Source organism: Ammospiza caudacuta, chromosome 1 (genome assembly GCF_027887145.1).
Source record: "Ammospiza caudacuta isolate bAmmCau1 chromosome 1, bAmmCau1.pri, whole genome shotgun sequence".
Taxonomy (NCBI): domain Eukaryota; kingdom Metazoa; phylum Chordata; class Aves; order Passeriformes; family Passerellidae; genus Ammospiza; species Ammospiza caudacuta.
In genome coordinates this window covers 103,154,285-103,274,755 of record NC_080593.1, presented here as the reverse complement: position 1 = coordinate 103,274,755, position 120,471 = coordinate 103,154,285, and the positions used below count along the sequence as shown (strand labels likewise).

Genomic DNA, 120,471 nt, shown 5'->3' with positions numbered 1-120,471 from the left:
GGGCTCACATTAGTGTTTTCATGAGGCTCATGTGGAAAATGAGTTTGATAATAAGGTACAGGGCTTTCATCAAGAACTGACTGTATGAATTCATACAGTATAAGGAATTTACAGGATGCAGCAACAGGATTGATTTTGCTGGACAAAAAATAAAATCATATACATAAAATCACATAGATGATTTCAATCTCAGCAGAAAGAGCTCAAACTTGATTCCTTTGTGACCTGATGTCCAACCTCAACAGTTGGTGTTCACTTGCTGTCATGGTTTAACCACAGCCAGCAACCAAGCCCCAGGCATCCACTCACTCTCTGCCCCACCAGTGGGACCGAGGAGAGAATCAGAAGGGTAAAAGCTGGAAAACTCATGAGTTCCCATAAAGACCATGTAATAGGCAAAGCAAAAGCTGTGCACACAAGTGAAGCAAAAAATAAATTCACAGGTTCCCATGGGCAGGAGGTGTTCAGCCACCTCCAGGAGAGCAGGGCCCCATTACACATGGTAGTGGCTTGGGAAGAGAATCTCCATCACTCCAAATGTCCTCCCCTTCTTCCTTATTCCCACACTTTATAAACGGAGCATGATTTCAAATAAACATTCCTTTGGCCAGTCAGTGTCAGCTTCCCCAGCTGTGTCTCCCCCCAGTTTCCCACGTGCTCCCAGCTTCCTCCCCAGCAAGGCAGTGTGAAGAGCCAGAAAAGGCCTTGGATCTGTGTAAGCCCTGCTCAGCAATAACAAAAACATGTCTGTATTACCAACCCTATTAATTTGTGTTCAGCACAAGTCCAAAACACAGCCCCACCCCAGCCAATGGGAAGAAAATTAACTCTACCCCAGTCAAACCCAGCCCACTGGCCAATTTACTTAGCAATATGGACAAATAATATGTTGGATCACCGAGTCTTGACTTCTGCTTTCCAGGACATCTCAGAAGCTTCTTTTTACCTGTATAAGGCTGTACCTTTAAATTAGTTTACTTTTCATTTATTGTCTGACTGAGCTTTTCAAAGACTTAGAAAGCCCTAATCCTAGCTTCCAGGCTAAATCCATCTGAAGCTAATTTAGGTCTCTTCTTTAATTGAGCCAATATTTTACTTTAGCTAGTTCTTGTCCCTTCTTGGTGCTTAATTCACTATGGTATTTGCAGTATTCTCAAGTTGTAACATAGCTCCTGTTTTTCTGATGTAAGCAAAAAGCTTTTTTTAAAATTCTTTCCCCATCTAACAGCGGAGAAAAGTTGCACTATCACCAGCTTGAGGCTATGGGACATCATTTGCAAAGAATGAGAAGTCTTGCATAATTTTTCACTCCTTTGATAGGAGATTGCCTTGGGGATTAGCAGTGAATAAGGAGAGTAATCTTGACCCTCTTGACAAACATACATCTCTAATACCAGAGATGTCAAAATGTTTCCCAAACACTTTAGGAACAGTGCATCTCTTGCAAGGTCCAACAAGAATCATGCTGATAAAGCCTCACGCAAACAATTCCCAGGTTTTGCTCAACAGCAATAATGGTGCTTTTCAAAGTTCTTGGCAGTCAAGCTGCAAGTAGCATCTTGCAGAGGTTTACTCCCCTCTAAGCTTTTCCAGCAGATTTTTCTCTTCAGAAGGGAGTGACTGGACCATCCAACTCCCATAAACAGAAGACGTTAAAACATGAAGCAACACTACAACAAAATGAAGTAGCAGCCAGCTTACATAGTCCCCAGGCATTATTGCTGGAACCAGTGGGTTATAAAGAACCTAATTCACTTTTTGCATGTGCAATGAAGTGGAATAAACCTTCTCAAACTAAAAAAAATTTAAAAATTGCAGTGGCTTAAGACTTGTGTAGCTGACATCAGAATCATCCCAGGTACTTCTCTGTTTTTCATGTCTCAGGACTCTCATGATGCTTTTCCAGGGCAATCCTTTTCTAGCCTTTGTTTAAGTAAGCAAACTTTGATTAAGTAAATATTTACTTAGCTCAAGTAAACAAACAAACAAAAATAGCATCTCCCAGAATTTTAGCCATTTCATAACCACTGGATTTTGCATGGGATCTAGGAGCTGGAAGCTGCTCCTCCCACTCAAGGAACAGCTTGCTCAGCAGCAGCTGCTTTCCTTTTAAGAGATTTTGGCAGTTTCTTGGGCAAGCACCAGAAAGATTTCTGTGGTGGCAGTGATCACTGTGCTGCAAGTTTGTGTCATCCAAAGGATGCGGAGGCATTTGTTCCGGGGCAGCAGGGAGTTAACTTCCCTCCTGTTCCCTGCCTTAGGAATAAGAGCTGGGATGGCAGCCCACAGTAGGAGGGTCTGGATTGAATTCGCCAGTGAAGGGGAGGATAATATTTTTGTGTGAGAAAGATGCTTGCCAAGAAATTGAGAGGGGAAGTAACATGGGAGAAAGGAAGTAACTCATCAGTGTTTGGGACAGACAACAGCAGTTTCAGGATCTGGGTACACATCAGGCTCTTGGATGGATCTTTCTCTACCTACATCACTCACAGAGAAAGCAAGCAGGAGGAGGAAGTGTAGATGCCCTCATAAGCTTACAAACACTGCCAGAACCTCAAAAGCATCCAGTTTCCTGCCAATAAAGGCTTTCTAAATACCATTACACCACTTCTAGAGAAGAGGAGACTGAGGTCATAGAAAACTTTTAAACATGGGACTAATCTACCAGCATGAGCCACACTGGGGCAGACACGGTGAGCAGGGGCAAAGAGAAGGGCATCAGCAGCCCCAGCTGCCACTGCTCCAGACCACTGGAGGACACCATGCCATGACTTGAAAGCTCCAGAGGAAGGCTGCTGAAAACCAAAGCCACTTGGCTTTGTACTTCCCAAAACCAAAATACAGTTGGTTAGAAAGAAGTGAGGTACACCATTGCTTCGAAACTTCAAAACTTACAATTATTCATTGAATAAAATGCTACAAAAGGAAGAAAAAAAAAAAAAAAGAAAGAAAGCTTCTGGGATGCAAAGATTTGTTTTCCTTTATTTTTAATAAGACATTTGAAAACATTGCAACATGACCAATTCTGCAAAAATGTTTTCCTGACCACAGCGTCTTGCATGCAGACAAACACAAGGATTATGCCAGTTCCTGGAAGAATGAGCATCAGTAGCTTTTTTAAATACCAGAACACATTTGTTGTTTTTCTCTCTTCTTATCTCCCTAATTTTGGGGAGACTCAAAACTTTTGGGGATACCTTTTTTGTTGTTTTTGTTGTTCATAGGCTCTTTGTTTAAACAAGTACTATATGTTACTTTTTCCTCTGGTTGTTAATTTTAGTTTGGCTCTTTAGATTTTTTGACTGTACAATAAAGTTCCCTTAACAACCTCTCTTCTGCTGTTTCAGCCTGAACAACTTCCACTGGGTCTTCTTTGTGCTACTGTTTTAAACAGTTTGCTTGTTTCTAAGTAGCTAATTAGTTATTTGTTCTATTCAACAAGAAACTTTTGGGGTCTGGGCTGTAACTTCTTTTAGTGAGAGCTCACACTACACCAGTGTGTATTTGAGAAATTTCCCCAGGTAGGATGAAAGATGGGAATCTGACTTGCTTTCCCGGGCAAATATCTCAGGCACTGCTTCGTATTTTGGTGATACTGAGTCAAGACAGCCAGTGGACATGTAGTAATATGGTTTTGAAGTCAGTGAGATGTATTACTGTCTGAAAAATGGACAGGTGTGCCTGCCCATGGCAGTGGGGCTTGGGACTGGATGATCTTTCAGGGCCATTCCAACATAAGCCATTGTATGATTCTATGAAAATGTAATTCCAGTGAGTCTTGCTGAAATTAATTCAGGTGGCATAATGTTTCACATACACAGTAATGAAAAAAATCCCAGACTTCAAGAATTACAAAATCTGGACCAAAGGAAAGGGATAAATGACTAATAGCATACATGAAAGAGACAGAAATTTTTAAAAACATCACAAAACCCCCAAAAGAATCTATGGAAAGGTGATCCTGAACCACAACACTTTGTAAAAGAATGCAGTGGGATGGTGTAAAACCTTAAAAATTTATATCTCCTGTCAATTTGTAGAACCAATTACTGGCTGAAATTTGGAAAACTAATTAGAAGCTGCTTTAAACTGAATGTCCTGAGTGTGAACTGTAGTTTTTCCACATCAGGGAGTGTATCTATGTGCTTATGGAAATACTTTAGTGTATAATGCATTCTTGTGGAAAGGCACTGAGCAGCCAGAATCTTTGCAATATTCTTTACTAGTTGTCTAAAAAAAACTGCGGTGTTTTGTTTCTCTGCTAAATTCTCCTAAAAAAAAAAGAGCTTAATTAAATCAAAAACATCTCTGTGATGAGCCCCTCTTTGATCTCTCTCTTTTGATAATCTCTCTCCTGACAGCCTGTGAATACTCTGCTAGCAATAATTCGTGTTTTCCTCCATAGAGATAACAACTGCTGTGCCCCAGGCATCTCCTTGGCCTAGGATTTGGGATTCTGGAAGTGGGCAAACATCTCCATCCAGCCTATTGGTGTGAGTGCAGGGGTCCGTGTGGAACTAATTAGTGTTATAATGAATTCCACAACAGTTTATTGCCAGGAAGCATCTAATGACCTGGCAGTAATCTCACAATGACTAATCAAGATTTTCTTCAATTCCCTTTAGCAATTTTACTTGATAAATTAGTGCAGGAAAAAAAAAAAAAAAAAAAAAAAAAGCCAAAATAAAACTGTAAGCAGAACAGAGAGGCTCTGATTTAAAATATCTGATGGATGATGCTCTTCTGCCTTCCTGGGGTTTTTGTGTGCAATCCACCATAAATTCTAGAACCTTGCATACCAAGAGCAGAGTAGTTATTCTTCATTGATTTCAGAGGACCAGCCCTAAGCTGATGAGTTTAACTTAAATTTGGTATGTGATGTGTGGGCTGCAACCTACTACTAACCTGAGATTGACTGTTTTAATACAAATTGGGTGTGTATTAGCAGGATTGGGTAAAAAATGGAGTTACTATTTTCAATTATTTCTGCACATAGTAGGAAAAGCTTAAAAAAAAAAAAAAGAAAAGAAAAAGGAGATGGATTCAGATGGTTCACAACCAGAGCAGTCCCCATCCCGTGCCTAGCCTAGCACATGGTGTGTAGGACTAAGCATATGCACAGCCCCCTGCAGGATGCCGTCTCTCACAGACTGTTTTTCTCACAACAGCAAATATTTACCCGGCAGTACAAGAAAGACAAGGAGCTCCAGGAGGGGGTCCAGCGAAGGGACACAAAGATTATTAGGGGTCTGGAGCATCTCTCTTATGAAGAGAGACTCTGGGCCTCAGAAAAGACCGAAGGGGATCTCATTAATACCTGTAAGTATCTCAAGGTGGGTGCCAAGAGGATGGTGTCAGTCGTTCCCAGTGAGGATGAGGAGCAATAGACATAAACTGAAAAGCAAGAAGTTTCACCTCTGCATGAGGAAGAACTTCCCACTGAGGGTGGCAGAGCGCTGGACCTCCACGTCTCCCTGGAGACATTCAAACCCCGCCTGGATGGGCTCCTGTGTAACCTGCTCCGGGTGATCGATCCAGCCTTGGCAGGAGGGTTGGACCAGATGATCTCCAGAGCTCCCTTTCATCTCTAACCATTCCGTGCTGTCGCCGCTCACCAGGCTCAGCCCAGTGCGCGGTGGCAGCCCCGGAGCGGCTCCGGCGGCGCTGGGCTGGGATGGGCTGGGCTGGGATGGGCTGGGATGGGATGGGATGGGCTGGGCTGGGATGGGATGGGATGGGATGGGATGGGATGGGATGGGATGGGATGGGATGGGATGGGATGGGATGGGATGGGATGGGACGGGACTGGACGGGATGGGACGGGATGGGCTGGGAGCGGGGGGCAGCAGCGAGGCGGGGCCGGGCGCATGTGACCGGCGGCGGGGGCGGCCCCGGCGGGGCTGGGCCGCCTCGGCGGGGCAGTGCGGAGCGCCGGGGATGCGGAGCGGCCGGGCCCCGGGCAGATGATGGCGATACGCGAGCTGAAAGTCTGTCTGCTTGGAGTGAGTAAGGGCGGCCGGCGGGTCGCTTCCCCCTTTCTTTGCCTCCTCTCTCGCCTCGCAGGTGGGGGCTGTGGGAGCTGGGCTGCTCGCTAAGCCGGGGGGCGCTCCCAGCCCGGCTGTCCCGCTCCCACCTTGGCTGTCCCGCTCCCAGCCCGGCTGTCCCGTTCCCGGCCCGGCTGTCCCGCTCCCGGCCCGGCTGTCCCGTTCCCGGCCCGGCTGTCCCGCTCCCGGCCCGGCTGTCCCGTTCCCGGCCCGGCTGTCCCGTTCCTGGCCCGGCTGTCCCGCTCCCACCTTGGCTGTCCCGCTCCCGGCCCGGCTGTCCCGCTCCCACCTTGGCTGTCCCGCTCCCAGCCCGGCTGTCCCGCTCCCGGCCCGGCTGTCCCGCTTCCCGGGGGGAGCCGTGTCTGGAGGTCCGGGCGGGGCAGGGGGGCTCGGCCGCAGAAAATTCCTGCACGCCGAAACTTGGCAGCCGCGCACGGGGCGGGGGGAGGCTTTGGGGCTGGTTGTTTTTGTCTTGTTTCTCAACTTTGTAAAAGGGAGAAGGGCGTAGGGGGAGGCGGAGAGCGGCTCTCTTTCGGGGTCTCCCCCAGCGCTCCCCGGCGGCGCGGCTGCCGGCACTGAGCCATCCCGCGGCGGCCCCGGCCCCGCCGAGGTCTCCCTTTGGTGCCAGAGCCCCGAAGGTACCGGGAGGCCTAGGGGGCTTTGCTGCCCACCCTGGGGGCTCGTCACAGGCGGCGGTGACCGTGCCGAGCCCCGTTCCAGCGGTGGGAGCCGCCCGGAGAGAAGCGGCGGCGCTGCCCGCCCCGGGACGCTGTGTCGAGGGGCTCGCTCCCGGCTCACCGATGTGCTGCTCGGTGCTTTGTTTAGTTCCTTGCCTGCCTTTATTCAGCAGCGCTTCTTTGACTCGACTCCTTACAGGAACGTCCTTTTTTGCCATTCCCTTTTTTTTTTTTTTTCCCTTTCGCTTTTTTGGCGAAGTCGCGCGTGCGTTTCACATCTGGAGCAGCAATGTGCTTAGCTCGGCACTTTGGCTGCGCCTGCCCCTCGCTGCCCGGCACCGAGCGAGCTTCCCGGCAAAGTGTGCCCACCAAGTTGGCACAAACACCGCCGCGGAGCAGAACCACCTCTGCTGACAGTAACCAGCAGAGCATCACTACTCCAGTACACAAGTTTCTGTCTACTCAAATCTCAAATTACCCGCTGCAAGTTCGGCTGCTTTTAGGCCCACATCTCCATAAGCACTCAGAGAAGTGCATGAATGAAGGCTTTTGAGAGTGAATTTGCTTTCATGCCATCCAAGTGAGTTGAACATTTGAAAACCAAGCACAAATAGACGCTCCAGTTCTCTCTGATTTGTGTTGACACTCAGCCCAGCAGGAGTGGGTACCTTGCCCTGGAGTAGTTCTTGCCAGGATGTGCTGCCAGGGCTCTGGAGAGTTCAACCCAAAGTATTTGGCAGTGACCATCCCTTGGTCAGAATTCCTGCCTTCAACTTTTAAAATGGCATAGTGACAAAAATAAATGTGGTTTGTACAAACATGAGGAGTCTGTGGTAGAATATGTGGATGTGTCTTGCTTGTTTTCTTCTCCAGCAGAAAATGTTGTAATTTTATAGAGATGAAATGTCTTGTGGTATGAGATTCCACATGTCCATAATTTATTGATGTTTTGTAACATTAAAACTTACTGGAGATTTTGTAAGGCAATTGCTTGCTTTTTTTTTTTTTTAAGACAGGAAAAGAAACCTATAGTGCAGCTCTGTGTTACTAAGAGTATGCAATTACTGTGTAGATTCATTAAAATGATGGGGTGGCTGTGGTAGCACTTAAGGAGATGTGTGTGTAGTTATAGTCACTTAGTAATTAGTGATATGTTCCTTCTGTTTTAGAAGGGCATAGTCATAGAAAACCTCCTACTTCTGATCTCATTTACTGTGGGGATTGACATTATTTTCCCAAAAGAGAGGAATTCTTCAGATGATGAATCCCCTCAAGAAGTTGACATTTCTAGAGCAGGGAAACTCCATAGCTGTCTGTGTAAACAAATGGAGGCAATAATTGCCTGATCTGCTTGAAAGCTAGATGGCAACTCAAAATACATTCTCAGATCTACCAAAAGAAATCTTGACAGTTGTTTTTTTCAGTAGGTCCTGAAAAAACCCTGGTTAATCTGCGTTGTATGTCATAGATCCCTTGATAATCAGTCTGGCATGTTCTAGTCCCAAGACAAGTTCTTATCTTTGTTAGAAATATGGATTAAATTAGTTTGTAAATCCGTATCCCTCTCCACTTCTGAACACAGCCCTAGGCTGCACCTCTGGATCAGAGTATCACTGACAGTTTGGCCTCAAGCTGTGCAAAGAACTTAGGCTGTTTCTGCCTATTCAGAATTTCCCAGTGGGAAAAAATTGCAGCTGGTACAATGTTTGCAAAGCCAGCTTCTCCACAAGCTCTGGAGTTCCATTTGGCTATAGAAGGTCTAGATGGGAATATGATGAAGAGGACTAGAGAAACCAGAGCTCTGGTGCACACTGCCAGCCCTACAGGCCAGTGCAGTACTCCAGGGCCAGTGAGTGGCCTGGAGCCATTGCTCTAAAGATCGGGTGTAGGTTATTGGCTCCTGGATGTGACCCCACATTGCCAGGAGGGAGCCTGGCCTCTAGTTTTCAGCATTAACCTAACAAAGCAGGATTTGGGGGTCTGCATTCATTTCTTCTTTCTCCAGAGTATTTTAGGGTTTTAAAACCTCTCTGTGGGTGTCACAGGAGTGATTTGGAGCAGGCAGGAGTAGTGCAGTACAAGATGATGGTTGTGGGATTTGTAGCTGTTGGAGGAGACACAAGCGAGGGAAGGGCAAAGGGGAAGTCTGGGGCAGCAGGAGGGTGGGAGTGAGTCAGTTTGGAAGGAAGGCTCTGTTGATTGCAGAGCTCTCTGAGAAGGGATGGTTCCAGCTTGCCAGTGGGCGAGGAGGAGCAGGATGCCTGTCTAATTGTCCGGTGCCTCGCAGCCTCGGGTGTAGGAGCTACAGGGGTGCAGTTGAACAGCTCTCTTTAGTATGTTGCCATGCAAGTGTCCTCAAGCCTGCTCCTAAACTACTTCCTCCAGTAAATTACTGCTGCTGGGCAGTGAGGTGTCTGCCTGTGGAAGGTGTTCATCTTCCTGAGTGCAAATGCTTGAGCTCTGCTCCAAGTCCTGTCTTGTTACCCCCGACTCTTCCTGCTCTCCCAATCCAGTTTATTTGTTCCCAGCAGTTGTCCCTGTGTTAGATGGCACATGCTTCTGGGTCTGAGCAGGTTTTAGCTCCAGCTCAGTGTGTGTGGTGAAATGAAGTGTAGTTCTACTTTGACTTGCATGGTGTTTCCATGTGGGCACCTTGTTGAGAGGCTGGAGGAGGGAGGAGTGTCGGGGAGCTGCTGTGTTCCTGAGCCGTGCTTCAGTGCTGAAATGTGGCTGGCTGTGCAGCTGCCAGCTTTCCTAATCTGTCTGTGGCTGCTCAGTGCCCTGTGCCTAGCTCCCAACATTTTCTTTATGTGGGCTGGAGGAGCGATTTACAGCTCCCTGCCAAATCCTGACATAATTGTGTGTGGCAGCCACAGAAGAGATTGCCAGGTTTACGACTAAGGCAAAGTTTCTTGTCTTTGTCACTTCCTGAGGAAACTTTGACAACTCTTCAGACTTTGGGAGGTGGTTTGCTGACTACTATCTAAAGTGACCTCCATTACTCCTTTCCTTCTGTTTTTGTTTATTACATTTTTGTGTTGTGACTGTGCATCACAGGACCAAAGGAGGTAGGATTGGAAGAGGCTCAGAGGTCATCCCTTGTCCCTAAAGCCCTTCTTATTCCTGACATATGTTTGTTTCCTCTGTCTTTAAAAGCACACAGTCTTCTCCCTGGGGTTATGTCCCAGGGCTTAACTGCTTTTCCTGTAGAAAGTTTTTCCTGAACATAGTGCCCACGTCTTCCCTGGCTGACACTTTGTTTCTTCACCGTTCCATTTGTGCCTCCGTTTTCTTGCTCATAAGAAGTCGCTTGCTGGCATGAAAATGCTATCTGAAGCTGGTGAGCCTGCATTTGTAAAAGGAGAGACATTTCCTCTGTGGAAATTACACTATGGTACCAATGTATACACAGATCACTGGGAATCTTTTCATTTGTGTCTAAAATGTTTGTCATAGTCAATGCTTTTATGGCCTGCGTGTCCCAGCACAAATGGGAAAGCTGCTGTTAAAAACAGAACAGCACCCCTGGCAGGGTTGGACCAGTTAAGGAGCTTTCTTCTCACCAGGTGTGTGCAAGGTGGCCTCCGTGGTAAGGTGAGCATCCTGCTGGAGACAGCAACGCTGCACAGTGCAGAATCCACGAGTGCATCAACATCTGCAGTGCTGTAGCCTAAAACAGAGAGCAGAGCAAACAAAGGGGGTCATGAAAAGAGGAAGAATGTACTGATGAAGTAAATGTGTAATTTTGTGTTGTGCCTTCTGTAATTTTGTCCACAAAAGTATCGTGTCTGAGAGAAGAACAGAGACTGCCAAGCAATTTTTTCTCCCATGTTAATGGTTCATCGTTACCTACTCATTCATTCTATTTTGTTATGTAAACAAGTAGCTCTATCGTGAGAGAAATTTTTGAGTCGTGGCCACATGGCGGTCTGTCTTGTGAAGTCACTGGTTTGAAGTGTCCATCATTTCAGGCTTTCCATCAAAGGAGCCCTTTGATCTGTATCTCTTTCCTAGCCAGTTATTTTTTTGCATTGTGGTGAAACATCAAATTACAGGTGAAACTGAACAGTGATTTTAAGTCCGTGGAGAACTGAAAGACAGACACATGGTTAGCTGAACTGCATTTACCTGATTTTCTTGGGAAATTTTTTTTTTGTATTCTTCTTTGGTGAAGAATACTCTGAAATATGCCCTTAATGTGAGCACACAGCACTTCCATGTTCCTTTGCCTGCTTTGCCAGTCAAAAGATGCTTACAAGATACTAAAGGAGACTGAGACTGGTGATTTTGTTTTTATTGTGTTTGTCAATATTGCATAAAAATTCAGTTATGCACCAAGCAAGAAAGGCCTGTTCTCTTGTATCAATAAAGGAGTGTCTTCAGAAGCCTAGAGCAGCCTTTTCATATTATTTTACAAGACATTTAAATGACTACAATCAGATTTTTTGCAATATAGACATTAAATATGTAGGTAAATAATTTCTCATAGTTTGGAATTCAGGATCTTGGCCCTATTGCTTTCCTAACATATCTACAAAACTTTTTCTTTACTAATTTCTTCCAAGGGTGTTGTGTGGGATTGCTTAGAAGGGTAGACTGGAACATCCTTCTAGGCAAAGGTGATTGTGGAGGCCACACTCTGCTTTTGTTTCCAGTGGCCCAACCAAACTGGATTTCTGAAGAAGCAGAAGGAGGAATTTGAAGCAGGTTTTCGTTTCAGTAGCAGCAAAGCCTCAAAGGGGAAGCTTGTTGCTAATCATCTCCTAGGTAGCAAAAGAGCACCCTATGGTTGGTGCTTGTTGCTGCACTTCATGGGCTCCCATTTGCTGATAACCATCTCTGAGCTCCCATCCCATGCTTGTAACTTGCCTGTTGAATGAGTCCCCGCAGTGACTGTCAGCCAGATATCATATGCAGGCTGTAGTTCTACTGTTTTTCAAATTCTCTTTATATTTAGATTTCCCCAGCCCCATGCTCTTTTTGATTTCTGGCCAAAAAAATTGGGAAACTTCTTGGTTTACAGTAGTTCTGGAGAAAAAAACCCCCATATTCTTTCTTTATTTCTGCCAAAATAAGGAAGTTGAATGGTGATAAACTCAATTCTTTTAACATAGTTGAGTGCAGTTTTAGCCCTACTCAGTGAGGTAATGCTGAGACTATGTGAAGGAGGCAGAAACTTTGCATGCAAACAATACATAAGGAAAAGAAAACCCCTCTCATTTTCATCGGGTGGTTCTTTTTAGCTAGCTTAAGTCAAGCCATATTAAAAGGCCATTTTTAATTTGCATTTAAAGTGTGTTTTCTGAAACTCTGGTTGATGGTAGGACTTGTTTCTAAGGTGATAATTTGATTTATTGGTAGGATGTGCTGCAGTTACAGTGCAGTTGAGTTGCCCATGGGCAAAGGCCTTTGAGTCTGCAGGGCTTTTGCCTCTGGTGGTGTTTATAAATTACACAAATTATACAGTGCTGGTGCATTTTGCTTGTGCTGGGCTGTGTCTGGGCTGGGTGCAGTGTGGGTGCTGCAGACTGCAAGTGCACGTACAGGCTGGAGAGACCTGTTCTTGACCTATTCTGTCTAAAATTTCTCAAGCTAATTGCTTGTTGAGAGAAGCATTTACAGGGAGGCTGGAGCCATAACTCTGCTGTTCTTACTCTTTTCCCTCCCTGCTGCTCCTTCTTGCAAATGCCACTTGTCCAGTCACCAGGGCTGCTAGACCCTCCCAGGACTGCTATTAGTCATGGATTTCCTGGCCACATCTCTCTCCAGATAAGATCAGGACAGGCACTTTTTTCTTTTTTTCCATTTCCTGCGCTGTGGTTTCGAGGGGAAGGGAGAGGGGCACATTGAAGTGAACACTTTGAACTGAACTGCGTTAGCAGGTTTGCACTGTTAAAGAATGATAAAATGGTTTGAGTTGGTAGGGACCTTTAAGACCGTCTGGTTCCAGCCCTGCTGCCATGAGCAGGGTCACCTTCCCCTAGAGCAGGCTGGTGTTGACCCCACCTTCACCACAGTTCAGGTGTTGCCTCAGAAAACTGCACAGCATCCCAAAAAAACTCACTTCCTTTTCAAACCAGGACACTAGGGCAAGGAGTTTCGTCTCAGCTCTGGTGTCTCACCAGCCTCCACTGATGTGGGGGCTGGTTTTGGAGCTGTGCTCTCCATCAAGAGGTCTGGAGCTCCTTCTGCTCATGTTTTTCTCGAGGTGTTTCTGGGGCCAGCCGAGTGCCCAACACATGGTTAGAGGTGCCTTCCAAGAGGGTTGGGAAAGGAGGTTGGAAGCTGGGTAGAGTTGGTCTACTCACAAGCTACCTGCAAGTCTTACCTCCATCCAGTGCTCATCACACTTATGGGTTTGGTCATCGTGCCAATGAGTTGGATCATCCTGTGCTTTTTAGAGAGGGCAGAGCAAGCCTCCAGTGCTTTGCTCCTTGTCGTGTCTCCCACTACCTCCTGACTGTAGGCCAAGGGCAGCTGATGTGAATTTAACTCTGCAGAAGGTGTCTGGAGCTGCCATGGGACACGTGCTTACTTCCAAAGTAAACCAAAATAAAAGATGTTTTTATTCTTACAGAGTTTTCTTCTCACTACATACCTTGTAGAGGCTGGGTAGTGATGTCAAGGTCAAGGTGAAAGGAAATTTTTAAAATTCCATCTCAGTTTGTAGGATGCCAGGAAAGGGAGGAATTTCAGTTTTCTTCTGAAACATCTTGAACACCCTTTCCGTGAATGCTCGCCGTTTTGAGCACCACTGCCAAAGGACAAATCCAAGCTTTAGGAAGCCGCCAGCGGAGGTGGATGGGAGGCCAGCTGGGAGCACAGCCTTGTGTAAGCACATGCCAGTGGTTGATTTACGGGCTCTGGCCTTGCAGGGCTGTGCTGGAAGCCGAACAACAGGCAGTGGAACAAACGCTTTTTATTTTCGCTGGGATATTTTTAAACAGAAATGCTGGTTAGTGCATGGGTTTTATATTTTCTGCAGGCGAGGGTAGAGAAGTTATGGTTTTTCACTTTTTGTTTTGGCCAGAGTATGTTCTTATTTGGGCAACATGTGGAAGTGCATGTGCATGAAATCCAGCCACTAAATACTTAGTGTCCCTGAGTTACTGTTTCCTCCTTTGTCAGCAGAGTGACAGGATGCTGCAGACGTCACTGGGTGTCCTGGTTGGACCCCTCAGGGGACTGTAGTCCCTGCAGGGCACTATAATAAACTGTAAATTATAAATGTCAGGCTCTTACAGGAATTCACCTACAGTTAGGGCTCTCTGAAGCAGATTCTCCTTCCCTCTAAAACCTGTATACGAAGCCAAAATGAGTTACAAGAGATTACTAAAGTGGGTTTAATTCTGAAAAAAAAAATAATTTGGGGCCCATTTAATTCTGCAGCAAACAAAACTTAAGTGTTGATAGGATCTCATGGTTCATCAGCAAAGCTGTGCTTCTGGTTGACAGAACGTGTCTGAAGTCACTTGCATCTCTTTCCACGCTCGCTGATGACCTCTGGGGTACTTCTGGAATAGCTTTAGCCTTCTCTATTTTGTGCTTGTAGTTGGTAACTGATAACTCATCTCCAGTACTGCTGCTGTGTCAATTCTCCAGGTCTACCCATTTCTTCCTGTGAGGGAATTCAGTAGCAAGAAAGAATCCTTAGATCGGCATCTGGTGTGTGCCTGCAGAGAGAAACCGTACTGGGAATCACCAAACTTGCCAAAGACTGATTGAAAAGAGCATTTTCTTGAATGTGGTCTGGTGTCACACCAAGGTTCAGCTTGACTCTTGAGACTTCAATTTTTAGGTGCTTGGTTTAAGGGGGCAAAAATATGTTATCACTATGGTCAATAGTTTAGGATTTAGAAGAATATTACAACTGAGATATTGAGGTGTTGGTAAACGTACAGTCACAGTTTTAATTTTGAGCATCTTCTACTCTCCATGGAAGCAAATACTAATTTTGTTTGCTTTAGGTAGTCTCTGTTAATAAAAAACCCTCAAACCACAAAAAAGTGAACCTCTCACTGACTGATACTCACCACTATAAGCCTGTAAGGGTGCACTTCCACTTTGGTGGATGAATCTCACAGCTGATTAATTCCTGGAGGGGTTTAGGAAATGAGAAAGGGAGTATGTTCTTTCATTAATAGGAAGCCCGTTATCTATCTCTTTTTTTTTTTTTTTTCCTTTTCCTTTGCATACTAAATATAAGTATTTAAGTGCCTATTTTAAGAATCATAATAGCAACACTTGAAATATCTCTTCTTAAAGCTGATATGAACAGGAAACCTCCAACCACTTTTAGGCCAGAAGTTATTCATGGTGCATAGTCCACGCTGACTTCAACCTTTCCAATACTGTGTAGACGAGCTTCCTTTTAGGATATTAATTTTCTGAATGTGCTACAAACATGAGGGTTTTTTGCTACATTATCCCTTACACCAGCAGTTTTCTTTTTTGAATGTTATTGCTCTTGTGGAAAATCCAAGGAAAGCTGAACTTTGTTTTTGTCTTGGTTTTGTTAAATGTCAGTGAGGGAATTAAACCTTATCTTCAAGTGTTATGACTCCAGCAGCAGAGTGTAGTTTATGGGAATATTCTTCAGAATTGATTGTTCTGTCTTAAATTGATGTGGGTTTTTTTCTGCCTTGGATATTTTGTTTATTTTTTTTCCTGCAGAGTGCACTTGGAAAGAATAAATGCATGCCAGGGCATTCATCAGACAGTTGGAGCATGTTTTATGTGACAAAAATGGCAGTTGGATAAAACCAAATAACATAAATTTGATTTGAGATTATGTTACTGAAACCCTAATCTGAGTAGCATCCTTTAATATATGTTTGATTCTGAGCATTAGGGTAATCCCCCTTCAGCAGAGTGTCAGGGTGCATCCTTCAGCCTTTGCTGCATGAGCTATAATGAATCTCGTGCTTACAGCTCAGCACATGCTTTAATGCACAGCTGAATGACTGATGTGTGGAGAATAGAATAAAATGTTTAGGTAAATTAAGTATTTGAGATTATACAGCTCATGAGTGATTCCTGCCATTTGACATTAAAGCCAGACAGAATAGCTGAGATCTACCTATCTTGTGGCCAGGTTTGTCTTCTCCCTTAGGCTGGTGTGGAAAATGGCAGAGAGAAAGCCAACCTCTGACACCATAAATCCAAATTTACAGAGATTGTCTGAAGGAGAGTTGTAGCCCTGCAGCCTAAAAGAGTTCTTCAGGAATAGTTTATGACCAAAGAACGGTTTGGGTTGGAAGGGACCTTTAAGATCATCTCGTTCCAGCCCCCCCTGCCATGGCAGGGACACATTCCTGTAGACAACCTTGCTAAGGGCCTTGAACACTTGCAAGGATGTGCAGATCAATAGAAAAAGGGGCGTAGAAGTTGGCATGGAGGAGATTTGGAGGAACAGAGAATAATGGAGGAGATGGAGTACTGAAACTGTGAGACCAAGGTAAAACATGTGGGAGCGTTGTAGGGCAACTGGTGAGAGGGATTGAAGAATGTAGAGGAGTAAAGTCAGAAGGAATCGAAAGAGAAGCTGAGGATAACAAAACAGAAAGCTAGACAGAGGAAACCAAGAAAAGGTAGTAGAAATAATAACATGGGGTGAAAAAACCCTGCCAATCTCTCCCTTGGTTTTAGCCTTCAGTTTCCTTTTAAATTATTTTAAACCCCTGACTTTGTCTTAGTGCTCTTTCATTTGTGTTTCAAAACACTTTTGGCCAGTGGAGCCTGCAGAATTGTTGCTTGCATTGCTTTAAATTCAGCTGTATCTCTCAACCAGTCAAAACCACTGTCACAGATGTGACACAGGGAAGCTGTGGTGGGATCTCCTTGGCCAGTGGATATCTCTTCCTCAATCCCTGTGCCTGTTGTTCTGCCGTGTCTGGGATCTGTGGGAACTTTGCAGTTAGTTCCATGTGGTCCCAAACACTCTGGCTGTGACACTGGAAGTGTTTAGTATCCAGACAGTCTGTCTTGAGGGTGACTCCTCAGCACCTCCTGTGTGGCTTTTCCTACTTTGGAGGGAAAGATGAAATCCACTCTTCTATCCCTTTGTCCTTTGAGAAGATGTCCTTAAATGTACTGAACTCCATGGTTTAGCATTCCACTTGAAATGTTCCCGGCATGATTTCAGTTGAGATTTGCAAAGTCTATACACTTTTGACCATTTTTGGTTCCCAGATTTTGAGTGAGGATGAGAAAAAATGGCCAGGTGAATAAAAACTTCCTTTTGCAAGTCAGTTGTAAGTTAGATACTAGTTTCCTAGTTATTTTTGTGATGGAGAGAAGAGGGTGCCTTAACAGTAAGAGCAACAAAACCTGGTTTTCCTTAAGGACTTTTCCCTAAAAAGTTGAATTTCATGGCACTAGTGTTACCAGCTTTTAGAAGTTTCATTCCTGATGAAATCAACAGGAGGTGAACACATTCAAGAAGCCAACTGCTTAAGGGCTACAGCCTTGCACTGATAATTTCTCCCATTTGTGAGCCTGTTTGGTGCAGATAGCTTTAGGTTTAGTAACTTCACAGCAGCACAGAGTAAATCCACAGATAAAAAACTCAGCCCTGGGATTTATTATACCATGCCTGCTGTTATCTCTTCTGTTTGCTTGCATGAGTGATAGAGGGGAAAGCACCAGGTGGGTCTTTATATGATGCTGTTTAAAATAAGTGGTGATGTTTGCTGTCTTAGGGAAAACTACATCCAGACAGCAGGTGGAATGAATATGAAATCACTACTAATTGAGGTTAGTTAAACCTAACAGTTGGGTAAAACATTTCTTAGCACAGATTTAGGTTTAGGCAAAATTTGTTTGTCCATTTCCCATCTTGCACATAAATTCAGGAAATGAAAACCTCCAGTTTCAAGGATTTTAGGCCTCTCCTTCATGTTGCCACCGAATGTCCACATGGATGCATAGTATCTACATGTCATTTGAAGTTAATTGGAAATAACAAATAATGGCAAATTTCAGAAACTCTCAACTTGTCCCCTTCTCCTGATACCCCCTGGAGAAGAAACTTGTTTTATTGTGTCTGGAAGGTTGATGGAGGTGGCTTTCCAAAGACTGACAAATTGTAAAAGCAGCTGGCATAAAGAGGGTGCCATAGCAGCTGGGCAGCCTTTAGGCTGCTGATAAAGGAGAACCAGCTCTCACCTTAGATGGTCACCAGAGGCTGCTGATTTTGCAGGTTGTTGTATCAGCTAAAAGCAGCTGATAATCAGAGGCAGAGTTTCTGGCAATAAATCCAGGTAGGAAATCTTTAGTTCCTGTCCCACCCTTGTGGTGTTTCCTGACCACTCCAGGCTGATGGTGTCCAGCTGCCTTTGGCCAGTAGAGACCAGTGGAGGAGATATTTGCTTCTGGTTGTTGGTAGGTGACATACCCGGCACCAGGGCTCTGCTAATTTGGAGCAAAGCTCCATGGCCATGAGGCTGGTTCCTGTTTGTTAGAGGAAATGTGAGTTTTTATAGCTGCCCCTGAAACTGCCTCCTTCCTCTCTCTTGCCTGTTGCTGCAAGGGAGAAGGGATTGGGCTTTCTTGTCTCCAAGACTGAAGTTTTCAACCAGTTGAAAACTGGTTTCAGTTGGAACTCATAATTTGTGGCTTTTTTCTTCCTCTCTGCTATGAAATGCAGTAACAAGTTGCAGGTGGGACAGTTACAAAGTGGGATGAGTAAGTCTGAACATTGAATTGAATAGCACTTATTGAGCTTGGTTGGACAAATTTGAAGGTAATTGAGCCCTTTTACAGTTTTTTCGGACAATTGCTGAACAGTTTTTATACTAGTGAAATAGCAAGCTGAACACGAGCCATTTTGTCAAATGCTGTGTTTGATGGGCATATTGTTGCTTGTGTAAGAGCCACTGCCTTCATTTAGTAAAAGAAAATTACTTGATGCTTGTTGGCAATCTGCAATGTGAAATTACAGTGTTTGGATTGGATTATCAATTTAAAATACTGGTTGGAAGATTTTTGATATCTTCTATGTTGGGACAGGAATATAAATTATTTTGGTTTTGTATTTACTAGGTGACACTGACAAGCCTATATTTCTAAATCATGACCCCTGATGATAGAATTTGACAATGAAAAGAGGTAGGGTGTTGGAGTATGAACAGCAACTTGTGTCAAAGATTATCTCCTCATCATACCAGTATTTTGAAAGTTGCACCTGTTACAGTATATGTGGGGAAGGTTCACTTAGGGAAAGAATTTGGTCTGGAAAGAACTACACAATTTTTTATCCCATTTTTTGCCAGCAAATTGTACTTGAAAACAACATTTGTCAGGATGCTGTTGCTTAATATGTTTACTTAACTGTGAAAACCTCAGGTTATTTATGCATGTTGTCTGAAAACTAAATTTAGTTTCTGTGATCACTGCATTGCACAATGGTGATGAAAGATATTTAACCAAATTGTTATGCTGGTGTGTGTGCATATGGCCAATGGAGATAAAACCCCTGCAATCAATACTCATTATCGCTGACAATGTGAGGTACAGTGACTTGTATGTTGCTTCCCTTACCTAATTTTTCAACTTCAGGGACAATTATGAGCATTTCTAAGTAGATACTATTCACACATTTTTTACTCTATCTTTAAATAGGAATTTCTCTGCAGGAGGAGTAGTACATCAAGTGGATTTATGTGACTCCATGTGTTTTGAGATAAAGCAGGTAGGAAAGGAATGGCAGCATGCAGATTTTAAAAAGTGTCCCAAATTTGTCTAGAAAATTAACTCTGACCATTGGAATTGCCAAAATCGAGGTATTACTTTCAATAAAATTGTATTGTATAAATTAAATTAAAACTGTGGGTACTGCATTGAAGCAGTACCTGCAGTTTTGATTTATTTTAGCTTTATTTAGCTCCTCCCTGTTTGTGGTTTGACTTGCTGGAGTGATCTGTGAAGTTTGCTTTTAGTTCCTGTTTTGTTGGTGTTGGGAGTGTGACCCGTGGTAAACCAGGGCCCATTTCTCATCCTCACCTGCAAAATGAAATGGTGAACATTGGAGAGGTCGTACTGAAGTGTCTCTGGTGGAGCTCAGATGGGAAATCAGCAAGCTGGCAGCAGGGAGATGTGATTAGGTTGAGCCAGGGTGGCAGGAGAGCGCCTCAGACATGGTTTGAGGTCCCTGAGGGAAGCTGTGGCTGCCCCATCCCTGCGAGTGTGCAGGACCAGGCTGGATGGGGTTTTGAGCAATTTGATCTAGTGAAAGGTGTCCCTGTCCATGGCAAGGGGGATGGGAATAGGTGATCTTTAAGGTCTTGTCATCCCAAACCATTCTGTAATTCTATGATTCTGTAACACACTTTCTTACCACTTAGAAGGCACCTCTCAGGGTGGGTTTAGTGGGTTTGTCTTCTGGTCTGTGTTATGCCATGGTCAGGAGGATCCTCTGATCCAGTGCCCAGTAAAAGGCAGATGGAAGTGTGATTCTTGTGTGGAAGACAGTGACTCCATGAAGTCCCACAACTATGGTCTCCTAAAAATTAACCCGAAAATTTCCCCCCTGTGGCATACAGCATTGTTGATACTGTGCAGGTTTGGGTGGGGTTTTTATGGGTTTTGTGGGGCTTTTCCTTTCTTTATTCATTAGTACAATAAATTAATTGTGGGATGGGGCATTCCTTTGAAGCTGCCTTTGCCACATCCACACTACCCACTGCTGGCTCCTCAAGGCGGTCCCAGCAGTGGGAGATGCCTGTGATTCCAAGGGAAGGTGCCCAGGCACTCCTCTTTCCCTCTCAGTCTGCATCACCGTTCTAGTGCTTGCAAGTCCATCCTGCTGTCGTCTTTCCCTCGTTCCCCAGGCTTTTGGCTCCCGGCTCACTCGGGCAGAGTCAGTGTCCCTTCCTCCTGCGCTCCAGTCCCAGCGTGGCCGAGTGGAGCCGGTTCCTGCTCCCGAGTCCCTGGAGTCACCAGGTGGTGCTATTGCCCAGGGAAATGCCCTCCGTGTGCCTGCACAGGGGCTCGGTGGGCTTGGGCTTGTGATGGAGCTTGCTTTGGTGGGCACCTGGGTCAGGTACTGACAGGGGTTCTCTTTCTCGCCACGGGTTCAGTCTTGAGTCAGTTTTCTTGATGCAAAGTTGTTCAGTCAGTTTTCTTGATGCAAAGTTGTTTCCCGTGACTTAATCAGTGCCTTGTTTGACAGTGAGGTAGGTCCCCCAAAGGCTGGACTGGTTCTGGATGGTTTGTGCAGAGCTCAAAAACCTCAAAAACTCAAAAGCTGCTTCACTGTAGTGTGGAGCATGAGCAAGTCTCATTAAGGATATCCTCAGGCTTTGTACTGTTGGGTCCCCCATGCAATCCAGGGGGAGGGATTTTTGCTCATTCATTGGCATGTGCTGCTGGTCCAAAGGAGATTTGTGTGTGTGCGACCCTTTAAAGGTGCTCCTCTTCATTCTCCTTTCATCTTCTCATTTTATTAGCCAGCCAGATTGATACCACCTTATTTGCAGCTGGTTTTTATAGAGATCATGCTCCTACTTGGAACTGTAGAGGCAGCTCAAAACATGGAGCTGAGCATCTTAAATGAATAGCCAGTGCCCCCAAAAGCCACAGTTTGAGCTGAAGGAATGCAAATAAACACCAAGTTTCTTCTTCCTTTTCACCAGGCTAAGCAATTCTCTCTCCACAGCCGCCCTTACCACATGCTAAGAAGGGCATAAGAAATTGATTGAGATTCTGCTCTTTGATTTCAATTTAAAATCCCCCATTTCTCTTGGCAGCTCAGCTGCTGTTCTGAATTTGATAACTTGTGTGCAAAGGGGAAGGAAAGGTGTAAGAAAAGACACAGAGAATTAGCTGGAAATTTGATGTGGGGAAGCAGTTTCTAAATAATATTAGCAACAATCGAAGGCAGTTATCTTTGCTGTCCACGCTCATGGTGGCATAGCACTGTGGTTGGCTTGCTCTTTGAGCAGTAACATGCAGTGATTAAGCATAAACAGTGGGATTGGATTATGGATTTGGGTTTTGGGTTGGTTTTTGTTTTGTTGGTTGGGTTTTTTTTTTACCAGAGTAGGTGAGCTCTAAAAAGTGTGAAGCAGAGGTAGGTTGGCTGCAGTGTTAATTTTATTCCTGAAGAATAGCTCTGTTGTCCCTTTCCCTCCACAGCCCCCTTTCTCATAAATCAGGATCACTTTATATTCCTGTGCCAGCTTCATAGACAAAAGAGTTGGCAGGTTGTGGAGGAGCAGCAGGATTTGTAAGTGCTGGAAGAGAAAATGTGCAGCAGACACGTGGAATACTTTGTTGGGGCAATGGGTATCACTCCAGGCTGGGCGTGAGCAGATTGAGAGCAGCCCTGCTGAGAGGGACCCTGAGGATTCTGCTGGGTGAGAGGCTGGGCATGAGCTGTCAGGGCCAGCCTGCAGCCCAGAAGGTCAAACATGTCCTGGGCTGCATCAAAGGCAGCATGGCCAGCAGGGCAAGGGAAGGGATTCTGCCCCTCTGCTCTGGTGAGACCCCACCTGCAGGGCTGCATCCAGCCCTGGGGTCCCAGCACAGGAAGGACGTGGATGTGTTCGAGAGAGTCCAGAGGAGGCCACCAAGATGATGAGAGGGATGGAGCATCTCTCTAGTGCAACAAAAGGCTGAGAGGATGGGAAGCCTGAGGAGAGGAGGAGGAGAGGAGGAGGAGAGGAGGAGGAGAGGAGGAGGAGAGGAGAGGAGAGGAGGAGGAGAGGAGGAGGAGAGGAGGAGGAGAGGAGGAGGAGAGGAGGAGGAGAGGAGAGGAGAGGAGGAGGAGAGGAGAGGAGAGGAGAGGAGAGGAGAGGAGAGGAGAGGAGAGGAGAGGAGAGGAGAGGAGAGGAGAGGAGAGGAGAGGAGAGGAGAGGAGAGGAGAGGAGAGGAGAGGAGAGGAGAGGAGAGGAGAGGCTTCAGGGTGATCTAATTGTGACCTTCCAGTACCTACAAGAAAGATGGAGAGGGACATTGTATCATATGTAAGTGGCAGGACAAGGATGAATGGATTCAAACAAAAAGACAGTAGGTTTGGATTAGATATTAGGAGGAAGTTTTCTGCTGTGGAGGTGGTGAGGCGCTGGAACAGGTTGCCCAGAGCTGTGGATGCCCAATCTCTGAAAGTGTTCAAGGCCAGGCTGAATGGAGCACTGGATGGAGCACTGAGCAACCTGGTGTATTGAAAGATATCCCTGCAGGGTAGGTGGGCTGGAGGTAGATGATCTTTAAGGTCCCTTTCTATGATTCTGTGATTCTTAAGGCTGCAACTATGATTTTCCATGCCATCAACCCAGCATGAAGAGCTTGGGATTGGAGCCCTAGTGATGATAGCAGAATAATGCCAATTATCTTGGAAACACTCTGGGAAAGACTTTGATTTTATATAATATTACATGCATGGATATATCAATATCTCTGGGAAAGTGAATCTTTGCTAGCATTAGCTACAATACAGAGTTAGCTGCTCTTCAGTCTCTCTTATCTCTGGCCAGGCACATCACTTTGGTAGAATGATAAAGTGGTTTTGGCCATCAGTGCTTGCTTGATTTTGTACTTTGTTGTCAAAGACATACCCAAAGATCATAAGCAACTTCACTGTTGCTTGTGATCTTTGGGTGTGTCTTTGACAAAAGTAGATAGTTGGAAGAGATTGTAATTATTATTGCAGTCTGTGAGTGAGAGAGGGATGGAAATACTCTTTTTTATCTATAAGAGAGAAAAGGATGTAGCAAAATATTAAAGAAACTGTAGTTGAAACTTGGGCATTAGAGGTTTTAGTTGTCTGTGAAAGATGACTGGGCTGGGATCTGATGGAGAGCAAGGGGCCTGTGACTACAAAGAGACTGGTTAACTCCAAAGAGGCCTACAGATAGCAGGACCAGTAGGACTGCATTCTCTGGCTCCAGGTATTGCAGATACTGGAGCAGTTATGCAGGCCTCAGTTTAATTCCACAGGAAGATGTGTGCAGGATGCGTGTGGAAGGAAACCACATGCTGAATAATCACACTGGTAAGGGTGCCAAAACTGGTATAATGCAGCAGGCATTTGGCTTTGGGGATTGGCTGGGAACAGAGGTGGACAGGGCTGTAGCCTCCCTTCAGCTCTGAGGTGAAGCAGATGGTCAGTCACTGTGCATGTTTGGCAAATGGATGTGGACTGAAGGAAAACAAACCTAGAGAGGGATCAGATGATGTTTTCCATTCAGAGATGCATTTGGTTTCCCTGGCAAGGCTTTGGTAGTGGGGGGGCTGCAGGGGTGGCTTCTGTGAGAAGCTGCCAGAAGCTTCCCTGGTGGCCTACAGACCCAATGCCAGCTGGCTCCAAGACAGGTCTAACACTGGTGAATCTATCAGTGATGGTGGTAGTGACTCTGGGGTAACGTGGCTAAGAAATGGAAAAAGCTACTGTACAAGAGGAGATTGCAGAGGAATATGTGAGGGCAACAACCCTGCAGACACCAGGGCCAGTGGAGAAGGAGAGGGGCAAGGTACTCCAGGTTCTGGAGCAGAGATTCCCCTGGAGCCTGCATGGAGACCGTGGTGAGGCAGCTGTGTCCCCTCAGCCCATGGAGGTCCATCCTCCTGCAGCCCATGGAGGGGACCATTTTGGAAAAGGTGGATGCCTCAGGGAGGCTGTGACCACATGGAAAATTGATGCAGGAGGAGGCTCCTGCCAGGACCTGTGGACCCACGAGAAGAGGAGCCCAGGCTGAATAACTTTGCTGGCCCAGCTTGTGACTCCATGGAGGACCCACACTGGAGCTGTCTGTGCCTGAAGGATTGCACCCCATGGATGAGACTGTGCTGGAGCAGTTTGGGAAGAACTGCACCCCATGGAAAGGGCTCACATATGAGCAGAGAAAGAATGTGGGGAGTCTTCCCTCCTCAGGAGGAGTGAGGGGCAGAGACAAGGCTCTGGTGAGGAGCAGGTGGAGAAATAGGAGTAAAGTTAAGCTTGGGAAAAAGAGAAGGATGTGGGGGAGGTGTTTTAAGATTTAATTTTTATTTTTCATCATCCTACTTTGATTTAATTGACAGTAAATTAAATTAATTTCCCCATTTCAAGTCTATTTTGCCCATGGCAGTAGTTGGTGAGTGATCTCTCCCTGTCCTGATTTCAACCCACAGTTTTTTTGTTATATTTTTTCTCCCTTGCCCAGCTGAGGGAGTGATAGGATGACTTTGGTGGGCACCTGGTTTCCAGGCAGTATCAGCCCACCACAGGAGGCCAGATACATTAAGCCCTGACTGGCAAATGTTTTTCTGTTTTAAAGCAGCCATTAGAAATGTCTGGGTGGTATTGAAGACACTTATAAATACCAAACAAATAACCTCAGTGCTTGACTATCTCTTAAAGAACTTAAATAGCCCTTTGTTACTCTACTGGTCTGAATGCTTTAGAACTATCACTGTTTAACATCCCCATAATGCTGTTGCAAGGTACAATCAAATAAGTATTTTCACATAGCAGTTAGTGAGCTGAGAACAACAGAGCCAAGAATTACTGTTCCAAATGCAGTCCTTGCAGCACTAGGAGGAGGGATTGCATTCTGATATAACAGGACTGACCTGATTGTGGGTAGAACAAGTGCTGCACTTTTGTGTGTAGAGGGAATTGATATAATTCCAATGTGCTCTAGAGGAAAAAGTCTGATTCTGTAGCTAATTTGTGCTCTGCAACAGCAATGTTGGTCTGAAAGCAATTAGGAATGATGTGTAGGGTTTTTTACTGTGTGGGAGTTGGCATAGGTCATCCTAACTTAGTGGGAGTAATGCACCAGCTGACTTAAAAGACACCTTTACTACCATATATTATGAGTTTAAAGAAGGGAATGCAACAAAGGGAAATGCAAATAGGGATTTTCATGTAAAGCTCACACGGGGACAGGTGACCAGAAGAACTGTGGTGGTTCCTACTGAAGTGAGACACTGCAGAATCCACCAGAGAAGGCCAGTGGTGGCCATCCTCCCTCCCAAAACAGAGTTGCAGTTAGATCCATGTGTTTGTGCTGGGATCATGGGCAGCTGGGTTCCAACATTCAGTGTGAGTGTTGTTCATTTGGCAAGTACCCTTCTCTCAGGAAAGAGCATGACAGCAAAATTACACTTCTGGAAGCCAGTTCTGGTTCTAGTTCTTCCCTTTCAAAAATTTGCTTTGCAGATGAGTATCTCCCAGATCTTTGCAGAAATTCCTTGAAGATCACTGGTGGTATACAGCCACAAAATTTTAATTTGGAGTTTACAGAAATCATTAGTGTCCTGGATGAGATGCCTGTATTTTGACTGCAGAAGTGAGGCTTCAGAGCACCTGTACCTGCATCCCTGTGGTTCAGGCTGAAGCCTCAGGCAGTTTTGTCTTGGTGAAGCAGCTGAGAGCTAGTATGTGAGTCTAAGAGCTGCTCTTGTATTTTCATCTGTGCAGTTATGCAGTGATAGCTTTGCCCACTTGATACATCTTGCAGATGGAAAAACTGAATAAAAGTGGGAAGCTTTTTTTTTTCTTCCTAGACACCACTCCAGAGTGCATGGCTTCATTTTCCCTGGGACAAGCCTGACACTTGGCAGATTCAATTCAGTCCCAGGGGTGTCTGAACCTCCGTCTCCTGCAAGGTATTTCTCCTTACAGCAGTGTTTTCAGACAACTGAAAGTGATACCCAAACACAGGGAAGGGCGAAGGATGTGTTTAAGGATAGCATAAAGTTTATTAGGCAGAGTAATTCTTGGATTAAAATACTGCCCTTGGAAACTGCCATCAGGAATCTGTTGTGCATAACTCTTCCTTGTATGTTCATACAGTTGATAAAAATCCAAAGGCAGTTTCAGATGCTCTTCAAACTGCCTGTCACAGCCTTCCAGAGCAGCTGTAAGTGGATTAGTAAGACATGGAAAGTATTGCAATGCTACCTGCATTTGATCAGTAGAGTAATGATTAAAATGTTGAAGGCAAGCACAGAGGACTAAAGCAGGCTGCAAATTGCTAGGTTTTAATTTATTTTTCAGCTTGTTGCTTCTTTGCCTTCACTGGAATTTAAAAGAGAGCCATAATCCTGTGCTCAGCCTTAGCTTGTCACATGCCTTTGGGTTAAGAACTGGCAACCCTGAAAGCATTCAGAATGCAGGTTGGGTGTCAGTGCTGCATGCCAGACCGTGCCCGAGGAGTGGCATTCCTCCTGGACACCAGGCTTGACCAGAGCTGAGCTTACATTTCTGCTAAAGCCCAGTGATACTTTACAGCCCAGGCCCTGCAATTTGTTTGATGATAGCTAATGAAATGCAAACCATTTAGCAGCTCTGAGATGCGATTACACTGCTGTGAATTCTCAGATTCCATCAAAGTCCTGCTGAGGGTAATGGGAATGGGCCAGGGTGATTCAACTGTAAATCAAAAATGAAAGCGTGGCCAATTCTGGCAGTGGAAAGAAGAGCTGTTCAAATGTGCAGAAGCTGATTTGCCAAGTCAAAACCAGCTGTGCTTTACAGAGCTACTGAAATGAATGGTCTCTCTGCATTTGTTTTTGGTTTTTTTGGGTTTTTTTGGGGGGGGGGTTGGGTTTTTTTTTTTGGGTTTTTTTGGGTTTTTTTTTGTGACTCATTGATTATTTTTCTTCCCCTAAAGTTTAAATTCTGTCTTTCTACCTCAGGTTTGCCTGGCCAGTTGCGAAGCTTTTCAGTGCTTGGTTTTGGTATATAAAATACTAAATACATTGATAATAAAGGATAGTTTTCTCCTTTTTGGTAACTTCATACCAATTCAAGTGTTTTCATCTGTACATCTTTAATGCCTCAACAGTGAAAGCTCTGCTCGGAACAAGACAAGGACCTCTCCTTCCTCTCTGCACTAGCACTGGCAGGAATCAAATCAGTGTTACAAAAAGTGGAATGTAGCCTGGGAAATCTTGAGCATAAACTGGCCCCTCTGTTATTTTTCAGTTAGGGATGAATCAGCCAAGAGTGTCCAGTGGTGGGAATATGTAACAGGGAGCCAGGAATTGTTGCTTCTCTTAACAATGAGGAGCAGCCAGCTTCCACTCTGAGCAGATCCTCTCCTCCCCACCCAGGAGAGTGGGACAGCTTTTTGACTGCACCCCAGTTCTGTGTGTTTCATCAAGCCTGGGGATTTTTATTGTTTTTATTTTGTTTTGGTTTTTGTCTGAAGGAAGACAGAAGGTGCTGTTATCTCACTGGACAGTACACCGAGCGAGTTGTTAAAGACAAATTTGACCACAGATGTTTCTGGTGCATGCACTAAATTGCACTTCTTGATGCTGACCAGTCTGGAGAAAGCTTCAGAGCAGCTTGCTGGTACTGCTCTCTGGCTGAAACCCTGAGTTCCATCAGTGTGAGCAGCTTTGTAATTCCAGCCATAAACCTGGTGAAAAAGCTTTGCCATGGGAGGCTTCCTGGGGGTTACACTAAACTAACCCTGACTGCATTGGTTGTGCTCTTTTTCTCCTGATCAGGGATCCTCAGAGGAAGGGTTCAGCCACCAAACGCTTGTGGTGCCTTTGCTCAGGTTAGGGTGGGGGCTACTCAGCTTTTGGGGAGCCTGGCACAAATGGGCTCTGAGGAGCAGATGTATTCCTGCTGTGAGGTGCGGGGAAGTCTGCTGAATTTGATGGAAGCCACATGAGCTGTGGGATCAGTTTCTGGCATGTGGGAAAGGATAAAGACTTGTCAGATCCAAATGTTTCTCATATTATTACTGAAATAACATCTTCTTTGCCTGGGGATTTTTGAGCACTTAGTATTTATACCCTCCAGGTTGCTAGGGCTCATTCTTCTTTTGATCTGTAAGACTAACTCATGTTAAACCCTGTCAGATTTAATGAGACCTGTCTGTAGCTGATGTCTCAGTGACTCTTAGTTATTGTGAGGAATGTTTTGAAGGGACAGGCATTTTTAATTTTTAAACATTTTAAAAAATTCACATTGTAAATTTGATTGAATCCTGGCTTTGTCCAAGTTGATGAGAAAACTTCATTTTGGAGGAGCTGTGTGTGGGATCCCTATTTATATAGAGGTCAGTTCTCCATTGCTTCTTAATGCAGATTTTTGTGGTGCCTGTCTCCAGGGTGTCTCAACCTTCCTTTAAAGCTGAAATGGGAAGTTAGTCATGAGATCTGTGGTGGTTACAAGCCAGATGTTCTTTTTTTTCTTTTTTTTGTCCTTACTTTGCAAGTAGAGGGACAGAAGGCAATTTCTGCAGTGTGTTCATAGGGTGCCGTTTCCTTGTGTGAAGTGCTGTCTGGTGTTCTTGTTTCGTTTGTATTTCCAAAATCCTAGAGTCATAAAGGATTTTTGTATGGTTTATCTAATTTAACACATACTTAGGAAGCCCTGTGTGTTAACATAGCAGAGAAAGACTCTGCATAGTGGAGACTAAAAAAGCTCTTGCAGCAGTGTGTGTGATTATAGGGCTGCTGTTTAGTCATCAGTCATGATATGTGTGGATTTTTTTTTTTTTTGTGAATCCAACATTTATTCAATTTCAGATGTAGAAAAAAATTACATGAAGAGATTAGTTTAGTCAGCACAATAGGGCTTGACCCTCACTCTATGAAAAGCTATTATAATATCAAGGCTGCAGACTAACAGCCTAATCAGGGATGTGTTTACAGGGTGCTATAGCTTCCTCCAGTTTAGAAAAGTGCTTGGAGGACCAGACCCTATGTGCAAAGATATAAATGAGACATCCAGATTTAAATTAAAGTACTCAGTTTTTCTGCATTAGCTTTTTCTGCTGGGATAAATGTGTTTGGAACAATAGGCAGAGGAATATACCAAATGCCTATTTGTAATGGGAAAATGGTTTTCTTTTTTAATATATTGCTCATATTTTTTCTGCTTTCTTTTTTTTTTTTTTTTTTTTTTATCTCCCTGTAAGCTGCTGCAAATCAGCCAGAAGCAGTTCAGTTGTTGCTTGCCTGCAAATGAGTTGCCAGCATCCTGTAATGCTGCTGGCTTGAAATACAGTCTCATCTCCTTTACAGCAGTGAGAGCCAAGGAGAGCCAAGTGGGGTGGTTCCCCAGGAGCAGGAGTGTGGGTGGAGGCACTGTTTTCTGTGGCATTCTGCTCTCCATTCTGGTGCTGTTAAAATCCTCACACCTAAATCTGCTGCTAAGGGATTTTGGAAGGACAGAGAATGTGTTTTCCGGAGTTAAACATTAAAAGTCTGGAATTAGTCATGCTTGCATTGGTTCCTTGTATTTATCAGAAACATCTGATACAGTTTCAGACTTTTAAATCCATTTTGCTGACCAGGGGACATTCTGAAGCTGTAGCTACTTATTCTGGCAAATGAAAAGTGGCTCACTTACTGTGAAATACATTCCTGCTTCTTTCCTTCCTCCCTACCCCAAGCACTTTGCTTATCTTGCTACAATGTGGTTCATAACTGATATTTTCTAAGTGTGCTAGGAGGCTTATGAAGAAGAAAAAGAATTAAGAATAAAACCCTCTAGTTGGTTCCTTGAGTGGTTTGTGAACACCTTGATTCGCAATAATTATTTTATATTTATTCATTTCTTGCCGCTTCTTTCCTTGATGGGTATGCTCTTGATCGTGATGAGTCAATGACTGTAGTGCTGAAGCTCTTGGGTTTCCTGTGAATGAGGATTTTCCCAAAGAATTGCAGGGTCTGTTCCTTAAAGTGCAACATAACTCCTGAGGGCATCTTCTTGGTTTCTGAAACTTAAACAATCCACTCTGCTCAGTGCCACCATGACCTTTTGCATAAGCCAGGATGTTATACCTTCGTGTGTGTTTGATGTTTTATGTACACCAACATCAGGTAAAACAAAACAGAAAAACAGATTAGAGGGTGTAGTAGCAGAATTCTGAGAACTGAAAAATAAATCTTCTGTATGCCTGAATGTTACCCAGGCATGTGGCTTGATAAATCTGCTATAATCCTTTGAAGAAAAAAGAACAAAACAAGGGAGATCATCCCCATCAGATGTTAGAAAAATAGTTTTGTGTAGAGAAAGACCATATAGTAAAGTACAAAGCAGATGATTGCAGGAAAGGTTTACAGCCTTAGCAAGGAGGTTCAATATCAATGCACTGCTGAGAAAAACATGTTTTTTTCTACTTCTTTGAAGCAACAATTCTGCTTTCCTTGTCGTCTGTGAGAGACTTCAAAGACAGTTCCCTGTTGTTGGTAAAAGTTAAGGTCTCTTTAGCTGTTTTCAAGTTGTTGTATAATGTTCATATGATGATTTGCTTTGCTTTCAGGCAGGTGAATGTCTTGATTGATGGGTGCCAGTACAGTTTTCAGTAACATGGACTGAACACTGTTGAAGTAGTTTTAAATCCCATGGTGGATTATCACTGCCTTAAGTAGGAAGCTTTTTCTATTTTACTTCCTTCCCCTCTGTGCTCTAATTATACCCTGGTAGGTGGTGGTTTGCATCCTCTGGGCAACAAAAGGGAAGCTGGGAGTGCTTGTTTCAACTGAGCCCCCCTGGTGCAATGGAGTGCCTGGCTCCTGGAAAGCACCAGCCATGGCTGCAGCAGTGCTCGTCCTAGAAACAGGTTCACTCGTGGTCCAAGTCCATTGGTTTCACTCCAGTTACTCCAGGGGGATCTTTAGCCCTCTTGGTAGTGCAAGCAACCAGGAGCAAAGTGTAAGAAAGCCTTTAAGCTTCTGGAGGACTGTTTAAGTGCCTGGCATGTGCTTAAGTTGGACTGTGCTCATTGTGAGATGTGAAAGCAATAGAAACTTTGAAAGGTCCTTTTAACGTTATCATGAAACATTAGTAAGAGCCACGAACTGAGAGATGAAGAGGTTCCAGGAAAATGAGCTGAGCTTTAATCCATGCTTGTGGATGTCATGTCTCTGCCAGAGACCCTGGCTCCTCTTGTGACTGCAGTTGCCATTCCGAGTGACTTTGTCAGGGGAGCTGGGGGAGGCAGATGAATCTGAAGCATCATCGGGTCACCAGAGTCAATGTTTAGTTTCAAACCGTGACAGAAACGCTGTCCCCACAAGAGAGAAATGTAATTCCTTGCCACCAGTGGGTGGTAATTCTAGTTTCTCTACACCATTTGAAACCATGAAAAATAATTAGATCCTCAATTTCAGGGCAGAGGGATTTTTTAATTTTATTTTTTTAGTGTGTTCTGCTCTCCTGGTGTAGTAATTATACAGTGATGTCAGCTGGAATCGATAATGAAGGCAAAATTTGGGAATAGTAACAGGATGTGTTACTGCTATTGATCAAAGGCTACAGGGCTGTTTTTAAACACTGCTCCTCTCTTTGATCTTTTTTTCCTATTGATTGAACAGAGTAGATAAACAACTGTCTGTGTAACATGAGCATTTATTATGGATTTTAAGCTGACTAAGGACAGCTTTGAATTAACTATGAGAGTTTAAATGATGGTTTTCTGATAAGTGCTGTCCATAAAGACTGGTGTGACAATACAATTTCATGTAAGCATGGTGGAAGGAAATGTAAATACAGGCATTCTTTTTCTTTCTTACTCAAAAAGAAGATAACATATTGCAAAACTAATTATAGGAGGCAGAAGTGCTATTTTTAATATGTAGTTATGTGTGGGCAAAAGCTGCTTTTCTATTTTTTTAATAGAAAAGCTATGTGCGTTTTGCTGTTAACAAACTCTATTGTCTTATCTTGGCATTTTTCAGGAGTGTTTTGTAAATTAGTCATCTTAAAATGTGGATACAAATGGAACTACCAGGTACAATCTGGTAGTTCTGCAATCACTTCAATGAAATTAATAGAAAACTTTCCATTGACTGTTTAATGAGTTAGATTGGACCCTGGGCTGTCATTGTTAATGTCTTGGAAAGGTCAGTATTGATTTCCTGGCATCCTTTTGTCTCTAAGGAGGCTCTTTGCAATTCTGTGGAAGACACAGCGATAATGTTACCCTCCTCCTTGATAATTCCCTGTATAATTTAGGTAGGTAAGTTCTACCTACCATCCAAGGCTTTGGGCAAAAACAGACAGACTGAAAAATGTTGCATTTTAGGGAAGTTGATTATATCTTAGGTGCCCAAATAATATTTCTGCATAATTTCAAATTTTCTCCTCCCACTTTAGGTTATTTTGAATTTTATTTCAGTATTGTACTGCTGTTATTTTTCCCTACGGATTTGGTGAATTGAAAGGAAAAAAGTCTCTTCCTGCAAATGGAATCAGCCTGCCATGTTGCAGTGTAGAAAGTAAGCTGTGCTGCCTTTAAAGTAATGCACTGCAGACCTCTAGCATGGCATGCACAGGGAGAGCTGCACATCCCTGGATATCCAGATCTTTGCATTCCTACCTTTTCAAAACCACCCAAAGCCTCTGCAAAGTTTCCACTGAGTGAGCTAGTTTGTCTTGCCATGAAAAGGTTATTTTCACTAACTCAGTGCTGTCAGTGTGCAGAAATGTTGGTGTTATTAGTCTGTTTTGGAAGCTTGCTTGGGCTGGCTGTGCAACAGGCCTGAATGGAATTGTTTCTCTGGCTGTGCCGTGCGATGCGCCACGTGTTGGAAATCACAGGGTTTGCTTGTACAAGTAAATGGCTCTGCTGGATGGACTGCAGTCCTTGCAACAGGAATATAAAATCCACCCAATAAAATAGAGGGCTTGGAAAGAAGGGAGTCCTGGGAAGAGGGCCAGGGAGATTCACTCACAGTGCTGATGTTTGAAAAGGATGAGCCATGTCCTTACTTTTCCTCTGAAATGTGTAATGTGCCCTGCTTGCCACAGGACAAGAACAAAGAGTCAAATATTAATTCTTGAAAATAAATCAAGTGAAGTATTGACATCTGGGGGGTCTCATGGATGTGACTTCATTGACTCACTGTCATGCTTTCTTTGATTTTCAGGATACTGGGGTTGGGAAATCGAGCATCGTCTGTCGGTTTGTCCAGGACCACTTTGATCATAATATTAGTCCTACTATTGGGTAAGTACCAGACAAAATATCGCTTTGGTTTTCACTGGTCAGTGAGGTTTCAGATCTGACCCTTGAGTGATTTAAGTCCTTAGGTCCTACAGCCAAAACAGTCTAAAGTGGGAAGCTCTTGACAAGACAAAAAGCACCACCCCACAACCCGAGAGGCTGTGACCTGCACAATGATCAGGTCATCCCATAGCTGAGTGATGGCAGGAGGACCATGGGAAGCCCTCAAAGTACCTTTGCTGAGTGTCCTGGTAGGCTGGGCTGGAACATGGACAGTGTCTCATTCCCCATATGGATGTGCTTTTGTCGAAGTTTAGGATGTGTCACATTTTCCTTTCTTAAAACAGGAACAATGCAATTCAAACTAAGTGTAATTAATTTATGTAACTTCTTTAAAAACTCCTAAACTTCCATGTATCAGACCATCAGAATCCTAATAGTCCTGTAGTAGATTTTAATTCAGATTTTTTTTTTTCTTTTAATACCTTAGGGACAGATTTTCCAAGTCCAATGCAACCTGGAAAATTTTTGAAGTTATAGATCTCTTATGGGAAAGGAAGCTGTTGTGGAATTTACAGAAAGGAGTAATTTGGGGAAAAGGGCTGATCTGGCATGTGTGCCAGAGGTGTTTTAAGTTGTCTGTGAAGGATTGGTGTTGGTTGTTGTGTGTTGTTCAGAGGGTTGGACAGTACCTTCTGAAGCTCTGCCTTTCAATCCAAGGAGGAGTATCAGCTGGAAGCTGCACGTAGAAGTTCCAGGACAGTTTTGGATTCCTGAATGAGATAAATAGAGAAAAATGGACTGAGAGAAAGGAAGCATGTCATGAATAAAATTACTGGCTGAAGGACACTTGTTTGCAGTGAAACAATTGATGGCAACTTGAGTGGGGTTTTTTTGCTTCTAAGCTGTTAGCAGCCTTTTTCCCCAAGTAGTTGTTGTTGCTAAGTAAATGCCTTCTGCTCAATTTGGAAAACAATTTTCCTCTGTTACCATAATTATGAAAACTAAAGGGAATTTTTTTCCACTGGGAGATTAAAATGTGAGCGCTAGCTTCACACAGGTGATATTATTTGTCTGCACAGACAAGGGGTGTTTTCTTCCAAATTATTCAACTATTTTAAGTATATAATCCTTGCAATCAACAGTAGCCACTGTGGATCTATAAAGTTCCCATTTTTGAAGCTGTAAAGTGCTGCTTATTGGTTTGAGAAGGAGAGTGACAACTGAGAGAACACACCCTGAAAACAACCAAAGAAATGTGGCCATTTTTTCCCCTTAGTTAGTATTTTCATAAACAATGCAGCATTGTTAAATTCAAGCAATTTGCAGATGGCTGTAGAGGAGAACTCTGGTATATCATTCTCAGAAAATGTCATTTGATGTCATTTGGTGCTTTTGTAATAACCATGCATTGTATCAAATGCATCTTTATGAGCCAGGAAAAATGTTACCACAACAAAAATGGTTCAGCAGTACCCAGATAGGATGGGGAAAATAGAAATCTGCCAGAGTTTGGCAGTCTCTCCTACCAGCTTTCAAATGAACTGCTGTAATACAAAAAAAAAGCCTATAAATTTGAAAACTTCTTTCCTAAAAGAAAAAAACTTTGAAAATATAGACCTATCTCATTTCCTATGGAAAATAAAAGAAACTACCAAGACTTCTTCATCCCAGTTGAAATGGAGAACAACTTTCTTGCATTCGTTTACCATGTGCACTCCAGCAGGTGACTTTTCTGTTCCCTGGTGATCCAGTCTCATGTGTTCAAGTGAAAAGTGGCACCTGATGTTGTCTGTTGCCTTTCTCTCAGGTCTGTACCACCAAGAAGATGGAGTTAACAAGCAGCAGGAGCATTTGTGTTCCTGGACCCATGAACAAATGCCCTCTGAACTTCAGAGGCTTTTCCCTTCTTTTAAAAAAATGCATCTATAAGTAGCATGTGTCCTATCTGAGAAAAGGGAGACTTCTGCAGGTATTTCATCAATGTTTTGGAGTTTCCCCCAAATGCAGTCTAATGCAGAAGAACTCACTAAGGTCTACTGGTTACATATTCAGAGTGTCAGTTATGTTACAAATTTCACTTTCTTCCTTATTTCCAGAGCATCCTTCATGACTAAAACTGTGCCATGTGGGAATGAGCTTCATAAATTTCTGATCTGGGACACAGCTGGTCAGGAACGGGTGAGTATTGGTTTGCAGAATGCTTTCATTATCCTGCTCTCTCTTAATGTGGTGCTGTACTTTTTCTAAACCTTTCATCTTCAGAAGACTTTGTAAGCATCAACCTCCTGCATCTTTGCAAGGCTCTGCAGTGCAGGTGGTCAGCAGGCACCAAGGATGTGGGTTCCCTTTCCTTGGATGATGAAAATGCAGACAGGCTGACCATGCCACTTACCTAAAAAACCCCAAACCATGGGGTGAATTGTCAGCCACCTTCCCCAAGACAGCTTGAGAGCAGTGCCCCAGCAGCATCCAGTTCCCCTCTGGTTTCATCAGGTTTCCTTGTGGCAGCTCTCATTGGCATTGGGAAGGTTTTGACTTGCAGCCCATGGGCTGGGGTGGTCTGAACTTAGGTGGTGACTCTGGTGTTGTCTTGGATTGGGACCGGGAATATGGGCATGGCTTGTGTCTGCTGTTATTATTTATGTTACAAGAAATTACCACCAGCAACCTGAACCACTTTGGGTTTTTATCTTGATTTTTTTCAAGTGTATGAAGCGAATTGCTCAGATTGAGCAGCTTTTCCTTTGACTTTTCAAAACAAAAACCAAAACCAAAGCATAATGGATTTTTAGGCATTAGTTCATCTGGACTATATGTAAGTCTGGTTGATAATTTTTTTTCTTTTAATAGCCTCAGTGACAGTAGTATGCAGTACTAGACTCTAGATGGTAGAGCTGAAGGTTTCTCTTAATATATGTCCATGTTTGCCTTGAGAAATGGAAAAACCTATGCACACTTCTAGAATATCAAACTTGTGAAATGGCCAGTGTCTCTTCATAGGAAATTGTAGCTATGCTCACATTAGGTTGGGATAAAATGAGGTGTTTATACAGACTGGATGTCAGTCCTGATACATCCTACTGTATTCTCCATACCTTGTATGTGAATTGTGGGCAAAGAAGATTTTTTTACTCTTAATTGCAGGAAATGCTTGTGCTTTTATTTATAATGCACAGTGTGAGATAAAGTGACTGATGAAATCTGTTGGCTCATAACAATTCAGTAAGTTATTTGTCATGGGAAAATAGACCTTGAAAAACATATTTGAAGCCTAATTCCTTCCCTTGAATCTTGTTTGTTCCATTTCTGCATGGTGTGGAGCTGATGACTGACTAATTATTGCAAGAGCTAGCAAAAGTTCTGTTTTCTTTCCCATGGTTTCAGTTTCCTTGCTTATTCTCTCTCTTTTTCCTCTGCTGCCCTGCTCTCCTTGTTTTTTGTTTTTGGTTTGTTTTTTTTTTTAGCACTTTACACACAAAACTCAATTGGATTAATACTTATATCAAGATTTATCTATTTTCCTACATAGTCTAAGGACTCTCAAAGCCCTCTAAAATTTGGTGAATGGTAATATTCATATTTACATATTTACTGAAAAAAATGATGCCTCATTTGAGGCAGGAAATCTGTGACTGAGCTCTAACTCTTGGACACACAATTCATCCTTCCCAACTAGTCCCTTATGTTTCCTCTCAGTCTTTTTTTAGTTCATCATTTTCCAAACATCTGCTTTCCTTTTTTTTTTTTGTATGTGTGTGTGAGAAACTGTGGTGAGCAGTGAGCAGCACAACCTTTGTTAGATTGCTTAGAATTTATTACAGATATGGCATGGTAAAGGTTTTCATTAATTAGTAATCATTAATTAGTCCAGGGACCATCTATTTGTTCTGTGTTTGCACAGTGTATTCCCAGTCCTTCACTAGGACTGGGAAGGTGTAGAGTCATACAGTAAACAAAGTTCATTGGCGTTGAGTGCAGGCTATGGAGGCAGACAAGTTTCCCAAGGTGAGGTCCATACTGGTCCAGGTCATTCCCTGTCCTAGAACATTCCTGTTTTACATTGCAGCTAAACACATGATGCTTCTCAATATCTTTCTTGCTATAATCAGAAAATTTTGGTTGCTTTGTTTTGTGTTCCTCCTTCTGATTCAGGAACAAATGTCTACCCCTGGTAATTTTTTCTGATTATTCTCTGACCAGCAATGATGACCCAACATTTCCAGCCTATCCCTATTGCTGTTTTCACCATGTACTAATAGATGTCTTCTGAATGTTGTTTCTGCTTTGAGAATTGTCCTTCCCTTGTTCTTTGCAATTTTTGTTGAGGCTTTGTGTCCCACTGCTGAAGCCTGTCAGTTTTGTCAGTCTGTACTGCTGAGAGCAGTGTTTAGGACTCCCTGCTCTTTCAACATTGCCTTCATTTGACTTCACTCTCCTAAATGCAAGGCCAAGCAAGCCTTGTGCTTATTCTGGAGCTGGGGTGCCCTGTGCTCCCCCAGCTGTGCCAGCTGTGTCTCTGTGCTGATGTGGAGCCTTCACAGCAGAGAGCCCTGGCTGAGATTTAACTGAGGCCTCACTTATGCCATGAAAGTTAAAAACTTTCAAAGCTTAACCATGGTGGAGCAGGCAGGCAGAACAACAGGAGTGGTACCACCATGATCCTCGTGCATGAATTTGTCCTTTTTAATGAGTTTTCATTTCCCTGTTCATTACTTTCTCTGGGAAACTGCTAGCTTAGAGTCAATGCTGCAGAGTGACAATAATGCAGCAGAAAATGGAGATTAAAAGCTTTTCTGTCATATCCCTGGTGGGGGTGAGTGCTGAGTGTGCTTCTTAGGAGGAGACCCTGGAGAGGGGTATGTGGCTTGTGGTGAAAAATTCACTCAGTACATGATTACAAAAGGAGAGAGAGCTTCTTAATCCTTTTATCTTGGTTTCTTTTTTTCTTTCTCTTTTTCTTGACTAGAAAGAAACAAACTGGTAGAACACTTCACAAAATCCCCCTATCTTCTGTGCCTAAGTACTGCTCTCTGTGGACCTGGTTGCTTTGTGTTGGTGTGCTATCTAACAAACTTGCTTTATTCTTTTCTTCACAGTCACTTTCCCTCCACACCAGAATTTCCCAAATGTCACTTTCCCCCTCCTGTCTCACGTTTTCCCCATTAGCTTTGAATTGTTGCAGACTATGGGACTTACATGCCCAATAATTGTTGTTATTAGCAAAGATTCCCTCCCCCAAGAAGAGTCTCCTCGCAAGTTAGTTAATGATGTTTTTATTAGCATATATTTTGGTTCATGGTGCCCTAAGTAGCTTTTAATTACAATGTTTTGTTTGAATACCTTGGGTGGCTGCCAGCTTTCCATTTTGCCAGCTGAGGAATATTGTAGCAAACAGGCAGTCTGAGGGTTTCTAGGGCAGGAAAATTTATCTCTGTCTTTTTAAAATTTACTGTGTTGAACTCTGGGACTTTAAATTTTGTTTAATAGAAGAGGCCTCAATTTCCTGAGCCCAGTTTAAAGCTCGATAGGAATTATTCTGAGTTGTGAGCTTTTTCTTCTTTTGGTTTTTACCCTTCTCCATTTTCAGGAAAAGAGTGACTGATGACATGTCCACAGCTCTTTATAGCTGCCTCTTTTCTGAGTGGCAGCAGTTGTCCTGGTGATTCAGAGACAGTGGCACAACACCATCTATCAATGACTTGAATTATTTCTGCAGGCAAAACGCAGCCTGAATTTTGCTCTGTGGTGTCATAAATGTGGCTTTGATGGTCTCCCACAGCTCAGTCAGAGGTGGGGTGGTTCATTGTGTGTGGTGTGAGGACCTCTTGCATGCTGCAAATGTTGACAAGTGATTTGGCAGTGTGTGAGAGCACAAGCGGCATTAGAGCTAGCAAGCCAATATGTTATTTTTACTACTTTCAGAGTTAGCATAAAGCACAGTAAATAATTTAAGGGATGCATTTAAATGTGGTTTTCCTTAATCTTCAGCAAACTTGCAGCACTTGTATCTTGATGGTGAGTCGTGATTTTGGTGTAGTGTCTTTTGCATCCTTTCTTTAATGACTGTAAACTTCAGAACAGCTAAGCACAGGTCACTTCTGTGGTGTTGCAAAGGTTCGTTTTCTGCCTATTGAAAAGAACTTTAAAAGGTTGACCTAAAATGTTGAGATTTTTCCTTCTTCAGTCGAAGAATACTTGGACATTGGAAAAAAATATTCACTCTTTTATATATTTATAGATATAATTTATAGATATATATTTTATCTTCAATTTAACTAGGAAAAAATACCTGTAGATCAGAGACAGCTCTTTCCTGATTTACTCAGCTTGCAAATCCTGAGAACTGGAATTTCAGCCTTCATTCATGTAAGGAAAACTACTCAAGGTTTTAAAATGCTAAATGGTATTTGAAAGTGGCTTTCATGCATAACATTTTTCCCATTTGCTCTTTGCCAGCTGAGAATGTCAGGAATTTTGTATCCCTCCCTGTTCCAGAGGCTTTGTGTGTCAGGATAATCTGTTTAATGCTTTTGGGTTTTGCCTTTGCTTCTCTCTGCACACCACGGTTTTCTGTTTGTTGGCAGCCACTGCCTCGAAGGTGGCAGGAGTGGGGAATGCAACTTCCCAGACTTGGGCAAGTGTCCTGCAGGTGGCTTTTGGGACAGGACTGAAGGGGTTTTCTGGGAGTGGCCTGGCAGGAAGGGCCAAGGGCAGGAGAAACAGGACTCTGAAAATCACCTGTGTGGGAATGGCCTGCTGAGCAAAGGGACCTGATGTATGTTTGAGATGAGTACAGAAGTTGTGAGTGGGTGTAACAGGAAGGGGAAGGAAGCTGCAGTGCTGTGACGTTGCCTGTGCATGTCAGCAAGCAGCTGAGCCAGAGGCTGTGGCTGTCCTTGCCTTTAGTGGCACCCAGATAAAGAGTAAAGAGTAAGGATCTCTGACTTTGAGAGGAACCAAGTGGTTTGGTCTTGGCCACTCTGATGCAACGTATGTTGTGAGAGAGGAGTTTCATAGGAAAGGGAATGAAATTTAGTCAAATGATCACAGCTGTCAGGAAGCAAATCTTGTGCTGCTGTGCACCTGCAGGTGCTTGAGAAGGCACTGTGTAGAAATAGCTGAATTCAAAGAGTGCAACACTTGCTGAGCACTGGTGTGATGCTGCTCAGTCTGTGCTCCCTTATCCTCTCCAGCTGTGCTTATGGGCAGAATTATCATCCTTTTGCAGTGAGAGCAGGTGATGTTCTTTACAGTCTAGAATAGTAAAAGCTACCAAGTGCAGGAGTTAGGTGGTGGTTGTAGTTGTTGGTTTTGTTTTTGCTTTTTTGCCTCTTGACTGTGGAGTTGGGGAGAGGCAGCCCTGCTGTGGCTGTATGCCAGTCTTGGGATATAGCACCACAGGATGGTGCAGAGAGCTGCTGACATGAATTAATGTTCCCTGGTGTGCCTGGCAGATTGAATGAATCCCAACTGTCTTCAGCAGCATTTGTCAGCCTGTATATAAACAAGCAGGAGAGGTAGTTTTTTATTTCTGTGTTCATTTGGCCTCTGTTTTGCTTTCTAAATCAGCATTATATTAGACAGGGTTAAGAGACTTCCACTACCACAGCTCAGGTGTGATTTACACTGTTTTCCCTTGATTTTGGTTTTCTGTTCCAAATAGAATGTGATGGTTTTCCTTCTTCCCCATTCTTTACTCTTGGTAAAGAGGAAACATGGTGTTACCTGTGGCCAAATACACCCCTCTGAGATGAGATGCACAGGATGCAGAAAGCAAAATACTACACTGCTTTTAAATAGGTGGTAAATTCGTTAATGGCTACTTGGTTCCATCTTTCTGCCCTTTGAAAGGGCAAAGCTTCTGTTGACTTCATTGGGATGGCCAGATGAGGGGTTGCAGAATCCCAAAATACTCCTGGAATCAATGAGAGAAACTCTGGTCATGCTCAGCTAGCATTTGCACCATGTAAGACTGATTTTGCTCCCTGTACTATTGGGCTCTACAGCTGTAAAGGGTTGGGCAGCTTCTAGTTGGACCCTTGGGTTCTGCTTTCAGAGGAAATTTCATAATGCACATGTGGCCTCCCTTCTTTGCTTAGTGTCAGAGATGGTGGAACACAAGGGCAAAGTGGATGTGTTGGTAGAGGAGCACAAGGAGGAAGGTGCTCTGAGCCCAGTCAGCATTGCTCCAGGATTCAGGTGATTGCAGGTATGCAGCATGCTGTGTGTCTCCCAGGAGGAGAGTTCTGGAAGTCTGCATGAAGTAATTGATTCCGGGTTTTGGCACGTCTTTGGGAAAATAAGTTTCTTATTTGTATTTTGAGCGGTCCTTTCAGTGTGGCTGTTGGATTGGGAAATGTACCCCTGCAACTTGAGCATGGCACTGTGTGGATTAGGAACCTCAGCCTCACCAGTTGTTATCAGCCTCTCCCAAAGCAAAATGGGACTAATGAGTGATGCAGTTGGGCAAATAGGAAACTTTTATTGGTGGACACAGAATTAGAGGCATGAAACTTCTAAATTCCCTCAGTCGGTGACCTGCTAATGATAATTTACTCATTATGCAGAGATGGGAGGTTTCCCCAGTGCTTAGAAGGTGGAAAGCACTTGAGATGAAGTTTGGTAGTGTAAGTACCAAGGTTCTGTATTTTTTGCTCCTAACAAAAATATATGCTGTAAAGTTGTAGGTGAGTTTTTAAATTTTGGGGTTTTTTTGGGAAACAGGGGAGCAAAGCCACCTCTGAATGTATTCACCAGTTGAAGGATGATCATGTGAGTATGATGCAGCCAAGAGAAAAGTGTTAGGGGATGTGCAGTTAAGGCTGTTTGTTCAATGTCTATAATGCTGCATAGAAACCTGGTCACCAGCAGTCAGGAAAAATGAGCTGAAGCTGGACCAGGCACAAGAAAAGGTGATTAGACTCTGATTTCTCCCTTTCACCTCAGAGTGTAAGAGCCTGGTATAGAAGACTGGCAAAGCTAAATCTGCAAGTTTGTCACTCTATATTAATATTTCAGCTAAAGGCAAGCAGTGATCCCTTAATTTTACTAAGTCAAGGTGCAAGTAAATTACAAGTAATTTAGTAATTAGGAATTCAAAATGTTATTAATTGTCAAAGTAATGATCCCTGTAGCAGTATAATGAAAAAAGAAAACTAATTATTTTAGGCAGAACATTGATCAGCATTTGAAATGGGTTAGGAGTGTGATTATTTGTGATGGTGGGAGCTGATGGAAATCTCTTCCTGGTCTGTGTTTTCCTGCTGGGCCAAGGGGGTGTGAGCTGCTGCTGCCTGCAGGAAGGGGTGTCATCTGGCAGAGTGCTGCCCTTGGCTGCAGGTCATGGAGGGGCTGGCTCCCTGGAAAGCTGGGGCTGTGACCTGAGTGCTTGTGTGGAGTGCCTGCCTGAGCATTTTTAGGGGGCCCTTCTCAAGCACTATTGTTCTTATGCCAAATCTCAAACTGCTTCTGTTTATCCTAATTTTCTTGGGAATTACTGGTTACAGAAATACTGAACTATAAAATCAAGGTTATAGACATTGTCATTTATAAAACAGAGGGTAGTCCCGTGAGATATAATTTTGTGAGCTGTTTTTTTGTGTGTCACTTGTTTTGGGCAACTGTCCCACTTTTGGTCCTTGGCAGGTAAAAAATGTGCAGATTAGTATTTTGCATCCCTTTAATTAATTTGGTGTGACTCTCTTTTTCCAATTAATTAGGCCAGAAAAATGTTCAAGAGGACTTTGCTTTTGGACACTGATTAAAAAAAAAAAAATTGAACATCATAATTTGTACGATATTGGAAAATTCATGTTCATGAAGCACATTTGTTGAGAGTCTATCATTAGATCATGAAATTCATGCAGTTACAATTTTTCAGCCCCTCTTCATTCATTCAGTGTTGTAAAGAGGCTTTTTCTGTTTTGTTGTAGAAAACAGTGATTTCTTGTGACTGGGACATAGTGTATTTTTATGTTTGTTTATTAGCCTGAATAAGAGAATGACAAAGGGCATTTTTTTTGTTATTGTTGTTTGCTTGTTTGTTTTACATTTCTTTTTTTTTTTTTTTTTTTTTTTTTTTTTTTTTTTTTTTTTTTTTTTTTTTTTTTTTTTTTTGCTTTCTGGCTCTTTTTTTTCTTTCTGCAAACATTCTTCAGTGAAACAGCTATTAAGGGAAGTATTCTTGTCAGCTGGTCAGAAGTAAAGGGAGAGAAATTACCAAGATATTGTACAGGTTCTCAGTGTGCTTTCAAGGGCCAGTCTTGAAGGAATTTGGAGTATGTGAGTTTAACTGCATGGCTCCTGTGAAATGATTACTGTTATCTGAGAGCTCTTTGTAAATTCATGAATACTGTGTAATCTAGATTAAAATGTAATCTAGATTAAGACCAAATCAGCATGTGTATAGGGTTTGAATGTTTTTTCCCTGGAGTTTATAGACTGGGAGGGGTGTGCATACACTATGAAAGGTCAGATGTACCCTCCATGGTTAAGGTTCCTGACTTTCAGACTACTTCAACACAACACTTATGTTGAGGAGATGGTCTTGGCTTGAAGACAGTAGGAGATAACTTCTAGTGGCAGACATTCAGTGAGCCAACCAGGCAAGATGCCCTCCTAAACTCCTTTGTGATTGGGAAGGACTTTGGGGGTGTGGTAGTAGGTGGGATACCTTGGCCACAGTGATTGAGAAACAAATAATGAGTCCAATGTTTTCCTTAGATCTCCTCTGCTGTTAACATACTTGAAAAACCCCTTCTTGTAATCTGAAGTGATGCCTCAAGCTTGTCAGTGTTTAGGAAGCATTTGGACAATGCCCTTGACAAGATAATTTAACTTCTAGCCAGCCCTGAATTGATCAGGCACTTGGTTTACATGATTGTTGTAGGTTCATTCCAACTGAAATGCTTTGTCCTAACATACTGAAAATTTCTGTTGTGATTTAGAAGACTAAAAATTCTGGAAAGCATTTATTGCATTAAGCATGCAAGTAATAAAGCTGCACACTAAAACCCCAGAAAGCACACATCTACCCAACTCCCTCAGGATCTTGGCTGATCCCATTTCTTCAGGCCACGCTTCTCGACTGATTCCTCTTTCTTTTCTCATCCTCTTTCCTGCTGTTTTCCCTTATTAATGAGCTCTCCCACCTGCCTCGCTGCCCAAAACACTTGAGCACTTGGCCATCTGTCACTGCTGCTGTGCATCCACACTGTTACAAAAGAAAGCGCCGACCTTGAGCTGGTGTGCGTGGTCTGTGATAAATCGCTTGCAGACTGGCAGGGCAACCAGCACTGCAAATAAATTGCCTGATCTGTTGCACGTGAAACAGCAAGAAATGTGGAGGCTGCTGAAAGTCTAAGTGCTCAGTCAGTAGGCACAGATCTGGGAAAAAGATGTGTCCAGTAAATGTGCAGGGGTTTGCAGTGTGACACGTGGATCTGTGTGTGTTTGCTGGGCAGTGAGGTTCAGACCCTGCCCTGATAATGTATTTGATTTAGGCGCTGACCTCAGTTATTAGCTGCAGCTTAATATGCAGCTTTTGCAGATAGCTTCCCCCCACAAAATTATCAAATGGCTGTGTGAGCATACTGAGACTGAATGCATTTTCCCAGAAAGATTATTTTTGGTTTGTTTGAGACTAAGCTTAGTTGAATCAGCAGAATGACTTTTTTTTACTTCCTCACTCTAATTGTAATTGTAAGCTGAAATTCTAAATCAGCTGCTTAGTCATTGGTAAATTATGAAAATTATGCTGTTCTTCAGTTGTTCTAACAAACATGTTTATTTCTAGGGGTTTTCTCCTCAAAGAATATTTTCCTTGAAACAAAAAGCTGAAGAGCAACTGCAAGAATCCACGGTTTTTGAAATATCTTATCATAATATAGGATAGTTAAACAAGACAGGTGTTCAGATACAACTCATTTGCAGTGTTTTACAAAATTCAAACCCGAGCTGAATCCAGTCTTAGATCTACACAGCAAGATTGTGGTTTGCCAGGGGAGGGGGTCCCTATGCCATCAGGTTGGGCTTCCAAGTGCAGTTGATCTTCCTGTCAAAACTTGTCCTGGTGCATTGAATCAGTGAGGGCTGGTTTTGTAAATTCAGTGGGATGAAGAACGGCACAAGATAAAGGAGGTCTGGCTTCTTTGTGTTTAAGAAAAATGAGAGATGGGTGACCACTGATAAGGTCTGTTCTCTGTGGGATGAAGGAAAGGGGGTGGTCCTGCCATGGCAAGTCTTTGAGACCTGGCAAAGCATATGATAATTCTATTTATTAATGATACTTTCTCCTGGGGTTTTGTGTTTTAACAGTTTCATTCCTTGGCTCCAATGTACTACCGAGGCTCAGCAGCAGCTGTGATAGTGTATGATATCACCAAACAGGTGAGACCTTTGGGATGCTTTTTGCCTGTGTTAACTCCTCTGTTTGGGCCTGAGTTGGAGTTAAACCCCACAACTGCAGAATTTAATTTGTCTGACATGTATATGCTTTGGTAGTTTGTGTAGATCTGGCTGGAGGTATCCAACTGCCTTAAAACATTAAATATAAAAGTCCTGCTTCTGTGTTGTTTCAACTTCATGTAGACAAAAGGTTTGAGACTGCATTTTGTCAATTTTCTTTGGGTTTCCTCTGACTAAGACAGGATTCATATCCTGCAATACTCCCTACTGCCACCACCTATGTTCTCTGTGTGGAGTTGAATTTTTACTACAAAAAGCAGCTGTTAGCCTTATCATCTGAGTAGAAATTAAGTTGTTTGCATATTACTGATTTTAAAACTAATTCTTTTTATCTAAGCATATAATTTCATGTTTGTATTGCAAGCATCATTTATTCATTTTCAAACTGATAATGAAATCATGAGTCTCTGACCTTTTGTCTCAACATTATTTGTTTAGAATGAAAATTTTATTTTTAGATCCCTAATTTCTCTGGCTCATTTCTCGGGCAGAGGAGGCTGGGAGATCTCAGCTGAATGCCTCTTTCACTCCTTTAGGAACAAACCCCTGCTGATATAGCAGACTTAGAGGCAGTGCTAATGGATGGATGGCCAGGAGAGTTCACTGGCATTTTATTCCTTTCTTGCCAATTGACTTATTTACTCCGAGGCTGGGAGGGCAGGTTTGGTTCCCCAGTGCATTAGTGCAGTGATCTGTCGCTGACAGTGGTGGTCACTGTTGTGCAGCAGTGCTGTTCTCCACTGCTAATTTGCCAGGAAAAGGTGAGGAAGAGTGAATCGTGCTGGATTGATATTTTGGATTTAAATATCTTTAAATATCTTGTAATATATTGTAAGAATTAAATTTTGGTTTGCCAGCCTTTCTCCAAGCTTATGTGGAACAACTCTCAGAATAAAGAAGGGGAAATAGGAGAGGAAGGTCAATGTGTATTTCACTTTCTGATGCTTAATATTCAGTGTTAATCATTAAAGCAGAATGGATTTTTTTTCCCCAAGTGACTGATAGGGCTCTACCTTCAATGGCACTGATGCAGCCATTGCTGATTTAGAGGAAACTCTTATGTGCATTTCTGAAGGGGAAAAATTATTTATCATCTGTTTGGGAGCTCACTTTGTCACTAAGAATTTCAACTGTGCATTATAATTAGGATCTCCAGAAATAAGTGTTATCTTAAAGCTACTACTTCACTGGTGTAAAGAAATAAAAAAATTACTATTAAAAGTTAGGTAGTGTCAGATAGAGTTTGATTTTCATGCTTGGAGGGGAAAAAAGCCAAGTGAATTGTCACCTCTCTCTTCAGTTTTATAATGAGCAAATTGAGGTTTACCAGATCATGGATTTGGAAATGCAGGGGAGTGGGCATCTCTGTGGAAGCTCCATTGGATATTATCAAAAATATGACAGTGATTGAAATGGTAAGCTGCTGGACAGAAATGAAATTAGACAAATGAAGCTCACATTAGTTGAAGGAAATGAGCTATTAGATGTGCTGGGGTAGTTTCTTCATCACTGGAAGTTTAATATTCAGTGCTGCACTGGAGCAGGGAGGAGGGGTAGCAGAAAAGAGGGAAGTGTCCAAGTTCAAGAATTAATTTGAAGAAGCCTTATGGCCTAAAGCTTGAAAAGCAAATTGCATAGATAGATAAGTGATCTTCCAGTCTTGTGATCTATATAATCATTATTGCATTAATACTGCCAAAGCTGTGCTCCTCTACTTTAAAAAATAGGCAAATACATTGGCAGAGAGTGTGCTGGTAGCTTATTTTGTTATTTCTCTGATGCAGGATTCATTTCATACTTTGAAAAAATGGGTGAAAGAACTAAAAGAACATGGTCCTGAAAACATTGTAATGGCCATCGCTGGAAACAAATGTGATCTGTCTGATATCAGGTAATACCTTTTGATGTTGTTTTCATTGCAGTAACTATATTGTTTCTTCCCTTCAGATAACAATTTTGCTTCATTGTTATAATAGTATATAATTTTGGCCTCCTGTACTAGAATCAGTGATTCTAGCAATGCACAACCTCAACAGCAACAACAGCATGATGTGAATTATGCATTTTTAAACCCCTCTTTTATTGCCCTTCCTCTTTATTTGTACAGTCTCTACATCCTTTATGTACTGAATCATTGGGAATGGAAAAGGGTTCTCTTTTTTGTTTCTCCCTTCCATTCCATTAAAAGGTGCAGAATGTAGTAAGTGATGAGCAAAACTAGCAATATAAAGCTGTGAGGGTGGGCAAGAGGTAAAATATTAATCTCAGAACTTTGAGAACTTGTGATTTGCAAGAACTGAAACTTTTTCATAATACTGGATGTAGAAAATGTATCTTTGGGATTTTTTGGAGCATATCCTCAAGTAAAACTTTTGTCCCCTGTGTGAAGCAAAGAACCTCCTAGATAGAAGAGAGAAGGGTTGAATCCATATCCCCTACAGAAGAGCTGAGATGATGCTATGTGGAGTGAGAGTGAAGCTAGAATCGCTCTTCTGCTTGTTAGCTGTATTTTGGATTTGCATTTATCCTTTCAGGAAATGGAAGCACATTCTGCTGTACAGTAGTGATTGTGTTTGTCAGCCCATGACTATTATTTCTTGCTTCATCTATGAGTACAAACTCAATGATCATATTTGATGCTTTCCCCTCATAGGCTCTCATGGCTGTTTAAATACATCCCCATGTGTTTAGTTATTACTTTGGCCCAGATTTACCAGGGTTCTGGAGCATGTGTGTAACTTCAAGTAAGTTCTGCAGTGCTTTTATTGAATCAATGCCCCCATGAGGGTTTGACCTGTGTGGGTTTTGTTTGGTTCTCTCCCCTGCCACTGTCAGCCATGAACCAAGAGAAAGTTGAAACTCACTGCTTTCTGTAAGAACTGAACAAGCCCTAATTCTGGCAAACTTGTGGTTTCTGTTGGGCTGAGAATCAAGGACACAGATGTATTGGCATCTCCTATGTGATGCTGTGATATGCTGGTCAGCATGGTGAAACTGAGTCCTACTAGACAAAAATTTCCAGATACGAAGGAGAAAAAAAAGAGGAAAGGATGGTTATAAAAATAAAACCAAAAGCCACTTAGCACAAGTCAGGGGGTTTGGTTGCCCTGAGAGTCACTTTCAAATTTATTGCATAAGTGTTCCCAGCAATACAGTTGCCAGATTAACTCAAGGGTAATAAGTTTGGAGATGGTGACAAATGGCAATGATTTTAAATTAGTCCATAACCAGCCCTTTTTCTTCTTGCTCTTGCACCAATTGAAGACTTTAAAAAAATCCTGTATCCCAGAAATGTTGTGAAAGTACTGAGCTTCCTCACAGAGCAACTGTGAGATGTGATTTTCTCGCCATATTATTATCAACCACTCACTACCTGTAGTTTACTGATTGCTGGTCATCCACTTCTTGCTCCTGTTCAGCTGGTATAGCTCTTTGCACAAATTGTTTTGCTGTGTGAATGGTCCTCGTTGTAGTCCATGAGCTAAAGTCTCTTAATATTTTTCGTTTTTATGGGAATAATTATGAATAGTTTTGGTAATATTTTTTGTGAAGTTGTTCTTTCTGAGTCTGCCAATCTTTTTTCTTGTTGAAGTTATCCAATGATGTCCAGCTGAAGCTATTTTGGTGAAAAAATAGAGAGTAGACAATCTCATATGTGATATATTTTCAGAGTTCTTCCAGAAATCTGATTGTTTATGCAATGCATGCAGCTGTTTGCATTCTCTGTCTGCTTTATGTCTTCAGATATACTTCAGTAAAAATGGTTTTAGGTGAAACATGTCACCAATTTATCTGATTGTTTCCAATGAGTAGAAAATACGCGTGCCTTTAGGCACAGAGAATTTACAAGTGAGATAATGTGAGCACACAGGAGCAAGCTGCTGTTTGTATGCATTTCTGGCATCTCTGCTTGGTTTTGTAGAGCTTTTGGCAGATGTTTTGCTGGATATCAGAGAGACAGCTGCTTTTAAGATCAATATGAATAGATGCAAAAGAGGTCAAGCTGACCGGGTTCAAGTTGGTTTGATTCTTCAAACTCTGAGTGTAAGAGATAATGTAAGGAGGAATTAATGTATTTCTCATAATCATTGACCAGGCTACACTCCCTGTTTAACATTTAAAATTTGGTTTTGAGCCACCAAGATGTCCTTGGGACCCTTAGGGATCACACTGCTTTTCCTTGATGTTGTTAATAAGCTATCAGCAATTCTTGGTGCTCTGTTGAAGTAAATTTCTTCTCCACTTTGATGGAATTTCTACAGATAGGCAAGCAATTTTATCAACTATAAATCTTCATCTTTGTTGTAGTACTGTCAACTCTTACAACTGCTGAATGTTCAGCATACTTCTAAGTAATAGGAATTAGGCTTTCTTCTGACAGGTCATTAAAAAGTACTTTAAAAGAGGGGAGCTGAAACTTCAATGCTAAAATGTTGTAAGTGTCCATAGTACTTTTTTGAGCATTATAGAATTCAATAGTTGTAACAGCAGCTAAGAAGTGTTCATTTCCCTAAAAATGTGGTTCACCTCTTTAACAAATTGTGTTCTCTGGAAATCCTTGGTGAAGAGAATTCAGCAGAATTTCATGCTCAGATCTTGATGCATCCACAATATTTCCTTATTCCGTAATTTATCTGGACTTCTTTAAATCCTTTGACATGGTCCTTTACAACATCCTTCTCTCTAAACTGGAAAGAGATGGATTCTGTGGGTGGCCTGTTTGATGGATGAGGAGATGGTCACACTGTCACATCTGGGGGGTGGTGGTCAATGGCTCAGAGTCCTGTGGGACACCAGTGGTGTCCCTTGGGGATCCATAATGGGGACAAGTGTTATTTAATACCTTCAGTAATGAAATAAATAGGGCAGGAGATCTTTCTCCTTTTTAATGCCTTTGTTAAAAATCAGCTTGGGTGGGAAGAATCGACGGGTCATGCTCACGCTGCCACTGCTGCTTCCAGGAGTGGCACGGAGGAGGAGGAAAAATGTAGTTTTGTCCGGAGGAGGAGAAAAAATGTAGTTTTGTCCACTGGTCTGTGGGCAGAGCTGGGGCTTCCATCCTCATGAGAGCACCAGGAAAGTCCCTGCTTTCTGGTTCAATGTTCGAGGTCCCCTTTCCAGCCGACATCTTTTATAGGTTAAGGTGAGAGGTAAAAAGGGTCTTAGCAGATAATTCTGTTCCTCACATCTAGACATCACTTCAATCCCCTAAATTCTGTGTTGGCTTGTTGTTTTTAGGGGTTTTTGCTAGGTTTGGTGAGAGGTTTCTTCATTTGCATGCCAGCCCCGATGTCATTTGCATGCCAACCCTGATGTCTCCTCCTCTTCACCATCCGGGTGCCACCCTCCAGGAAGCAGCAGGGTGGCACTCGACAAAAAAGGGTATTCCCAACTATCAACAACAGATAGTTAATGAAAAACTATTAACAACAGATGATTACAACAACAAGCAGTTGGAACTCCACACTGGCAGCAACTAGCCCAACCTGTGAACTCTGCAACCTTTTAAAAAATGGGCAACTTTTCTACTCATAACAAGTAATGACACAGAAGGGTATGAGCGTGTCAGACACATCACACAGCTGATGACACCAAGCTGAGTGATGTGTCTGACATGCTCATACAGGGAGGAAATTGTACAAGGAGGCTCTGGATTGGTGTATTGGAGCTGTGGTGTGAAGCAGTTGGTGCAGATTCTGCTGTAGCCCAAAGTCAGGAGTAGAGGTGGTTACAGATAGCACTGCACAGGGGCAGATCCAGCTCTGCCACCTGGCTCAGGGAGATACAAGGCCAGCATGGGGCTAACTTGTTGAAAGCAGAGGTCTTTTTGATTGCTGTAAACTGCATTTGCCAGCTTTTGGCATATGAAGTATTGGTTACAAAATGAGGGTGTTCTGCTGGTGATTTCAAGATGGTGTTAGTTTGGTGAAATGGCACAGAATGGTGTCTTTCCCCAGTGAACTGGCACTTACAGATTGCTGTTACTGATGTTCTCAAAGTCAGTGGTTTTCTTACTTCAGAATCTCTCATTTCCTTGCTGCTTGCAGACCAAGACACATGATGCTCTTATTGTTTTCATCCTCAACAGTTATACCCTATCATGTTCGAACATTTGGCATGTGGAGAGTGCTTTTCTTATCAAAGTCAAATATAAAACACAAGCAAATGTGATTTTCATAAATTATCTTCCTTTTCTCAAGGCATGGATTCAGCAGCAAGTCACAGAAATCTGCAAATTGATCAATTTTGTTGAAATTTTGATATATTTTAATAAGATGATCTAAATGTCATATGAAGAAAAACAGTGCTGCTTTTATGGAGGTGAAGAGCATATTAATGCTCAGCTGTGTTTGAGGTTGTTTGGGGTTTTTTCTTAAAAATTAACTTTTTTTTAAATTTGTCTTCTTTTATTTAGAAATGTGTTTTTTTTTTTCAGGGAGGTTCCTATGAAGGATGCCAAAGAATATGCAGAATCTATAGGTGCAATTGTTGTTGAAACCAGTGCAAAGAATGCTGTTAACATTGAAGAACTTTTTCAAGGAATAAGTAAGTATATGTTCTCTTTAATTAATTAATTAATTGTGATTGCTTAGAAGTTTTCTGAAAATAGCTGTCTGTTTCAGGTCTATAAACTACTTTCCCAAGCACATCAATAAATCCTAAGAAGCCTGTGGTATGGCTGCTATTTATGCAGATGTAAACTAAGAACAGCTTTGAATACACCAGAGCAAAACATAGTAGATAGTAGATACAGAGTAAACCTGTTCCTTCTGAATCTGTATATAAATCCTGGCCTGGGTCACATCTGCTGTTTCAGACCAAGCCTGCTGTAGTGGCAGTACTGTTGATCTTATCATCATGTTGCTAAAAAACTTAAATGTTGATAAATGCTCCTGGAGGGCATTGGTAAGTGGAAGGTAGTAATTTTAAAAAACCCCAAACAGATACATTTCTTCAGGCCTTCTAAACATGATGAGGCTGGCTATTGTCACGAGGAGAAGAAAAACTGTCTTGTTCAGTTTGCATTCCAGGGCTGGTCACTGTTTGCAAGTGGGAAGGATCTTGTGGGCTGGAAGGGACCTCATGAGAACTTGAGTCCAACTTTCTGCCCAAGCAGACGTGCTGGTGAATTCAGACCAGGCCATTGTCTGGCTGGGCCCCAGAGCAGAGGTTCCACAGCCTCCTTGGTTCAAATAGTCCTCATAGTGACAAACCCACATCAACCAGAGCCTGTCCTCATTCAGTTCACTCCCTGTCCTGGGTGCACCTCAGTGTTCAGTTTCTCAGCAGCCCTTCCCATGGGCTCTGACAGGCAGCTCTGTGGCACACCAAACCCATTGTGTCTCCAGGCTGAGCTGGCCCTTTTTCCTCAGCGTCTCCTCACAGGGCAGGCCCTTCAGCCCTCACTGTCCTGCAGCCCTCCTTTGAGTTTGTACCAGCTTGTCAACATTTGACTTGTGTTGTGGGGCCCAAAGCAAGTGTGACCCAGGTGGTGTTGGACCACATCTAAGAGGGGATAACTACTTTGCCCAATGTAATGTTCTGCCTTGGCTCGGGTGGCTTGCTGCTCTGCTGCCAGAGCGTGCTGCTGGCCCATGCTCAGATTGCTTCCCTCAGGTCCTTTTTGGGCAGAGCTGCTTCTCAGGCAGCCAGTGCCCAGCCTCTCTCATAGCCAGGGGCTCTTCCTTCCCACGAGTAGTGCTTGACATTTGTCCTTTCTGAAGTATTTAAACGCTTCTTTTGACGCATATCTGCCTCCAGCCTGAGGCCCTATGAAGGGCAGCCTTGCCCTCAAGGATACTGAGTGCACTGCTGAGTTGGGTGTCATCTGAGGGCTGAATTGGGTGCCTGTTTTTTCATCCTTCAGGCTCTGATAAAAGGTATTTTATCAGAGTAATCAAGATAACTGGCCTATGGGTAGACACACACCATTAACCACTGCCTTTGAGTTGGATGTTCCAGCCAGCTACTCTCACAGCTAACAGCCTGCCTATCTAGACTCTAACATCCCACCTTGGATGTTCCAGGATGCTGCAGGGAGAAGTATCAAAAGCCTTGCCAAAGTCAAGGTAAACAGCATTCAGTCATGCTGCCATTGAGGGCAACGGGGATGGCTGGACATGGGTAACCCTTGGTAAGCCCATGCTGACTGGTCTGGCCACCTTCTTCACCTTCTTGTGCTCAGAAACAGCTTCTCAGAGGATTTGCTTTGGGTTGTCCCAGGAAGCAGAGTGAGGCTAATCAGCCTGTAGACCTCTGGCTTGTTATGTCCCTGTTTGAAGACAGATAGAACATTCATCTTTCTCCACAACCTTTCAAAAACAACAGGGATGATAAAAAACGGTGCTGCTCCCTATGCATCCTCAGGCTTGTATGGTTAAGATTTCTTAAGACATCCATAGTCTAATCTTCTTCCACTACTGCTATTTCCTTCTCTCCCTGAATCCTCTTCTGGGGTGCAGAGACCTAGGAGACAGCATGTCCAGACACTCAACCTTGTGTCCTTTCCTTGTTTCCCATTATTTTATTTTTTTTTTATTTCACATATATTTAATCAGCTGATATTATCTAGCACACTTTGCCTGCGATGGGGCCTGTAGAACTGTTTGCTTTGCTTTCATGGGATATATTTGAAGTGGTTAATAAGAGCCAGTATTCCTAGAATACACTACTATTCTTTTGCCTCCTTTTAAAAAAGAGGTGTGTGCCACATGGGTGTCTGGAGGAACTGGTTCTTCCCTATGATAGTTTACTTGTTTGTCTGCATCTGATGGTTGTGGATGTTCTTGCAGAGGAACTCATTCTTGCCATATAATTAGATAATTAGTTTCCAGCTTTGATAGGCATTGCTGCAGCTGGCGGTGTGCACTGTCCCTAATAATTAATATAATAGACGAGGAAAATCAGCTAAATTAAGTTTAGTATGAACTAGATACCCAGGCAAGTGCACTTAATTCCACAGGCAATTACTTCTATATATAGAAATATTTGGTCTCAGTGGATCTACTTGTGACCTTATCAAGCACTCAGCAGAGAGGAGAGAGTTGGTAGAGTATGTTTATAGAAATATAGTGGAAACCAAGTGAAAAATGCTTGATTAGCAGTAGAATTAATTAGTGTGATTGTGACTGGACAGAGAGTATTGATAAGTAACTTTCTGATGTTTTATACCACTTCAGTCTTAGTGCAATTTCCAAAAAAGCCTGTCTCTGCCCAAGTTGCATAGCAACATTTCTGCCTTTTCAGAGTATGAAATCCTCCTGTGGCAATGTCTCCTCTCTGCTGGCTAATTTTGTTTGTGTGATGCCCTAAAAGTCACTCTGTAGCTTCAGATTTGCTTTCATGTTGCCTGAGAGCTCCTGCCCTTCTCCCTGTGCTGCTCCTGAAGGGCATGGTGCAGCTCCCTGGCCTCTGAACAAGGAAGCAGCAATTTCTGTTTACCTTGGACTTTGCAGGTAGATTGTTTGTGTTATCTGTTTTATAGTCTGGATTTGGAAGGATATTCCAACATGTGTGGAGAATTTCTCTATTAAATCCTCCTTGAAATTGATAGCCTAAGCAGCCCAAAGGTTAGACTTCATTTTATTTTAGCTAAAAAAAATTACATCCTTCTTTCCTATGCTTTTCATTTCCCAGGGGCGTTTTAACATAAAATTTTTCCTTCCTGAGATGTCTAACAACTGTCTCTTTCCAGGGACTTTGTTGTGGATGGAGTGAAATAGTATGATGGAAAAATGTATACTCATAATGATAGGAAGAAGGCATAGAGAAAAAAGGGGAACTGGTATGTTTTGTTGACAGCCAGATAAATCTTGGAAAAATAGCAGAGATTATAGAAAGATTGCTTCATTTCTAAAGTTATTATATTACACTGTGCTTAAAAGATTTTTAAATAAGTTTCTCTCACAATTTGAGGATTTGGCTGTTTAGAGGGATATCTTCATAGCACAGTCTCAACACAAATCTATCGCCCTTAATTTGTCTCAAGAAAATACAAGATGTGAAAGACTAGAATCAGTACAAGTTTCTGATCTTTTTGAAGATGGGTCAAATTTGACAGGAGGGGTACTCTGCAGTCGCTACACTTGGGCAAATAAGGATGAGGAGGCAGACTGAGTACGAGAATCAGCAAAGTCAGTGTTCTCTGAGCTGGGAGTTTGCACTGGGTAATGGGCTGCGGCTCCTGGGTTCTGTTGTACCCATGGGATTTCAAATGATAAGCTACCTCACTTAGCCTGGGTTTGTTTAGCAGTGCCTGGCTGAAGGTTTGCTGTGATTGTGAAATGTCACGTGACTGATTTATGTCTCTGTAAACATGAAATGAGTACTTTAATACAGCTGTATATTCCTCACTGGAGGTAGATTTTTCCCAATGTCTTTCTTTAAAGGTTTCTGACATAAAAAGGGCTTAACAGTTCAGTGTTTCTTTAATTTGTTCCAGTAGTTCTTTTTTAATAGCTGAGTTTCTATAGGAACAAATGTTATTAACTTTTTATTCCCAGCCTTAAAAGAATCATAGGCACAGTGGCTCCTTGTTGCTGGTTTTTTGGCAGCAGCAAAAATGCCAAGAATGTATTATACAACAGCAGTATAATAAAGTTGTGCCTGTGCAGGGGGTCATACCAGTTCTGTATTGCCCCTTCTTGTTTGTGGGACTTTAGCCCACTGACCTTTGCTTGTGCCTGGCTGCTTTTCAAAGACTAAACAAGCTTCCCAATGTGTGCTATCATTTAGTGGCAATCATACCCTTGCAATTCTCAGACACCTGTTCATTTACCAGTTCAAATAAGCCTGAGTTACCTCAAATCTGGTACACACCCAGCTGTTTCCCTCCAGCCCGTGTGTGTTGCCTGCCCCCTCAGTGTGAAGGTGGCCCAGATATGAAGGCGCAGGTTACGTAAGAACCGCCCTCGGTGCGTGCTGAGCCGAGCCCGCGGCTCCCTGGTTAACGTCCCAGGAAAACATGAAATAAACTTGGGCTTAAACAAAACAAGCATGATGGCCATGGGTTATTTTCTTTGAAGTCTGGCAAATCATAGGGCAATAGAATGGTTTGGGTTGGAAGGGACCTTGAAGATCGTCTAGTTCAGCTCCCCCACCACAAGCAAGGATGCCACCTCATAGATCAGGTTGCTCAAGGCCCCATCCAGCAAAAGTCTGAGATCAGTGTGCTACCAAAGGGGGCAAGATTAAATCATTTCAGCATCCTCTGTTGTGGGTGAGAAGGAAGTGGGAAGAGCATTATCAGAACACTCTGGAGACTGTGCAAAGAGTGGTTAGCATGCTCACTCACACTGGTGCTCCTACTACAAGAAGGAGAGACTGGCTGATGTTTAAAATCCAGATAAGAACATTCTTCCTAGATGAGGCTTCCTAATTAGAGCAGTTTCTGTCTTGGGATTCAACCTTTCATGTGGTAAATGCTCAGTTATAAATGTATGAAGCTATTGATTTTCTGATGCCTTGCCAGCAGCTCATATATTGAATATTTAATGTAACCCAAATACTCGTTTCCTAGAAATACTGGGAGATTAAAAAAACCAAATCAAACTCGATCTCTAGAGTTTACACTTTAACCAGTTGTATACTGGACAGGCTAAAGTGGAAGGTATGAACTACCTGTGAAATGGGTAAGGAATATTTTCCAGCAGACACTCAATGTTTACACTGACTCAGATGGGCTTGGATGGGTGAAATTGCAGATGGACAGTCTGCAAGCTTTGTGAGTGATGAGTGTGGTGGTTTTCATCCTTTTATCTGCTGATTTGCAGATATTTCTGAAGTACTTTGAAGAGGTCTATGAAAGATGTTTTAAGAAAAGAAAGTACATTTAGGTTACAAAGAAATTTGACATATGCCAATTTTTAAGGTAGTCCAAACTCATAATTGAATTTTTGTACAGGATGTGAGAGGATGGAAGAACATTGCCCAAACTAATATTTGAGGTTATATTCTTTACCCTAGTTAGTTTATGTTAGTTTATGTTCCCTCTGTTTCAGGATTAGTTCTCCTCTCGCTTTCAGAGTTCAGTGAGTGGAGCAAAACTTAATGACCTTTGGACTACTCCTAAAGTTAAACATGTGAGGTACTGGATTCCTCTCCAAGGAGAGCACTTCAACTTAAAACAATAGTAAATAAACTGACATAGCCCAAAGTTAATTACAGCAGGCCCTTGAGTCAAGGTTGGATCTTAGTAATTAAGTAATTAGGAATACTGTTGTTTACTTTGATACATGCAAGATTTGAATATTTGTTTGGGGTTTTTTTCTGGAGATTTTAATTAAATGAGCAAAACATAGTTGTATTGCTGCTTCCCCTAGCAAGAATTTGTGTCAGCAATCTATGCTTTTGCTTTAGATCAAACCAAACCAAAGGCTTTATTTTCTTGCATGCAGATGCTGTTAGCTGTGCTATTAGGACTATTAAAATAATTGCCACTTAAATGTGTTTACTTATGCAGTCGATTTTATTTATTGTGCTCCCTTGCATGAAAACTTACAACATGAGTAAACAGTCAATTGGGGAAATCTTAATTATAAATATGGGGGTTGGGGGGAAAGAACTAGAGACAGACTAGTTAGCCAAGCTTTATAATTCTTGTGAGAAACTTCTAAAATACTACTGAAATAGGTTTCAGAGCATGAAAGAATTGGGGGAGATGTGAAGTGGGACTGTTTTAAGTCCTACAGGCGCAGGAAACTGCTAAAACTGTTGGATCAGATGTGCCTGCTTTGCTCTGCCTGGTCTTCACAGGTGGCTGTTCTTTATTAATGAGGTTTGCAGGGGCTCGACTTGCTGGGATACAGCTGGCAATTTGAGGAGGTGGTTCTGGGCATTGTGTAGCTGTTGTACCCTGCTTGAAGTTAACCCTTTTTCAGGTGAGCCATTAGAAAAGCTCACCTGAGTCTGACAGGTGTTAGGTTGCTTCTCTGGGGCAGAGCGGAATGGATTTCACCTTCCAGCCCCCTAAAAATTACCTAGTACATGATTTTCAGGAAGACAGAAAGAAAGGCAGAGAAAGCCACTGCAGAGGACTCTGATTGCTTCTTCTCCTTAGAGTAATTGTTGTGTTAGATAGCAGGACTCTGCTTCTTGAATGGCCTGAAGTTGTGTCTGGGGAGGTTTAGGTTGGATATTAGGAAAAGGTTCTTCACACAGGGAGTGCTTGGGCACTGGAACAGGCTCCCCAGAGAGGTGGTCACAGCACCAGCCTGACAGAGTTCAAGAAGCATTTGGACAATGCTGTCAGGCACATGGTGTGACTCTTGGGGTGTCCTGTGTAGGGCTAGGAGTTGGACTTGCTAATTCTTGTGGGTCCCTTCCAACTCAGCATATTCTGTGATTCTGCAAGTCCTTGGGACTTGACTTCATCATCTGGATGTGCCAGTTCAGGTTGATCACAACACATCTGTTTCCACAGTAAATGAGTCATCTGTTCAATGCATTGTTGTGTTTGTCCCTGTGTCATCATGGTAACTGTTGCAGGTTTTTTACTGAGCCTTATGCTCAGCTTTAGGGCTGATCCCAAGCTTTCCTTTCATGCAGTCTTTTACAGGTCAATGATGAAACTAGTTTAATGTTTAAAAACTCAAACAAGAGCAAAAAACTCAGCTCCAAGCCTGATTTTTCTGAGCTAGTGAATGTCACAGCTTCCAACTGGAGCATCACATTCAAAAGGGAACAAAGAGAGCAGCTTTTATTACTTTCATGATGCCTCCTGCTTCCAACTGCACTAGAGCACTCCCTGTCTTTCTTCAAGTTCTGCTCACTGAGCTGCCACCCAGCTTCTGCTGTCTCTCTTGCTTCTCTGCTTCACTTTTCATTTTTCTTCATTCCCATTTTGTTTATCTCTTGTTCCACCCTCCCATTTCCCAATCTCTTTGCCTCTGGCACTCTTAGAACAGCAACGCCCACAGTGCTGATTAATCTCTTAACAAACCTCAGATTCAGTAGCAGGAGTTGGAACTCCACCAGGTTTTGGAGAAGACTCTGACCTTCATTCTGGACCGCCTCAGCCCGACTCAAACATGCCAGAAAGGAGGAGATGCAATTGCTTTAATGCTTTTCATCTGTTAATCTGGATGATTCACCTCAGAGCTGTGACAATTTCTGTAACCCTACATTTGAGCAGTCTCTGGTGACACTTCTTGTTTTACACACCAGTGTTTACTGGAATGAGAGGATGGAGGACACCAAGACCTCTTCAGGAATGTGCAGAGGTGGATGGTTACAAACAGTTTTATTGCACAAAATCTGTGAAACGTGGTCTGAACCTTAGTGAAATAAAATTGAAATATATAATCTTACATTTAATAATAGTGCAAAATCAAATTTCAAGTTGTAGTCAGCAACTTACTCTGTAGGAATATCAGCAATAGGAACCATATGGAATTTTCATACCAGCTCAGTAATATTTTATCCCCAAGTTCCTTGTTTCACCAGTTCAGCTGGAGAAATCTTAGATAAATGTGTATGCATTCTCTGTGAATAACTATTTCTGGAATCCTAAAACACACTCCTGTTGATCTTTGGCAAGCTGGCAAGTTGTGTCCTGCTCTTCAAAACAGGGTGAAGACTATTTGTGGTCTAATTTGTCATCTTTAGTTAAGCAAGAGATGAGAACAGGTTGTCCTGAGAGAGTGTGGATGCCCCTTCCCAGGAACTGCTCAAGGCCAGGTGCCCTGAGCACTCTGATCTGGTGAGTGACATCCCTGCCCAGGGCAGGGGGGTTAGAACTCCCCAGATCTTAAGGGCTCTTCCAACCCAATACCCAAGTATTATTCCAGGAGTTCAATCTCTGATGGTGCTTTTAAGCTGACTCTATCTTTACCAAGCAGTCTTCAGTTTGAAGAGGAATTGCCTTTATGTTTTTATTTCTTCAGTATGAGAATTCCAGGGCTGGATGTCAGAGCACTGCTGCTTCTTTCTGACATAAACTGCGTGAAAGAAATAACCTGAAGCATTTTTAATTTATGGTATTCAATACTGGGATATTTTTATTACTCTGAAACAGAGACTGTGGATGCCAGTGAGATGCAAATTTTAAATGAGTATATACTTTCCAAAATTAATTCAGTTTGTGACCTCTGTTGATCCTGACTCAGTGCCAGCTATATTTGAGTTGGTGTCAGCAATATTGATGCCATATTTATCAGGAGCTGAATGACAAGATGAGATGATCACAGTGCTTTTAGGTGGCAATAGTGATTGAGTTGGGTTAGAAGCAGGAAGTATCGATGCTGGATCAGCATTTCACTCCTCATCCTTAGTGTTCTCCTGCTGCTTAGGCCTCTCTCTGTTACAGTGCCTACTGTCAGGGAGGCCTAGGAAAAGACAATAGGTCAGACAGATTTCTGACTGATTTTTTTTATTCACTTTCCCCGATGCCTGATGAAAAATTGCTGTATCTTTGCCATGGAGATGGTTCTCGGGTGTTAGATTGAGTTTTATGCTCCAAGATTCCTATCATGGTAAAAGCTGCTTGGGCAGGCATGTCTTGTTAATAAAGCTAAAATGGTTTAACTTCATGGTTTAATAATTCTGGTAATAAGAGAAGTAATAAGCGAGGCGAGAATCACTTACTGAAAAAATATTCTCAGACTCAAAGTAAAAGTTTAGGCTGTTTAAACATTTATTTCCTTACATTGAGTTCAAGGAGGGGGTAGTGGTAGCAAAACAGTAGAAAACATGGCTAGTTCCTGACAAACTGTACTTAAGTTCAAGAATAACTAAGCAGCAAATAGGTCTAGAGATTTTTTTGTCTTCATTATTTAGAGTTGTTATCTATGTGGGTTTTATTGTTCTGAGAAATTACTTAAATCTGGGTGATTCTTAACAACATATATTGTGTCCTGGTCTGAACTGGACAAACTGCTTGCTGACCTTGAAGCCTGCAAGGTTTTTGCTCCAAAGATAAGAGTTGCCTGCTTCTTGGCATACACATCAGGACTACTGTAGAAAATACTTCTTATAGGAAATATGAAAAGCTGAGTGAAAAAAAATAGAGTTAATGTCTTGGTTTAATGCATTTCTAAAATGAAAGTTAGGCTTTCATTTCTAAAATGAAAGTTTGCACATTAAAGCTCTCCTCTTCCAAAGTTACTGTTAGAAGAACAAACGTTTAGAGGTATTTGACTAATGGCAAATTATTTGTGGAAGCCATGTCTGGAGTTTCCAGGTTTTTTAGCTACTTTGTGCTCTGTCTGGGTCAGATTGACAGTTTTATTTTGCTGGGACTGAGTTGAAAGCCCTTTGGAAGTGTTAGGTACCTATGCACAAGTTCCCTGCAGGTCTCTATGACGACAGCACTGCCTTCTTGGAAAGACTCTCACAGATACCATGTTCTTCATATTCTCTAGAGTTTTAAGAATTAGTGGATTCTCTTTGTCTCCAAACAAAGCCAACAGCACTAATGCATGTAACAGCTGGGTCTATAACCACCTATTCTGCTTTTTATTTTACTTTACAAACATGAAGTCTGAACAGAATGTTAAGCAGGATGTGAAGCTGATATTTTAGTGACCCAAACAGAGCTCAGCATTGTAATGTCAGTGCTTATACGTGCTTTGACCCTCAAGATACACATTTTTCACTGTGTTGGACCAGATGCAGTATCTTTACCTTAGTAATGGGAGGATGTTTCCCCTTCTCATTCAGCTGCACAAACACACAAAATTATCTGCTTTAAAAATCACACTTTTCTTGTACAGCATACCTGTGCAGAGCTAACTGAATAAGAGAAAATTTGAATCTTGGCTAAAGGTAATTTAAGGACAAGTTTTACAGATCAAATTTTGCTGTTTGATTTCATTGGGAGTGAATTTTACTTGAATGCTTTTAATTCGCCCACCCACAACCACTCCCACAAATAATTTGTAGGACTGAGGCTTCAGCATAGGTACATAATTCATAGAACATTTGGTAAGAGAGAGCTGTGAATGACTGAAGCAAAGGATGGGGAAATCTAAGCTGTAAAATCCACCTGGATTATGATGAGCTGTTCACAGGAATTCTGTTCTCTGAAAGTGGTATATAAGAAACAAGTGTTAAATATTTTAACTCATGTTATTTAACATGGGTAATGGTAAACCCAGGAATAATTCATAAAAATGGATTCAGCTTCAGAAAAAAATTTTTAGGAAATCCACAAAGTGATGGGAAAGTACATTACCACGACTGTAAAATCTCAAGGTACTGATGGAGAGCTCACACAAGGTTTTAATGCAAAAGCCAGATGCACACCAGAGAGAGGTAGAGAGAGACACAGGATGGACTGGAGCTGGGAGAATTTCTTTCTCCATTTATTATTCTTCTTATTAAGCACATTGTATGTTTTCCCCTAATGGGAAGGCAGTTAGACAAAAGATGCAGCAGTACTAAAAGGGCACACAGGGGAGGGTGTTGGAGCAGTGCCCTTCTGCCCCAGGAGAGATCTCTGGCTCTCCTGTAATGGCTGGAATTCTTTCAAACACTCTAAATAATTGCTCCATAAGATGATTAAAAATCAGGAGAGTTTGCAAAGAAAGGGGTGATGATGATGTTAGGTAATCAAAGCTGTCAACTGGAAAGACGTGGATACGCCTAAAAAAGAGGAAGGGATTCAATGGAAAGGACAGATCTATTTTTCTTTGTCAATTGTAGGTACCATGTGTTTAGTTACAGCGCTTTGTAAAACTCCAGTGTGCTAGGACTAAATGTCATGCAGATTTAGGATGGGCACAATCTCTTTAAACTTGCACCATTCACACTTAGGTGGAACTGGGAGAAATACGTGAATTTTCTCATTTTAAGTTGTAAGGAGCTCAGTAAGATAACTATTTAAAAAATTCATGGATAATATAATTTCAGTGTACTTCATGTCTTCTCAGTAGCCATATTTCATATATTGTTTTTAATGTGAAAGTCTTTATTTCATGAGCAGGATACAAGGGAAAATATTCAAGGAACGGTTGTTTTCTTGTAAAGTTTCACAGATGTAATTCTTATGCAAGCTAAATTCTAACTGTTACCTGTATGGTGTGTTGTTCTCACATCAGGAAAATTGAATTCATGTCTCCTCATGTGTTTCAGGTCAGCAAATTCCACCCTTAGATCCTCATGAAAACAGTAACAATGGAGCAATCAAACTTGGAAGGCAGACTTCACAGACGGGTAGGCGGTGCTGCTGACCCAACTTGATCTTTTTAGATTTACTTGAAAAACAGCACCGTTTGCTTTTTTTTCACTGAGAAAGGACTTCGTGATCTCAGTGACGTGGCTCCTTATCTTGAAAGCAGTAATTTCAATACTTCCCATGAGCAATAACGCAAGGACCAGAAGCAGAAGGCTTTACTTCAAAGGGATTTTGCAAAACCCAGTTGGAAAATCCTCTCTAATATCCTGTCAAAATTACAAAGTACTCTGATTCTCTGTTTCAACCAGTGACTGTTTTGTTGGGGTTTTTTTAAATAAAAAGATCAGTTTTTAAATAAAATTTAGGTTTTCTGCAAATTTTGCAAAGTCGACTTGGCCTGTTTTTAGAGTTTTCTCTGTAATAATATGGTGAAAAAATCTCATAAAACCTGAATTTTGGCTTACAATTTCTCTGCCATCTTTTTAGCTGGACTCTGCTTCATGATTTTTCTAAATCTGCAGCTTCATCTCCTACTTTCAGTAAACATCAGCAAGAAGTGGACTGAATTTGCTAGCTGAAGAAAAAAAAAAAGGATCCAAAGGATGAGTGAATGCAGTTTTTATGGACTGGAAGTCAAAATCTGTGTCAGGAAGTGCTGTGTATGTGGAAGAAGGAGTTGTCACGAAGGAAACTGCTGGACCCCATACAGTTCCAGTGTGCTCCAGAAAGAAGTGAAAATGCGGCCCCTGTGTAGAGTGGCATGATTCCCTGTGTATGGTGTGGGTTCAATAGTTGCTAAAAATGTAAAATGAGCATAAATACAGGCTTAATATCCACTGCTTACCAGGGTTCCTGCAGATCTGTGCCCCAGACCAAAGTTGTCTGTGTTCAAGGTTGTGTATTCCTTGGTTTCTAAGAGAGGGTGCCACAGTGCCCCACTCCGTGTGGTCTCAGTGCTCTGCTCCAAGAGGTGTTTGAGTTCAAAGAACGATATTTCTGTACAAAATCTGCACAAGAGAGCACAATATTATTTGGGGTTAGAGGCTGGAATCTAAAAAACAAACGTGAATGTTTGCTTACAGATGTAATTCCCTGAATTTGTGGAGTAATCTTCTCAATTGTGTGGGGATGTGGTGTGGAAGGCACACTATGTGATATCTTTGAAGCGTGATGCACTTGGAAATGCAGTGGAGGAAAGCATTCCTTTAGAGGGTTATGAAGTAGAAATAATGTTAAACTGTATGTGTTTTCAATTTCTGTCTTTTATGAATGTGTGTGACTGAGATGATAAAATCCAAATTTATCTTCTCCATCAATTTCATTGGAAGTGGGAATTGGAGTAAGAAATGCTGTATTCAAAAGCAGAGCCCAGCCTGAATTCCACAACATTAATTTGTTCTCTTATGAGGAAAATTATCGCCGCTGCACATTTTCAGGAGGGCTTATGAAAAGCAAACAAAAGGGAAAAATAACTTTCCACAATAAACCATGAGCAGGCAGCCGAGAGCGTCGTTTCCGTGTTGATACATAGAAAAGCAGACCTTATTGGCTGGTTGTGAGATTGCTTAGATAAAATGTCACCAATTGTTAGGGCTTGAAACAGAGCCAGATAAAATCAACAGGAACATTTTGTCTCCAAGGGTTTGGAGTAGCATAGGTGGGAAATATCCCTCTGCATTTTATTTGAGAACCTATGCTGCATTGTTTTTTCACATATAAGTAGTTTCTCCTATATTTTAGCCTCCTTTGAAAACACTTATTCTAGAAAATACAGCCTTGGATATTTTGGCCAAACTTTCAGTTTTCATCTGTGCTGATATATGATCCATGTCTCTGTCTCATTGCAGCAAGTATTTAACTGATAATCTAGGGTTATTTAAATGAAAATTCAGTAATCATCACTGTGGACAGCAGGGGAGTGAGACAGGCTCCCTTAAGGAACATTTAATTCCATCCCAGTACAAGCAAGTCTGCCAGGGATGCCTGGCTCTTTCACTTGGCTGGGGAGGGAAAAGCTTAATGTGGCCTTCAGTGCTAAGGAAATTCCAAACTTACCAACATCACAGGTTCATACATTTTATGGGTCTATGACCCAATGCTGGAAGAGATCTGATTCCTCCTATGTAAACCCAGTAAGAGGCTAGACCAGTTACCCAGAAAACAAGATGAGATCGAACCCATGTTTTTAGAGGTGCCATAAACTTTTGTTCAATATATAGCAGTTATCCGTAATTGATTTTTAAGCTTTTGTAAATCATTGTTGCATATTTTTATTTTTTCTACCATGGCATCTCAAAACTTACTAAATCCTAACTGAGATGTCTGAAAGCTTTTTAAGACAATTTGTGAGTACCCTGTATACTCTAATTTATGTTAGAAATGGCAATTGTTGCTGATCTTTATGGGATGTTGTCCTGAACAACCAGCTATCACAGCTGGCTTTGAGCAGTATGTGAATCAGAACAGGTTTATGAGTTATATGTTAAAATATTTTTAAATTGGAAGTTTTTATAATGGATCTCTGACAGATTTTAAAATTTGAATGGTGACTAAAGAGGTTTTGCTTTTGGTAGGGCAAATCTAAATCACTTTATTCTGCTTTTAGTCAAGAAAAAGATTTAAATTAATAAGGAATCTGATTGTATGAGTTCTTGAGATTTGGGTTACTGGAAGCTTCAGTAGGGAAGTCTGAAACCAGAATAAAAATAACAGGCCAGTGTGCTGTGTAGAGCATCTCGCATTTTCTCTGAACACAGGGCCCACTTTTGACAATATTGTTGCCTCTCTGCTGTTTGTCAAAGCAAAGGTGCAGCCCCTTCAAATAGGGCAATTGTTTGTTTAAAAATAGTGAATTTAAAATGTAAAATTAATGATTTCTGCTCCATTGGTTCCCTGTATTTCTTGGAAAGTACCACCAGCCTTCATAAACAGTCAGAAAATGACAATCTCAGAGTTGAAAGTTTAGCAGCAACTGGAATTCCTCTTAGTAGTTAATGGCTGGTGAAAAGCTGAATTACTGTACTGGAGCACCTGACTGTGTAACTGATCTTCTCTAATAATAATAATAATAATATCAATGCTGCAGTTCTTGGTTAGCCAGCTGGTGCTGGATTTGTCCAAGACTGATTTTCTCAAGAGAGCTGACAGCAGGACTGAGGCACAGGCTGTAGTGCCAAGGATATTTGGTGGAGCTTGTTTGCACTGTGACTCAGGACTGTGACTGTCCAGTTGAGGGTGACTTGCTTTTCTGGCTTGTCATGAACAAGTTTAAAAGAAAAATATGAAGGAACTAGTTTTTGTATATGCTCTACATATGTGTGTGTATATAAAGTATGGTTTTGTATTGTTCTGCTGACATGTAGTGTTTTTTTCACTATGTCTGGTTCTCATATACAACACATTTTATTCTGTAAGTACATTTTTCTGTTAGTGATCATTTCACCTTTATGAACATAAAGTTGTGGATCAAAGGAAGCAAGAAGATAGAGATATGCATAGGTACAACTTCTGACTTGCCATTCTTGTGCATGAAAATGGCATATTCTAGAAAATGTTTGTCTTGCAGATTGAGAAATCTAAAACCAGCCATATTTTTCAGGAATTGGAACTTAGAAGTAATAAAGTGACGCTCAAAAACTTATTATTTTTGCTCACAGTACAACATGTTATCTAAAGTGCTGCAATGTAATATGAGTCTGTATCAATACCCGAAAAACTTATTTGTCATCCCATGTCTTCGCTAATCCTTCATGGCACATGGGAATAAGCGTGACTAGATAGGTTACACGTGTGAGCATTCTGGCTGTCATCACACTGTTTCACTACAGTGATATATTTTACTAACCTACCCTTAATTATTTATACCAGAGTCGGTGATAAATTTCCAGTTTAAAATCACCTGCTAGGTACTCTTCCTCTGTTTTGTTTATATAAGAGCTTTGGTTGGGCTGGACCCACTTGCTTCATGTATGGGATGCTGCAATCTGTTAATACTTTACCTTTTGTTTTACATATTAATTGTATCATACCTAATAATATTTTCCCCCCTAAAATGTAGTTTTTGTGTTTTATTTAACCTACAATGATTAACCCTAATAAATGTTTTAAATGGTTCTGAATTGGGACTATCTCTGGTTTCAATAAAGCAGAACAAAATAGCTTCCATTTTGCATGTCTTTTGCTCTTGAAAAAGGCCTCCCTGCAGTCTGTGGATTACTTGCCTGGGATTTAAATGCTGCTTTAAACGTGTGTGGATGGCCTTTTAACAGAAAGTGAATGCATTCCTGGGGGATCCTGCAGTCCAGATGAACTCCCAAAAACCAGAAAAAGAAGATCTGAAAATCCTTTTGCTATGTTATTTGATTTATCCATTAGAAGAGAGGGACCTGAGTGGCTAGCATCTGCTTAGAAATTTAGAATAGTAGCTGTCAGTAGAAAGTGAGCTTCCAGTTACCACTTGCTTTGAATAACAGCAATGACTAGTATGGCTTGTAAGACACTTCATCTTTTGTATGCTTTTATTTTTCACCCTACTTTATGTCCCTCCCTCAGACTTGTGTCTAGAAGAATTAACACTCTCTTAAGAAATGTGCAGTGTTTCATTCCCTTTGGTGCTATTGTTTCAAGAGGTATTTAACTACACCAGCAGATTTTTGCACTGTTTGGTTCATATTTTCACAGTTGTTACAACAACTATGGGGACTGTGAATGAAGAGCTGGGTTTATTAAGGAAGAACGGGGTTTTGGAGTAAGACTTTTCTGACTGCCATGATAAATTCAATGCACAGCAGTATGTAAGAAGCAGTGTCATTCAAATAACAGCACAGAACACCACTTTTCTGTGTAATGAGAAACCAGTATTTCAAAGACATTTCATACATGGTGAGTTTAGTTACTGCTGGAAGATACACAGGATCTCTTCCTTGCTTTAAAGCAATTAAAATGATCTTGAAAACATTATGTATCTTACCTCCAGCTGTGCATAAACAGGAAGGAACCCAGGTACATAAGTGTAAACTAAAGGGCAATGTACTTAATTAATGGAAAGCCTAAGCCCTTTAACTATTATCAGTGTGTTGGAAAATCTGAAGTGAATGCTGTTTTGCCCTTAGGTGTTTGAAGAGAATTGTGCCCCTGAATGGATCAGTCCTTGTGTTGTCAGTGGGATGTTTTACATGGCTTGGAAGCATATGCTTGTGGTGCTCTAGGTTAGCTTGAAGTTGAATTCAGCAATGAGAGGGGAGCTATACAATTGACTAGAAAATAAATCTCCTCTGCTTTCCTTTGAAGATTGAAGGTTGTGTCTCAAGGTACTTAAGGAAAAGTATTTGACATTTTGGCCTTCAAAATCTTCACCACTGCAGCTTCAGCCTCTGCAAAGAGCATCATAGGACACCCTGCTGTGATCTCCTGAGCACTGAAATCAGGACAGCAAGGCTGATGAAATAGTCTGTGTAGCTACTTCATACCTCCACCCCCTCACCTAATCTGCAAAACTGTTCAGGCCACTACCAGGTTTCCCTCGCTTCCCTGAAAGGAAAAGAGTAAACTGAAGGATTATTATTTTTTTATCCCCTTTCAGTGTTGTTTTATATAAGACTACAGAATAATTTTCTTTTAAAGTGTTAAAACATTCACAGGGGGATAAACTATCTAAAGGTGTTGTACAAATGCCTTTGTTAATTGGTGCTGGTTGCTCCCTAAGGACTTGACATCAATGATAGGATGGATGTCTTCATTGTGTAATGGGGTTCTTGGCCATCAATAAGGTCCTCTCTTGGACTACTGTTTTTTGCCAGCTGGACCAGGGATAAATTAATTGCTTGATATAAATGCTCTCACACTGTCCAAAAGTAAGACTTCACAAAAAAACTATAAAATCAATAGCTAGCCACATTTAACAGGTTAAAGATGAGAAAGAATAAGTATTAGCATAATATGGCAAAATATAGCTTTTTTCATATCTATTTCAGGTGGGTTTCTTGTGTTTCAATTAAGAAGAATCTTTATTGCAAAATGCCTGCATTTCTGCTACTACCAAGTGGGTCTTGATGCACATTATTTGCCTTATTGCCTACCACTGCTGTGTATTCTGTTCAAATAGGAAGACAGGCTCTTGATACTCATTCATAATCCTTTTGTTTTCAAGACATAGCTCTAGAAGTGTTACTGGAATTGTTTTGTAACACAGGCATTGTGAAAATTTAAAGATAGTACACTGATAGAACTTGAAGTGTAAGAAACCTGTACAAACTTGCATTTAGTGTCACACCAATTAACAAGTTTTTAATAAGATATTGTTATTTAGTGTGGAGAAGAGAATTTTGAGGATCCTGGCTAGGTATTAAACATTTAACAGCTTGGAAAGGATTTCTTTTATCTGGCTGTTAAATTACTCATTTTTTTATCCCTGAGACTGCCTGAAAGACTTACAAAAAAAAAAAAAAGAGCTTTCTTTGAAAAGTACTGACCTTGTTTTCTGAAAACCTCCCGAAGAGCTCAAGCTTTCTCTCTCCCATCATCTGCCAAAAGTTTTTTGAGACACAAAAATTTATTTATTTATGATAAAAGACTCAACCATAGACTGGGAATTTTAGAAAACAAAAATGCCTTTCCCCTAAAGTCCATTTAATTCACATTTGTTTTACTTAGTGCCACTCGTGCTCCCTCCACAGCAGTAAAATACATGTTTAAATAAGAAGATAAATATCTACCAACTAAACCCTTATTCCCCTACATCAAGTAGGGTACCCTGGGGAAATGATCTGTTACAGACTAAAACAGAAATGATCCCTCTGCTTCTGATTACATATTGACAAGAACAAATCAATAAAAGTCAGCTTACATGTCTGAGAGATGCCCTTGAGGAAAATGAACATCACATTCCTTCCTCTTGGTCAATATAACATGACTTGGGGGAACAAGCAATAGCATTGTTGTTACTGACGAAAAATAAATTAAAAATGCTTAGGAGGATAGCAACAGTTTCTCTTCACTTGTTTAATAGGGTTGAAATGTAGGTTAATCATCTTATAAAAGAAATCCCTGTTACCTGTCATCCTCAGACATTGGCAGCTTTGCTGACAAATATGTGTTGGGAGTTGTCACAGGGGTTTAGCAAGAAAGAGCAATGGATTCAGCCTGGATGACACAATGCATTTCTATATTCCAGCTCTGCAAAAAACCACATCATCACCAAACCTATAGAATCACTACCAAATATCCAAGCTCTTGTGTGTGTTCATCACTCATAACATGGGAAAATTTCGCACCATAGATATTTACCTAAAAAGAATAAAATATGTAGAAGTAGTCTAATAAGAGCCCTTGGAAAGAAGGACATTCAAAATAAAGATGTAGCTTTTCTGTGCTATTTCTTGACACAGTCAGAAACACAAATGAGAATTAAATAGCTTTCCTGGCAGCATTCCCTTTAGAGATACTGTTTGTCCTATGAGTTTTGCCACACTCTGTAAGTCATTCCTGATTCTCAAGGAAAATTTGCTTTCAAGGTGGCAACCTGAACTGCCTGCTGGCACCCAACCAGCTCTCCTCCTACTCTGCAGCCTTTGACACCACAATGGTTCTCCCCATAATTTCAGTAAGAAGGGACAGAAGTCTTGAGATGTGCTGGAAATATGAACTCATTTTGATGCAGGAAAAGGTTTCAACAGTTTAACTTGTTTTCTGATGATACAGATACCAGAAAAGCAAACTATTTTTAATATATATAAGTTTTTTACCACAGTATTTTTTTTCCTGCAATGTTTTAGGTCTGAAATTTCTGGAGGAGAAATAGGTTTCTTGGAATGAGAATTAATCCAGAATATCTTGTTGATTACAAAATTTGAAGAGGGAAAATAATGTTTAGAACTGAAAAGAAGGGATGAACAACATGAAAATATCCTACCCTGGGAGATTCTCTTCATAGTGGGTCACAACACCTCTGATGTGATAACAAACAAAAGCTGTGTCTGAAGTACAAAATCTAGATTCAGGGTAAAAAGGATACCATGCTGTAAATGGTCAGAGTGCATATACACTCATTTCACAGCACAGCCACACCACCTTAACACCACTGTTGCTTGAGAACCCTAGCTAATAAATAAGCATAAACAAACACAAGATTAGAGTACACCAGGTGCCTATGCTCCACCTATTAAAAATGATAGCATATCTTTACATGTGGGTATGCCTGAATTTACCAAGTGCAAAGTCCATGGAATAAAAGATGATACTCATTCATGCAGTCCATGACACACCAGTTACTGAGTTGGAACTCTGGACAAAGGGCTTTGGCTAATACATTCCAGTACATTTATGTAGCCACCCTGCTGTATGGTTTAGCTTTTCATGATGCTTGATGCTGTCTGAATGATGTCTTGGAATGATAGGTGCTTTTGCACAAATTGTTCCAGAGAGGACTAAAGAAGAAAGGATGAGGCGATGATAAACGTATCCAAGTAGATTTATATTGACTGATTGAACCACAGCATCTAGTATGTACTTAAGTAGTTGCTGCTGGCAGTATAAAGGCTTTACAATAACAACATCCATCACTGAAAGGTAAAATGGAGCGATTTTTATTTTAAATCTCTTGGGAGGAAATTGATGCCTTAGAAAATCTGCAGTGCTTGAGTCATCAAGTCATCACTGTCAGCGGGCATGTCTTTCAGACACTTCACCTTATCTCACTGTGACTCATACACCAGGGAAAGATGCACACCATGGCACAAAATTGCACCCTCCTCTGTGTGATAGACACAGCTGAAAAAACTACACAGCCTGAAGCAACTACTAGATTAGAAAGAGAGTTGCCATCTGAGAAGGCTATTTCTCATCACATCCATGACAGCGAGGTAAGGATGTCAGGGAGCCACAGGTTTCAAAGCTCTAAGAAAGTGGTTACTTAGCTCTTTGGCAAAATGACTCAGCCCAACTCTCTGGTAGTGCAGGAGAGCCTGAAGTTACTGACAGCAACTTTCTGACAGGTCTGCTTTCGAAGACAGCTAGTTTTCCTGATAAAATGGTGCCAGGATTCCCATGAGGAGTCCTCATTTCTCAAGAAGTTCAAGGAAAGATATGATCCCCACCATTTTCAACCATATTTTGAAATTTCCCTTCCATTTAGTGGGAGCTCCAAGCCATAACAATATCCTGGATGTTAGGTAAGTCCAATGTATATTTCAAGCCATGAAATGTGGCCACAGGCAGGAAATCTGAGTTCAGGAGCTTGTGATTTTCTACTGGTATCTTTGGATCATTCTGGAAATGTAAGGAAGCCATATTTCAAGCTAGGCCATCTGATTTTATACACAACAATGTCATAGAAAGTGTGTGATGAGGAGATAACAAAACTCTATCAAATTTTGTAGTTGTCACCATTTTAAACATAACCATTACTATGGCTATGTCACAGTTGTCATTTGCTCACATCCTTTATACTCAGAGCAGGTCCTTGGAGACTGTGCATCAGTAACAAAACATTTAACCAAGTTAAAATATTGGATGTTCAATCTTAGGCGGGGCTAAGCCAATGAGATTACTCTTTAGGCCATTTGCACATTCTGAGTTGGGTTTCCAAGCCTGGAGAGCAATCTACAACAAATCTCAGGAGGACTGATCTGGATAGCTTTGATGGAGAACAAAGCAACAAGCTCTATCATTACATTTTGACTAAGTCACACTTTAACTGTGAGGATCCAACTCTTCTTTAAAAACCATCATATTTGGGAAAGCTAGTGCGTTCCACTGACATCATGTGTGATATTTCTTGACCATTTTTTCTCTTTATATTTACTGAAAAGTGAAATGAGGTTTTCAATCTTACATTGGTCTCTTAGAGAGTGAACTGGATAGAATGTGGAAATGGCCTAAAGTGAAATCTTATTAGGGCTTAGCCACCTCTAAGATTGAACATCCAATATTTTGACTTGGTTAAAAGTTTTGTTATTGATGCTTAGTCTAAAATCCAGCTCAGCTCTCTCTGTCACAATTGTACAGTCTCTGAATAGCCAACAAGAGCAAAATGCAATGATTTCTTTTTTGCCTTTGATATGAATTCACATAGGGACTATTTTTTTGACAACAAAACACAGTTTTTACTAAGCTACTTTGAAAAGTTGGATTTCTTTCTGTTATCATAATGAAGTGATATATTTTCTTCTCTCTCACTGTACGTATGAGAGTATGTTCATCAGTGAAAACAAAACACATTTAAATCTTCAGGCTTCAATGCTCCCAAAGAGTATGACAAAAAAAAAATTGTGGAAATACTGTTGGAGTTATTAATCTTCATTCTGAAGTAATATTGTCGGTGCACAGGGGAGATTTCAGATGACTGGTAAAAAGTGAATGTGGCACACTGTAAAGAATAAATGCAAGGAGTTTTGGATAATTATAAGCATTATATAGACCCTGGGCAAAATACTAATGAAAACAGATTATAAAGACAGAAATAAATATAAATTAATTCATAGTTAGTATCTTATGTAATGTATAAAAATATATTTTTTGTGTGGAAAAGAGATGCATTCAAGCAACAAGATGAGACTAAAATACAATTGCTTAAGATAGATGTATTGATTTAATACACATGGATTACTTTAAGTCATTTGATGTAGCCCTGCATGACAATCTGGTAAAAAAATGCAGTACTATACAAAATCAATTTACCTATATCAAATGCTCTGGGAACCAATTAGCAGCTACATCAGCATGTTTCTACTCTCTTCTAATGGGTTATTTAACAGCTTCAAAGGAGCTAATAAAGCTAAATATCTTTATCAGTGATCTGGAAGAAAACATAAACTCTGCTGCTAACTTCGCATATTACACCAGAATTGCTGGAAAGGAAAGAATGAAGAGAACAAAATTACATAATGGTATTGAAGATGCTGCTTCAGATCTTGAGCATTAAGCCACTCTTTTTAAAAAGGATTAATCTCAATGTGGAAGATAACACTAGCTTCTGTCTTCAAATGTGGAATTCTCTGAAGCTTCTGGTGCTGACCCAGAGAGGGAGGGTGATTAATGAATAAAGACTACTCTCTGATCCACTGGAGGTTCCCCTTTTCCTCATTTCTATTATTTATCTTACTCACAGAAGGAAAAAATTCAAGGAATGGCCTGACATAGGAAAAACATACATTACAGATTTGCAGTGGCTAATTCTGTTTTACGACTAGATTAATTTTTATTACATTTCTTTTTCTCATACTAGGGAAAAAGGAGGCAAAAAGTGTTTGGCCTCCTTTGAAGAGGAAAGCAGGGGGAGTTTGCTGCAAGCTGCTGGGAACACAGGGGCAGGAACAATGTGAATTAGTAGAGAGGAAAAGGGGAAAAAAACCCCAGAAAAAGACGACAGAATTAGTTATGGGGTGATGGACTGGGAGCAGAAGAGTCTCTCTCACTCTGTAATTTTTTTCCCACTGAAGAGCAGAATTGAAGACAGGAAACCTATAGCATTAAAATAGAGACTGCACAGTTAAAGTCTGTATTAAAGGCATGCTCACCAAATATTTACAATCATTTAACTTAATGAATTTAACAGTGCAAGTCTATTTATGTTTTTGTCTGCAACAGGTATGTAGGTACAGGGCCAAAGTAGCAGCTGAATGGGTACAGTCTCCCAGCCTTCCTTGCTCATGCTTAGTGTTGGAGGAGGAAAATGGCAGATATTAGAGTTGTAGGTGGAAAACCCTGCACAAGGTCCAGTGTCCATAGCATAGGTAGAAGTCTGCTAAAGGACAGAAGGGACTGGGTTGCCCACAGGGAAGGGGAGCATCAGAAAAGCATGACAGATTGCTGTCTGGTGAGGGCACATGGGTGAGGAGTGGAAAGGTCCCACGTGAGCTGATCCAGGTCAGAGCATTGTTTGCTACATGGGGCTTTCTGCAGGTCTTTTTAGCCCTTGCAAACAAGAAAATGCTGCCAGGTATCCCTGCTTGGCCTCTGCTAAGTGTTCATACCTCTTTTAAGGTGACCCACCAAAGTACCAGAACAAAGTCTGAAAGACACAGCCCTGTTTTTGTGCAGTGTATCAATTGCATATTGAAATCTAACAGGTCCTCATGGACATCATTTGTACAATTAAGCGATAAATAATTCAGTATTTGGCAGTCAAAGACTCCATCCATAATAATATGCAGACTTTTTCCTTTTTTTTTTTCTTCCCAGAATGCAAAGTAAATATTTCATAAATAATCTCAGGTAGAGTGTTCAAGCTTTTGTGCAGACACAGAACACACCTGCAACAAACAAACCAGAGTGGGGAGATGATTTTAGAAACCTTGTGTCTTTACTACTAGACATAATAAATTAGTCAAAAGCAAAGAGTTTTCATCTGTGTATTAGCCCCACATTAGAAGGGGCTTCTTGCATCAGTTAAAGAAGCATTAGGAGCCATCCCTGTTTCCTGCCACAAGACAAAGGTAACGGTACAAGAATTTCCAGGAGATGCCCACAATCCACAAAAGCAGAGTGGCTATGGATGCCCACAGGAGCTGTGATCTTGCAAATATGCAAGCTCATAACTTCATGTAGAATTTCATGTATCCAGCATAACTCTCAATTGCACAGAAGTGCAATTGCAGAGGCAGACCTTTAGCTGGCATAAGTGCTTGTGATTTAACTGATCATTCACAGTGGAGAAAAATCCTTATGTTATTTGGTAGCAGACAATGGGAAAATGGATATTTCCTCATCAGTCACTACACAAATGATTGAATCCACTGACAGCTTTAATGTCTCCCCTTCTTGCTCTGCTCATTTTCAAGCTCTTAGCTAATTTGATCTTTTGGCAGAGACAAACATTTCATTCTCATGTTCATGATACCTATTTATTTTTAAAGTGTTGTTAACATAGTTTCAGCTGTCTCCCTCTGTCTAGCCCTGCCTAATTGATGTAAAAAATAGCTGTTTAAAATGTTCTTCCTTGAGAAAAGTTGCTAATTCCCCCTCAGAGATCTTCTCCTTGTGTCTGCCTCCAGTCAATTCCACTCAATTTTGTAAGAAAAATCTAGCACTGCACCTTCAGAGTGTGTTTACTTTCCCTTGTAAAACCATTGCAAACTAATGTGCCCTGGGAAAAGGAATTGGATCCTTCCCATTTGCAAATACCATTAACAAAATTGTGGACCAAATTCCATATGCAGCTCCAAATTACACACTCAATTAGGGCCTGATCCAATGCTTATTAAAGTCACTTGGAAAATTCCCCCTGATTTTAATGGGCTGTAGCCCAGACCTCGGGAAGTGGACATTTCCACTGCAGATGATCAGTTTAATCTTTGAGCATGCTGGAATTCATGCAATGATATTCTGGAAAGGACTTCAGAGGTCACATCTCAAGGCAAGATCAGCTAAATTTACATCTCCCAACAGGTCAATGACTGGGACACCATGGATTGTGCTTCCAGGCAATCTTTTTTGTTAATTATCCTTACTCTTAAAAAGTTCTTCTACCTGTTCTAAATCAATTCTTGCTCTGATCTACACCCATTACTTCCTGTTTTATTCAAAGTAAATGGGAGAAGACTATTTTTTGCTCTTTCCAATAGCTTTGAATGTATTTGAAGACTATTACTGAACATGTGAGATCCTCTTTTCTTCCTTAGGCTAAACAACCTTGGTATTTCAATCTGTTCTTATGTTTCAATCCATCTGTTTTCTGGATCTTAGTCAATATAGGTTTGTTCTTCTGGACTCCCTTCACTTATCCCACATATCTTCTGACAGATAGGGCCCAAACCAGACAAATCCCTTTAGCACAGGTTTTATCAATGCTTTGTAAGAGTGGAAGCCGTTCAAGTGTCAGGCACAGCCTCAGCACAGTGCTTGTCTTTCACACATTGATATGACACTATTGGCTCACATTTACCTTGTGACCCATTAGAACTGAAACAGAGCATAAATCAAAAATATAATTTGAGGGCTTCCTGGGATGGCTGGGGAAATGCTGAGGGTGGAACTAGCACTGCAGAGCTGCTATAGAGCAAATGAGAGGGGGAATTTGAATCCCAGTTGCCAGATGATTTCTTCAAGCTGAGATTCAGAAAGACCATGACATTGTTTGCAAGAGTATTAGCTTGAGAAAGAGATGTATGTGATGACCATAGGGCACTATCATGCTGGTTCTGCAGAATTACTTCTCAGGTAATACTTATTTGAGTCTTTTAAGAGTCTTTAAGGAGGCCTTAACACTTCTCTTCTGGAAGCAAGTTTCAGCTATGTACTTATGTTTGTATACTTAGCTACAATTTTGATTTTTGGCTACTTTTTAGGAAAGTCTTTGTTGATTTTTAGATAGGCATCATCAGCAAACAACAGCTAACACATATACACACAGAGACTGTGTTTTGTATATTGAGTTGTCTCATTACATCCCTCATGAATGGGTATGAATGCAAGAATAAATTCTGGTAACAATATTCAAAACTCCACTTCCTTAATAACTTTTTCCTTTATCAAAGGACTAATGGCTTTTAGCGCATTTGAAATTGTCTTAGGAATCCTTTGGTTCTTTAAATTGTACTTTAAACCACAAAGGCAAGACAACACTTCTGTCTTGCTCTTACAGGAGTCAATGGTCCAGGGCAATTTTGTGTTCAGTAGAACAGAATTGGGTCCAAAATATGAAAAGCACATTAAATTTCATTCTATAGCTATTTATGAGAATGCCATTATGTGTTACTGGCTTCTTTCTTCGTGAATATTCAACATGTATTGTGTGTTTTTATATATAATTTACTGTGGCAAAGAAACACACTGTAGTTGAACCACGTTGAAGATATTCAATCAAGATCTACTTTTCCATTCTGTGGAATGGAAACATTTGAATATTGCCGTAAATCTTCAATAATAGTTTGGACTGTGACTTAATCTCTGATTTACAATATAACAAGTGGGCCTAAAATTATATATGGACCTCTAGCAGTCAAGTAAATGATGACTAGAGCCTGCTGTAAGAACAGTTTTGTATTTCAGAAGAAAAACAGCAGCAACAAAAGGCCAGATATTTCTCTAAAGAGAAATTGGAATGTATTCTTGGCTTTATACCTTTGCATTTTGCAATATTCACTGACTTAGCAGTGCAGGATGCATGAGACACTTCACTGAGTGAGATCCAGAGTTTTCCCATTAACACAACAAGTAATGCAGCACTTGGTTACTCTTTCTGACAGTAACACCAAGAAGTGGCAAAGAAGATTGTGATACTGTTTTATTGCAAGGCATTTTCAAGTTTAGAATTGGTGGGACTGACCAAACAACCTGCCCAATAAACAGGAAAAAGCTATTAAGAATCTGAATCCATTCTATTACTTCTCAGGAACAGAAAGTGCTTATTTAATATTTAATAGCAAACAGTTTTGAAAGATGTCAAACTATCTTGAAACTGAGACATTATAACAACAATTCTGAATTTGCAGAGTGAAAAACATCAAGATCTACAAATACACAGGACAAATGTTGACCTCAGATTAAGCAAATGTTATCCTTTTGCAAGCAGTGATGAATACACTAATAGCACTTCTGGAATGACATTATTATCTCACTGAAATCAGTGACAGGAGTTCTATTGACTGCAATACATCCAAAGTTTCGTCCCAGAGCTGTGCTGTGAGGTGATGAAATGAAATTAATCAGATGTTGGGGAAGGTTGCCTGATATTGCTATCAACAGCACAGGTGTTGTTTTAATATAAAAAATTACATCAGTCTGGATGAAATAGAAGCATTAGATCAGAAATGACACTAAATGCAATAAAACAGATCAATGCATTAGCAAGCTTCAAAATGTGTTCAAATAACAACAAAGACCACAGTAAAAACCAGCTTTGAGTTGGAAATGAAACTGTGGCCTTACTGGGGTCCTTTGCAGCCTTGCTGATGATATGACATCCCCCCAGAGCTTGGGGCTGTGCCCTGTTCTTCTTCACTGCCTCTCACTGTGCTGTTGATAAGTACCAGACCAGTCTTCACCCAAACTGTGCACACCCCCTGATGTCAGTCCCATCTATGGCACAGCCATGCCTAACAAGGTGTTTGCATGGGAAAACCTCTAAGACCTGTTAATATATTAAGGAGAGATCCAAACTTCTTGTTTTCCTCAGTTTTTCTTAAACAAGAGGTGTGTAGAAGAATTAGACAACAGAGATGCTTCTGTCTTCTAAATCTGCATAGCAGAAGCTTCGAAGCTTCTTTTGCATTTATACTCTTTTCTGTTATTTTTCTACCTCATTAAAAGGACAAAAGACAGAAACTTTCGTGGCATTCGGCATTTTGCAGCCATTTCCCATGTCTTGATTTTTTGCCAGCTGAGACCCAGTTCTTCTGGTACATAAGCAGCAGGTAATTCTGGAGGCTGAATTACTGTTTCTGAAAAGTGTGCACTATGGCTTAATCTTTGCTTGATTCATGAACAGAAACAGAGGAAGATAACAGAGTTAACATTCTTCTTCTGTGTTAAGATAGAAGAAGAAAAACCTCTATTTTCCAGTTTATCTTCCAGATCCCAAGGGTAAGAATGCATAAACAGAGTGGAACATTTGTTTTGTTAACAAAGCCCAACAGACCACCAGATAGCAACTTTAAATATTGCATTGTAAATAAAAGATGTAATTTAAGATGCTGTTTTATGTGGATCATAAAGGAAGCCTGGAAAAAACCTGCAGCCAGAGTAGTTGCAGGGCTCTAGTGACATTTCCACACATAGGTCATGTAACTCCACCTATTGAAGCCAATTCCAAGCAGGCAAACCTGCTCTGAGGTGCTTTTCTGGAGCACTTTTTACTTGTTTCTTCTTCAGGCAATGATGGCATTAGAAGTCAGGTGGGTTTTGGTGCTGGCAAGGGTGGTGTGGAAAAAAGTAAGCAGGAATGATGGTGGCAGGCCTGGAGAAGGGGAGACAGCTGGAATGGAGGGTGGAGGCTCCAGGGCAGAATCTGAACCTAAATTACTCAGAGGGTCTCCCCAGCCCTACCAGTCCACAGTCCTTCCTTCATGGCTTGGCTGAACAAGAGGTATTCACCAAAGAAATTATGTGATCTGCAAGTATTACTATGAAGAGCTGATTTTTGAATGCAAACCATTTAAGTCCTCTCAATATATTTATTATCAGGACATATTTTTGAAATGGGTTATTATGTCTCTATATATGCTCTTAGTATACCTACACCAGATTTTGCAAGAGAGAAGAAATGTGTTTGTCCTTCTGACTAAATTTTCATCACCTGATGAAAATTTCATCACCTGTACTCCAACTTTGCATGAATACAAACTTATCTCTTACAAGAAAATTCTTCAGAAGCATATTAAGGACACAGAAATCATCAAGGTTTGGATGGATTTGACTGTCTAACTGTTTTTCTTTGTTTGTTTGTTTGACACTGGTACATTCAAATACTCCAGGATGCACCATCTGCTTGAAAGTATGGTACTAATGAAAAGGCCCATGGTGACAACACTGTATCTGACAAAAAGTGTTAGCAAGGAGGATGGCAAACAACTCATATTTCTGCCTACTAATAATTAATGGCTCTTATTTTTCATTCAGGTTTTGCAGGAGCTCCATCTCTCTCAACTTTTCACAGAATTGCAGAATTGTTAGCAGAGTTGGAAGGGATGTCTGGAGATCATCTGGTCCTGACCCCCTCCCAAAGAAGGGTCACCCAAAGCAGGTGACACCGGAATGCATCCAGGTGTATTTTGAATGTCTCCAGAGAGGGAGACTCCGTAACCCCCCTCTTCCAGTGCTCGGTGACTCTTGACATAGTAAAGTTCTTCTTCATGTTGAGATGGAACTTCTTGTGTTTCAGTTTATGGCCACTGCTCCTTGTCCTGTCTCTGGGCACCGTAGAAAAAATTGGCACCATCCTCTTGACCTTGACCACCTCCCGCCTTTGATATACTTATGTGTATTAATGAGATTCCCCCTCAGTCTTCTCCTCCCTAGACTAAACAGGTCAATTTATTCCCTGTTAACATTCCTAAGATGTAATGTAACAACAATTTTCCTACTTTAATGGTTTTGGCTGTTTTCAAGGCCAGAAGGTCAGGCCCATTCACGTCAGTGCCCAGGTCCCTTTGGACCAGACCACAGCCATTGCAACGAGGGTACCTGACAGCAACTGGGAACTGCCTCATCCATGAACAGCACTGGCCCGTGTCAGAGCCACCAGTGCCGCCGAGACCCACCACCCAGGCTCGCTCTGCTTTCTCCAGTTTAGAGGGAAAGGCCGGTCAAGCCGCTGCCCCTGAGGCCCGAGGGAAGGGCGCCCGCTGGTGTCCCCCAAGACTACAACTCCCGGCAGGCCCCGCTACTGCCGCGGGGCATGTCGGGTGCTGTAGTTCTCCCGGCGAGGCTGCCCAAAGCGCCGAGCCAGCGGCACGGTTCCCGCTCCAGCCCGAAGCGTGAGTGTGCGCTTAGGAAGGCGAGGAGCGGGGGTGCTGCTTCTTCCCGCTCCGCCCCAGCCAGCGCTGCTTGTGGGGACCGGACCAGGCTAAGTCGCGGGGCGGGGAAAGACAAGACTGGATCGATGAGCCGAGACCAATGGTGTGAGGTTCAATGAGACCGGGTGCCGGGTCCTGCACTTGTGTCACACCAACCCCTGCAGCACTACAGCCTGGGGGAACACTGGCTGGAAAGCTGCTCAGCAGAAAGGGGTCTGGTGATGCTGGCCAACAGCAGCTGAACGTGAGCCAGCATGTGTCTAGGTGGCCAAGAAGGCCAATGGCATGCTGGCCTTTATCGGGCATCATGTGGCCAGCAGAACCAGGGCAGTGATTTCTCCCCTATATATAGCACTGGTGAGACTGCACTTGAGAACAGTGTCCAATTCTGGGCACCTCAATTCAGGAAAGACATTCAGGTACTGGAACATGTCCAGATAAAGGCAACGACGCTGGTGAAGGGTCTGGAGCACATATCCTGTGAGGAGCAGAGTGTGTTTAGCCTGGAGAAGAGGCAGCTCGGGGAGGTCCATGGCTGACCAGAGGTTTTGGCCAGGTAGCGGTCAGTCTCTTCTCCCAGGCAATTAGCAATAGGATGAGACTACAAAACCTCAACTTCCACCAGGAGAGGTTCAGGTTGGACATTAAGACTAATTTCTTCACAGAAGGAATGATTAGGTATAGGAATGTGATGCCTAGGGAGGTGGTGGAGTCACGGTCCCTGAAGGTGTTTAAAGAAAGACGGGACGTGGCACTGAGTGCCGTGTTCTACTTCACAGGTTGGACCCGATGACCTCGGAGCTCTTTTCCAACCCAACTGATTCGAGGATTCTGACTCGCTCTAGCCGTCAGAGCGGGAAGGAAGGGTGTGTGTGGGAGTGTACGTCCGCTTGTTTCCACGTCCCTCTGTGTCCCGGTATCTCTGTGTGTGTGGGACGACCCCGCGGCGCCCTGGCGCATGCGCACAAGGAAGGCCGGGGGGGGGGAGCGCGCCGCCGCCGTGCCCGCGCAGGGGGCGGTGCTGCCGGGGCGGGGAGGGCGCGGGGCCGCGCTCGGGGGCGCGCAGCAGCAGCGGCAGTGCCCGCCCTCGGCCCGCGCCCCGCCGGCAGCGCCCGCAGAGCCGCGCCGAGACACCGCCCGCCCGCCGTGAGGGAGCGGCGGCACCGCCGGCCCCCTCCGCCCCTCCTCCTTCTCCTCCGCCTTCTCCTCCGCCTCCTCCGCCCTCCCCCCTACCCCTCCTCCCGCCGGAGCGAGCGAGCGAGATGGCGGCCGCTGGGGCTCTGGCGAAGCACGAGCAGATCCTGGTGCTCGATCCGCCCACCGACCTCAAATTCAAAGGTGAGGAGGGGAGAACGCGGCGCGGCGGAGGGGAGCGGGGCGGCAGCGGCGGGGTGTCCCGTTCCGCCTGGGCGCCGGGCCGCCTCCGGGCGCCGCGTTCCCCGCTGCCTCCCGCGGGCGGGCCGCGGTGCCGGGCGCTGCCCGCCCGCCGGGGGATGGGGGGCGCCGCCGAGCCGGCGAGCGGGATCGGCCGCCGCCATCTTGGGATCCCGCGGGGATCCGCGGTGCCGGGTGGGATCGGCCGCCCCCTCCCTGCCCCTGCCCCCGCCCGCCCCGCCGAGTCACCGCTGCGCTCCTAGGCCCGGCCCCGCAGCAGCGGCGCCCGGGGACGCGGGTGTCGCTCTCCGGTCGCTGGCGGTGCGGGCTCCCTCTGGCAGCAGCGGGCAGGAGAGGCCCTGGAGCGGGCGGTGGAAGCCATGCGGGGTTCCAAGCTTCGCGAAGCTGCCCTGACGCCTGGCCTTGCCCCACTTTTCCTCTCAGGCGTGCTGGGGCCCCGTGCCCGCGCGGAGCCGCTGCGGCTCTGCACCAGCAGTGCCCGGCGCCCGCGCCCTCGCCCCGGTGCATCCCAGCCCGGCAAAGGGCTCCCCGCCTTTCCCGAGAGCTGTCACGTCTCAGGCAGGCTCTCGGAACGTAAACAGGGAGCTCGCCTCTTTCCTGGGGATGAGGGAGATGGAATGCGTGCCTTTCGGAAGTTTTATGTGTGTTGCGTGCCGACCGCATGGCTGTGACTGCTGACGTGCTGCTGTCAAAATAGGTCCCAGCTAGTGCTGGTATATCGTGTGTGCCTGTGGTTTTCTCTGCTCATGAATTAGATAGTTGTGAAAGGAAAGGGTCTGTCAGAAATGAGTGAGCGTTGAAAGGCAAGGGCATAAAAAAAAGCGTGTGAGAACATGTAGATTTTGTGATGATATACCTGCAAGGGGCATTGAGAACAGTCTCAGAACCTTTCAGATTTGGAATCACCAGTATTAGATTTTTTTTTTAAAGAGTAGTTAATATTATGTGAATTTATATTTTTAAGTGTTGTGACTGGTGTCACCACATGTTTGTGCCTAATCCTGTACATTCTTCTGTTTTCTGCTTTTAGTATGCTCATTTTTCATTGTTTTAGAGGACAGAATGGAATTTATGATGTTGTAAAAATCTTCCACGGACAACTAGAGTAAATGAATGTTTGTATTAGAAGAGAACACTGTATTCCCCCAAAATACTTTTGGTCTGGCCTAGCATTAGCAAACTATACTTGTTTTATTGATCTGTCAAATCAGTTAAACCCCAGCATCTGTCTAATTATGCATATTAATTTCTCAATAGCTTCAATTTAAATTTTTTTAAATTGCACTTTCATACACAGACTCAAAACCGTTGCAGGAACTTGTCATTTTCACTTGGGTTTTGTGTTGTTAAAATGCTGCCAGTCTGGCTGCACTCACATTTCAGTATGCTGTGTTCAGAACAGGTTGGGCAAAAAGCATTATTTTACTTTTTGTTTTTAATTAAAAAAAATGCTGTCTCTAATTCAAAGCCTGCAAATGTGAGATGTCTTTGAGCTGGAACTAAGCTGTATTGATGTGATACGAAACAGTGTGTTGATAGAATAAATACTAGATTAGAAATTCTGTCTGTGTGAAGCTGTTGTCAGTCAGTGATCCTTATTGTGCTATGTGTCTATGCACTTAGAGCATGAAATGTGGATTCTTTAGGCATAAACTTCTGTTTCAGGCTAATGCATATATTAGGAAAATTCCTGTAGAGCAGACTAAGCAAAAACAAAATATGAAGCATAATGAGACTGCAGCACTCTCTATTACTGTACTATTGCAGTAATATACTATAGAAAGTGCTGTCAATTCAGAGAGCATTGAGTGCACTCTCAAGAAATATTTTCTAACTGCTTATTATTTAGAGGTGTTTAAAAAGGTTTGTGGGCCACAAACTCACCCAGTTCTAAAGTACTGTGTTGAAGAATACAGTATTGGCAGTAGTGAATTCTGAGTGTCACCTTTTAAAAAGTAATTGGTTAGTAAGAATGAGAATATATGACTCACAATAAATGTAGCATAGTGTAGGAAGAGCATAACATTTTGTTAAAAGAATAAAACTCTACATTTTTTCAGTGCAGTAGCTTGTTCAAAGTTATTTTATTGGTACAATCATCCATTTTTCTTATTATTGTTCATGCATATGAACAGAGATCCAGTTTAAGTCTAAACATTTGAATTGAGCAAATAATTTTATTAGTTTTCTTGCCTCAGAAAGTTATAATGGGTTTGCTGACCTTTAGGGTAACAGTGAAATGTGATAGTGTGTCCCTTTACAAACAACTTTTTCAATAAATATATGTAGTACTTAACATAAGAAGTTGTTAACAAGCCTTTAAATTAATCATTGCCTGATGAAACTGCTTTTTTATTAATAAAACCTAATTTACTCTGTCAGCAGAAATAATGTCTGTAATACATTTATCCTTGAATTTTATTCAAGGGGAGCTCTAAGAACGTGTCCTATGGTAGCTAACATGTTACATGGTTCCCTTGGTGTCCAAGATTGCAATCCTGTTTTTATAGTCCTTGTAGTTCTAGAAAATTCAGTCATTAATAGTGTTTGGGTCATGATTGATTCCCTCTGACCCTCTTTGGTAGGTGGATTTCTTTGGATTCTGAAACTGTCAGGAATATATTAAGAAAGCCTACAGAACAATTAAGTACTTTTCATAGTGTTGTGCAAATGTGACAAAGGGAAAAATTGTACTTAAAAGTGATGAAACCAAGAGGCAGTTGATAAACTCTGTAATACCACTCTCAGACACTCAGTATGGAGCACTGAGAATTTGCCTCATAGCAAAAGTCTGGTCTTGTACCCAGGCTCTTCAGCCATATTGCTCCTCCAGGCTGGCTTTCTTTTGTATTCTCATGTGTCTTGTTTGACTTCCCAAATCTAAAGTTGTTGGAGTTTTATTTAGGACTGGATAGGAAGAATTGAAACACAAGACACCTAAAAGCAGCCCCTTTGGCAGGTGGAACATCTTGCTGGTGTCTTCTTCATGTGACTCATACATGTAATCATTGTTGGTAGTTCTAGTTCAGTGAAGATTATGGGAATCTGGAATTGGTGCCCTGTGAATGAATATGTTTTTAATTTTTGTTTTTGTAAGCGGTCATGTAGTTTAATAGCAACGTTTGAAGTTTTAAGTTCAAAAATTTGTAGTGCTTATATAGAAACTCCTTCTTCCTTAAGGCCAAAGAAGCCACTTTTGCAATTTTAAGTAACCTGGATTTAAGTTGATCCTGGATTATGGTAGCTTTAAAAAAAAAATTAAAAGCCTTCTCCAAATGTTTAAATCAGTCATAAGACATGCTTCTGCAACACCTAATTGAAAATCAACACTAGTTGATTTGATGAGCTTTGGAAGATTAGTAGACAGTGTTCAGAATTTGAATTTCATGTGATTCAGAGGTGTCTGACTAGCAATGCAAGATTCTAAAAATGCCTGAATTTTCTAAATTGATATCCTTTACTGAAGTTCTTGCTTACAAGAGTGTGAAGTCCAGTTATGTTACCTTTGTAAACGTCTCAAAATAATGGGCTACTCTTTTCCTTTAGCAGACTAAAATAAAATTTGGAATGTGTCTGTGTGCAGTAAATTTTCTTTTTGGTGGGTTGAGTTACTAGGAGAGATCAGTGTGACAGAAATATTTCATTTCTGATTGTTGATCTGCATCATAGCCTGGAATTGTCAGTGTATAAAATCAGCTATCAGCTGGTGTATGTTCAAATGACTTTTCATGGGAGGTAGAGAGCACTTCACTCAAGTATTGCAGCTTGTTCTGAAATGCAGATTTCGACAACCTTTTAAATACTACAGAAATATTGCTGTAGGTTATTTTTTGTAATCATTACACTGCTATTGGTAACCCTGAAAGCCACGGGATATGTGTTGCTGCAAATCGAGAAGGTGGAATTTAAAGGCAAAAATAGCTCAACGTTAAATGCATCCCCTGCCCTCAAGGTCTGTTGCCAGAATTGGCCTAGGATGCCTTTTGGTGTAGGCAGAGTTTGAAGTATTCAAATGTGATCTTACTGCCTTACTTGTGTGTATCTTGATTATGTCAATTTATGCCTCTTTTCACTCTTTTCAAGGTACCAGTAAATTTGTGATGTCCCAGTTTTCTAAGATAGGTTAGAAAAAAAAGGTGATTGGGATGTCAGTTTTCTGCTGTCTTCATTCAGGAACATTTTTGAAACTAAAAGAGTGGGAGTGTAGAGGGGGGGAAAACTGGTTGTAAGTGATTACTAATATAGTTGTGACTTTCTGATACTTTGAAATGGTTCCATTTAAGTTAATATTTTTACTGGCTGAGAATTGCATAATGGCAATAAAATGACTCAGTATTCAACACATAGTCTGACTTTTTTTTTTCTTTTAAATACAAGAGTGATTCTTGGCATTATTTGCTCTTTGGGTATGTATACTTCTATCCATTGTTTCATGGCTCAAATGTAGTATTTGTTAGTATTTTAATTTCTTTACATTGTATGTGTTATTGAAGATCAAAGCACAGGATGATTTGTGGGAATGTGTTGAGGAAAAAAAAGAAGGATAATTTTTTTTTACCAGCTGTTGCTTATTAGGTGGTATTATGTTATACAATCATCTCTACCACTGTGCTAGACTGCATTTAAAACTGCCCTGTAAAAAGGGAATTATATTGATCTGTGAAGTCAGGTGTGTTACAGTGTTAGATTATATTTTGGCAGAACTAGTTTGTCATTTGTTTTAAGATTCAGTAATGAAGTGCTTTCCTGTGGTGGTAGAGGTATACAACAGTGAAAATTTAGAAGTTTAGTCCTTTACCTGAAAATTATAGGGCTCTGTTTTGCTTAATATTGCTGTTGCTTCACTGAACAGTGAAACACTATCCAAACCTCACATCTTGTCCTTCCAGTGTGTACCAATGATTGGTATAAAAGCTTCACCTTTGCATTGTAATTAATATAAAGTGCTTATTCATGCAGCTTGTTGATAGCATTAGCAGGTGTTCTAGATCACCACAAGACATTTTTATTAATATTATAAAGACATTCTGTATTATGCATGAACAGTGTACTGTTGTTCAAGGCCAGGTTGAAAAGTAGAAAGTTTGAGAGGATTGAGAGGAGCTGTTTTATTGCATCAGTAAATAAAGCAGAGTATTTAGTGCACCAACTGTCCCTTGTGGAAATATAAATTGTTCCTGTTTTGGCCTGACCATGGTTTGTGAACGTTTTACTTTCTTTGTCTTTGGGAGGTGTTTGTTAACCTGATCTTTGTGACTATCAGTCACTAAGGGTTTTACATGCTTCCCTTATAAACCATGAATTCAAATAGAAAAGGTTTCTGAAGAGAACTTACTGTATTAAAAGTGGAAAAACCAACCCTGACTAACTAGATAAGTATTACGCTTTCCAGCTTGGAAGTTGTCAGTTTACAAGGCTTGAGGTGTCAGATGAACCTGATAAGTGAGTGTAAGTTAATTTCTTTAAAAAGAAAAAAAATCAGCAAAATGACTCTACTAAGATAGTTTCTGATGTGGTATTTTTGAAAATAAAAATGCATAAACACAAGTTAGAATTTTACTAACTTTGTTTTTCCTAAGGTGGTAAGGCTTTACTTGAGGTGTGGTTATCTTGGCTTCTTGCTTCTCTTGCCTTTTAGTGTTGTTTTGGATTATATAAAGTTATTTCCTGGCATTTAAAATTATTTAGCAATGTAGATGTCATATTTCATTTTAATATTTGAATGTATTTAGAAATAGATGGTTATGTAGAGGAAAACAGATATTTTCTGCTCATTCCTATATGAGCAAAGTCTTGTGAATTAAGATAGTTTCCTGAGTATTATCCTGCTGTAGGACTTCATGTGTTTAATTAAACATGGAAGAGGAAGAAAATAAAGTGCTTGCATGAAATTTATAAGGATGGTCAAATTAGAACTTTTCTGCCTTTTGTTTCTCAAAATGTGGTCTAACTTGGATTAAAATAATCTTCTGACACTTCAGTGCTTGAATTGGTCTGGCCTCAATAGTAAGCAAAGCCGTAGAGGAAAGAAAGAAGTCGCTGAGGTAGATGGAACATGGAATACCATGCAGTGTCCCAGGTGGAATGTGGCAGTCTGACCTGAGACCTTCTCTGTCTCTGATACTGGGGATTGCCCCGACCCCTTTGCAGGACTTTGCACTTGGCCTTGCTGAGCCTCATGAGATTCCCATTCATCAGCTTTCCCTCCTGTCAGGTCCCAGTGGATGGCTTCCCTTCCCTCCAGTGAATCCGCTGCATCGCTCCCTTGGTGTCACTTGGTGCAGACTTGCCGAGGGTGATGTCACTTCCATGTCAGTGTCATCCATGGGGACAGTGAGTGATACTGGTCCCAGTGTGCATCCCTGGGGGATACGGGTACCACTTGTTGCTGGTTTTCACTTGAGCATTCTGGTATTGACTCTTTAGAACTCTTTGGCAAACCACCCAGACAATTCCTCGTGAATCTAACAGCCCATGCACCAAACCCCTGTCTCTCTAATTTAGGGGTAAGAATGTTGGGGGGACCACATTAAAGGCTCTGCAGATGTCCAGGTAGGTGACACGTGTAGCTCTTCCCTTGTCCATTGATGCCCACCATAGAAGGCCACAAGATCAGTCAGGCCTGATTTGACCATGGTAAAGCCATGTTGGCTGTCACTAACTCCTTGTCTTCAATACATTTTGATATATTTTTGAGGAAAATCTGTTCCATTTTTCATTGATGACTTTGATATGGGTGGGAGTATGCTGGTACAGCTCACTGGTAATGCAAGGTTAGGAGATGTGATGAATGCAAAAAAATATAAAATTGGATGTGTGCTAATAATAAACCATTTTCTTAGAAGTGATGAAAAAGAAGTAAAACTAGCGACTAGTACTTAATCATGGGTTTATTGTGAACGTGACAAGTCATGAAATGGGGCAAATACAGGACTGTAATTTTGTAGCGAGGAAAGTATTAATGTCAAGATTTTTGGCTTTGATAAAGCTTCATCTGAATGCATCCCTGGCAACACCTAGTCCGATAAAATGAACCCAAATGGGAATGATGCAAAGACAACTTTATTAACACAAGTGAAGTAGAAGTAGAATAGCTTTAGCTTGTTAATCTTAGCAAAATGAAGACTGAAAGGGGATCTGATTGCTATCTATAAATACATCAGCAAGGTAAGCACTGGGGAAAAGAAAATCTATCTAGACTAAAGGATAGACTTGGTGGAAAAATGAATTTGCTTCAAGTGGCTGTGAATGTATTTAGATCATTAGAAACATAGCTGAATGTGAATCATGTCAGTCTGAGGCAACCTTCTAAAAATTATGTGGACAAAAATAATTTTAAATTCATCAGATACCATCTTACAAAATTATAAGTTTCATGTGGACTTCAGAAAGCTTCTCCTAGGTCATGAGTTTGCAATGTTCTTGATAGTTTAGTAGGACATTATTGGTACACAATTATTTACTTAAGCTAGAGCAGGTATGTTGTGTTACATTCCAAGACATTGGAATAGCTTGATTGAAATATGTTTAATTTTTTTCCTTTGTCAAAAGAGATCTCCATGAATTTAAAAATTATATATGTGGGACTAACTGCTCCATATGTGAAATAAACCGAGTATTTCTAGTCCATAGGCATATGATGTTAATTTAACATGTTACCATGTTTAACACTATGGTGCTAATAAGGCCAGTAATGGTGCTAATAAGGCCATAGTAGACCCACTGAAAGTAAAAACTGTTTGATTTTTTAATTTAATTCTGTAGCAGTGTCCTGGCTGGTCCTGAGAAGTGTGGCTGCATTAGCTCAGCTCAGTGCTGGGATGTGAAGTTGATGGGGAAGTGGAGTTTGTGGTCCTGCCTAATGGACAAGACCAACTAAATGCAACTTCTGTTAGAAGCAGGTGTTTGTTTGCCTGAGTGACTGGAGGAAGTGGTTGTGCTTGGATTTCAGTGGCTTGGGAAATGGAGACCTGTGGCCTGTGCTTCCAGAGATTGAAAAGTCACCCTGAAGCTGCAGTGATCTGTCGGTGTGTTTGGGAGGCAGGCCAGTGTCAGCTAGCCCTGTCTGTAGGAGATTTTAATGGCTGATACACAAGTCTGGTTTGGCCAGGGTCTCTGTTATGAGATGAGATTGGATACCATGTAGAGGTCCAGAAGCTAAAACTGTTTGTTTGTTTGTTTGTTTGTTTGTTTGTTTGTTTGTTTTTAAGGATTTTCTGGGCTATTGTCCATAGCGGGAGACTTGTGAATTTGATTGATTTTTAAAGTTACTTTGTTACACTGTTGGGATATTGCTTGCAAGGAAACCAGTGACAGCCACAAGAGCTTTGGTGGTCTGTTCAAGGTTTGTGTCTGGCCTCTGATACCCAGTTTTATTGGAGCACTTTTATTGGGAAAAGTGCAAGGCAAGAGCTTTTGATCAGGTCTTCTGTGGGAAGACTGATTTTCTATGTGCCACTACAGCTGTCATCTGAGATGATTACAAGTGTTCTGATTGCTGCTGTAGAGTTTGAAGAGTATCTTGTATGTTGCGATGCAGATCAGTTAGGTGTATCCAATGGGAGATTTCTTACATGATGATGCATACGGATTTTAAGTTGCTGGATATTTGAATTTTATAAGAAGCACATCTGGGTTTTTCAGCATCACTGAAACCACTGGTAAGCAATAGCAGGTTAAATACGAAGCAAGTTTAAAAGGAAAAAGGAAAGGGAAAATTTACTTGTATGTTTAGTTCTGTTGATCAAATATGCTAGTATTCTGGAAATCTAAGAAACCCTGTAAATGTCACACTCATTAGATATCCTACTTTATGCAAGCAAAGAGAATAATTGCTCCAGTAGGAAAGGTTTGTAACATAGCCCTTACTGAACTAAATCTATACTGAAAGATTGAATGTATATATTAGTTGCTTCAGGACTTTGGGGGGATAATTTGATGGTTTAAATGTTCAAGTTAAGCACCATTGAAATATTTCTGCTGTTCTTATTATTTCAGCAGTGCTTTGGTATTTATGATCAGATCCTGAAGACTTTATCCTAGTAGAATTAAGAGCTACCAATTTTAGTATGGTCTTAATAAGTCTCTGACAAGAATAACAATATAATCGAGTACAACTAAATTGTGAGTAAGAATTTCATGCTATTATGGAGGTTAAGTTTAAGGTACAAGCATCCCTTTGATGTTAGTAACCAGATCATCCTTTAGTAATGGCACTCTTTCAATAGGAAAAATGTCAGGAATAGATGTTTTTGATTGACTTGGGCCTAGGCTGCTAGATTTTAAAGCTTAAGCTAAATACCAGCAATAATATCTTTGGATGAAGTTATTCCGTGTTATACTATCTTACAGCTAGTAGTATTTTGTTGTTGTTAGGGCTAAAGAAACCATTGCCTATATTTAACATTAAATACAGGACAGTCTACATTTAGTCTGTATTTTATCTAATATATAAAGAAAACAATGCTCTCTTGATCAGAATTCCTGGTAATGATCTGTGGTTGTACTTTACCCCTGAGATAGATGCTTACTGTATTTTTAGTGTGGTTCCTTGGCTACTAACAACATTTTAGTCACAAGCTGGGGTGAATAAGAAGTTTTGATCCAGAAAAAACATGTAAGGAAATGTTTTGTCTGCTTTGAAATGTCACTGTGTTGTATTTTTGTCTTTTCTCTGTCAGAATGGCAGGCAAAAGGTTTCAGCTCCCATTTCTCTTACAGCAGCCCCCAGTAAGGCATGTGTGCCAGCATCTGCACAAGCACCTCTAATAATCTGTGTAGCCATATGCAGGCTCTGCCCCTTTGACAGAGGAAGATGAGCTATTTTAGGATTAAAAAATGGGCATTGTCTCAGCAATTTTAGAAAGAAAAATCTATGATAGACACATCAGCAGTATGAATGCTGACAGCATGTCATCGTGGGGAGCTCAGATAAAATCTGATGTTACCCCTTGTAAACAGTGGTAGCCTAGAATCAGCCCTCAGGAATTGTGGACATTGAGGTGTGTCAGCTTTCTTACAAAGCCTGTTTTGCATTCTGTTTTTTACATGCAAGTTGATGATAAAACATAACTGTTTCTCAAGTGCCAGGGTAGAATAAGAAGTGAAAGATTCTGTAGTGCTGCTCTAATATATTGAATCTTCGTGAGAGCCATGATTATTTGTAGGTATAATTAATCTCTTACCTTCATCCACTGATTATTCCTGATCATTCATATTCATGTTTAAGTATTAATCCATGAAACCTAAGTTATTATGCTTCATAGACCATGAATAATTTTAATGTAGGTGATTTGTTAGAGCTGGGATTTTTCTTCAAGTTTGAATGCTCATGGCTCTGGTATTTCAAGAGGAAGGAGCTATTTATGTTTGATGGCAATGTATGTTATATATTCTCTTCAGATTTTTTTCATAGCGGTCTGAATATTAGTTTCTTAAAACAAATGTATGGAAATAAACAAATTCCACTCACTTTCTTTTGTGTCAGCTATGTCACCTATGCTTTTTTCAGAAAGGACTATAAAATTCAATTTTGAGCAATAAAGTGCTTTGGGTATATTTTAAGATTGGTTTTCTTATCTGATAGTCAAGGTAGTTTTGACTTGCTACAGAACACAAGTATTTCTCATTTTTAGACATCTTTCCTTCAGTACCTCTGGTGGAAGGTGATCTGGTCAAGGAATATTTAAGTAAGCTAGATAGAGTATGTCCAAGGACTCTGGTGCAATGCACACGTGAGTGCTGAGGGAGCTGGCAGGTGGACAGACAAGCTGACAGGAACCTTGTGAAGTTCAACAAAAAGTGCAGAGTCCTGCAGCTGGGGAGGAACAGCCATCCAAGCAGCAGTGCAGGTTGGGATCTGACCAGCTGGGAAAGCAGCTTTGCTGAAATGGCCCTGGGTGTCCTAGTGGCCACCAAGTGGATCATGAGCCAGCAATGTGCCCTTGCTACAAAGGCCAGTGGTGTCCCAGGCTGCAGTAGGAGGAATGTTGTTAGGGGTGATCCTCCCCCTCTGCTCAGCACTGGTGAGGCCACAGCTGCAGTGCTGGGTCCAGTTCTGGGCTCCCCAGTACAGGAGAGACATTGACACCATGGAGAGAGTCCAGGGAAGGGCCAGGAAGATGATGAACTCGAGCATCTCTCTTGGAGGAGAGGCTGAGAGAGCTGTGGCTGCTCCAAGCTGGAGAACTGAAGTCTTGGGAGAATCTTCCTGATGTATAAAATGCCTGAAGGGAAGGTGCAAAGGTGATGGAGATGGGTGCCCCTGAGCAGACCAGAGGCATTGGGCACACCTTGGAACACAAGAGCTTCCCTCTGAACGTGAGACAACACATTTTTACTCTGAGGGTGACCAAGTAGTGGCACAGGCTGTCCAGGGAGGCTGTGGAGTCTCTATCCTTGCATATATTCATAAGTTTTCTGTCTGTGGTGCTGGGTGGCTGGCTCTTGGTATCCCTGCTTGAGCAGGGAGTTGGGGCCAGATGGCCTCCAAGGTCCCTTCAGCCACAGCCATTTTGTGATTGCTATGTCAAATGATGGGAAAGAAGAACAATTCTATTTGGCCTAATTAAAAAATTCCACACAGCATCATACAAATATAGATTACATGGAGCTTTCTTAATTTAACTTACTCTTTCTTTACTCCATTGTTGTATTTGATTCTGGCAGAAGAAGTTGCTGGCGATCTTACTCTGTTCCTCTCAGGTCTATCTGAAGTCAGTTTACTTGGTCTCAAAATCTCTCTTGCTTGGTTTACAATATTGCTATTAGTTTTTATTCTGCTGACTTGAACTCATTGCTCATTTAATAGGGCTCAAACTGTCAAATGCAATAAATGAGTTTTCTTTGTCTGTCCGACCTAACTGTATTGTGCACCCAAAGAAAACTACCCTGAGTTTGTTTTAGTTAAGGTGCATTGAAGTGTTCTGTATGTTTCAAGTACTCTTGGAAATTCAAAGCTGATGCAGCAGCTTTTAAAAAACAGCATTCCACTTAAAGAATATAATCCCCATATTTTTGAGGTTAATACTGTAACACATTTTAAGGAGTTTGGATTCCTTTTGCCAGTCTGTAAGTTTTTTGTGTGTACTTACATTGTTTTTAGATGTGGCTGAATGTATCACTTTGCTGTGTCAATTTACAGCTTAAATAAACTTTAATTCAGTGCATGAACTAAAATGTTTTCTGGCAGAATTGGCTTAGACATTGGCTTTTGCAGCAGCTACAGTTCATTGTCTTAAGTTGAAGCAGGCGATATGCTTAACAGTTAAGCTATTTCATAGAATGCTGTTGATGCTGTTAAATAATACATGCTCATTTTTGTACAACTCTACAAGTGATCTGCCTTCTACTTATCAAAGATTTTGTGTAATTTAATAAAATTATAATTTATTCTTATCCAATTTTATGTAGAGGTGGTATTTTAAGACAGGCTTTTTCTGTACATTATGGCAGCCTTACTAATTTTGAATGGAGCTTCTTGCTGACCAAACCTGCCCCCTTCTCAGAAGTGCTTTGTTTGCTCTGCACAGATATTCTGACATGGGTCTCTCACCTTTGCCAGGGGTACCAAACCTGTGGAGATTTATCTAAGCTCTTCCTTCCCACACTAGGGAAGGTGTGTTCACATCATCATTTTTTCCCTGGTGTTTGACTGTCTCAGATGGTAGAAAAACGGCTTTTGAGGCTGGGACAGTGAAGGAGACCTGAATCTGAAATGAAAATGACACCATTGATGAAAAAGATCTCTGTTTAGGTCCTGCCTATCTAGTAATATGCATGTTTTGGTTTTACTGCATTATAACTGGCAGGCTTGTGGCAAGCTGGGAAACCTGGCACTGTTTCAGCAGTAGAAACTGGCTCTGCAGAATTTGTGGCATTTCTTCCTGCCCACTAGTTGCTGTAGTCCAAGCTGTGTAGTTGCCAGAGGCAACCCCGACATTAATGTTGTGTGATGACTGCACTGCAAGCTAGCTGAAATAGAAACTCAGCACAGGAAGTTTTTGGGTAGGTCTGGTATTTCTGGGTGTGATTAAGCAGGTGTCTGTCCTTCTTTTCTAAGGCCCTCATAAGTCAAAGTGACAGGAAGACTTGTGGCAGGAATTGTCACTGCTCCATTCAAAACCAGTTGGGATAAACTGACATTTTCACAACCTTTATTCCAGGAAGATGCTGTAATTGTGTCTTGAATTTACACTACTGAGAGAGTTACTGAACTCACTGTCCCCTTTGAAGTAACTCTTGACTTCCAGAGGTTATGGGATTGAAATTACAGGTTTGTAAAGCAGTGACCTCTGGTCATTAGACATCATGTTACATTGGTATGTAGCCTGAGGATTTCATTAGTTGAATTACCACAGCTTCTATGTGTACAGTTAGACATAAGCCTATCTGAGATTTAAATAAAAATCTACTTGGACCTGAGTATCCTGCAAGCAGCAGGTGAGATGCTATTTTTGAGATTATAATGCTGCCCTGGTGTAGCTGAATATTTAGTGAGATGAAGTGGGTGTACATTTGTCCGTTTTGATGCGTGAGCAGAATATTTGTATCCGTCTTTGCCAGTTCTTTTCCTTGTTTACTTGCAGTCTGTGTATTACAATCCAAACATTTCTCCTTCCTGGTTCCTGTGCCTGTGCCCCACACTTTTCCTCAAGAACGTTTGTAGTTCAGGATTTTGCACTTAGGCTGTTACTGCCAGCTTGTGCTTAATTTCCCCACTCCTGCAAAGGTAGTGGTGCTTATGTTTGTGTAATAGTGAACTCTGGAATCTTCTTCAGGTGTTGCAGTTTCTTTTTTGAAGGGTATGTCATGCTAACTTAGATCATGTAGCTCCTCAGAAAGGTACTAGATATTTTTTTCTGATTTACTATCCTTCTGTCTTGTTCCTGCCTGTCCCTGCTCAGATCCATGCTCTTGGTTTGCCACTAAACTACCAAACACCTGGGTTCTGCAGGAACAGTGAAATTCAGTAATCTCTTCCTTTTGTGCACCAATTTGTTACCACCTATTTATTAAATCTGATGGTTGCAAGTCTTTATACAGCTGTTTTCTTTAAAGCTTTTAGAAAGCAGGTAAAAGGTAAAGCTGTCATAAGCGTCCTCTAGACCTTGAAAAAGATTTCAGTCACCTCTTAAAGAAATGTCTGATTCTAAAAAGTGTCCCCGAGCTAAAAGCTTTTTTTTTGTGAAGTATCCAGGAAATGCAAAGGAGGTCACTGCATTCATGTACCTGGGAAAGAAAAGCAGATTTCTTTTAATTATCTGAGATGTTGAAACTGACAGTAAATAGCAGAGTAATTTGAAGAATATATTGAATCCTATCTCATTATGGCACACTTTTAAAAGGCAGGCATGAGGAGACCTTTCATATCTCAAAAGAAACAGAACATCTTTTATTTTTGTTTAAGAACCAGTTTATTGTCAGTTTATAAATTCACTATTTCTTTGTCTTGAAGCAAGCTGGTTTTCAATAGTATAGCTCCTTTTCTTGATGACTGTGCTTTTGAAAATGAGCCTCTGAATTGTGTATTTTTTTTTCCTTTGTGCAGAGTGTCCTTAGTAAAAGTAGTTGAGAAGATTGAAAAGCAGACCACCTCACGTTGCCTAGAGTTGCAATTAAAAAAAAAAGTAACCCTCAAATTTGAAAGTCAGATTCAAAGTGCTCTTTGCCTCTGGGCACTGCAAAAGCAGTGGTTATTAGATGACTAATAGCTTAGGTGGTTGTTAGTAAAACTCCCAGAATAACTTCCTCAAAAATGTGTGTGTAGCTTGAAAAAAATGCATGTTGGGTGTATCACCAGTCTTAGAATGAGAAGAGTATTCTGCTGCCTGGTTTTAGTTCAGTTTGTGGTATGGGTGATGGGAGGTTTTTTTTGGCTCTCCCTCTATAGGTAAAGACAACTAGATCATGCAAGAACCATCAAAAAGATAAGTGGCAGGAAACTTTCAAGTAATTTTGTAAATCTTGGGGGCTGTGTCAGATTTGCCTGGATTGAGAGGATGACTTACTTCATCCACCATGTAAAGTCAGATCAGAAGTGAAGTTTCAGACAATACCAGTTCCTATTTTGTCAAAAGAACCTCAGTGAACGGAAACCTAGCTCGCATGTGACTTCATCTGCATTTCAGTGTTGTGGTTCTCAGGGATTCTCTTTTTAGTCTTTATGTGTTTGTATCTTGGTGTTTTGTGTTAGGACTGTTTAACGCTCTCTCAAAATCAAGTACTTGGAATGAGTTATAGAAATAAAGGCATCAGTCAAATAGTGAGCCCTCTAGTGTAGTAACGTGTTTGCTAGCAGGCAGAGCTTCTTCCCTCAGAGAAGTGCTGACTCCTCTCTGGAATAAGGTGTTCAGACTTCTCTGAATTGACTTCCTATGTCTCATGCAATTAGTGGTTTTGTTGTACTTTACCACTTGTTCGTATCACTTATGTTTTTCATCCAATTTAATCTGACATTTGCTTTCATTGTAGTTTTTTAATGGAAAAGTTGTTGTGTTTTCAATACTGATAAAATTATTTTGTAGTTATTTAATGTGTTTAAAGAACTATAAAGAAGGTTCTTAAAAGTTAATGTACACATGGAATATTCTTGAATAAATTTCATGTTCATATGAAACACTATTTTTCTAGAGCCCTTGCAGTCTTGCTTTCAGATGACACAAACATAAGGAAGAATAACACTGCTCAAAATGCTGTGAACCTTATTTTTTGTGCTGTTACTATGTGGCATTGCATGACGGTGATCTCTGCTGGAAGATGTGCTTTTGCAGCTCGATATTAGAATTATGCCTCTTGTCCAGTCTTGGAAGGAATTCCTATCCTGAAGGTTTAACATAAATACAGTTTAGAGAGTACACTGCATTGAAACTTAAATGTAGCAACTTCAACTACAATAGCAACTATTACTTTTCTGTGGATCAGTTAGAGTACATGCATAAACAGAGTATAATCTCTCTTGCTTATTTTGAGTTTAAAAGAGGAGATTGATGCCTTGTTCTTTTAACCCTATAGGAGGTCAGAAGCCAACAGAAGTTGAAATCTCAAGAGCAGTGACTATGTTTTAGTCTCAGTGTTTTCTTTCTTTAAACAATTGAAAGAGTTCCAAAGAATGTGTGACTTCTACTCCTGAAGAAAAATTCAGTGAAATTTACTTTTGCATGTGACCAGTACCTTCTAGGTATTTCAAATATTAAGAATGATTTGGTAGGAATAGCATATACATACATGAACCACTTGTGCCAGCAGCTCGAGTCTGTTGTAATATTTAAGAGTTCTTGATTGGTGTAATGTATGTTGTTATAACTAAGGTGATGGAGCACTCTTTGCATGTAACACAGTGTGTGCCCAACAGGTGTATGATTTAACCTGCTTTTGCCAGTTTGTTGGCAACAAGATGTATTTTAAGAGTTACTTGTACTGTATAAACAGATTTCTTCTCCAGAGATGCCATTTTAAAAAGACCAACCTTTTTTTTTAGGTCCCTTTACAGATGTAGTAACTACAAATCTTAAACTACGAAATCCATCAGATAGAAAAGTATGCTTCAAAGTGAAGACCACAGCACCTCGTCGATACTGCGTGAGGCCAAACAGTGGAATTATTGACCCAGGATCATCTGTAATTGTTTCAGGTAAAAATAAATATGTGCAGTTGTAGGTTAAGTGTCCTTAAGGCCTCTGATGCAGTTCCCTAATGCTTGATCCTAAAGACTGTTTGAAGTGTGTCAGCTTTTTAAAACCTTGTTATTTTTAAATAGAAAGGATTCCCCTCATTAGTGTGACGGCAACTTGATTTAGACCTGCAATGATACATGAAAAAATCGTCCATGTAGAAATACTTGCCTTTGTCACATTTATTTGTGGCTCTCAAAAGGAGGAAAAGCAAGTTGAAAATGGGCAGTGACATTAACAGAACCTTTGCCTCAGACTACTATATTCGTGTTTGTATCCTGAAGTAGAACATTTCTTGGCTGCTCTGATGTGCTTAAAGTGTAACATTTCATAGTTCATAGCATTTAAGAAAAAAATAGTTTACAGTTGTATCTAGTAGTTTTTTCCAAGAAAATGGGAAGACTAGATAATAGTCTGCAGATTTGGTAAATGATTTTTGTAGGGCATTCTCCTGACCGTTTTGTGGTACAATCTCTAGAATAAGGGATATTCATTCAGGTTATAGGTATCACAGGCAATACAGATGTGAACTCCTAGATCTTCCAGGTCTAGAAAACTGATTATTTTAGAACCCTTGGAGACCTCTGTAGCAAAGCAAAAGGGAAACGAGGGAGCAATCCTCAGAGCTTTTCAGGTCTACATTCTTACAGCCTTTGGGAAGTTTAAAAGAAGCTGGAGAGCTATCTTCAGGTGAAATGTTCAAATGATGCAAAGAAGGCAAGACAAGTTTATGATTGATTAAAACCTTAGGGTAACTTCCCTTGTAGGAGTTTTCCAATCGAATACGATCTGTAGAATGGAGCCTTTTAAAACTTCATCATTGCTTCCCATGGGCAGTCCAGAATCTGGACTCATGGTATTTATTCACTGGCTTGGGGATGAAAGATTTAGGAATTGATTTAAGGTTCAAGTAGTCAAAAACTTCTTTATTTCTGTCTTCAACTACAACTTAGAGCCATTTTACCTTAGCTGTGTGTTTGACCTGGTGTCTGGGATTTTTCCACTGGGTAGTTCAATATCACAATCAAGATCTTGCTGGCATTTCTCTTCAGGGAATTGAATAGATGGAGGGATTACATTCTGTGTGTTTTCATAGCTATAAATTATCTTTTTAAAGCTTTAAATATTTTGGTTTTTTAAATGAGTCAGTACTGGAGCTGTAAACAATACTGTGGCTTCAGGATCTCCAGTAAAGGGAAACATGTCATACTGCTTGAGTCTTCAGCTGGCATGGCAGGAAGTCTTTGATGTGCCTATTTCTGTGTTGCTGGATTCTCATGCAGTTATTCAGCTACAGTGACCTCAAGATGTTTTCGAGTGCTATTGTTTTGTTACAGTGATTCCACAGTGCTTTTCAAAACTAAGTTCTCTTCCCCACAGTGTCAGCTTCATATTTTTTTTTGAGACATATAATTTCTTTTGGGTCATTTGCTAAGATAAGTGCACAGATTATTTTTCTAGTGACCCACTTTATCTCATCAGTCTCTCAGCTGAATGTTTTCAGTGCTGAGTCATCTTTCATATAATTAAAAATAGATTTCTCTCATATTGTTGTGCAGAGAGAAATAACTATAGGATACTGTGGGCTGAAGCTCTTATGTTCAAAACTGAATGTTGTGGTAGTGTTAGCAGTCTTCAGCCTGTTTAATGCATTGTGCTGATTCACAGCCAAGACAGTTTTTAAATTCATTGTTGGAAATGTGATTTGACAATCATTTTAAAGAAGTCCACTGACATTTTTTAATCATTTACTTTTCAACTGTGATCTCTAAGTAACCTTCTTCCGCCATGTTTTTAATTTTTTTTTCCAGAAATACAAATTGCATAAGAGCTGTTTTTCTTTGTATTGATACTCTAAATTTACTATTTATTATCCTGTCATGTATTGTTTGCTGTTAACTTGTTAACAGCAATTGCTTGTTGTTGAGTTTTTTTCATAATATGCCGTTACTCTTGTTCCTTCACAGGTTGTTACTGTTACTTGTTAATGTTTTCCCCTCTGCTTTTGCATTTTTCTAGTTCTATCAGTATCTCTGCCGTAGGCTTTCTCATTGCTATAAAATAGGTACATATATAGGTAACTGTTATAGGACTCCATGTGTTTTTTCTAATATTTTTCTGAAACTGCCTCTGCTTCTCTTAATTTTGTATAAAGATATACTGAACTGAAATTCCCATTCTGTGGAAGACAGGTGTATGTACACTAAGAAATAATTTATCTCTCCAGTTCATTGAGTCCTCATCCTCTGGTAGATCAAGTTGCAAGTCTGCTCCCACATACACATATTTAGATGTAATTTTTTTTGGTCTCTTTTACAGGATGTTTGTTTGTATTTGTATATAAAATGTCTTTTCCTGTAGTAATTACAGAAATAATAATGTCAGCCACACCAGACTCTGACCTCTCAGTCCCTTTTTCTACAGTGTATGCATTGCCTTTGCATTTTAACCTTCAGTGTCTGTTCATTGAGGACTAAATCTGAAGTGGTTGCTGTATGTGCATGCTTGCTGTAGTGATTAGCTGAAGAATCACAGTTTTATTTTTTTCCTTTGAAACAGTAATGCTGCAGCCTTTTGACTATGACCCAAATGAGAAGAGTAAACACAAGTTTATGGTACAAACAACCTATGCACCACCAAATATTACAGATATGGAGGCAGTGGTAAGTAAAATTGGAGTAAAATGGCTGATGTATTTTTTTCCTTAAAAATTTTGGCTTAACTAGAAATGATTCCTTTTTGAAGAATTGAGTTTTCTCTGAACAAGGTCACCTCTTAGAACTTGCTTGTAGTGATTAATACAGAGGTTACTGAATGGAAATAGGAGTGAGTCTAAGGTAAGGTCAGTTCAGTGTTAAAATATGGGCATATTATACCTTTATATGCAGCTAATTTAAAAGAGATAAACAGATTTAATTTAAATGAATCAAGAGTTTATTCAAACAACAGGCCTGAAGCTGTATGTAAGTGGGTTCATTTGGTACAAAAAGTGTTTAAATGAAATGTTGAATGGGATTATAATGAATTAAAACATTTTCAAGACTAAGATGTGTCTCCCTACAAGATACCAAGTGCTGGCTAAACACAGCACAAATGATAGATTTATTTTCTGTTTTAATAGAACATGTTGTAACTTTAGTTCTTAGGCTGGGTTGGTCTGATGCAAGATCCAGAAAGAAGGTATGTAGGTTTGTGCTCGTTAGTTCAGAAGTGAGGTGCCTATTTCTGATTTTACTGGCTGGCACCAGTGGGAATGAAGCCCTCAGTTGTCAGAACAGACCTTTTAGTGTGTATGTGGACTCACGTAAGTATGTCCTAAGGTGGAGGTCAACGTTGCACATGCTTCTAACTCTACAAACTATTTTAAGTAATGCTTGGGTTCACACAGGTACATTTGATGTTCACTCTAGGTGGGGAAGGAGAGGGGAAACAAAGGATAAAGATGAGATTTTATAAATTGCTGAATTCCAAGAGACCTTTTGGGCTCTATCCCCTTATATGAGGGCAAAGACTACTGTGACATCAGTCTTCACTGGAAGCAGTGGAAAACCTAGATTTTGTGAAGCTTTGGAGACATGAATGTTAACATCTGTCTGCCTTTTTGAACTGGTTTGTTTTTCTTCATTTGCTCTAGTAGCTCTTGGTTATGTTTGGTAAATGAAGCCTCCCTGTTTGGTAAGGATATAAAAACCAACTTCAGAAATACCTTTCAAATAACTGCTTTCTTAGTGAGTTCAGGTATACAGTACTGAGAAACAGATCTTGCAGAAAATTGCTAATTGTAGTTAAAAGTTACTGTATAATTAATATTGCTGGAAAAAAAATTTGAAGCATGTTACGAAAAACCTGAATATTTCAATCTGTAACATCTATAAGGTAACAGGAGGGCCTATTAGAAAAATTGCTGCAGACTTCAGACCTGTCTCTAAGCCTTAAAATTTAAGGCAACTACATGAAGTGTATGCTTTGAAAGTTAATTGTCAGATGAGTAGAGAGATTCCAACATAGTTTAGTTATTTAATACTGAGAACCATTAAAATTTAATGTTTTTTATAAACAGCTTTGAAAAATTCTCTAGGCCCAAATTGTCACGTGATATGCAGTAAAAGGAGAAAGTGAGTAGAAGTCTAAAATTTGAAGACCAAAGAAATTTATTCTAGAACACATGTAGAGTCACTAAAAGGTGTCTTTCAATATTTTATTTAAAATCAGTCCTTTCAAGATGGGATACAAGTAGTGCATTTACTGAGGCATAATAGGACTAGAACTTTCTTTTCAAACTGACTCAGATGCTACTTGTTTCTTGTTGTGTGTTAAGAAACCATTGTATTGTCCCCTCCCTGTGTCTTACAAATCTCTGATGGATCCATCCTTGCATTCAGTTTACTCTTTTTCATTTCTAGACTTGAATAACCATCTCTAGCTTTTGTTACCTCACAGCAGTGAGTGTGAACAAAAAGCATTGTTCATAAGCAAGTCTGAAAATTGCAGGCAGGGTAAGCATGCTATTCAGCTGTATAGGAGGTCAGTGCTAAGAGCAAGCTCATGAGCTGTTGAGATGTTTGCATGAGTCCAGCATGTTAAATAACTCCATTAATTGTTTTCTTAGTGGAAAGAAGCGAAACCTGATGAGTTGATGGACTCCAAATTGAGATGTGTGTTTGAAATGCCCAACGAAAATGATAAACTGGTAAGTAAGGAATAAGAAACTGTCATACACTGACTGGTAGGATCTCACAGAAATTTCAGAGATTTTTTTAAACTTATTTGATTTAATGACTAAATGAATTGATTGAATTTGCACTAAATTAGACAGAAAGAGTATTCAGTATATAACGTTTTAAGGATTCACAGAATCATGGAATATCCCAGGTTTAAAGGGACCTTGAAATACCATCTCGTCCAAGATCTTGTCCCAGAGGGAGTACTTTGTCCAAACACATCTTTAAAAACTCCAGCAATTGAGAGCAGTTGCAAAAAACTATATTTTTGTTATTTTTATACTTTATAGTTTTCAGATGCAATCTCAGTTTAATCTTGAGGGGAAGGGGGTGTAGCGATTGCTTTGTAGTTGGGGATTTTGGAGTTGGTTTATTGGTTTTTCTTTCTTTTTTGGAAAGGATAATTTATGAGATGAAGGTGTAAACTTCCCAAATGTGTGTTAAACAGTAAAAATGTAAAGCTTGAGCATTTATTATCAAGGCAGTTAGTTGTCTACTTTCTGGCTTTAATTTTATAAAGTGTGTAATGTAGTGAGAGAAATGTAATGGGCTATACAAAACTACCTCCTTTTGTACTTCCTCATAAGAAACTGTCCCTAGGGACAGAGGAGCTTACTCTTTAATTAAAGAGTCATCTCTTTACACTCTCAAGGGGCTTTAGGCCCTTTTAGGGCCAACTCTTTAAGGCCATTTTCCTTAGAGTGCAAGAGCTCTCCATCCTCATGTGTAAGAAATCAAGGAAGGCAGGCCAGAAAACGGCATGGCTGAGCAAGGATCTGCTCCTTGCATTGCAGAAGAAGGTAATGCACAGCCAGTGGAAGCTGGGACATGTGACTTGGGAAGTACAGGAGTATGGTTTGAGGGTGTGTAGGGGTGGGATCAGGAAAACTGAGGTACAGATGGAAAGGGATGTGAAGAGTAACAAGAAAGGACTCTGTAAGTGTGGGGTATGTTAGAAAAGAAAGGACAGGGAGAGTGAACCCCGCTGATAAACAAGAAAGGGGAACTGGTGACAACAAATATGGAGAAGGCTGAGGTACTCACTGACTTCTTTGCCTCAACCTTCACTGGCAGTCAGGCTTGCCAGGTCTTGGAGGTTCTCATGGTTGAAAAGCTGGACATGAATCTACAGTGTGTGCTCACAGCCCAGAAAGCCAATTGCATCTGGGACTGCACCACAAGAAATGTGGCCAGCAGGTCAAGGGAAGAGATTTTCCCTCCTTATACTCTGCCCTTGTGAGACCCCATCTGAAGTCCCGAGTCTAGCTCTGGGTTCCCCAACATAAGAAGCATGTGGACCTGCTGGAGCAAGTCCAGAGGAGGGCCATGAAGATCCTCAGAGGGCTGGAGCACCTCTCCTATGAAGACAGGCAGAGAGAACTGGGGTTGTTCAGCCTGGAGAAGGCTCCGTGGACACCTCATTGCAGCAACTTTTAACACAGACAGATACTGATAGCACAAGGGGGAATAGTTTTCAACTAAAAGAGAAAAGATTTGGATTAGATCTTTGGAGGAAATTCTTTGCTCAGGAGGTAGTGACGAACAGGTTACCCAGAGAAATTGTGGATGTCCCATCTCTGAAGGTGTTCATGGCTATTTTGAATCAGGCTTTGAGCATCTGATCTGGTGAAAATTGTCCCTGCCTGTAGTGGGCTGGGGGGGAAGGGAGTGGAACTAGATCTTTTTTGAGGTTCCTTCCCACCCAAACTATTCTATGATTGTGTGATTTTTAGCAGAGCTGTGGAAATTAGATTGTTATTTTTAATATTGTTCTTTTCACAGCTTTTTGTGACTCTTCAAAATTAGTAATGCGTATTTCAGATGCTGTCAGACTTAATTTTCATGTTTGTGCAGCACTTTCTTTTCCTTCACTAAAAGGTATTGCAAGCTCAAAATATTTGTGTCACACATACTTCATAGGAGTTTGTGACATGACCTGTTCTGATTTTACTTTTTGTTTCTTACTATTGCAGGATTACTTTCTTGCTTTTATTTTTTCCCCCCCGATTTTCAAATGCTCTTTGGTGTATTTTATGCCCTCTTTTGGATGCCTCCTGGGTCAGTGTTAAGCAGCTAAAATATTAATTTGTGTCTCAGTAGAGTGTTAATACCAGGTAAACAGTGCAATCTTCTCTTGCTTTTTTAATGCTTGAGCTAATCAGAATTGAACTGTCAGTGTGTCTGTTCAGTTTACTGTAAATACAAACCTCATTGAACTACATTAGTAGCTTCATTGTTTCACTTTTAAGCTGTGGATGATTTTTCTCTAGCTAAGTAAATTCTCAAATCATTCTTGATGTTTGTAGAATGATATAGATGCAAGCAAATCCACCCCAGTACTGAACACATCTAAGCAGGATGGACCGATGCCAAAACCACATAGTGTTTCACTTAATGACACTGAAACAAGGAAGCTGGTGGAGGAGTGCAAAAGACTTCAGGCAGAGATTATGAAGCTGACAGATGAAAATCGGCACCTGAGAGTAAGTTCTGCATCCATATTTATACTGAAGTGGCTTCACTCTTCTTGAGTGAAAGGTCTGGGTTCTAATTTGGCCAAAAGATGTACATTCCAGCAAGTAGATAAAGCTGTTAGAGTGTAAAGATCGATTCATAATATGACTTCACTGTCCTGTGTGTAGTGTATATTTTGAACTTGTCAGTGATTGAGACTTTGTGGTTGTCATGGAGAAGACAGTGAAGCTGCAGAATTTTCTTCTTAAATGAAGTGGTCCTATTTGAGGTGATCTTAGTTACTTTAAGTCTAAGTTGAAGCTACTGAATTAGTAGCTTTGTAAAAGTGCTTTATTTTTCATTAATAATGAGTGAGATCTAGAGCAGTAACATTTTGTATTACAAACAGCTAGTGAACAAGAGCAATTGTTTGGCCAGAGGAGGTAAGCAAACACTACTTCCTTGTACCTTTATGTAAAGGTGTCATTCCAGTGACCGGTAACTAGTCAATACATGGCTTTGTGTCTTTTCTATGTACTTGCTTTTGGAACAGTTCTGGCAATTTCATTGGCCATGGTAGTCTTTTAAAGAACTATAATATGATACCTCCACACCTGTTATTCTGATGACATTGACACTAAACAAAACAGGTATATCCCCTTAACAATAAGGAATTACTGCTATTTAATTTTGACACGTATTAAGTAAAAGCAGAATGCTTCATTGGGCTTAGCAAGATTTTTGGTATATTTTTTAAGCAGAGAGACTAGTAAATTATGGTCCTTATTTAAAATATGGTTTTCTATGTTCGTGTTTTGGATTTGGATGTGATGCAATGTTGTATCTGTTGAGGGGGTTTTTTTAAACTTCATTTAAATATTCACCAGTAAAAATGGCCTTTTGAGTTCAGCTTTTACTATCCTAGTGATGTATTTATGGTTTTTTTCCGTCTGTGTTTTTTCTTCCCCTCAGGATGAAGGCTTGAGGCTCAGAAAGGTAGCGCACTCGGATAAATCTGGATCACCCGCAGCTTTGGCCCTCAGAGATAACGGCTCTAATTCTCTTCCTTCACTTCTTGTTGTAATTGCAGCCATTTTCATTGGATTCTTTCTAGGGAAGTTCATCTTGTAGAAAGAATGAGTGAGAGAAGCATGCAAAACTGCAGCTTCCTTTTTTTTTTTTTTTTTTTTTTTTGTTTTTGTTTTTTTTTTGTTTTCTCTTGGCCAGAAAAAGGTTTGTTTACCTACCACATCATGGGTAGTATGGCCCGAGCGGCCCTTCTTGTGTACAGCATCATAACAGGCTTTGCCTTTAATGATCTTGCACGGTTAGAAAACACAATCTGAAAAGACAAACTGTTCAGCTGCTGGACAAAATTGTACATTCAGTCATCAATAGCAGGTATCAGTTGCACAGTCAGTCCTTTATGAAAATTCATAAATAAAGAATTGTTCTTTCTTTCTGTGGTTTTAATAAGAATTCGAAAATTGTTCAGAGTCTTGTAAATGTTATTTTAATAATCCTTTAAAATTTTATCTGTTGCTGTTACCTCTTGACAAATGATTTATTAGATTGCTAATCCCACTCATTCAGGAATATGACAAGAGGTATTCTGGGGGAAATGGTGCCTCTTACTGTGTAAATTTTCTCCTTACCTTACTTTGCTAATATCATGGCAGAATTTCTTTCTTATTCCTTGTGAGGCATTGTTGAGAGTTCTTCATCCTTAACAGTCCTGTCCCATAATATTTAACATGACAAAAGAAATAAAATTGTTAACAGATTTTTCTGCTGGGTAGCCTGTTTGTGTGTGTCGTGCTTTTAGAGGGGATTCTTAACAAGTTCATTGTTCATGGTAATTTGCTACTTGTAACAAATGGCTATTTTGAAGTTTATTTGCTTAAGTCTCTGGCTTTGACTGTTGTAATTGAAGCTTGGGAAAGAAAAAAAAAAAGGTTTCCATTCCATTTGTTTAAAAAAATGAACTGTTTTCTGGCTGCTTTCAGCTACAAAGAAGATAGTTATCAAACTTGTTTTGGGACAGAATAATTTGGATATCCAGCAGGTGCAAATGCCAGACATGAATGTTTTCAATATATAACAATTTGCTTGGATTGTGCAGGAGTGTAATAATCAACCTTCTGTTCCATCTTTGGATCTTCTGGGTGTCTTCCAGGAGTCAACATTATTCTTTGATTTCTTAAGGGTACTTAATTCACATATATTAACTTACTCAGTTTATAATTCTGTCTTAGCAGATACTAAAAAATGCAAGATGAACATTCAGACACCCGTAGTGTATTCCATGATGCAGAAGAGTTGATATTTGCTGAGTTGCTCACCTTTGGCTCAGTTGCTCACCTTTGGGAAATAAAAATCATTTTATGCAACTCTTGGCAGATCTACCTGTTTTAACCATGTATAGCTAAGTTTTAAAAAATGCATTTTTGGGGTCTGAAATGCTTCCCTGCACTTAATCTTACGTCTTGCCTCATCTCATCTCTGAATATGTCATAAAAACAAACAGTAGTATTGAAACAAAATATTATCTGTACTTCTGAGTAAGCATAATCCAATACAGGGAATTACTTGTAAACTTGAAAAATTGTGGAAGAGGTATACTCCTGTAAGCAAAATTGTGTATGCTCTTGGACAGCTTGACTTGATGTGGTGCAGCTAAGTGTGTTAGACCTTGGTGTATGCACACCTTACGTAGCTGAGAAAAAATGTTCTGGGAAAGATGTACGTTATCTTGGTTGCCTTTGATTTCTACTGCTTTTTTTTTTTAATTACATCATGTTCTGTCATAACTCTCTGTGATAAACTTTTTTTATAAAATCTTGCACATGTACAAGGAAGATGATGGAGAAAATGCAAATACTGCTTATCTTTTCACTTAAGCATGCAAGCACTGATGTTTCCAATTATTTGTTCCAGTGTCTGCATTCAAGTCTCCTTCCATCCCAGTGACTGGAAAAAACTGTGTTAAGGTTTTGATTATTTTGGTTCCGCTGGTTCAGAATGGTGTATTTCTTCTGATTTTTTCTCTAACAGAACATTTCCACATCAAACTTTCATAGCCTGTTCCAAACTGATTACGTGGAAAATAACGAAAGCAATATTGTGCAAGATGTAGTTTGCTTCAGATAGAGCAGTCATTCCTGCATTGAAGGGAGAAAAGCCACACAAAACACTCTGGAAGATCTTAAAATGTTTACAGCGTGGTGTGCGGAGGTTTTCAAAGGTGCTAGCACTTAGAGGACTTAAAACCAGAAAAAAAAGTCATTGCTCGATACAGCTGACTCAGGTTTTGATATCTGGCAGCAGAAATATGGTACAAGTAATGATAAAATCAGAGTGAAATAACTTTTTTTCATAAATAAGAAAAAAGTTGGTGGTAAAACTTTGGTCATAGTTTAAGTGATGCTTTCAAGTGTACAGCACTCTTGTAACCGGAGTTCTCAGTAATGCTCTAAGGAGACTGTCTTGGTTTCCCGTAATCCCTTCATAGCTGTATATAAAATGTAATGCTAAAACTATTTTGCTCTCAGGAGTCACTTTGGATGAGATCAGCTGTATTCAGTGAATTATGTAATATGGATTAAATTGTTTGTCTTTGTTCCTGAAATGGTTAGAACTTCTTGCTTTGTCTGCTTGCTTACTTGTGTATGTAAGCACAGGGAAATACAGTCTCTTCATCTGCTCCTGGTGAGATGAGCAGATCATGATGCCCATAAAGTTGTGTCAGGGTACATGCATAATTTCAATTAAATATATGTTGCAGGTTGCTCCTCTGATTTCTGGAAAGGGCAAGATGATACAAGTATACAATATCAAAGTAGTTATTTAAAAATTTTTATGAATATAGCACTTTAAAAAAGAGTAGAATGGTTCAGGGAAAAAAAAAACCAACATAGCTAACTAGAAGATACAGCTGCTGTAGTAATTCTGGGCACCAAATTTAACCCACTTAAAAAAATATATCTATAAAGTTCATTTTAGAAGAAGTTATTTGTATCAATGCACAAGTTAATTGTGTGTTTCTACTCATTCTCTAAAAGCTGTTGACAGACACTATTGCCCAGGCTTGCATGTTTCTGCTGCTATGTTTGAAGCCAACTTACTTAAAAGAAGCAACCAAACATTAGCTTGGAAATTCATTATCCTCCTGGGAGAAGGGAGGGTGGAGGGAGGAGTTGAAAGGTGACATTTTGCCAAAGGGAAAAAGACAAAGTCAATAAGCAAAACTTATCTTTCAGGCCTTCTTCAAAGTTATTAAAGGTTGAAGTGTTAATAAACTATTAAAAATGTAGCAGTGTCCTTTTTATTTTGGAACTTCTCCCTGACTTCATTGAGTGAAGAACAGGTGCCTCAATCCAGGCAGCACTGGGGATGCTGATGGGTCTCTCAGATTCATAAGAATCATCTTGACAAATTTTCTTTTTCCTTTTGGGAGTCCACTGGTTTTTAGGTGTGAATTGACTTGCTGGAGCAAACACTTGTTTGAGTCTGTAGCAAAAGATGGAATGAGAGCTATGCAGTTACAAAGCAACCCTAGTAAATAGATAAATAACACTGCTTCCCTCCTCTCCAAGTTTGCAGGCGGGATTGAAATTCTGCAGCCTGTCTTTTTAGCTGCATTGCTGTGAAGGTAATAGTTCACTGCCTTGCCTGCTACTCTGGTTCCCGTGGAATGGCTTTTGGGGGATTGTCCTGGAAGGCCCATCTGTGTGTAGCACTCGCCACTGCTGCTAGGGAGTCTCTGTCTTGGCTGATCCTGAGCTTCTGTGGTAGCTTTAGAGTGGTGGCACATTGGAGTGTTGGATAAGAGGGAGAGCTAAATGCAGGAGTCAGTTTTCACAAGGGTTTGAGCTCCTTCCTGTGGGAAACTAATGATAAAATGAAGTAGGTTGTTTCTTGTACAAATGTATTTCCCAGGGACACTGAAATAGTGCAAGCATCTGATTGAAGTTGGTCTGTTGTGTTTTTCTGTTTCAGTGTGTGTTTGGTATGTTGGGGAATTGCTGATTCTGACAGGGCTGCATAAGCAGAGGTAGTGCTGGTGTTGTCACCTGTTGTTTATTTGCCCTGTATGTGACAAATGATCACATAGAACAGAGGTCTTGTGCAAAGACAGAACAGTTGATTCTTATCTTCTATCTGGCATTGTTTTTACTGGCAGGGGCTAGTAAGGTCCGTGCCTCATTTGCTGGGAGAAGAGTTTATGTGTTTGTGTGGGGAACTAGATCTGGAACCTGCTTTGGATGAAATCACTGTTTTATCCACTACAAATTATGTTTTAACTGAATCCTGATATAAGCATGCAGTGCCATTTAATGTAAAACTTGGTACCAGTGTATGTCGTGTTGGTAACACGGCCAGCAGGGTATTGAATCTGTGTTTGTACTGCAGCTACTCTCCTGCTGGCACTGGTGGAAGGCTGATGTCCTCCCTCTTCCTTAAAAAAGACTTAAAAGGATGTTTGTGGTAACCAAGCACAGAGTTATGGACAGACAGCTGTAATTACAGCAAAGCAATCTGAGCTCAAGCACTTGGAATAAGTGAAACAGTAATTGAAGGGTGGCTGAAATAGTTATTGTTACCTTTTGAATTGGTTGATAAGAAAAAAAGGCTTTGTAAGTTGTTTAGTTGTGATAGTTTGTTCTTTTTTTTTTTTTTTTTCTTAATGTTAGACTGCTGATCATCCAAGTTCTGCAAAGGGAAAAAAACCCCCAACAATCAACCAACCAACAGATTGCCATAGCCTAGGAGTAATTATTTCAGGATTTTATGGAAAGTTTTTACTAATATTGGTGCAGGCTCACATGCAAAGATCAATTTAGAGAGACTTATGTGGTATGAGTATCTAGACTTTTCTCACAATGGGTAATAGTTAAATAGCAGTCTTTGTGAATGTCCTGGTCTGCCTTGTCAAGGATGGGTTATCCTGGCTTTTGAGATAGGGAAACTGAGGCATCAGTGTTGAGGCAAACGACTAGGTAGTTTAAGTACAGCCCTTATTTTCTAGCATACATTCTATCCTGTTTCTCATCAAGTATTCCTTGAGCCATGTCCAAGTCTTTTTTTTTTTGTTTCTTGGATTTCAAAAATTCTGCTTTGTGTTGCTTAGACATCTGTAATAGTCGTTTGAAGCAGCCTCCTAAAGACTGAGCTGTTGCTTTGTCTGTTCCTGAAACCAGGTGTTGAACAGACAGAAGATGTAACTGTTAGGTGTTTAGAAGTGGAATGTGCTCACTGGGATTATAATGCCTGACCTCAGCCAAAGATAGTTGAGGGGGGAAAAAAGGAAAAAATATGCTAAGCATTTGGGTGTGTTGTGTTTGTAGTCCTGAAACATAAAAGTCAGTCTGTGTTGCAAAAAACTTCTGTGGAGCCAGTGCTGTTTGCACTTAACAAGTAAAAGAAAGCAAACTGTCCTAAATGTGTACAGCTGCCCTGTTGGTGTGGTATATATTGTTGCATTGGGTTTCCCTGGCAAGGCTTTGGTAGTGGGGGGGCTGCAGGGGTGGCTTCTGTGAGAAGCTGCCAGAAGCTTCCCTGGTGGCCTACAGACCCAATGCCAGCTGGCTCCAAGACAGGTCTAACACTGGTGAATCTATCAGTGATGGTGGTAGTGACTCTGGGGTAACGTGGCTATGAAAGGGGAAAAGGTACTGCCCAAGAGCAGATTGCAGCCAGAGCGGAGAATATGTGTGAGAAAGAGCTTTGCAGACACCAGATGAGTGAAGAAGGAGGGGCAGGATCTGCTCCAGGCACCAGTGCTGACACTCCCCTGCAGCCCATGGGGGTTCCCAGGGATGCAGAAATCCACATGCAGCCCATGGAGGACCCCACACTGGAGCAGGTGGATGCTTGAAGAGGCTGTGACCTTGTGGGAAGCCTGCAGTGGAGCAGGCTCCTGGCAGGACCTATGGACCCATGGAGAGAGGAGCCAATGCTGAAGGTTTTCTGGCAGCACTTGTGACCATGCTGGAGCAGTCTGCTGCTGGAGGAGTACACCTTGTGGAAGGGAGCCATGTTGGAGCAGTTTGTGAAGAACTGCAGCCCATGGAAAGGACTCATGTTAGGGGTTTGTGAAGGACTGTCTCACGGGAGGGACCCCATGCTGGAACAGGGGGATATTGTGTGAGTCCTTCCTTGAAGAAGGAGTGGCAGAAACAATGTGTGATGAACTGATCACAACCTCCATTCCCCATCCCCCTGCACTGTTTGGAGGGAGAGGAAATCAGGAATAAAATCAAGCCTGAGAAGAAGAGAGGGGTGGAGGGAAGATGTTCTAAAATTTGGTTGTCTTTTTCATTATCCTACACTGATGTGGTTGGCAATAAACTAATTTGCCCAATAGTCTGTTTTGCCCATGATTGTAATTGGTGAGTGACCTCTGCCTGTCCTTATCTTAACCCATGAATCTTCCATTGTAGGGGAGGGGAGTGATAGTACAGCTTTGGTCAGCATCTGACATCCAGCCATGGTCAACTCACCACAATTGCTCTTCCCATGGAAGCAGAGAAGTATTTTCCTTTGCTGCTTTGATAGCCCAAACACAGATGATACAGACAGATACTTCAGCACTTGTTTTTTTTTAAAAAAAGCACTTCTTTTTTAAAAAACTAAACATGTTTGACTCTTGCAAGCAAAGGTGCTCCAGAATCCATCTGACTCAGAGGTTAAGCCCACTGATGTGTTTTCACTCAAAATTAGTAAATGTTTCTATTACTGCTTTTCAGACTGCAGTAGATTTCTGCACTAGGATGAAGGTTGGTCTGAAAAATGTTAGTAATGAGAATAATTATCTCTGCTTCTTAATGCTTGAAAGACATTACTTTAAATCCTTGTGTAGTTTATGGAACCATGTTATGGAAAGGCTTAGGAAGAAAGTACAGAAAACAAAACCTGAACTTTGGGTGCAGCCCTCGGGAACTGCAGTCAGAAGTACTAAGAGTGCAGCTTTGATAATCAAGTGAGTGGTTCTTAGAAGAAGAAGAAGAAGCTTATGTAGTGGCTATTTTTCACTGCTTGCCTTAATCTCTGGTTAGTTTAAAATGTTGAAGTAGTAAGTATGAGATACGTGTCCCACACCTCAGTAATGGTTGGTGTCAAGTGAAGAAAATCAGAGTATGGTAGGAAGAGATGGCCATGACAAAAGTGAGGTGGACTGCATCAGAAGTGGCTTTGTGGTGGCTTTGTAGTGCCAGGACGCCTGGACTCTTAGAAAGGTCTGTATGTGCTACCTTCTCTCTAGACACATGCTGGGAACTGCCATGCCTTCTCCAGGCATGGGGATTTCTCTCCAGTTTTAGGGTGTAAAGCTTCAAACGTGGTGGCTGCCCTTGTGAACAGGAGAATGCCAGGAGAAGGATTTTCATTTTATTGGTGCCCAGGATTGTCTAACCTCAGATTTCCAGTGCAGCCTTCAGCTTCATGGCAGTGCTTTCTGGCTGCACTGAATACCTTGAAATACTTTAGCCCTTGGGCCTCTCATTTCACATCCCAGCTTCAAGAAAATGAGAACAGATTGCCTTCCTGATTAGGTGAAATAATCTCTTCATCCTGCCTCCACAGGAACCAGGTTACAATGGCAAAGGAAGGTCAGCGTATTTGTGGAAAAACCTGACTTAGAAGAGACAAGATTTATGTGATTGCAGCATTTTAATGCTGCTGTTCCCTGTGTGAATTCGAAATCTAGTTCAAGCCACATTTGATAGAGAGGTGCATGTTTCACAGATACCGATTACCTCCAATTAAAGGAAGATTAGACCTCGGATGAAAGACATTTAAATTGAGTCCCCAGCCTGGGCAAGCCTGTGTGGCAGGCTGGAAAGATACCTGTTCTTCTTGCTGCTGTTGGCATCCTTGCCAAGCTGTGGGCATGGGCACAGATCAAACACCCTGGCAGCTGCTGGCAGTGTCCCTGCTCTTGTCAGCAATGGGGTGAGAGATGAGTGGGCTACAAGGGATTGGGTTGGCAGGAGCAGTGGGGGCAAGAGTTGTCACCAGACTAAACTCATGGAGGGGGTGTGGAGGTGAGACTGCTTCATCTACCAGGGAGTGGGAATGGATGACCCAAGAAACCTGCTAAGAAATGGGCTGAAAAATGCTAAAAATTGGAAGAAAGTATAATTATGCATGTTATGCATCCTCACTACTCTGCTCAGGCACTTCAGAAACACTAATGGTTCAATGATTGCAAAGAGATCAGAGGAGTCTGCTGTTCAGAGTGGCCAAAACTGAGCTCAAAGCTCCTTGTAGATCAGAGGTTTTTAATAAATTCTGGATTTCTAAATCCACTTTGTGAGGTGTGTAGAGGTTGCATTTGTGGAAGTAGAGGTTTAGAAATGAAGCAGCTAATCAAAAGTAAACCAGCAGCATATGAAAGGGACCTCCTGATTTCCGTGGCTACTGCTCAGGGAGAGCAGTGGGGAACAGTAGTGTGTGACCAGAGTCCTCTGGTGCTCTGTGCACACAACACAGCACATTAGGTCAGCCACACCAGCAGTAGCTGCCCTGTGGGCAGGCATGACAAGGGGGTTATGCAAAACCATTTTTTGTGTCTGTGTCTGTTCATGTTTACGTCCGAGTTGCGAAGACTGATCTTTCTGGGGTGCCTTGTGTGGGCTGGTGGTTGCAGCGGACTGGCTTTCTAGAGAGCTTTGCATTGTATCATACATTTGTAATTGCTTCAGTTGCCTCTAATCCATTTTCTTCCTTCAGCTGCTCCTAATTTTTGAGTTACTTTAATACTGCTGATTTTGAGGGTGGCTGCGTGCACACTTCCTTCCTTCTTGCCAAATTGGAGCCATCTCATCTGAAACCCCTCTGAAGTGCACTCTGAGCATCTGCAAGTGTTGAGACCTTCAAAGAGAAACATGAGGCTTAAGCAGGAGAAGGCTCTCACACACCTGAATTTCCAACATCCAGGAGCAATTGCTACTGCTTTTGTGTAGTGCACAGGTCTCTGATGTAAATGAAAAAGCATTTTATATTTAAGTAATTTAAATGTGGATTTTTTTACAGGAGATCCTTCCTGGTCTCATTGCTGATGGCCCCTAAATCCTGTATGCTCCCTTCTGTGTCACTATACATGGATAGTTATCTCCTAATCATGGAAACTTGCTGTTATAACAGAGTGAGACAATAATGCTTTAAGATTTAAAATTATAGTGTATCTGTCAAAATTCTGTAATTCTCCCCCATTTTTAGTGTATTTGAGAGTTTATACAGCTCTTAGTTTAAATTGAGTATGTGATACTTATTAAAAATGTCAGTAATTCCCTGGATAAAGTACTTTCACATACATTGTGTATGTATCACTACATTTTTTGATTGGTACCTATATGTACATTTCTGGCCAGATTTTGAATATGGACAGATGGTCATATGTTGAGGCAGTGCAAGGCTGCCAGTTTAGTAACAATATTTTCCTTCTATGGAAAACGCATAAATGCAGAACTGATTGGTACAGCTTAGGCCATGTAACCATTTCCCCTGTATTTCCTTGCAGAGTGTAGAAAAGGGAATTGTTTAGTGCATAGGTTCAGCAAATTTTGACCTGATCATATGGCACTGGGCATGCAAGGAGGGCTTCAACGAAGGCTGCAGGGGCAAAGCTTCATTTTGGCATTTCCTAGCTTTTGAAAGCGTATCTTCACATTTTTTTGCGTGTAATTCCTGATTTCTTTTATCACTACTGCCCCCATAGATGGTGCGCCCCTCTGGTAAGAAGACAGCATCATGCATCATGTGGAATGAAATTGTAGCGTTAGTCTGAGCCTCAGGGAAAACTTGTGAACTGGCTTTAAGAGATGGATGCTTTATTTTCTGTACGCTAAAACCATGGTTTCCGTAGAGAAACTGGCTTTGTTATTCATTCAGGTTTTCTGGGTGTTTCTCTTTGCAGCTTGTGCTCGATAAAGCGAACAGAGCCTGACGGTTTGGCAGGGATTGAGCGCCGTTCCCCTCCCTCGCCGTGCTACCGCTGGATTTTGGCGGGAGGACGCTGTGAGGGGAACCGGTGTCCCGCAGGCTGCCGCCGCCAGATGGCGCTGTGCCCCCGGCCCGCGCCGCTCGCGCGCCGATGCAGCGCCCCGCTCCCGCCTCCCGACAGCCCGGCCCGGGCCGATCCAGAGCCCCGCTCCCGCCTCCCGACAGCCCGGCCCGGGCCGATCCAGAGCCCCGCTCCCGCCTCCCGACAGCCCGGCCCGGGCGCTGCTCCTCACCCTTCTCCAGACAGCCTGGCCCGGGCGCTGCTCCTCACCCCGCTCCCGCCTCCAGACAGCCCGGCCCGGGCGCTGCTCCTCACCCCTCTCCCGACAGCCCGGCCCGGGCGCTGCTCCTCACCCCGCTCCCGCCTCCAGACAGCCCGGCCCGGGCGCTGCTCCTCACCCCTCTCCCGACAGCCCGGCCCGGGCGCTGCTCCTCACTCCGCTCCCGCTCTCCCAGAAAACGGCAAAGTGTCTGGAGACTTGGTGTCTCTTGTTTGTAGTGTTGAAACTATTGTTTGTAGTGTTTGTTGGAAGATGCGATTGTTTCCAGAAATGCCTTAGAGAATCCTAGAATGGCTTGGGTTGGAGGGAACCTCAAAGATCATCTTCCAGGTTGCTCAAAGCCCCATTCAGCCTGGCCTTGAACACTTCCAGGCATGGGGCATCCTCAGGTTCTCAGGCAACTTGTTGCCAGAGTGCAGCAGGTGCCTCATCATTCTCACAGTAAAGAATTTCTTCCTAATATCCAATATAAATCGACCCTCCTTCAGTTTAAAGCCTTTGGCCCTTTCCCTTTTGCAGCAGGCCTTGCTAAAAAGTGTGTACCCATCTTTCTGATCGACCTCTTTTAGTTATTGAAACACAGTAATAAAGTGTCCTTGGAGTCTTCTCTGAAGTGAACAGTGCCAGATCTCTCAGCCTTTCCTCACAAGAGAGGTGCTCCAGCCCTGATCATCTTCGCGGCTCTTGCCTGGATCTGCTCCAACAAAGTGCATGTCTTTCTTGTGCTGAGGACTCTGGCGCTGGATGCAGCACTCCAGATGGGCAGGTGGGCTCTCATATTGAGCAGTAATAAAGCTGATGCCCATAGATAATTTAGATTTTTTTTTTTTGGTCTTTGGTTGGTGCTAAGAGCAAAGGGATTCAGTCGTTGGGCAGTTATTGAAATGAATTAATAATGTATGTGTCTGTCCAGCAAGCATCTGTTCTTTGAATGACAGTACATATGTCTGATTCTGTTATTTTACTGTGTTAATCTAGGAGGTATAATGCCCAACAATCCCAAGTATAAACTTTTTTCTCCCAGCATTTTTCATTTATTTCTTTGAAGACAGGACTACCCTGTGCAGTGTGCTTTTTCATTTTCCAACAGACCATCTTGGAAATGGCAGGAGACAAGAAGCACTGGTGTTCTCATGGGAACGGATGTCCGCCTGCTTTAAGGTGGTGATCATGGGCAGTTCCCATTATTGGATGACATGCAGGAATTAATTTACTGTCCTCAGGGCTTGGTAGTACCTTAGTTAGAATCCATGCCGTGGACTGGTCCTGTGCCCTGGAACAGACTTGTGAAGA

At 41.4% G+C, this 120,471-nt stretch overlaps 2 protein-coding genes across 4 annotated transcripts; both read left to right on the top strand.

Moving 5' to 3' along the window:
• Nucleotides 1–5,862: 5,862 nt before the first annotated feature.
• Nucleotides 5,863–68,330, top strand: RAB31 (RAB31, member RAS oncogene family). 3 transcript variants are annotated; one of them, XM_058825688.1, is made up of 8 exons: nt 19,193–19,231; nt 19,343–19,412; nt 33,548–33,627; nt 35,724–35,805; nt 45,943–46,014; nt 47,877–47,983; nt 52,529–52,638; nt 64,162–68,330. In XM_058825688.1, the coding sequence occupies exons 2-8, from the start codon at nt 19,392–19,394 to the stop codon at nt 64,257–64,259; spliced, it is 570 nt and encodes a 189-aa protein (XP_058681671.1). In that variant the 5' UTR covers nt 19,193–19,231; nt 19,343–19,391; the 3' UTR covers nt 64,260–68,330. The 3 variants fall into 3 exon arrangements, with proteins under 3 accessions (XP_058681663.1, XP_058681654.1, XP_058681671.1); XM_058825680.1 differs by lacking the exons at nt 19,193–19,231; nt 19,343–19,412 and adding an exon at nt 5,863–6,002; XM_058825671.1 differs by lacking the exons at nt 19,193–19,231; nt 19,343–19,412 and adding an exon at nt 18,025–18,103.
• A 15,423-nt stretch (nt 68,331–83,753) lies between these two features.
• VAPA (VAMP associated protein A) lies at nt 83,754–112,222 on the top strand. The gene is made up of 6 exons (XM_058825517.1): nt 83,754–83,991; nt 100,526–100,678; nt 103,278–103,381; nt 105,328–105,408; nt 107,746–107,922; nt 108,866–112,222. Exons 1-6 carry the CDS (start codon nt 83,916–83,918, stop codon nt 109,022–109,024), a joined length of 750 nt encoding a protein of 249 aa, XP_058681500.1. The 5' UTR covers nt 83,754–83,915; the 3' UTR covers nt 109,025–112,222.
• Nucleotides 112,223–120,471: the final 8,249 nt, after the last annotated feature.

Bases quoted from the DNA above. Each gene is read 5' to 3' on its own strand.
- VAPA (XM_058825517.1), top strand. From the start codon at position 83,916: ATGGCGGCCGCTGGGGCTCTGGCGAAGCACGAGCAGATCCTGGTGCTC. The intron at 103,382-105,327 runs GTAAGTAAAATT...TTGTTTTCTTAG, and splicing joins TTACAGATATGGAGGCAGTG to TGGAAAGAAGCGAAACCTGA. The intron at 107,923-108,865 runs GTAAGTTCTGCA...TCTTCCCCTCAG, and splicing joins ATGAAAATCGGCACCTGAGA to GATGAAGGCTTGAGGCTCAG.
- RAB31 (XM_058825671.1), top strand. From the start codon at position 18,041: ATGGTGTCCAGCTGCCTTTGGCCAGTAGAGACCAGTGGAGGAGATATT. The intron at 33,628-35,723 runs GTAAGTACCAGA...CCTTATTTCCAG, and splicing joins AATATTAGTCCTACTATTGG to AGCATCCTTCATGACTAAAA. The intron at 52,639-64,161 runs GTAAGTATATGT...CATGTGTTTCAG, and splicing joins AGAACTTTTTCAAGGAATAA to GTCAGCAAATTCCACCCTTA.